The sequence below is a fragment of the Oncorhynchus gorbuscha genome, linkage group LG19 (assembly GCF_021184085.1).
Source record: "Oncorhynchus gorbuscha isolate QuinsamMale2020 ecotype Even-year linkage group LG19, OgorEven_v1.0, whole genome shotgun sequence".
NCBI lineage: Eukaryota > Metazoa > Chordata > Actinopteri > Salmoniformes > Salmonidae > Oncorhynchus > Oncorhynchus gorbuscha.
The window spans coordinates 533,262-677,440 of record NC_060191.1 but is presented as its reverse complement, the minus strand read 5'-3'; the positions used below and the strand labels follow the sequence as shown (position 1 = coordinate 677,440).

General features: G+C 44.9%; 2 protein-coding genes, 1 long non-coding RNA gene and 3 pseudogenes across 6 annotated transcripts in view; all 6 read right to left on the bottom strand.

Moving 5' to 3' along the window:
• The window catches only part of LOC124005058 (focal adhesion kinase 1-like), a 162,965-nt gene extending 156,821 nt beyond the window's left edge, over positions 1–6,144 (bottom strand). For 2 of the 3 annotated variants that reach the window (XM_046313942.1, XM_046313943.1), the window contains exon 1: positions 5,986–6,144. Coding sequence is in view for 1 of the 3 variants with exons in the window: in XM_046313938.1 (XP_046169894.1) it covers positions 4,838–4,874 (37 nt within the window). In the remaining 2 variants the exon portion in view is untranslated. Of the gene's footprint in view, positions 1–4,837; positions 4,946–5,985 lie in introns of those variants that run through there. The other variant, XM_046313938.1, reaches the window with a different exon arrangement.
• A 2,086-nt stretch (positions 6,145–8,230) lies between these two features.
• On the bottom strand, positions 8,231–37,185 carry LOC124005294 (annotated as a pseudogene).
• Positions 37,186–41,723: 4,538 nt separating this feature from the next.
• On the bottom strand, positions 41,724–85,127 carry LOC124005700 (annotated as a pseudogene).
• A 242-nt stretch (positions 85,128–85,369) lies between these two features.
• On the bottom strand, positions 85,370–97,073 carry LOC124005703 (G-protein coupled receptor 20-like). Its single transcript, XM_046315182.1, is given in 3 exon segments — positions 85,370–86,692; positions 86,695–87,066; positions 93,171–97,073. Coding segments are annotated over 3 exon segments (1,176 nt in total). The 5' UTR covers positions 93,226–97,073; the 3' UTR covers positions 85,370–85,943.
• Positions 97,074–99,386: 2,313 nt separating this feature from the next.
• On the bottom strand, positions 99,387–126,952 carry LOC124005701 (annotated as a pseudogene).
• Positions 100,549–102,161, bottom strand: LOC124005707. Of its 2 annotated transcripts, none has more exons than XR_006833680.1 (3): positions 101,677–102,161; positions 101,078–101,598; positions 100,549–101,009 (listed from the first exon to the last, which is right to left on the bottom strand). It is a non-coding gene; the product is annotated as an uncharacterized LOC124005707 (long non-coding RNA). The 2 variants fall into 2 exon arrangements; XR_006833681.1 differs by having other exon boundaries at positions 101,078–101,455; positions 101,638–102,155.
• Positions 126,953–144,179: the final 17,227 nt, after the last annotated feature.

Sequence of the window (144,179 nt, the reverse complement as noted above, 5' to 3'; positions counted from 1 at the left end):
GGGTGGTGCACAGTTGGCCCAGTGTTGTCCAGGTTAGGTTTGGGCCGTCATTGTGAGTCCCATAGGGTGGTGCACAGTTGGCCCAGTGTTGTCCAGGTTAGGGTTTGGCCGGGGTAGGCTGTCATTGGGAGTCCCATAGGGTGGTGCACAGTTGGCCCAGTGTTGGCCCAGGTTAGGGTTTGGCCGGGGTAGGCCGTCATTGGGAGTCCATAGGGTGGTGCACTGTTGGCCCAGTGTTGTCCCAGGTTAGGGTTGGGCCGGGGTAGGCTGTCATTGGGAGTCCCATAGGGTGGTGCACAGTTGGCCCAGTGTTGTCCCAGGTTAGGGTTTGGCCGGGGTAGGCGGTCATTGGGAGTCCCATAGGGTGGTGCACAGTTGGCCCAGTGTTGTCCCAGGTTAGGGTTGGGCCGGGGTAGGCCGTCATTGGGAGTCCCATAGGGTGGTGCACAGTTGGCCCAGTGTTGTCCCAGGTTAGGGTTTTGCCGGGGTAGGCTGTCATTGTGAGTCCCATAGCGTGGTGCACAGTTGGCCCAGTGTTGTCCCAGGTTAGGGTTTTGCCGGGGTAGGCTGTCATTGTGAGTCCCATAGCGTGGTGCACAGTTGGCCCAGTGTTGTCCCAGGTTAGGGTTGGGCCGGTAGGCTGTCATTGTGAGTCCCATAGGGTGGTGCACAGTTGGCCCAGTGTTGTCCCAGGTTAGGGTTGGGCCGGGGTAGGCTGTCATTGGGAGTCCCATAGGGTGGTGCACAGTTGGCCCAGTGTTGTCCCAGGTTAGGGTTTGGCCGGGGTAGGCCGTTATTGGGAGTCCCATAGGGTGGTGCACAGTTGGCCCAGTGTTGTCCCAGGTTAGGGTTGGGCCGGGGTAGGCCGTCATTGGGAGTCCCATAGGGTGGTGCACAGTTGGCCCAGTGTTGTCCCAGGTTAGGGTTGGGCCGGGGTAGGCCGTCATTGGGAGTCCCATAGGGTGGTGCACAGTTGGCCCAGTGTTGTCCCAGGTTAGGGTTGGGCCGGGGTAGGCCATCATTGGGAGTCCCATAGGGTGGTGCACAGTTGGCCCAGTGTTGTCCAGGTTAGGGTTGGGCCGGGGTAGGCTGTCATTGGGAGTCCCATAGGGTGGTGCACAGTTGGCCCAGTGTTGTCCCAGGTTAGGGTTTGGCCGGGGTAGGCTGTCATTGTGAGTCCCATAGGGTGGTGCACAGTTGGCCCAGTGTTGTCCAGGTTAGGTTTGGGCCGTCATTGTGAGTCCCATAGGGTGGTGCACAGTTGGCCCAGTGTTGTCCAGGTTAGGGTTTGGCCGGGGTAGGCTGTCATTGGGAGTCCCATAGGGTGGTGCACAGTTGGCCCAGTGTTGTCCCAGGTTAGGGTTTGGCCGGGGTAGGCCGTCATTGGGAGTCTCATAGGGTGGTGCACTGTTGGCCCAGTGTTGTCCCAGGTTAGGGTTGGGCCGGGGTAGGCCGTCATTGGGAGACCCATAGGGTGGTGCACAGTTGGCCCAGTGTTGTCCCAGGTTAGGGTTTGGCCGGGGTAGGCGGTCATTGGGAGTCCCATAGGGTGGTGCACAGTTGGCCCAGTGTTGTCCCAGGTTAGGGTTGGGCCGGGGTAGGCCGTCATTGGGAGTCCCATAGGGTGGTGCACAGTTGGCCCAGTGTTGTCCCAGGTTAGGGTTTTGCCGGGGTAGGCTGTCATTGTGAGTCCCATAGCGTGGTGCACAGTTGGCCCAGTGTTGTCCCAGGTTAGGGTTTTGCCGGGGTAGGCTGTCATTGTGAGTCCCATAGCGTGGTGCACAGTTGGCCCAGTGTTGTCCCAGGTTAGGGTTGGGCCGGGGTAGGCTGTCATTGTGAGTCCCATAGGGTGGTGCACAGTTGGCCCAGTGTTGTCCCAGGTTAGGGTTGGGCCGGGGTAGGCTGTCATTGGGAGTCCCATAGGGTGGTGCACAGTTGGCCCAGTGTTGTCCCAGGTTAGGGTTTGGCCGGGGTAGGCCGTTATTGGGAGTCCCATAGGGTGGTGCACAGTTGGCCCAGTGTTGTCCCAGGTTAGGGTTGGGCCGGGGTAGGCCGTCATTGGGAGTCCCATAGGGTGGTGCACAGTTGGCCCAGTGTTGTCCCAGGTTAGGGTTTGGCCGGGGTAGGCCGTCATTGGGAGTCCCATAGGGTGGTGCACAGTTGGCCCAGTGTTGTCCCAGGTTAGGGTTGGGCCGGGGTAGGCTGTCATTGGGAGTCCCATAGGGTGGTGCACAGTTGGCCCAGTGTTGTCCCAGGTTAGGGTTGGGCCGGGGTAGGCTGTCATTGGGAGTCCCATAGGGTGGTGCACAGTTGGCCCAGTGTTGTCCCAGGTTAGGGTTTGGCCGGGGTAGGCCGTCATTGGGAGTCCCATAGGGTGGTGCACAGTTGGCCCAGTGTTGTCCCAGGTTAGGGTTGGGCCGGGGTAGGCTGTCATTGTGAGTCCCATAGGGTGGTGCAGTTGGCCCAGTGTTGTCCCAGGTTAGGGTTTGGCCGGGGTAGGCCGTCATTGTGAGTCCCATAGGGTGGTGCAGTTGGCCCAGTGTTGTCCCAGGTTAGGGTTTGGCCGGGGTAGGCCGTCATTGTGAATAAGAATTTCTTCTTAACTGACTTGTTAAATAAAGGTTCAATAATAAATGAAAAAGGTATGCATGTTCATGTTCAGCAAGCTCAGTAGGCCTCTTTTCCCCACTGAGCGCCTATCATCACAATACAGTGAGAGTTTTCATAGCAATCGGAAATCAGTATTTTGGGCGCCGATTTGCAGATTAAAAAATATATATATTTCAAAACTTTATTTAACTAGGCAAGTCAGTTAAGAACACATTCTTATTTTCAATGACGGCCTAGGAACGGTGGGTTAACTGCCTTGTTCAGGGGTAGAACGACAGATTTTCACCTTGTCAGCTCGGGGGATCAAACTTGCAACCTTACAGTTAACTAGTCCAACGCAATAACGACCTGCCTCTCTCTCGTTGCACTCCACAAGGAGACTGCCTGTTACGCGAATGCAGTAAGCCAAGGTAAATTGCTAACTAGCATTAAACTTATCTTATAAAAAACAATCAATCATAATCACTAGTTAACTACACATGGTTGATGATATTACTAGATATTATCTAGCGTGTCCTGTGTTGCATATAATCTGACTGAGCGTTGGTAGGCAGAAGCATTCATTCAAACAGCACTTTCGGGCGTTTTGCCAGCAGCTCTTCGTTGTGCGTCAAGCATTGCGCTGTTGATGACTTCAAGCATATCAACTCCCAAGATTAGGCTGGTGTAACCGAAGTGAAATGGCTAGCTAGTTAGCGTGCGCTAATAGCGTTTCAAACGTCACTCGCTCTGAGCCTGCTAGTAGTTGTTCCCCTTGCTCTGCATGGGTAACGCTGCTTCGATGATGGCTGTTGTCATTGTGTTGCTGGTTCGAGCTCAGGGAGGAGCAAGGAGAGGGACGGAAGCTATACTGTTATACTGGCAATACTAAAGTGTCTATAAGAACATCCAATAGTCAAAGGTTAATGAAATACAAATGGTATAGAGGGAAATAGTCCTATAATAACTACAACCTAAAACTTCTTACCTGGGAATATTGAAGACTCATGTTAAAAGGAATCACCAGCTTTCATATGTTCTCATGTTCTGAGCAAGGAACTAAAACGTTAGCTTTCTTATATAGCACATATTGCACTTTTACTTTCTTTATTTAAACCAAATTTAACATGCTTCATTATTTACTTGAGGCTAAATAGATTTTATTGATGTATTATATTAAGTTAAAATAAGTGTTAATTCAGTATTGTTGTAATTGTCATTATTACAAATGTAAAATAAACATTTTTTTATAAATCGGCCGATTAATCGGTATCGGCCTTCTGGTCCTCCAATAATCGGCATCGGCATTGAAAAATCATAATCGGTGGACCTGTAAAACATACAATGGCAGTGAACATCTGATCATCTCAAATCTAACTGAACGGAAGGCTTGTCTATGCCTGAGATTGGAATTTGTTCAAAACATTGTGACGCAATACATAACAGCTGGATCGCCCTCTGGAGGGGCTGTGTCGACATCAAAAGGAACATTTTCTACACAACAAAATCTCGGCTTACATTTGTCAACAATCTCTGCCTTCATTGATTTGACTACAGTTGATTTGACTACAGTTGATTTGACTACAGTTGATTTGACTATTGTTGTCAGGACATGGAAGTGAAAGAAACCCAGGTCTTTGACTGTGTGGTTTCATTCACATCATTTTGCCTACTCTACCACATCTATAGGATTAGTTAGTGTATGGCACATATTGCACTGTGTGTACCCGTATCCTCATGGGCAGAAGCATAGACATCTATTCTCATACCCACATTATAACTGCTGATATTTCTGGTTATTACAAGCCATTAGATGTGACGAGATGACTCATATCAGAAGACGAACCCTGAAGCAGCACATTCTCTGAGGTATACCTCGGTGTCCTGGAATTTATCAGGTAACATTGACAAACAAGGTAGGCTATGGGTTCTTCTGAGGGTTGAACACTGAGTACAACATTCTGTACGGTTCTCCTGCTCTCTATACCCCTGTATGATTCCTCTACAAAAAGATGCCTGGTGTCACTAGTAACATGATGTTCGTGCTACAAACAACTTTTACCTGCCTGTGACGTTTCACATGCAACTGCATGCACGGCCATGACATGAGACAATTCCTGCCCTTATCTCAGGCACACTGACTCACTCTTCTTGAGACAGACACGCGTTCAGTTCTCAGCCAAACAAGCCTACCACTGCTTCTCAAAAACTGTCAGTTGTATTATGGATATAAATATAGCACACGTACCTCCATTTCCGCAGCCCAGGATATTCCAGAACTGCATATTTGTAGGCTATTTACATGTAAGAGTATTTCCAACTGGTGCAAATCACTTCTGTCAGTGCTACTGAGCTGATAACCTGACACCCTCTTACCAACACACCTGGCCCTCCTCCTGGCTTCCAAACTCCTCCCTTCACACACTAGCTTTAACTTGTTACACCAGCAGGCACGGGGGCAACAATGATACCGATCGTGGAAACAAACACATAGATAATTCAGGCATGCAGATCAAATCATGCTGCTTGCCTGCAATCATACGCAGAGTCAACAAATCAATGCAACTCATTGTAAAAAAACAAGAATCATTACAGTTTATGAGCAGTCTCTCCTGTTTGCACTGTAGCAGTAACTGAAGAAAGCTCAATATCTGTGAACCTCTAAACACAATTACGGTTATTATACAGGTTTTGTTGCATCGTAATATAGTTGTTGCCTTGTAATCGCCTATGGAGTTTAGCAGTGTTTTGTTATTAGACAAGTGGAATAAGGAACAGTATGTTCGTCTGGTGTAATTCCATCAGCGTGTCAAATACAGAGGATACTAGGGTCTCCTCTAATCTTCCCCTGTAAGTAACGTTAAACCTCACTCAGGTCATTTAAACAACAGCATGCAGAATGGCTGGGGCTGAGCCGGTTACAGAACTATATCATGCAATGACATACAATGTAGCGAGCTCTCCAAACAACCATGAGAGTTGTTACAATTTGTAACATTGTAACAATGTTGTAATCACTTTTTTGTTTTAAACTAGCATTGTATCATTTCCTTAATGTTGCCACTCGAAATGTAGCCACTCGCTGCAGACTATCTGAATAAGACATGCTGTGTTCCCTGAACCTTGCACCAAGGCGTGAGAGATTCGGACACTGCACCACTGTTTGCAGAAACATGCATATTCATCTGCATAAAGGATATATTCCCCTTTTCGTCATCAAATGAAACCGTGATTCCTCCACCAAAAACGCAAATTAAAGTAGGCTAACTGAATGCTCCGACTCTCACTGCAACCCATTGTCAATGACTGGGGTCTTACTATGCTAACTGGCTAATGTTAAAGTTATTTAATATCCTCCACATCACTCAAAAATGTACAAGGCCACGTTATACTCACGTATATCTTTACTATTGAAGATCCACCTCAACTATTTCCGTTAACCGGTCTCTTATCCTGGAAATATGTGTTCCAATCCCGTAATAACCGTCTGTCTGTGTGTGGTTCCCTCTCCGTTTCTGTTTCTCCACAGCACCGCGCTCTGGCGCCCTACTCTCGGTAACCACTGACACAGCAGCGCTGCATCCTAATAGTTCCAATATGGCTGACGTGTAGTGACCATGTAGTGACCGTGTAGTGACTGTGTAGTGACCGTTTAGTGACCATGTAGTGACCGTGTAGTGACCATGTAGTGACCGTGTAGTGACCATACCCAGTAGAAACGGCCGGGGAGTTCAGTGGACTCACTAACCATCTCAGCTGGCAAAAATAAATAAATCATAACTTGTTCTACTTGTAAATAGCTTTTCACATGACAATTACATCAATGAGAATGACAATACTTCACAAAACCTTATTTTCTTATAAAGTGACTAATACACTTCTCATAAATGTTTCATGAAAATGTCAACATTGATATTACAAATAGCTAAATACATTAGAAATAATATTATTTTTCAATGCAAAAAAAAGCATTGACAACTGAGTTCTGTGGTTAAATAGACTCACATTTACATGTCATTCACACCCACCCACAGACACAGCAAGAGAACTCTGTGTTTCCATTGTCTAACAGACACAGCCCGAAACATTCCTTTCATTAGCTCTCTGCATAATACTACAACACACAGCAAGCCAGGCCCATAGCCGAGACCCAGTCGGCATACTAAATGACACTCTATTCCCTAAATAGTGCAGTAACTTTGCACATAGCCTTACGGGCCCTGGTCAAAAGTAGTGCACTTTATAGGGAATAGGGTCCCATTTGGGATGTCCCCAGGGTGCATAATTGTTATATGTATATGAAAGAAAGGCTGACTTGCATGAATGAGCATAGGAATAAACACAAAATGACTGTACAATCATTGTTTTATTGTATGTGACAGCTAAGACATGGGTGAGGCAGAAATATGAATCTGAAAGAAGACATTTAGTGTATACAGAATACTTTTAGTGAAAAAAAATCAAAACATTGTGAAACAGTCAGAGAAATGCTATTACATCATCATCCAGTATATACAGGCAGACCCCAACATAAAGAGAACAGAGGATGACAGGGTTCTTCATGATCATGTCATTCCCTGAGTCTCAATGTCCACTGTATATTGTCTACGTCCCTAATGGCACCCTATTCTCTATAGGGCCCTGGTCAAAAGTAGTGTACTATATAGGGAATAGCAGGGTCCTCACATTTTCAAACAAGGTGGTGCTGCTGAGTACGGTGGGATGGGGGGGGGCAGCCGACAAGGTGGAGCAGCGTGGTGGGGTTGGGGGCAGACCAAAAGGTGGAGCAGCATGGGGGGTTGGGGGGCAGACCACAAGGTGGAGCAGCGTGGTGGGGTTGGGGGCAGGTGGACCACAAGGTGGAGCAGCGTGGTGGGGTTGGGGGCAGACCACAAGGTGGAGCAGCGTGGTGGGGTTGGGGGCAGACCACAAGGTGGAGCAGCGTGGTGGGGTTGGGGGCAGACCACAAGGTGGAGCAGCGTGGTGGGGTTGGGGGCAGACCACAAGGTGGAGCAGCGTGGTGGGGTTGGGGGGCAGACCACAAGGTGGAGCAGCGTGGTGGGGTTGGACAGACAACAAGGTGGAGCAGCATGGTGGGGTTGGACAGACAACAAGGTAGAGCAGCATGGTGGGGTTGGACAGACAACAAGGTGAGCAGCATGGTGGGGTTGGACAGACAACAAGGTGGAGCAGCGTGGGGCCATTTGGGACACAGACATGGAAGGGTGTTAAAAACAAAATGGGCAACCTTGAGTCTTTAATCCAGGAAAAGCACATTTTAGAACAAAGCTTTGAAAAAACATTTAGAAGCTCACCTTCTCTCTGAGGTGTTCAGGGAAAATAAGAACAATTTATAGTCTATAGCAGGGACATTCAACTCTGACCCCACGACCCTGCTAATTCATTGCAACCACCTGGTCTAAATCAGTCCCAGGTCTAAGGTCTAAATCAGTCCCTGACTAGAGGGGAATCACCCACCTGGAGTCCCAGGTCTAAATCAGTCCCTGATTAGAGGGGAATCACCCACCTGGATTCCCAGGTCTAAATCAGTCCCTGATTAGAGGGGAATCACCCACCTGGAGTCCCTGGTCTAAATCAGTCCCTGATTAGAGGGGAATCACCCACCTGGAGTCCCAGGTCTAAATCAGTCCCTGATTAGAGGGGAATCACCCACCTGGTATCCCAGGTCTAAATCAGTCCCTGATTAGAGGGGAACAATGAACAAAGCAGTGGAACTGGCTTCCAGGTCCAGAGTTGAGTTTGAGGGGGCTATAGCCTCGGGGTCTGCAGGGCTCTTCCTCTAACCTGGTCCCACATCTATTTCTGCTGTTTAGGAAACTCCTGTCATTGTTGTGCCAAACATTTTATTCACTTAAAAGAGTTGTCAAAACCACACAAACAGATCCTGGACCAGGCTACTCGTCCTCTACTCAACCTTCCAAATGGCGATTTTGCCATCCTGGCAGGCGGAGCCACTGAGTACATAGCGGCCCTCTGCAGAGCACAGTGCCTGGACACTGTCTGTGTGGGCCATCAGCTCCTTCTCTACACTGTGGCTCTCTGTGTCCACTATGTAGATCTTCCCACTCATCCTGCACTGGTCAGGGCTCGGCCCGCTGCAGCCAACCCAAATCTGGACGAGGGAGGGGAGGAGACAAACAATGAAGAGAAGCTTGTTGAGGATTTGCAGTTGTACTGTGACATTCACTACCTAAATAAAACTCAAGAGTTCGCTCTGGACACTCTGATCATTACTATGAGAGATAAAATAATGATGGTAGGGTGGAATGTATGGTATCATTTCTAAGTACGGTACTATTTTAACTGCTACTTTACACGCTTTTGTAGAAATTGCAACACCTGAGAAAGACGGTTGTTGCCAGAATCTTATGAATGTGTTTCGTATGTGTTAATAGTCGTGTTAAAGAGGTTATTATGTTGGTACCCTTCCATTAAAGTGTTACCAGCAAAACACGCAAAGAACAGCAGGTGTGAACATCCAACTGAGACCATTATTTTCTCACCTGATTCTTAACCTTGATCATACAGTTGACCCCTGTACAGTTCTGTAGCCGCACCCTCAGGAAAGGCTTGGTCAGGTCTTTACAGTGCCAGAGACAGAGCTCGTCAGAATCAGAACAGCTCGTCCACAACTGGCCCCTCTGAAAGAAAACACACATTGGACTGGTTTAGCCATCAGCTCATGACACTCTCATTGACAAGCAAACTGACTGTTGGAAGCCTGCAAAAATACATAGTGTCTGGCTTGATTATTGAGGCCACTTGGGAGGCCATGGTGAAGGCATCGCATGAGATAAAGATCTTGGTTCAGTGAAATCTCCCAGATGAAGGGAACATGGGCCTACTACCTCTAAGAAGAGGATGAGGCTGCTGAACTCAGTGGGCATGCTCCGTAGATCCTCAGGAAGTGTCATCTTACGATGTGGGGTTCCGTTCTTCCTCAGTTCAACGATGCCGTCTCTGGCACCTAGTCAACATAACAGATGGGAACCAAACAAACAAAGGTTTCTGTCTAGATGCTTGCTGTTGTTAGCATGTGATCTTGTGGTCAATTGACACACTTTGTTAATTGATCATTGGCAGGGTATTTAATACATAGGAGTATATAAAAAAAGAGAATAATAATATACAGTTAGAGTATAACTATGACTGAGTGAGTTTACTTACAGCACCACAGTGTTCCATTGAAGAGCTGAATGGACATAAGCCTATCACAGGTCAGTTGAAACTGCTTTTTCACTTTTAGCGTTGAGAGGTCCCACAGAATGACTGTTCCATCGGCACTACAGGAGTATGTCTGTCTGGGGGGGAGGAGAGGGACAGTTGGATTAAAACAAGCACCATGTAGAAGCCTGATTGTGGTCTAACTACTGATGATTCACTGAAGGCAAAGTAAAGAAGTAGTTTAAGTACACTGCTGCCATCTGCTGGTTGGAAATAGACATAAAAAACACTCCATGTTCTAAGATTCTTGCACTATGATACTGAGGTGGGACAGTTAGAAGAACTACTTTCTGCAATAGGTGCATTGGTCATTTGAACAGGCAGTTCTAACACATTATCCTTCCTTCAACATAGAATCCTGAGCATCACACATGGGTTAACAGTTTGTGAGGGTGAAGTGACTGTAGCATGAAAGAGTGCCCTACAGTATATAGGGAATAGGGTGCACTGTGGGACACAGTGCTATATGTGTAACATTTTACCTCATCTTGTCACTCTCCTCCAGGGCAAAGTCCATAACCTCATGCCTGTGCTCTGTCAGCTGCTTATTGCAGGACATGCTGCGAGTGTCAATTATGTAAATGATGGAATCCTGGGATCCAATCCATACTTGATCCTGGTCCAATCCCAGCATGCAGTTCTGTGCACATAATAAAGCCACGTATTCAGCACATAAATGCATCCCAAATGGCACCTATTCCCTATATAGTGCACTACTTTTGACCAAGGCCCATAGGACTCTCATCAAAAGAAGTGTACTATATAGGGAATAGGGTGCTATTTTGGACGCATACATATCCAGGTTTAATCCACTGTTATGTGAATGGCAGGCACTCCTGTTCATGCCTCATGAGACCACAGAAAGGAGGAAACACTATCAACAGAAGAAAAAGAGAGAGAAAACAAGTGAAACAGAACTAGAAGGGGAGAGAGAAAGAACGAGTGAAAGAGAGCTAGAGAGAAAACAAGTGAAACAGAACTAGAGGTGGGAGAGAGAGAGAGAAAACAAGTGAAAGAGAGCTAGAGAGAGAGAACAAGTGAAAGAGAGCTAGAGAGAGAGAACGAGTGAAAGAGAGCTAGAGAGAGAGAACAAGTGAAAGAGAGCTAGAGAGAGAGAGAACAAGTGAAAGAGAGCTAGAGAGAGAGAACAAGTGAAAGAGAGCTAGAGAGAGGGAGAGAGCTGAGAGAAAGAAGAAAGAGAGCTAGAGGAGAACAGAACAGAGTGAAAGAGAGCTAGAGAGAGGGAGAACAAGTGAAAGAGAGCTAGAGAGAGAGGGAGAGAGAAAGAGCTAGAGAGAGCTAGAGAGCGAGAGAGAAAAGAGATCACTGTGTACTTAATTCAATATAACAATTTCTTTCCAAAGGATATCTGTAAGCAATTTCACAGAAAAAAAGGACATGTTCCAATATCCACTCGCATAGAACCCTTAGAATGTACGGCCAAATCCAATGCTTCTCTCTAAGTGTTGTGCTACACTAATGTGGAGATTGGAACAGAGCCTAGTAGGAAGGCTCAAGTGATAGTCCAGGGAGAGCGCAGGGGAAATGGTGTGGCTGCTTGCAGACATCATACCAGTTGGGAGGATCCCACTTGAACACAGTTCTGCTGCATGGACCAGCTGGCTGCATCAAACACAACCATCCTCCCACCACTGAGGGCACACCACAGCTTGGGGTTCCCATCTCCGTCTGCCTCAGAGTAACTCAACTGGCCTGGATAAACAGAGAGAGAGAGAGACTGTAGTCAGTCACAGCAATTCAGCTTTTATCTGTGAATGTCTACATCAAAATCAAATAGACTAAAAGTTAAATACACAATCCATGGGTCAGCCAGTCGATGGATACTCCCACAGGCATATAGATGATATGTATACGGTATATACTGTAGCTCTGCATTACAACAGAATATGTGGGTTTTTCACTGCCTTTGAGATCATACTATTCTTTTTTTGGCAACTTTTACTTCACTACAGAAAGGAAATAATGTACCTTTTACTCCATACATTTCCCCGGACACCCAAAAGTACTAGTTACATTTTGACAGGAAAATGGTCCAATTCACACACTTATCAAGTGAATATCCCTGGTCATCCCTACTGCCTCTGATCTGAGGGACTCACTAAGCAGAGAACATCCCTAGTTATCCCTACTGCCTGACCTGGAGGACTCACTAAACAGAGAACATCCCTGGTCATCCCTACTGCCTCTGATCTGAGGGACTCACTAAACAGAGAACATCCCTGGTCATCCCTACTGCCTGACCTGGAGGACTCACTAAACAGAGAACATCCCTGGTCATCCCTACTGCCTGACCTGGAGGACTCACTAAACAGAGAACATCCCTGGTCATCCCTACTGCCTCTGATCTGGAGGACTCACTAAACAGAGAACATCCCTGGTCATACCTACTGCCTCTGATCTGGAGGACTCACTAAACAGAGAACATCCCTGGTCATCCCTACTGCCTGATCTGGAGGACTCACTAAACAGAGAACATCCCTGGTCATCCCTACTGCCTCTGATCTGGAGGACTCACTAAACAGAGAACATCCCTGGTCATCCCTACTGCCTCTGATCTGGAGGACTCACTAAACAGAGAACATCCCTGGTCATCCCTACTGCCTGATCTGGAGGACTCACTAAACAGAGAACATCCCTGGTCATCCCTACTGCCTGATCTGGAGGACTCACTAAACTGAGAACATCCCTGGTCATCCCTACTGCCTCTGATCTGGAGGACTCACTAAACAGAGAACATCCCTGGTCATCCCTACAGCCTCTGATCTGACGGACTCACTAAACAGAGAACATCCCTGGTCATCCCTACTGCCTCTGATCTGGAGGACTCACTAAACACAAATGCTTTGTTTGTAAATTATGTCTTGGAGTGTTGGAGTGTTGGAGTCTTGGAGTGTTGGAGTCTTAGAGTGTTGGAGTCTTAGAGTGTTGGAGTCTTAGAGTGTTGAAGTGTACCCCTGTCTATCTGGCAATAAAAATAAAACAATTAGGCCGTCTGGTTCACTATAAGGAATTTGTATAAATAATTTATTTTATCTTTGATACTGAAGTACATTTTTTCCATTTACTTTTGATACTTAAGTATTTTTTTAAACCAAATACTTTTAGACTTTTACTCAAGTAGTATTTTACTGGGTGACTTTTACTTTTACTTCTGTCATTATCTATTAAGGTATCATTACATTTACTCTAGTATGACCATAATACCTTTTCCACCACTGGACGTGGCTGGGGGTTATAACATTTCTTTCACATGGCCCATCAATTTAGACAAGTGTGTCTGGGTAATCGCCATCTAATATTTATTAAGTATTTTTATCTGGACACTTTCTGTTTACCTGGAATTTTTCCATGTTGTTGGCTACTACCACTGTTAATCTTTACTACACTACTCACTGTTTAGCACATGACCTCACATGTGAATCCTTAAATATATGGGTGGAGCTAAGGCTTAAGAGGGTGTGAACAATGCTGAATGGGTGTAGACAAAGGAGAGCTCTCCAAAACATTAAAAACGCCCTTCTCAAAAGTGAGTTTACAAGTTCATCAACTTGCAGAATTACTTTCCCATTGTTCCTCAAAAATGCAGTGAATGATATACCATTTTGTAGCTCTGAGCCTCTACTTTTAACCAATGTAAAAATAAAAAAATGTTGAGCCGGTCAGTGATATATTAAGTTTTGTTGACTCACACTGTACAGTACAACAAGTTCATAAGTTACCACACCTGACAAGTGTGAAGAAATGAGACAAACTTTGACAATACATGTACTCATCTACATAAACAGCTGAGAGTAGACAAACGATTAGGCCTGTCTGGGTGCTTTCCACTAGTGTGTATTTGCAGCCAACTATTACAGCTTCAAAGCTCCTCTGGTTTCCACTCAGATGTGTTAGGACATGCACCATACAGGACATGTTAGGACATGCACCTTCCAGGACATGCACCTTACAGGACATGTTAGGACATGCACCATACAGGATATGCACCATACAGGACATGTTAGGACATGCACCTTCCAGGACATACAGGACATGCACCATACAGGACATGTTAGGACATGCACCATCCAGGACATGCACCATACAGGACATGTTAGGACATGCACCTTCCAGGACATGCACCATACAGGACATGTTAGGACATGCACCATACAGGACATGCACCATACAGGACATGTTAGGACATGCACCATACAGGACATGCACCATACAGGACATGTTAGGACATGCACCATACAGGACATGCACCATACAGGATATGCACCATACAGGACATGTTAGGACATGCACCATACAGGACATGCACCATACAGGACATGTTAGGACATGCACCATACAGGACATGCACCATACAGGACATGTTAGGACATGCACCTTCCAGGACATGCACCTTCCAGGACATGCACCTTCCAGGACATGCACCTTCCAGGACATGCACCTTACAGGACATGTTAGGACATGCACCATACAGGACATGCACCATACAGGATATGCACCATACAGGACATGTTAGGACATGCACCATACAGGACATGCACCATACAGGACATGTTAGGACATGCACCTTCCAGGACATGCACCTTCCAGGACATGCACCTTCCAGGACATGCACCTTCCAGGACATGCACCTTACAGGACATGTTAGGACATGCACCTTACAGGACATGCACCTTACAGAACATGTAAACAGCTTCTATCTTACAAGAAGATACATCAGAGTGAAGATAAGAGACAAACTATGATAGAAAGTCAGCTGTCTGTTTCCCCTCACCTGGTGTGTAGAGTAATAGAGAGTCAGCTGTCTGTTTCCCCTCACCTGGTGTGTAGAGTAATAGAGAGTCAGCTGTCTGTTTCCCCTCACCTGGTGTGTAGAGTAATAGAGAGCCAACTGTCTGTTTCCCCTCACCTGGTGTGTAGAGTAATAGAAAGTCAGCTGTCTGTTTCCCCTCACCTGGTGTGTAGAGTAATAGAAAGTCAGCTGTCTGATTACCCTCACCTGGTGTGTAGAGTAACAGAGTCAGCTGTCTGTTTCCCCTCACCTGGTGTGTAGAGTAATAGAGAGTCAGCTGTCTGTTTCCCCTCACCTGGTGTGTAGAGTAACAGAGAGTCAGCTGTCTGTTTCCCCTCACCTGGTGTGTAGAGTAAGACATGTACAGTCTGTGGGGCTGGGAGGTCTAGTGATGGATTGATCTTGTGTTTCAACGTCTCCAATGTTGTCCTTGGAACCATCACAGGAACTGCTTACAGACAAAACAGAAAGCAGAAAAAAATGACATATCAGAATATGAATCACTTTCCTGATTACAGAAAATCACAATGAATTTCACACACTATTGTTCTTCAGAGGCACATTCGATGTTGTTGATTTAGTTGTATACTTGATCCTTGAACTCCAAGGTTTCCTATAAACTCCTGGACTAAATACATTTTCAAGGATTCTCCATTGAGTTTGTGTTTTAGTCCGGAACCCCACCATTAAACTTACAAATGGTAAAGCTTACAGATGATTTATATGCAACAAAACAAATGGAAAGTGCAACTGGAACAAAATGCATACCTTCATGTTTCACTCTGTCAAAGTAAGCCAGTTTGGAGGCGGCAAATATGGCCTTCTGGGTCTGAAGGCAGCCAACCACAGCATCCATGAGCAAGACGTTAGTCAAAGCCTGCTGCATGTACTGAGGATCCTTAAAGGGAACATGACAACTTACACACACCCTGCCTGTACTGAGGATCCTTAAAGGGAACATGACAACTTACACACACCCTGCCTGTACTGAGGATCCTTAAAGGGAACATGACAACTTACACACACCCTGCCTGTACTGAGGATCCTTAAAGGGAACATGACAACTTACACACACCCTGCCTGTACTGAGGATCCTTAAAGGGAACATGACAACTTACACACACCCTGCCTGTACTGAGGATCCTTAAAGGGAACATGACAACTTACACACACCCTGCCTGTACTGAGGATCCTTAAAGGGAACATGACAACTTACACACACCCTGCCTGTACTGAGGATCCTTAAAGGGAACATGACAACTTACACACACCCTGCCTGTACTGAGGATCCTTAAAGGGAACATGACAACTTACACACACCCTGCCTGTACTGAGGATCCTTAAAGGGAACATGACAACTTACACACACCCTGCCTGTACTGAGGATCCTTAAAGGGAACATGACAACTTACACACACCCTGCCTGTACTGAGGATCCTTAAAGGGAACATGACAACTTACACACACCCTGCCTGTACTGAGGATCCTTAAAGGGAACATGACAACTTACACACACCCTGCCTGTACTGAGGATCCTTAAAGGGAACATGACAACTTACACACACCCTGCCTGTACTGAGGATCCTTAAAGGGAACATGACAACTTACACACACCCTGCCTGTACTGAGGATCCTTAAAGGGAACATGACAACTTACACACACCCTGCCTGTACTGAGGATCCTTAAAGGGAACATGACAACTTACACACACCCTGCCTGTACTGAGGATCCTTAAAGGGAACATGACAACTTACACACACCCTGCCTGTACTGAGGATCCTTAAAGGGAACATGACAACTTACACACACCCTGCCTGTACTGAGGATCCTTAAAGGGAACATGACAACTTACACACACCCTGCCTGTACTGAGGATCCTTAAAGGGAACATGACAACTTACACACACCCTGCCTGTACTGAGGATCCTTAAAGGGAACATGACAACTTACACACACCCTGCCTGTACTGAGGATCCTTAAAGGGAACATGACAACTTACACACACCCTGCCTGTACTGAGGATCCTTAAAGGGAACATGACAACTTACACACACCCTGCCTGTACTGAGGATCCTTAAAGGGAACATGACAACTTACACACACCCTGCCTGTACTGAGGATCCTTAAAGGGAACATGACAACTTACACACACCCTGCCTGTACTGAGGATCCTTAAAGGGAACATGACAACTTACACACACCCTGCCTGTACTGAGGATCCTTAAAGGGAACATGACAACTTACACACACACTGCCTGTACTGAGGATCCTTAAAGGGAACATGACAACTTACACACACCCTGCCTGTACTGAGGATCCTTAAAGGGAACATGACAACTTACACACACCCTGCCTGTACTGAGGATCCTTAAAGGGAACATGACAACTTACACACACCCTGCCTGTACTGAGGATCCTTAAAGGGAACATGACAACTTACACACACCCTGCCTGTACTGAGGATCCTTAAAGGGAACATGACAACTTACACACACCCTGCCTGTACTGAGGATCCTTAAAGGGAACATGACAACTTACACACACCCTGCCTGTACTGAGGATCCTTAAAGGGAACATGACAACTTACACACACCCTGCCTGTACTGAGGATCCTTAAAGGGAACATGACAACTTACACACACCCTGCCTGTACTGAGGATCCTTAAAGGGAACATGACAACTTACACACACCCTGCCTGTACTGAGGATCCTTAAAGGGAACATGACAACTTACACACACCCTGCCTGTACTGAGGATCCTTAAAGGGAACATGACAACTTACACACACCCTGCCTGTACTGAGGATCCTTAAAGGGAACATGACAACTTACACACACCCTGCCTGTACTGAGGATCCTTAAAGGGAACATGACAACTTACACACACCCTGCCTGTACTGAGGATCCTTAAAGGGAACATGACAACTTACACACACCCTGCCTGTACTGAGGATCCTTAAAGGGAACATGACAACTTACACACACCCTGCCTGTACTGAGGATCCTTAAAGGGAACATGACAACTTACACACACCCTGCCTGTACTGAGGATCCTTAAAGGGAACATGACAACTTACACACACCCTGCCTGTACTGAGGATCCTTAAAGGGAACATGACAACTTACACACACCCTGCCTGTACTGAGGATCCTTAAAGGGAACATGACAACTTACACACACCCTGCCTGTACTGAGGATCCTTAAAGGGAACATGACAACTTACACACACCCTGCCTGTACTGAGGATCCTTAAAGGGAACATGACAACTTACACACACCCTGCCTGTACTGAGGATCCTTAAAGGGAACATGACAACTTACACACACCCTGCCTGTACTGAGGATCCTTAAAGGGAACATGACAACTTACACACACCCTGCCTGTACTGAGGATCCTTAAAGGGAACATGACAACTTACACACACCCTGCCTGTACTGAGGATCCTTAAAGGGAACATGACAACTTACACACACCCTGCCTGTACTGAGGATCCTTAAAGGGAACATGACAACTTACACACACCCTGCCTGTACTGAGGATCCTTAAAGGGAACATGACAACTTACACACACCCTGCCTGTACTGAGGATCCTTAAAGGGAACATGACAACTTACACACACCCTGCCTGTACTGAGGATCCTTAAAGGGAACATGACAACTTACACACACCCTGCCTGTACTGAGGATCCTTAAAGGGAACATGACAACTTACACACACCCTGCCTGTACTGAGGATCCTTAAAGGGAACATGACAACTTACACACACCCTGCCTGTACTGAGGATCCTTAAAGGGAACATGACAACTTACACACACCCTGCCTGTACTGAGGATCCTTAAAGGGAACATGACAACTTACACACACCCTGCCTGTACTGAGGATCCTTAAAGGGAACATGACAACTTACACACACCCTGCCTGTACTGAGGATCCTTAAAGGGAACATGACAACTTACACACACCCTGCCTGTACTGAGGATCCTTAAAGGGAACATGACAACTTACACACACCCTGCCTGTACTGAGGATCCTTAAAGGGAACATGACAACTTACACACACCCTGCCTGTACTGAGGATCCTTAAAGGGAACATGACAACTTACACACACCCTGCCTGTACTGAGGATCCTTAAAGGGAACATGACAACTTACACACACACTGCCTGTACTGAGGATCCTTAAAGGGAACATGACAACTTACACACACCCTGCCTGTACTGAGGATCCTTAAAGGGAACATGACAACTTACACACACCCTGCCTGTACTGAGGATCCTTAAAGGGAACATGACAACTTACACACACCCTGCCTGTACTGAGGATCCTTAAAGGGAACATGACAACTTACACACACCCTGCCTGTACTGAGGATCCTTAAAGGGAACATGACAACTTACACACACCCTGCCTGTACTGAGGATCCTTAAAGGGAACATGACAACTTACACACACCCTGCCTGTACTGAGGATCCTTAAAGGGAACATGACAACTTACACACACCCTGCCTGTACTGAGGATCCTTAAAGGGAACATGACAACTTACACACACCCTGCCTGTACTGAGGATCCTTAAAGGGAACATGACAACTTACACACACCCTGCCTGTACTGAGGATCCTTAAAGGGAACATGACAACTTACACACACCCTGCCTGTACTGAGGATCCTTAAAGGGAACATGACAACTTACACACACCCTGCCTGTACTGAGGATCCTTAAAGGGAACATGACAACTTACACACACCCTGCCTGTACTGAGGATCCTTAAAGGGAACATGACAACTTACACACACCCTGCCTGTACTGAGGATCCTTAAAGGGAACATGACAACTTACACACACCCTGCCTGTACTGAGGATCCTTAAAGGGAACATGACAACTTACACACACCCTGCCTGTACTGAGGATCCTTAAAGGGAACATGACAACTTACACACACCCTGCCTGTACTGAGGATCCTTAAAGGGAACATGACAACTTACACACACCCTGCCTGTACTGAGGATCCTTAAAGGGAACATGACAACTTACACACACCCTGCCTGTACTGAGGATCCTTAAAGGGAACATGACAACTTACACACACCCTGCCTGTACTGAGGATCCTTAAAGGGAACATGACAACTTACACACACCCTGCCTGTACTGAGGATCCTTAAAGGGAACATAAAGGGAACATGACAACTTACACACACCCTGCCTGTACTGAGGATCCTTAAAGGGAACATGACAACTTACACACACCTGCCTGTACTGAGGATCCTTAAAGGGAACATGACAACTTACACACACCTGCCTGTACTGAGGATCCTTAAAGGGAACATGACAACTTACACACACCCTGCCTGTACTGAGGATCCTTAAAGGGAACATGACAACTTACACACACACTGCCTGTACTGAGGATCCTTAAAGGGAACATGACAACTTACACACACCCTGCCTGTACTGAGGATCCTTAAAGGGAACATGACAACTTACACACACCCTGCATGTACTGAGGATCCTTAAAGGGAACATGACAACTTACACACACCCTGCCTGTACTGAGGATCCTTAAAGGGAACATGACAACTTACACACACCCTGCCTGTACTGAGGATCCTTAAAGGGAACATGACAACTTACACACACACTGCCTGTACTGAGGATCCTTAAAGGGAACATGACAACTTACACACACACTGCCTGTACTGAGGATCCTTAAAGGGAACATGACAACTTACACACACACTGCCTGTACTGAGGATCCTTAAAGGGAACATGACAACTTACACACACACTGCCTGTACTGAGGATCCTTAAAGGGAACATGACAACTTACACTGCCTGTACTGAGGATCCTATAAGAGAGACATAGTCTTACAAGTATAGACACACAACCTACTACACATTACAATGTACAATGAGTACAGCCAATTAAACAGCGTGGGAGATCACATTAAGTTTGGGAGATCACATTAAGTTTGGGAGATCACATTCGGATAATATAATAAGGACAAAACATAATACTTTCCAGCAGAGCAGAAGGGTGGGACAAGCCTGTACTCCAACGTGGGGCAGCAGGTAGCCTAGTGGTTAGAGCATTGGGCCAGTAACCGAAAGGTTGCTGAATCGAATCCCCGAGCTTACAAGGTAAAACTCTGTCGTTCTGCCCCTAAACAAGGCAGTTAACCCACTGTTCCCCGGTTGGCCCTCATTTAAATAAGAATTCATTCTTAACTGACTTATCTAGTTAAATAAAGGTTAAATAAATAAATAAATACATGTATTCATATCCCTGTAGGAAGCCTGAAGGAAACCATCAGGCCAGAGGGGTGGGACAAGCCTGTACTGTAAGATTAATATCCCTGTAGGAAGCCTGGAGGAAACCATCAGGCCAGAGGGGTGGGACAAGCCTGTACTGTAAGATTAATATCCCTTTAGGAAGCCTGGAGGAAACCATCAGGCCAGAGGGGTGGGACAAGCCTGTACTGTAAGATTAATATCCCTTTAGGAAGCCTGGAGGAAACCATCAGGCCAGAGGGGTGGGACAAGCCTGTACTGTAAGATTAATATCCCTTTAGGAAGCCTGGAGGAAACCATCAGGCCAGAGGGGTGGGACAAGCCTGTACTGTAAGATTAATATCCCTTTAGGAAGCCTGGAGGAAACCATCAGGCCAGAGGGGTGGGACAAGCCTGTACTGTAAGATTAATATCCCTTTAGGAAGCCTGGAGGAAACCATCAGGCCAGAGGGGTGGGACAAGCCTGTACTGTAAGATTAATATCCCTTTAGGAAGCCTGAAGCCTGGAGGCCAGGCCAGGGGGTGGGACAAGCCTGTACTGTAAGATTAATATCCCTTTAGGAAGCCTGGAGGAAACCATCAGGCCAGAGGGGTGGGACAAGCCTGTACTGTAAGATTAATATCCCTTTAGGAAGCCTGGAGGAAACCATCAGGCCAGAGGGGTGGGACAAGCCTGTACTGTAAGATTAATATCCCTTTAGGAAGCCTGGAGGAAACCATCAGGCCAGAGGGGTGGGACAAGCCTGTACTGTAAGATTAATATCCCTTTAGGAAGCCTGGAGGAAACCATCAGGCCAGAGGGGTGGGACAAGCCTGTACTGTAAGATTAATATCCCTTTAGGAGGCCTGGAGGAAAGCATCAGGCCAGAGGGGTGAGACAAGCCTGTACTGTAAGATTAATATCCCTTTAGGAAGCCTGGAGGAAACCATCAGGCCAGAGGGGTGGGACAAGCCTGTACTGTAAGATTAATATCCCTTTAGGAAGCCTGGAGGAAACCATCAGGCCAGAGGGGTGAGACAAGCCTGTACTGTAAGATTAATATCCCTTTAGGAAGCATCAGGCCAGAGGGGTGGGACAAGCCTGTACTGTAAGATTAATATCCCTTTAGGAAGCCTGGAGGAAACCATCAGGCCAGAGGGGTGAGACAAGCCTGTACTGTAAGATTAATATCCCTTTAGGAAGCATCAGGCCAGAGGGGTGGGACAAGCCTGTACTGTAACATTAATATCCCTTTAGGAAGCCTGGAGGAAAACCATCAGGCCAGAGGGGTGGGACAAGCCTGTACTGTAAGATTAATATCCCTTTAGGAAGCCTGGAGGAAACCATCAGGCCAGAGGGGTGGGACAAGCCTGTACTGTAAGATTAATATCCCTTTAGGAAGCCTGGAGGAAAGCATCAGGCCAGAGGGGTGGGACAAGCCTGTACTGTAAGATTAATATCCCTTTAGGAAGCCTGGAGGAAACCATAAGGCCAGAGGGGTGGGACAAGCCTGTACTGTATGATTAATATCCCTGTAGGAAGCCTGGAGGAAACCATCAGGCCAGAGGGGTGGGACAAGCCTGTACGATTAATATCCCTTTAGGAGCCAACCGATCTTATACTTTTTTCATAATAGGGTAATAAAAGAACGTGACATGTTTTTCAAGACTATGAATAACCACAGAACGCATTCAGGAGGGTGAAATGGACTATGCTAATATTTCTACCCACACGTTCCACAAAGTGTTTAACAGAAGTCACTGCACTGCTTAACAGATTTGCAGCGCCACCGAAAAGCTAGCAATTCCATGGTGCGGGTTGGGGGACTTCAAGCTGAAGGGGTTAGTTTAATGAATTCAACTTGGTTACATTATACCCTATTGAATGCAGCACTAGTCTTGGAGATCCAGCGTATATCCTACCTTGTGGTCGTCTGCCATCGTCCTCCCAGCCCACATCTCTCTGACCATGAGATTCCACAGGTCACACGCAGACTTCAGGTTGGCCTCAAACACCTCCTTCCTCAGACTGCACTTGATCTTCAGAGACGGGATCCTCAGCAGCAGGAAAGGAGCAAAGGAGATTTTCACCTCCTGACAGAGACGAGAGGGAAAGGCGGATATCTAGTCAGCTGGACAACTGAATGCATTCAACTGAAATGTGAGAGGATTATCAGATGTGTCATCGTCATCATGGCAGATTTTCATTTGAACAAAGCCAAACATTGAAGGGATTACACTGTAGTCATACCAATGTACCCTTCCATATTATTCATTACGGAGTGAGTTTCCAAAAGTTTCATAGCACTAAGATCATCTTTCATCCATTGCCTATACATGTCAAAGATTATTTTAAGACTACAAAGCTTTTAGAGAACTCATGCCTGAACAGTACTACTACTAGTGCCTAAACATAGAGTAACCACACCTTTATGTCTCTGAACTTGGTGATCTCGATAAACCCAGGCCTCCCGTCAGTGAGCAGGAAGAGCCTCTTCTGTGTCATGGCGATCTTACCCACTCCCTGGTTGGTTTTGACGGAGCAGGACAGCTTGTAGACACACTCGTTGTTGTCCAGGTGCTCCATGACCTCAGCTGGCAGGTGAACATCCTGGGCCTCCACCTCCGTCTCCTTCCAGAAGGTGTAGAACACACGGAACACCTCTGGGTCAATCTGCTTCTGTTGCCCTGGAAACAAGAAGGTGTAGAGCACATGGAACACCTCTGGGTCAATCTGATTCTGTTGCCCTGGAAACAGAGGTAACCTTCTCTTAGAAGAAGGCTTCAGTCTTCAAGGAGCCATTCGTTGTAAGAGTGGTGGTGTAAATGTAAACAAGGCATGACAAGTCTCAGCAGCCTGTAGAGAACATGCTCATCAAACACACATTAAACCCATGCAAATGCATTCCATCATTTTACTTTCATGTTCATGCATGTCATTCAAGCCAATAGAAACAAGCTACTTCAAACAGCATCTATTGTAAACAGGAACCCTGTGTTTTGTCAAAGCAAAGAGCACATTTATACATCTTCCATAGCTGAAGACGCCCCAAGAGACAACAGCCATCCATCTCATATATGATGTCATGGAATGAACGTTAAACCCAAGCAGAGATGAAGATAGAGAGAAAAATAAAGAGAGATGCCACATGAGTCCCGCTGACCAATCATACGATGGGATGCTGCAGACGAACTGGACATTCTTGCTTACCATCCAATGAGGACTCAATGTAAAATACTGATTTGGAGGGACTTCTCATGGCAGAATTCAAACCCAAAGTCACTGAATCCAAAGTCACTCTTACAAGATCCTATTAATAAAGTAAGGATAATCAGATGATACACACCGTGTTCCTAGGCAGAGTGGTACTGTATTTCAAACTGTATTGACAGATTAATCACTCGTTTACTATCATGGGTGATCTTATTGCTATAGTACAACCATACTGTACTGCTCATGTATTTCCATGTCCTGTCAACGAGAGGCCTGACCTCTAACTCACTTACCCACAGTGAGAGCCTCAAACAGTCTATGGATGGTAAGTCTCAACTTACCCACAGTGAGGGCCTCAAACAGTCTATGGATGGTAAGTCTCAACTTACCCACAGTGAGAGCCTCAAACAGTCTATGGATGGTAAGTCTCAACTTACCCACAGTGAGGGCCTCAAACAGCCTATGGATGGTAAGTCTCAACTTACCCACAGTGAGAGCCTCAAACAGCCTATGGATGGTAAGTCTCAACTTACCCACAGTGAGGGCCTCAAACAGCCTATGGATGGTAAGTCTCAACTTACCCACAGTGAGGGCCTCAAACAGCCTATGGATGGTAAGTCTCAACTTACCCACAGTGAGGGCCTCAAACAGTCTATGGATGGTAAGTCTCAACTTACCCACAGTGAGGGCCTCAAACAGTCTATGGATGGTAAGTCTCAACTTACCCACAGTGAGAGCCTCAAACAGTCTATGGATGGTAAGTCTCAACTTCCCCACAGTGAGGGCCTCAAACAGCCTATGGATGGTAAGGCTCAACATACCCACAGTGAGGGCCTCAAACAGCCTATGGATGGTAAGGCTCAACATACCCACAGTGAGGGCCTCAAACAGCCTATGGATGGTGGCGACGTCTTTCACAATCCCAGACTCCTGGATGCGCTTCACAAAGTCCTCCTGCAGCATGTGGGTCTTAGGGAGCTGGAACTTCTTCACATGGTCGTCAGCTTGGACCAGCACCATCTCGTTGTCTGTCTTCACCTTGAAGATGAGCCGCTTGAGCTCTGGCCGCCGGTCCACCTGGGAGAACTCGTCCTTCTGCAGCGAGTCCACTAGCGCCTTTACCAGGTCGGTGGGGAAGATCTCGATGTCCGTCTTGTAGAGGTTCTGGAAGTCGCTGAGGGCGTCAAGACGTTTGGAACACAGCGTGTTCATGAAGCCGCGCAGGTAGAAGTACCTTGGAAATAGAGAAAGGGTTGTATGGAGAGTAGTAGGACTTCACTTATAAATGATTTGTGAAGTATGTATGTAGTGCGTATTGTGACTGATTGGACACACTAACGCGCCCTCTCTCTGTCTCGCCCACCAGGTGCCTCTCGTTGCTATCAGCAGGAGCATTGCCTTTATAAACCTGCTGGTCCGGTCACTATGAGGACTTTTCAAATACCCAATAAAGCCTTTTATTTAAATTTTATAGATGTAGTGTGTTTAAAGTGTGACTTAATAAAATTAATAATCACTATGTTGTAAATGAAGTACCTGGCCAGGAGGGTGGAGTTCTCAGGAGGAACACAGGAGATGGCCTTCCCCAGTAGTATGATCAACTCTCTATAGTAGTTCTGGACATGATGGTGCACCATGGGAGGAGGAAATTCTGGCAGCTTGAAGATCTTCACAGGCTTGGGTGGGATCTTGAAGGCTGTGTAGAAAAAGACAAAGAGTGACACTGCAAACAAAAAGGGTCTACTTTATATGAATCTTCTCCAGCACCACCTCAACATATGTGAAAATGGCGTGTTTCTATGATCTGTAGTAAAATAAGTGAGGAAGATGTGTTTCCAATGACATTATCAACCAATTAGGAGGCAATTAGTAGGTAACAGGGATTATTCCTTCTCATAATTGGTTAAAATCACATGATGCACAACGATGTCATTGGAAACACTTATCTCCCTCTATATGTTTTACTACCGAACATAGAAAGACGCCATTTTAACATATGTTGACGTTGAGGATGAAGTTGAACATTTGTGAAAATTCCTTTTAAGATGAATCTTCTTGTTCACAGAAGTCAAGGCTTAATGACCTACACTTGTCTTTAACCATCTGTCATAAGAGACACGTAACACTAAATAGTTGTGTGTTATAACAGTTTTCATTAGCTGGCAACAACAGACATGACTTGTTATGACATCCATTATGACAGTGTTATGTAGAGTAGTCCAATAGACATTTCAAGTGTAAAGTCAGTGCGTAATGTTACGGAGTAATGTTACTGTAACCGTGTAAAGTTAAACATCACAGTATATGTGTTAATCAGTGGGAAGCTATTATTAGTCCTCCCACTGCAGGTGTTGCAAAATCTGGATTTCCAGAAATCCTGGTTGGGGGATTTCATGCTTCCTCCGTCCTAATTCCACTAATCTTCCAACTGGGATTTCTGGAAAACCTGGGAATTTGGGGGAAATTTCTGGAATTTTGTAACCTTCCTAAAAAAGTTGCTATCTAATACCTAAAAGGGTAGGAGAACCCCTTGAAAAACCATTTTTGGTTCCAGGTAGAAGCCTTTTGGGTTCCATGTAGAACCCTTTCAACAGACAGTTATATATGGAACCCAAAAAAGTGGTCTACCTAGAACCAAAAAGGGTTACACTATGGGGACAACCAAAGAACCCTTTTGGAAACATCTTTTCTAAGAGTGTACTCACCACTTTCAGGGATAATGGTCTTCTTGAGGGAGGTTTGTCTGAGGAGGTTGAGATGGCGTTCCTCTCCCAGGTTGGGGAGGCTCATCCCCAGCCTCTTGTTCAGACGGATCTCTGGGTCGCTGCTATACTTCCTGGCCATTTCCTGCATGGTGGGCCTCCTGGGGTTGTCTGTCATCGCCTTCATTCTGACATCAGACACATATAAAACAGGACTGTATACAATACAATACCCTAAATACCATACAGGACTGTGTACAATACAATACCCTAAATACCATACAGGACTGTGTACAATACAATACCCTAAATACCATACAGGACTGTATACAATACAATACCCTAAATACCATACAGGACTGTGTACAATACCATACCCTAAATACCATACAGGACTGTGTACAATACCCCTAAATAATACAATACCCTAAATACCATACAGGACTGTATACAATACAATACCCTAAATACCATACAGGACTGTGTACAATACCATACCCTAAATGCCATACAGGACTGTGTACAATACAATACCCTAATATACATACAGGACTGAGAACCAAACAAGACCCAGAATACCATACAGGACTGAATACCATACAATACCCTAATATACATACAGGACTGAGAACCAAACAAGACCCAGAATACCATACAGGACTGAATACCATACAATACCCTAATATACATACAGGACTGAATACCATACAATACCCTAATATACATACAGGACTGAATACCATACAATACCCTAATATACATACAGGACTGAGAACCAAACAAGACCCAGAATAACAAACGAGACCCAGAACACCATGCAAGACCTTAAACCTCTCACTGAGTCTCCCCCAATACATATATGACTAGCATGTTTACAGTGGGACTGAATACTATGTAATAGAATTCAATCATTTCCCAAATCACTCCTCCAGTATCCCTAACCAGTCTCTTTCACTTATTTGATCTATTCCAGCACTAACTGGTCAACTAACCGGTCCTAGGCTAACATCAACTAACCGGTCAAGGCTAACCGGTCAACTAACTGAATACCAAGGCTAACTGAATACAACTAACCCTCAAGGCTAACCTGGTCAACAAACCCAGAATAACAAACGAGACCCAGAACTAAGACCTTAAACCTCAACTAATGTCATGTTTGCAGGCTAACCATCAACTAACCAGTCTCTTTCACTTATTTGATCTAAGGCTAACCGGTCAACTAATCGTCAAGGCTAACCGGTCAACTAATCGTCAAGACTAACCGGTCAACTAATCGTCAAGGCTAACCGGTCAACAAATCGTCAAGGCTAACCGGTCAACTAATCGTCAAGACTAACCGGTCAACTAATCGTCAAGACTAACCGGTCAACTAATCGTCAAGACTAACCGGTCAACTAATCGTCAAGGCTAACCGGTCAACTAATCGTCAAGGCTAACCGGTCAACTAATCGTCAAGGCTAACCGGTCAACTAATCGTCAAGGCTAACCGGTCAACTAATCGTCAAGGCTAACTGGTCAACTAATCGTCAAGGCTAACTGGTCAACTAATCGTCAAGGCTAACTGGTCAACTAATCGTCAAAGCTAACTGGTCAACTAATCGTCAAGGCTAACTGGTCAACTAATCGTCAAGACTAACTGGTCAACTAATCGTCAAGGCTAACCGGTCAACTAATCGTCAAGGCTAACTGGTCAACTAATCGTCAAAGCTAACTGGTCAACTAATCGTCAAGGCTAACTGGTCAACTAATCATCGAAGCTCTCAAAACACTGTAAATGGATGGTGGTTCTCGAAGAGAGGTTTGAGAAAAATGCCTCTGCTGTACATTCAAATATTCAACAACAATACAACATCCAACAGACTGGATAACTGGATCAGACTGGTGGAGAAACACTTCCTGTGATGTTAACAAAGCCGGTTTGCAGCGGTGTGTTCTATAAATTAATAATTGGACTGAATTCCATAACATGTCCAGGCAGGTTACCAGCGGTGCCATAACTCAGGCTTCGTTCTAACCATCACTGTACCATCAGGGAGAAAAGTGAGTTGGAGGGTAGGGAAGGGATAAGCAGGAAGGGGATATTGTGAGAGCTTACTTCTGTGTCTCTGAGCGAGTGTTGACTTCCATGCGCGTGAAAGCATCCATCTTCCTATTGAGGCGGTCCTTCAGGAATGAATGAAAGATGTGTGTCTCCAAGACCTATAAGGATACACATGTATAAATTGAGCGTAGGAATCAACCGTACTCTTTATAGTGATCGTGACCTGAGAGGCTACTTCAACATGTACCTTTCTGTAAAAGGGAAGGTCAGCTAGCTCTCTGGTCTTCAGGAACTCTTCACTGTTAAACACTCGGTGTTCATAGTTCAGGTGACCACTGACATCCCTGATGAAAGACAGATATGCAGCAGACCATTAATACACAGGCTACATTAGTGCCTTTAAAGAGCAGGAAATAGAGCATCTTCCTACACCTCAACGGGTTGACTTCCTCCTTACAGGTACAACACCAACATCATCTCACATATGCCACAATTGGCTCTTTCCAGTGTGAGCATTACTCAAGGGAGAGACAGATTTCAATTCACTTGTTGATGTCTGTAAGCAGGAAGTCCACCCGGTGTGTATGATGATGTCATACTTTAAGCCCTGCACCTCAGAAAGAGAGTCTGAACAGCATGACTGACCTGAACATGTTGACAATGAGCTCCAAGGTAACCTTCTGTATTTCCCAGTTCAGGTTCTGCTGCCATTGTCTCCTCAGCATGCGCATCTCATTAACGTCTGTGCCGGCCCCTTGGTGACAAACCTCTAGATCATGTTGTAGCTGGAGGCCCTTCCTCCTGTAGAGCAGCAGGAAAAGAAAAACTGTTGTTCACTCGCTGCAACAAAAACAATGTTATATAAGCATGACTGAGTGATAACTGATGTGATATTCTACCTCTCAATAACCTCATTCTGTGTTATTGAGACAATGGATGTGTCATGTCAGTTGTAGGGGGTTTCAGCACAGAACAGAGCACATAGTCTGCATTGTCTATTTATTCCTCCTGTTATTCTTTTGTTCTACACAGAGTCATGTATTCCTCTGCATTGTCTATTTATTCCTCCTGTTATTCTTTTGTTCTACATGTTTCTCTCTGTATTATTTGTTATTCTATGTATTCCTCCTGTTATTCTTTTATTCTTATGTTATTCATTGTTATGTATTCCTCCTGTTATTCTTTTGTTCTACATGTTTCTCTCTGCATTGTCTATGTATTCCTCCTGTTATTCTTTTGTTCTACATGTTTCTCTCTGCATGTTTGTATTCCTCCTGTTATTCTTTTGTTCATTTTCTCTCTGTGTCTATGTATTCCTCCTGTTATTCTTTTGTTCTACATGTTTCTCTCTGCATTGTCTATGTATTCCTCCTGTTATTCTTTTGTTCTACATGTTTCTCTCTGCATTGTCTATGTATTCCTCCTGTTATTATTTTGTTCTACATGTTGTTCATTGTCTATGTTATTCTTTTGTTCTACATGTTTCTCTGTCTTGTCTATATATTATTATTATTATTATTATTGTTATTCTTTTGTTCTATCTGCATTGTCTATGTATTCCTCCTGTTATTCTTTTGTTCTGCATGTTCTCCTGTTATTCATGTTTCTCTCTGCATTGTCTATTCTATTCCTCCTGTTATTCTTTTTTCTCTCTGTTCTCCTGTTATTCATGTTTCTCTCTGCATTGTCTATGTCTATTCCTCCTGTTATTCTTTTGTTCTACATGTTTCTCTCTGCATTGTCTATGTATTCCTCCTGTTATTCTTTTGTTCTGCATGTTTCTCTCTGCATTGTCTATGTATTCCTCCTGTTATTCTTTTGTTCTGTTTTCTCTCTGCATTGTCTATGTTTCTCTCTGCATTGTCTCTATGTATTCCTCCTGTTATTCTTTTGTTCTACATGTTTCTCTCTGCATTGTCTATGTATTCCTCCTGTTATTCTTTTGTTCTACATGTTTCTCTCTGCATTGTCTATGTATTCCTCCTGTTATTCTTTTGTTCTACATGTTTCTCTCTGCATTGTCTATGTATTCCTCCTGTTATTCTTTTTATTCTACATGTTCTATTTTTCTTTTGTTCTCCTTGTCTATGTATTCCTCCTGTTATTCTTTTGTTATTCTTTTGTTCTCCTGTTATTCATGTTTCTCTCTGCATTGTCTATGTATTCCTCCTGTTATTCTTTTGTTCTACATGTTTCTCTCTGCATTGTCTATGTATTCCTCCTGTTATTCTTTTGTTCTACATGTTTCTCTCTGCATTGTCTATGTATTCTATGTATTCCTCCTGTTATTCTTTTGTTCTGCATGTTTCTCTCTGCATTGTCTATGTATTCCTCCTGTTATTCTTTTGTTCTACATGTTTCTCTCTGCATTGTCTATGTATTCCTCCTGTTATTCTTTTGTTCTACATGTTTCTCTCTGCATTGTCTATATGTATTCCTCCTGTTATTCTTTTGTTCTACATGTTTCTCTCTGTCTATTTTTCTATGTTTTCTATGTATTCCTCCTGTTATTCTTTTGTTCTACATGTTTCTCTCTGCATTGTCTATGTATTCCTCCTGTTATTCTTTTGTTCTACATGTTTCTCTCTGTATTGTCTATGTATTCCTCCTGTTATTCTTTTGTTCTACATGTTTCTCTCTGCATTGTCTATGTATTCCTCCTGTTATTCTTTTGTTCTACATGTTTCTCTCTGCATTGTTGGGAAGGGCCCACAAGTAAGCATTTCACTGTTAGTCCACAGTTCTTGTTTATGAATCATGTGACGAATACAATTAGATTCTGAAATGGCACCCTATTCCCTATATAGTGCACTACTTTTTAACAGTGCCCATATTAGTACATTATTCCCTGGTAGGGCACTATATAGGGAATAGGGTGCCATTTGGGGGGGGGGGGGGGGTCCTACCGCTTGGTAAAACACTCTGCAGAAACGAAGGGGACGTCTGGTAGGTCGACAGTCTCTGAGCAGGAAGAAGACACTGTTCCATCATCAATATTAATCAAGATCAGGTCGTCTGTTTCCTGTCACAGAGAATAGAGAGTTCCAAAAACATTCAAAAGTCAAAGCTTTTCTTTCTCCAACTGCTATGACATTTCAACTGTTTGGAAACGGAACAAGACAGTACAACCAAGAAGTAGGTCTAAACACTGTTTATGGACAGTTGGACACTTGACGCAACGGCGTCATGAAAGTCATATTGTTGTCCGACATCAAATTACACAAAGACAAAACCATGGTTATATAAAGGATGTACCAAGGTTGCAATAAAGAAACTACTACTACTATTACAAAGCCTCCTACCGCAGCAACCTCCTCAAAGTGGTTGAGGTGGCAGCCCATGAGGAAGGCGGTGGGGGCCATGACGAAGTCCAGCATCTGGGCTGAGAGGATGGGCACGTAGGGATGCTGCCAGTGGAGGGGGTGGATGTAGAACATGAAACACTCTGCCACCAGGGTGAGGCGGGCCCAGTCAGCTGAGAAGAACACTACCCTCTGCTCCATCAGAATACCAGTGATGATCTGGGCAAACCAACACAGGGTCAGGGGTCAATAGAACCAGAGGAGAGGAGAGCAGGGTAGGGTAGAAAGAGCAGAGCAGAGTAAAGTAGAGCAGAAAGAGCAGAGTAGAGCAGAAAGAGGAGAAGTACCAGAGTAGAAAGAGTATATCAGAGCATAGTAGAGTAGAGCAGAGCAGAAAGAGCAGAGCACAAAGAGCAGAGCAGAAAGAGTAGAGGAGATCAGAGCAGAGTAGGGTAGAAAGAGCAGAGCAGAGTAAAGTAGCGCAGAAAGAGCAGAGTAGAGCAGAAAGAGAAGTACCAGAGTAGAAAGAGTAGATCAGAGCATAGTAGAGTAGAGCAGAGCAGAAAGAGCAGAGCACAAAGAGCAGAGCAGAAAGAGTAGAGGAGATCAGAGCAGAGTAGAGTAGAAAGAGTAGAGCAGAAGGGGAGGTGTAGAGCAGAGTAGAGCAGAAAGAATATAGCAGAATAGAGTAGAAAGAGTAAAGCAGAAAGAAAAGAGTAGAGCAGAAAGAGCAGAAATGTTGAGCAGAAAGAGTAGAGCAGAGTATAACAGAAAGAGCAGAGCAGAAAGAGAAAGTAGAGCAGAAAGAATGGAGCATTGCAGAGTAGAGCATAACAAAAAGAGCAGAGTAGAGCAGAGCAGAAAGAGTAGGGCAGAAAGAGCAGAGTAGAGCAGAGCAGAGAATAACAGCAGAGTAGAGCATTAAGAGTAGAGTAGAAAGAGCAGAGTAGAGCAGAAAGAGTAGAGTAGAGCAGAAAGAGCATAGTAGAGCAGAAAGAATATAGTAGAAAGAGTAGATCAGAGTATAACAAAAAGAGCATAGTAGAGCAGAAAGAATATAGTAGAAAGAGTAGATCAGAGTATAACAGAAAGAGGAGAGTAGAGCAAAGTAGGGCAGAAAGAGCAGAGTAGAACGAGTAGAGCAGAAAGAGTAGAGCAGAAAGAGGAGAGCAGAGTAGAGCAGAGTAGAAAGAGTAGATCAAAGCAGAGTAGAAAGAGCACAGTGGAAAGAGTAGAGCATAAAGAGGAGAGTAGAGCAGAAAGAGGAGAGCAGAGTAGAACAGAAAGAGCAGAGCAGAAAAAGCAGTGTTGTTGCCAGGCAGGGCAGAAGTCAAAACATCACTCCGAACACTTCAGTTGAATGGCTCATCGTAGAAAATGCTGTTACCCGTCTGAACATAACTCTCTACTCACCTGTAAAATCTGTTTGGATCTAAAGCACAGGAAGGGCAAATGGAGGTCCAGGTCTACAGCGGGGTGTTCCTTATCCTCTCTGGAAGGCAGTACGATCATCAGGGGTCTCAGGTTGAACAGCTGGGCACAGTCAGGGGTGAGCACATCATCAATATCAGTACACAAGAAGGAAGAAGGAAAAGGTGTTGGTGGTAGTAGTAGTTTGTATTATTGTTTGGGTCATTTTTATTCTGACTGTAGGATGGAGAGAGGGGGGAGAAATGAAGGACCAAGGAAGAATCAAACCCCAACAATGCATAGTCCATGTAGAGTGAGTGGTGTTCAAATAACAACCAACCACTGGCACGTCAGGTAGCCTAGCAGTTTGGATAGATGAACTGGATAACATAAAGCAGCTCACCACATGTAGTTGTCCAGGGGTGGAATGGGCACTAGAGACAGTTTGGCTGCAAAGTCCTTCACCCTCTCTTCAGACAACCTGCATGATCTAAGCTGCACCAGCAAACTACAGAAGTGTACAGAAGAGAATGATTTAAGAAACAACAACACACATAGACAGGCTGTATTGAAGACGTATTGACCCTTACCAAGACAGACAGTCCTTCAAAGCATTGTAATAAGGATGCTTGGATATGACACAGATGGCAAAAGCAGTGTAGAGCTTAGTGGTCCTGGTGGACGACCAGTGTCCATTCGGATAGAACACTGACCCTTCCTACGAGGACAGAAGTGACAAATCAACGGTGTGAAGCATTGAGTCTTTCACAGGAAGGAGCGCCATAGAGAAACATTTAACACGGCTTTGTTTTGCACAGCTTTATAATGAAAAGGATCACACGTTTATGCAGGAGAATAAAAAGGAAAGACTCCCACCTGAAATGGTCTACAACACTGAACAACCACTCCATGGGTTTGGTTACCGAACACATCCGTGAAGACTAGAAAGTGAAAACGCTCTTCTTTTGGTTCATTTGTTACTTGAAGCCCCCCTGATTTGAGAAAAGTAAGGATTATTTATATCCCTCTATTGTTAGACAGTGCATTGGGCGATGTCTTTGAGCTAATGTTTTAACGACATTGTACATAGGGATGTCTGTCAGCCTTCATTTTGGTGTGGTGTTTACCTCAGGTCATCTTTATAATCACAACAATGACACATATAACTGGCCATCAGCCTCACAATATACCTCTACCTGGAAAGCAGAGTTGGGGCAGGGCCATGAGGTCGATGTCCTTGGGGACGCTGACATCCTCCGTGACAGTGGCCCCCTCACTGCTCCCGGCCCCTCCAGGCCCACTAGGAGCCACCACTAGCCTCTCCTTCTTCTTGATGAAGGAGCGTCTGCACTGGACTCGACTGAAGGTTCTGGGGACACCAGACTCATCTGCATTCTCTTTGGTCACAAACGGAGGTACGTGGACTTGCAAGACCTCTGGGTCTAAAATAAGGAGGTCTGTTGTGCTGTTGCCCTGCTGTAGAGACTAAACAGAACCATCCATGTTAACCTCCATTTTACATTTATAATCCACGATCCAGCTCAGCTCTCTAATAAACTCTGTATTAAAAAAAGACATTTGCTGATTGGCATTACCTGGTAGACATCCTTGAGTTTATCCCCAGAGGCTCCGACAACAACACATGCTTCCAGTAGCCCTGAGGGAAGATGGTCTGCCATCAGAACCGGTCCTTCCTCCTCTGTACATCAGGCTCACAGTGGTGGAATCACATCCAAGCATGGGATTTGTGCTTTGGAGGAGGGAGCGAGAGAGAGAGAGAGAGAGAGAGAGAGGGAGCCAGAGACAGAGAGAGACAGAGAGAGACAGACAGAGACAGACAGAGAGACAGAGAGAGAGAGAGAGAGACAGAGAGAGACAGAGACAGACAGACAGAGACAGACAGACAGAGACAGACAGAGAGACAGACAGACAGACAGACAGACAGACAGACAGACAGACAGACAGACAGAGACAGAGAGACAGAGACAGAGAGAGAGAGACAGAGACAGAGATTGTTCTTCAGAAACATGAGTCACACTCCTTAGCTTCTTCATTTGGGCAAGTTGTTATACCCTTGATCACAGCAGCTGGCTAACAAGATAAAGAGCACATGACATCCTGCTTATTATATTATATCACCTTTTAATAGATATTTACAACAACAAGCCAAGAGGCTCGCAGGCTGGAAACACAGCTCACCTGATCACTACTAGGAAAATAAACCAAATTGGAGAGTCCGCTGCTCTGAGAAACCATTAAAAAAGGTGTCATCAAAAGCAACTATGGCATCACCTCACCGAACAACAAAGCAGAGTTGGAGGAAATGCAGCTGTAGCTTGTCTCCTTTGTAAAGGCAGCCACCTCAGGAGATACAAGATAAACACCCTTTAATTGAATTTCCCTGCTTGAGGGGAATTTCTGGGCAAATTGGTTTCATGTGTGCTGAAGATACCCTTCAATAGGTCACTGAGAAAACTCAATTGAGGAGTGGCACAGTTCACTTTATGATTTGGTGGATGGGTGGGTGGCCTAGTGCTGCTCTATTGAAAATAAGTGCCTTTTTAGATTAAACAAAATATGTAATTTCAAAAACGTAGTAACTGCACTCATATCCCTTTGGCATCTACATAGAGGTGTGACTTTCTAATGGGCGGTCTGAAAAGCGACCTGTCACCAGTTCCTGCATAGCTTCGCATATTATACACATGCAACACGTCATTATAGCTGCAGAACTGAAACCATGAAATGTTTTATGTGATTTCAGCAGTTTATGTCACAAGTCCTTTGCAGTTGTAATCTGAACTAGACGATTAGAAGCAGCACTAAAATGAATGCGTTACAGTGAAATAGGCTGAAATCGGACACTCCTTTTGTCTGCTTAATCCCCTTATCTCCCCATATTCCCAGCCTTTTCAGTACTGTTTGACTGACATACAATGCATTTAGTTTCCATTGATCAATTGGTGTCTCTGGAAAACTTGGCAACATTGATTTACCTCCGCATTCTTTCCATACAAGCCATACTGAAAGAGCCAAGATCCCTTTATAGGCCAAGAGCATGTGATGATCAAATTCCATGTGGTGTGTCATTCAATAGCTGCCGTGCATATATCACTGTCAAAGCATATTCATGTTTCCGTAAAAATATAGAAGGCCGCTCAGCTACACATAAACATGTCAATTGTCAAAACAGAAAGTTAGTCTTTACCTGATTTATTTCAAATGCCAATGAATGATCTTCACCAACCTGTTGGTCCATCGGTAATCCAAGATCACGGGCCAAAGTCACTGACATTCGTTTCAATTCATTTGTAGCCACCGAAAGACACAATCAAAACACCTTTGTAAACAATGTAGTTGAATTGACCTTCCCAGGAAATGCTGTTATCTGTCTGACTGCGATTAACAGCGTGCTGCTTCCTGCTTTCTGAAAGGATACAAAATCATGCGTACTGGAAAAATGCAGTTGCCCCTACTTTTGTAAAGAATTCAAAACCTCGTGCATTCTAATTTGCTGTCGTAGAAGTTAAGAAGCTGCATTGCCTACTTAACAAAACTGCTATAATAAATTGTCAGAAGACTCATTCAGTTTCTCTATCGACTTTGTTATAGTGCCATCTAGTGAGCAATGTGCAACATTGTAACAATGCAACGAGACTCAATTTAAGTTTAGTGTTAACAAAGTCGCAATAAAGGCATAAAGATTCCGCTTCTTCAAAGAAGGCAACCGCTGCTGGTTATTTTAATTACATTTAAAGTTGTTTAGTTGTTAACAGGGTCAGCAGGTTAGTTGTTATCAGGGTCAACAGGTTAGTTGTTATCAGGGTCAGCAGGTTAGTTATCAGGGTCAGCAGGTTAGTTATCAGGGCCAGCAGGTCAGTTAACAGGGTCAGCAGGTTAGTTGTTATCAGGGTCAGCAGGTTAGTTGTTATCAGGGTCAGCAGGTCAGTTATCAGGGTCAGCAGGTTAGTTATCAGGGTCAGCAGGTTAGTTGTTATCAGGGTCAGCAGGTTAGTTAACAGGGTCAGCAGGTTAGTTGTTATCAGGGTCAGCAGGTTAGTTATCAGGGTCAGCAGGTCAGTTAACAGGGTCAGCAGGTTAGTTGTTACAGGGTCAGCAGGTTAGTTGTTATCAGGGTCAGCTGGTTGGTTATCAGGGTCAGCAGGTTAGTTATCAGGGCCAGCAGGTCAGTTAACAGGGTCAGCAGGTTAGTTGTTATCAGGGTCAGCAGGTTAGTTGTTATCAGGGTCAGCAGGTCAGTTATCAGGGTCAGCAGGTTAGTTGTTAACAGGGTCAGCAGGTTAGTTGTTATCAGGGTTAGTTATCAGGGTCAGCAGGTTAGTTATCAGGGTCAGCAGGTCAGTTAACAGGGTCAGCAGGTTAGTTGTTATCAGGTCAGCAGGTTAGTTGTTATCAGGGTCAGCAGGTTAGTTATCAGGGTCAGCAGGTTAGTTGTTATCAGGGTCAGCAGGTCAGTTAACAGGGTCAGCAGGTTAGTTGTTATCAGGGTCAGCTGGTTGGTTGTTATCAGGGTCAGCAGGTTAGTTATCAGGGTCAGGGTTAACAGGGTCAGGTTAGTTGTTATCAGGGTCAGCTGGTTAGTTGTTATCAGGGTCAGCAGGTTAGTTGTTATCAGGGTCAGCAGGTTAGTTGTTAACAGGGTCAGCAGGTTAGTTGTTATCAGGGTCAGCAGGTTAGTTGTTATCAGGGTCAGCAGGTTAGTTATCAGGGTCAGCAGGTTAGTTATTAACAGGGTCAGCAGGTTAGTTGTTATCCGGGTCAGCAGGTTAGTTGTTAACATGGTCAGCAGGTTAGTTGTTAACAGGGTCAGGTGGTTAGTTATCAGGGTCAGCAGGTTAGTTGTTAACAGGGTCAGCAGGTTAGTTGTTAACAGGGTCAGCAGGTTAGTTGTTAACAGGGTCAGCAGGTTAGTTGTTAACAGGGTCAGCAGGTTAGTTGTTAACAGGGTCAGGTGGTTAGTTGTTAACAGGGTCAGCAGGTGGTTAGTTGTTATCAGGGTCAGCAGGTTAGTTGTTAACAGGGTCAGGTGGTTAGTTATCAGGGTCAGCAGGTTAGTTGTTAACAGGGTCAGCAGGTTAGTTGTTAACAGGGTCAGCAGGTTAGTTGTTATCAGGGTCAGCAGGTTAGTTGTTAACAGGGTCAGCAGGTTAGTTGTTATCAGGGTCAGCAGGTTAGTTGTTAACAGGGTCAGCAGGTTAGTTGTTAACAGGGTCAGCAGGTTAGTTGTTAACAGGGTCAGCAGGTTAGTTGTTAACAGGGTCAGCAGGTTAGTTGTTAACAGGGTCAGGTGGTTAGTTGTTAACAGGGTCAGGTGGTTAGTTGTTAACAGAGTCAGCAGGTTAGTTGTTAACAGGGTCAGCAGGTTAGTTGTTAACAGGGTCAGGTGGTTAGTTGTTAACAGGGTCAGGTGGTTAGTTGTTAACAGGGTCATCAGGTTAGTTGTTAACAGGGTCAGGTGGTTAGTTGTTAACAGGGTCAGCAGGTTAGTTGTTAACAGGGTCAGGTGGTTAGTTGTTAACAGGGTCAGGTGGTTAGTTGTTAACAGAGTCAGCAGGTTAGTTGTTAACAGGGTCAGGTGGTTAGTTGTTAACAGGGTCAGGGTGGTTAGTTGTTAACAGGGTCAGGTGGTTAGTTGTTAACAGGGTCAGCAGGTTAGTTGTTAACAGGGTCAGGGTGGTTAGTTGTTAACAGGGTCAGCAGGTTAGTTGTTAACAGGGTCAGCAGGTTAGTTGTTAACAGGGTCAGGTGGTTAGTTGTTAACAGGGTCAGGTGGTTAGTTGTTAACAGGGTCAGGTGGTTAGTTGTTAACAGGGTCAGGTGGTTAGTTGTTAACAAGGTATAACACGTCTGTACAGCTCAACAGCAGAAGGGGAGGGAATATAACATTTCCACTTTGACAAAATCATTGCTCGACTTTGAAACCAAAATGTTGAGATACTTTATATTATAAAGATTGAAACTTGAGTGTGACCAATTTAATTTCTCATTTGCACACATTCCCAAACTAAAACTATTCACAACCAGTTAGACATTTATATTTTCCCCATTACAACCAAACCTCTCAAATTACAGCAGTTGAAAAGAAAAATGTACCAAAAGTTCCTTTTCCCACTTTCTAGAGCCAGATGTTTCTGCTGGATGTGATGATGAATCCTCTTCATTTGAGAACACCTCCAAAACGCTTTGCAACAGGACACTTTTTGATTGGATAAATTCAGTGAGGTCCGTCCCCGTATCCACCCCTTTACTTCCATTTGGTTCCTGGTGAATACCACCCTCTGCCTACCACCTCACGTAGGTGGAACAACTCCTAAACCCAACATTCTGGGCCTGGGAAGACCTTCTAGGCACACAGCTCATTAGTTGTACATGCCTGGTACAAAGGTACCGCACCACCGTTTGGGACTTCATCTCAGATTTCTCAACAGATGTGCATGAATGTTCTGCCAGATAAATAATGACACACACACTGTCCTCTCAAAGCTCTCAAATTTTATAGTGCAGCTTTTGCAGTTGTTAAATGTAAAAACATTCAGAGCAATATCCTTTCTTGTGCGTTACCCTGTGGAACAGATGGTTCAGAACAACAGAGGGCTACTTACTGTAGTACAGTACAGTGTAGGGTTTCTTCAATGCTGGATGGGCCCAAAGGCATCTTATGATCATAGACCATTTGTAATGACTAGTTGTAGTATGAAATCTAGTATTCTTCCATGCAGCATAATAGAGGTTGACAACATGTTCCCTTTTTAAAATATTGATATGTTAGAATGTAAGCATCATCACTTCAGCATTAGATTATCTTAAGGCTGATAGTGTTTATCCAACTCTGTCATGTAAACAGTAGGCTATAGGCCTCTCAACCCAGTAAATGGCAAATGTGAGCTACAAAAAGGAACATCCTGAATGGTTCTTTGGACTTTTGGTGTAACCTGGACATCATATCATCTGTGCTGTATAATAGCCCTGAGTGTTTTCATGATATACATGTCAATAGACTGAAGAGAGTTAGTGGATGGTGTTTATAATAGGGAATGTAACTGACTGACCCTGAACTGGATCCTCTGTGGCATAGTGAGGTCACAGTAAAAGAGACCGACTCCTATATTGTTCTGAACTGGATCCTCTGTGGCATAATGAGGTCACAGTAAAAGAGACTGACTCCTATATTGTTCTGAACTGGATCCTCTGTGGCATAATGAGGTCACAGTAAAAGAGACAGACTCCTATATTGTTCTGAACTGGTTCCTCTGTGGCATAATGAGGTCAACACTCTAACCACTAGGCTACCCCGCCGCCCTTAGTGAGGTCACAGTAACAGCGAATCCTATATTGTTCTGAAACTGGATCTTTGATAGCTGCAGCATAATGAGGTCACAGTAAAAGAGACCAACTCCTATATTGTTCTGAACTGGATCCTCTGTGGCATAATGAGGTCACAGTAAAAGAGACCGACTCCTATATTGTTCTGAACTGGATCCTCTGTGACTGCAGCATCTTTAGTGAGGTCACAGTAAAGAGTGACTCCTATATTGTTCTGAACTGGATCCTCTGACTGCAGCATCTTTAGTGAGGTCAGTAACATAGGGACCATACTGTTCTAAACTGACCTATTAGTACCTTGTCATATTGTTCTGAACTGGATCCTTGACTGCAGCATCTTTAGTGAGGTCACAGTAACAGAGTGACTCCTATATTGTTCTGAACTGGATCCTCTGTGACTGCAGCATCTTTAGTGAGGTCACAGTAACAGAGTGACTCCTATATTGTTCTGAACTGGATCCTCTGACTGCAGCATCTTTAGTGAGGTCATAGTAACATAGGGACTCCCATACTGTTCTAAACTGGATCCTTGTGGCTGCAGCATCTTTAGTGAGGTCACAGTAACAGAGCACCTCCTATATTGTTCTGAACTGGATCCTCTGTGACTGCAGCATCTTTAGTGAGGTCACAGTAACAGAGTGACTCCTATATTGTTCTGAACTGGATCCTCTGACTGCAGCATCTTTAGTGAGTCACAGTAACAGAGGGACTCCCATATTGTTCTGAACTGGATCCTCTGTGGCTGCAGCATCTTTAGTGAGGTCACGGTAACATAGGGACTCCCATACTGTTCTGAACTGGATCCTCTGTGACTGCAGCATCTTTAGTGAGGTCACAGTAACAGAGTGACTCCTATATTGTTCTGAACTGGATCCTCTGACTGCAGCATCTTTAGTGAGTCACAGTAACATAGGGACTCCCATACTGTTCTAAACTGGATCCTCTGTGGCTGCAGCATCTTTCGTGAGGTCACAGTAACATAGGGACTCCCATACTGTTCTAAACTGAATCCTCTGTGGCTGCAGCATCTTTCGTGAGGTCACAGTAACATAGGGACTCCCATACTGTTCTGAACTGGATCCTCTGTGACTGCAGCATCTTTAGTGAGATCACAGTAACAGAGGGACTCCCATATTGTTCTGAACTGGATCCTCTGACTGCAGCATCTTTAGTGAGTCACAGTAACATAGGGACTCCCATACTGTTCTGAACTGGATCCTCTGTGGCTGCAGCATCTTTCGTGAGGTCACAGTAACATAGGGACTCCCATACTGTTCTGAACTGGATCCTCTGTGGCTGCAGCATCTTTAGTGAGGTCACAGTAACATAGGTACTCCCATACTGTTCTGAACTGGATCCTCTGTGGCTGCAGCATCTTTAGTGAGGTCACAGTAACATAGGGACTCCCATACTGTTCTGAACTGGATCCTCTGTGGCTGCAGCATCTTTAGTGAGGTCACAGTAACATAGGGACTCCCATACTGTTCTGAACTGGATCCTCTGTGGCTGCAGCATCTTTAGTGAGGTCACAGTAACAGAGCGACTCCTATATTGTTCTGAACTGGATCCTCTGTGGCTGCAGCATCTTTAGTGAGTCACAGTAACATAGGGACTCCTATAACATTCTGTCTGTGGGGAAACTAAGTTTGATCTAAAAAAGTTAAATCGGTCACTCAAAACATTTCGTACAATCACAAAATAAAATCAATAAAAAATATTTTCAATTTAGAAACGGAGTGAAAATATTAATGTGCAGTCTAAACAACCATCTACAGAAAAAGTCCAAGTTACGTTTAAGAAAAAGAGTCCAGCATTAGATCCTATGAGTAAAAAAGAGAGTCCAGCATTAGATCCTGTGAATGAGGTGGATACTCCTCCTGATATTGTGGATACTCCTGATAAGGCCTGCAGGCCTTTCAAACTGTGAATGAGTCCCAAATGGCACCCTATTCCCTATTTAGTGCACTACATTTGACCAGAGCCTTATGAACCCAGGTAAAAAATAAAAATTTTTTAAAAAAGAGTGCACTATAAAGGTTGCTATTTGGGACGTAATCAGTGAAACCAAACATTTGAACCCCAGGAGGAAAAGAAAAACAGCCATATGTCAAGAAATGCACAACGTGTTAATTGGAACAGTCCATCCCACTGGAAGTCATGTGACTAGTGAGTGTTAAGGTTTGGTCACTGTCTGTGCAGATTAAAGAAAGGAGACAAAGAGAGGAAGCCACTTTATGACTATTGTAATGCCACCAGTATTTTGTCCTAGTCCCTCTTCTTCTTTGTTAAATAGTGGACTCGTAGTGTGCCGTGCTGCTGCTGCCCTTAGGAGACGTTTTGAGAAGGACTACTGGCTCCTGCATACTGCTAGCACAGGGGCCTGGTTCTGGGGCCACCAGGGCCGGAGCCCCCTCAACTCCATACCCCTCCTGGTCCTGCGTAGTGGTGGGAGTGGAGGAGTCTGGGTAGATGACCAGGAAGGTGGAGGTGAGGAAGCCCAGGAAGGAGCCTCCAGAGGCCATCATTGGGATGACTCGCACGCTACCCACCGCGTCCACCACCGTGCTCAGTGCAGACGCCACTAGGATCTGGGCAATGTACACCTGGCACGACAGTATGGCACAGTCGATGCCGAAGCCTCGCCGCGACTTCCCCGGACTGTGGTGGATGTACTGCGGTAGAGACAGAGGGGGGAAGAAATTACCTGTTTTTACTCATCTCTCACATCAGTCCAAAGATTGGAACTAGGTAATAGTCTAACTCAGTTATCATCACATTGGCCTAGAATGATCAACATCATATCAAGTTGTTTTTATTAACAATATGACCCCTTTGAAAGTGTACCGACATCCTTGTTCTCATGCTACTGGCAGCGTCTACTAACTAGGTCTGTTAAGATCTACACTGAGTGTACAAAACATTAAGAACACCTGCTCTTTCTATGACATAGACTGACCAGGTGAATCCAGGTGAAAGCTATGATCCCTTATTGATATTAAATCAACTTCAAACAGTGTAGATGGAGACATGTTGAAGACGAAGGCCATGCAGCCGAAACAGAGAGTTTAAACTTTGTTTTCATTGAACATGCCATACAAAATGGCATTTTAAATAATTATATGAAGAGTGCCTTGGTCCTCCTTTCTTTCTAAGGATTTTTAATCCTTGAGACAATTGAGACATAGATTGTGTGTGTGCCATTCAGAGGGTCAATGGGCAAGACAAAAGATTTAAGTGCTTTTGAACGGGGTATGGTAGTAGGTGTCAGGCGCACCGGTTTGAGTCAAGAACTGCAACGCTGCTGGGCTTTTCATGCTCAGCAGTTTCCTGTGTGTATCACCCAACTTGACAACTGTGGGAAGCATTGGAGTCAACATGGGTCAGCATCCCTGTGGAACGCTTTTAACACCTTGTGGAGTCCATGTCCCAATGTCCCAATGAATTGAGGCTGTTGAGGTGTTCCTAATGTTTGGTATTCTCAGTGTATGGTCTAATTTAACCCTACAAGACATGCGGACATGTATTTCTGTTACCATTTAATAGAAAGGATGTGAGACAGAATTTATGTACCGGCTCAGCTACACTACAGGGCTTTCGGCATTGGCTTCACACATTGAGGGAATGTTTAAAGAATGGTCCACCACCCAAAGGGGGGTGTTCCTAATGTTTTGTGCACTCCGTGTATAGTGATCTATGGTGCTCCACAGTGATCCTCACCTGCTTGTTCTCGTGATACTGGCCCAGCAGAGCATAGGGGCAGTAGGAGATACTCATGGAGATGATGCCCATGGTGCTGATCATCACCATGGCAACGTAGACGTTACGGAAGATCGCCATGACTGCAGTTCCCAGGGAGAAGCTCAGAGTACCCAGGATGTAGATCACCTTAATGCTCAGGTCGTAGTTGTCCAGGTACTTCTGGAGCACAGCTGTCAACAAATACAATATACACAACATTAATGAGTTGGCATAAATTAGTTGCATTAAGTAGCAAGTACTTAGTACTCACTATACAGGTTGTGAGTCAAGACCGTACAGGCTGTCCGTGAGTCACGTTGCTGTCCGTACCTTACACGTTGCTGTCCGTACCTTACACGTTGCTGTCCGTACCTTACACGTTGCTGTCCGTACCTTACACGTTGCTGTCCGTACCGTACACGTTGCTGTCCGTACCGTACACGTTGCTGTCCGTACCGTACACGTTGCTGTCCGTACCGTACACGTTGCTGTCCGTACCGTACACGTTGCTGTCCGTACCGTACACGTTGCTGTCCGTACCGTACACGTTGCTGTCTTTACCGTACACGTTGCTGTCCGTACCGTACACGTTGCTGTCAACATTGCTGTTCTTACCGTACACGTTGCTGTCCACACAGTACACGTTGCTATTCATTTTGCTGTCCGTACGGTACACGTTGCTGTCCACGTTTGCTGTCCATACCGTACACGTTCGTTCTCCGTACGGTACACGTTGCTGACCATAATGTACACGTTGCTGTCCACACTGTACACGTTGCTGTCCATATTGCTGTCCATACCGTACACGTTGCTGTCCATACCGTAGACATTGCTGTCCATACTGTACACATTGCTGTCCATACTGTACAGGCTGTTCACATTGCTATCCACGTTGCTGTCCACACTACCGTCCACGTTGCTGTCCACACTACCGTCCACGTTGCTGTCCACACTACTGTCCACATTGCTGTCCATACTGTACACGTTGCTGTCCACGTTGCTGCACATCCAGTACACCTTGCTGTCCATGTTGCTGTCCATACCGTACACCTTGCTATCCATACTGTACATGTTGCTGTCCATACTGTACACGTTGCTGCACATCCAGTACACCTTGCAGTCCACGTTGCTGTCCATACTGTCCACATTACTGTCCATACCGTTCACGTTGCTGTCCATACCGTACACGTTGCTGTCCATACTGTACACGTTGCTGTCCATACTGTACACGTTGCTGTCCATACTGTACATGTTGCTGTCCATACTGTACACGTTGCTGTCCACATTGCTGTTCATACCGTACACGTTGCTGTCCATACTGTCCACATTGCTGTCCATACTGTACACGTTGCTGTCCATACCGTAGACCTTGCTGTCCATACCGTAGACCTTGCTGTCCATACTGTACGTTACTGTCCATGTTGCTGTCCACGTTACTGTCCATACTGTACATGTTGCTGTCCACGTTACTGTCCATACTGTACATGTTGCTGTCCATACTGTACAAATTGCTGTCCATACCGTACACCTTGCTGTCCATACTGTACGTTACTGTCCATACTGTACATGTTGCTGTCCACCTTGCTGTCCATACTGTACGTTGCTGTCCATACTGTACACGTTGCTGTCCACGTTGCTGTCCATACTGTACATGTTGCTGTCCATACTGTACATGTTGCTGTCCACGTTGCTGTCCATACCGTACACGTTGCTGTCCATACTGTACATGTTGCTGTCCACGTTACTGTCCATACTGTACATGTTGCTGTCCATGTTGCTGTCCATACCGTACACCTTGCTGTCCATACCGTACAAACAATACACGTTGCTGTCCATACCGTACATGTTGTTGTCCATACTGTACGTTACTGTCCATACTGTACGTGTTGCTGTCCACCTTGCTGTCCATTCAGTACACACTGTCCACGTTGCCGTCCGTACTGTCCACGTTGCCGTCCGTACTGTCCACGTTGCCGTCCGTACTGTCCACGTTGCCGTCCGTACTGTCCACGTTGCCGTCCGTACTGTCCACGTTGCCGTCCATACTGTCCACGTTGCAGTCCATACCGTACACGTTGCTGTCCATTCAGTACACACCGTAGACGTTGCTGTCCATACTGTACGTTACTGTCCATACTGTACATGTTGCTGTCCACGTTGCTGTCCATACTGTACATGTTGCTGTCCACCTTGCTGTCCATACCGTACACCTTGCTGTCCATACTGTACGTTACTGTCCATACTGTACGTGTTGCTGTCCACGTTGCACGTTGCTGTCCATACTGTACATATTGCTGTCCACGTTGCTGTCCATACCATACACCTTGCTGTCCATACCGTCCACGTTGCTGTCTACACTACCGTCCACGCTGCTGTCCACACTACCGTCCACTTTGCTGTCCACACTACCGTCCACGTTGCTGTCCACACTACCGTCCACGTTGCTGTCCACACTACCGTCCACGTTGCTGTCCACACTACTGTCCATACCGTACAGGTTGCTGTCCACATTGCTGTCCATACTGTACACGTTGCTGTCCACATTGCTGACCATGTTGCAGTCCATACCGTACACCTTGCTATCCATACTGTACATGTTGCTGTCCATACAGTACACGTTGCTGTCCACATTGCTGTCCATACCGTACACCTTGCTGTCCATACCGTACACCTTGCTGTCCATACTGTACAGGTTGCTGTCCATACAGTACACACCGTAGACCTTGCTGTCCATACCGTACACCTTGCTGTCCATACCGTACACCTTGCTGTCCATACCGTACACCTTGCTGTCCATACCGTACACCTTGCTGTCCATACCGTACACCTTGCTGTCCAAACCGTACACGTTGCTGTCCATACCGTACACCTTGCTGTCCATACCGTACACCATGCTGTACGTTGCTGTCCATACCGTACATGTTGCTGTCCACGTTGCTGTCCATACTGTACATGTTGCTGTCCACGTTGCTGTCCATACTGTACATGTTGCTGTCCACGTTGCTGTCCATACTGTACGTTGCTGTCCATACTGTACAAATTGCTGTCCATACCATACACCTTGCTGTCCATACTGTATGTTACTGTCCATACTGTCCACATTGCTGTCCATACTGTACATGTTGCTGTCCACGTTGCTGTCCATACTGTACGTTGCTGTCCATACTGTACAGGTTGCTGTCCATACTGTACACGTTGCTGTCCATACCGTACATGTTGCTGTCCATACTGTACGTTACTGTCCATACTGTACATGTTGCTGTCCACGTTACTGTCCATACTGTCCACGTTACTGTCCATACTGTACATGTTACTGTCCATACTGTACATGTTGCTGTCCATACTGTACATGTTGCTGTCCACGTTGCTGTCCATACCGTACACGTTGCGGTCCATACTGTACGTTACTTTCCATACTGTACATGTTGCTGTCCACGTTGCTGTCCATACTGTAAATGTTGCTGTCCACGTTGCTGTCCATACTGTACACGTTACTGTCCATACTGTACATGTTGCTGTCCACGTTACGGTCCATACTGTACATGTTGCTGTCCATACTGTACATGTTGCTGTCCATACTGTACATGTTGCTGTCCACGTTGCTGTCCATACCGTACACGTTGCTGTCCATACTGTACATGTTGCTGTCCACGTTACTGTCCATACTGTACATGTTGCTGTCCACGTTGCTGTCCATACCGTACATGTTGTTGTCCACGTTGCTGTCCATACTGTAAATGTTGCTGTCCACACTACTGTCCACGTTGCTGTCCACACTACTGTCCACGTTGCTGTCCACACTACTGTCCACGTTGCTGTCCACACTACTGTCCACGTTGCTGTCCATACTGTACACGTTGCTGTCCATACTGTACACGTTGCTGTCCATACTGTACGTTACTTTCCATACTGTACATGTTGCTGTCCACGTTGCTGTCCATACCGTACACGTTGCGGTCCATACTGTACGTTACTTTCCATACTGTACATGTTGCTGTCCACGTTGCTGTCCATACTGTACAAATTGCTGTCCATACCATACACCTTGCTGTCCATACTGTATGTTACTGTCCATACTGTACGTGTTGCTGTCCATACTGTACATGTTGCTGTCCACGTTGCTGTCCATACCGTACACCTTGCTGTCTATACCGTGCACATTGCTGTCCATACCGTGCACGTTGCTGTCCATACTACCGTCCACGTTGCTGTCCACACTACCGTCCACGTTGCTGTCCACACTACCGTGCACGTTGCTGTCCATACCGTACAGGTTGCTGTCCACATTGCTGACCATGTTGCTGTCCATACCGTACACCTTGCTATCCATACTGTACATGTTGCTGTCCATACAGTACACGTTGCTGTCCACATTGCTGTCCATACCGTACACCTTGCTGTCCATACCGTACACCTTGCTGTCCATTCAGTACACACCGTAGACGTTGCTGTCCATACTGTACACCTTCCTGTCCATACTGTACACATTGCTGTCCATACTGTACATGTTGCTGTCCACGTTGCTGTCCATACTGTACGTTGCTGTCCATACTGTACAGGTTGCTGTCCATACTGTACACGTTGCTGTCCATACCGTACATGTTGCTGTCCATACCGTACATGTTGCTGTCCATACTGTACATGTTGCTGTCCACATTACTGTCCATACTGTACATGTTACTGTCCATACTGTACATGTTGCTGTCCATACTGTACATGTTGCTGTCCACGTTGCTGTCCATACCGTACACGTTGCGGTCCATACTGTACACCTTCCTGTCCATACTGTACATGTTGCTGTCCACGTTACTGTCCATACTGTACATGTTGCTGTCCATACTGTACAAATTGCTGTCCATACCGTACACCTTGCTGTCCATACTGTACGTTACTGTCCATACTGTACATGTTGCTGTCCACCTTGCTGTCCATACTGTACGTTGCTGTCCATACTGTACATGTTGCTGTCCATGTTGCTGTCCATACCGTACACCTTGCTGTCCATACCGTACAAACAATACACGTTGCTGTCCATACCGTACATGTTGTTGTCCATACTGTACGTTACTGTCCATACTGTACGTGTTGCTGTCCACCTTGCTGTCCATTCAGTACACACTGTCCACGTTGCCGTCCGTACTGTCCACGTTGCCGTCCGTACTGTCCACGTTGCCGTCCGTACTGTCCACGTTGCCGTCCGTACTGTCCACGTTGCCGTCCGTACTGTCCACGTTGCCGTCCGTACTGTCCACGTTGCAGTCCATACCGTACACGTTGCTGTCCATACTGTACATGTTGCTGTCCACGTTACTGTCCATACTGTACATGTTGCTGTCCACGTTGCTGTCCATACCGTACACGTTGCTGTCCATACTGTACATGTTGCTGTCCACGTTACTGTCCATACTGTACATGTTGCTGTCCACGTTGCTGTCCATACCGTACATGTTGTTGTCCACGTTGCTGTCCACACTACTGTCCACGTTGCTGTCCACACTACTGTCCACGTTGCTGTCCACACTACTGTCCACGTTGCTGTCCACACTACTGTCCACGTTGCTGTCCACACTACTGTCCACGTTGCTGTCCACACTACTGTCCACGTTGCTGTCCATACTGTACACGTTGCTGTCCATACTGTACACGTTGCTGTCCATACTGTACACGTTGCTGTCCATACTGTACACGTTGCTGTCCATACTGTACACGTTGCTGTCCATACTGTACACGTTGCTGTCCATACTGTACGTTACTTTCCATACTGTACATGTTGCTGTCCACGTTGCTGTCCATACCGTACACGTTGCGGTCCATACTGTACGTTACTTTCCATACTGTACATGTTGCTGTCCACGTTGCTGTCCATACTGTACAAATTGCTGTCCATACCATACACCTTGCTGTCCGTACTGTATGTTACTGTCCATACTGTACGTGTTGCTGTCCATACTGTACATGTTGCTGTCCATACTGTACATGTTGCTGTCCACGTTGCTGTCCATACCGTACACCTTGCTGTCTATACCGTGCACATTGCTGTCCATACCGTGCACGTTGCTGTCCATACTACCGTCCACGTTGCTGTCCACACTACCGTCCACGTTGCTGTCCACACTACCGTCCACGTTGCTGTCCATACCGTACAGGTTGCTGTCCACATTGCTGACCATGTTGCTGTCCATACCGTACACCTTGCTATCCATACTGTACATGTTGCTGTCCATACAGTACACGTTGCTGTCCACATTGCTGTCCATACCGTACACCTTGCTGTCCATACCGTACACCTTGCTGTCCATTCAGTACACACCGTAGACGTTGCTGTCCATACTGTACACCTTCCTGTCCATACTGTACACATTGCTGTCCATACTGTACATGTTGCTGTCCACGTTGCTGTCCATACTGTACGTTGCTGTCCATACTGTACAGGTTGCTGTCCATACTGTACACGTTGCTGTCCATACCGTACATGTTGCTGTCCATACTGTACGTTACTGTCCATACTGTACATGTTGCTGTCCACGTTACTGTCCATACTGTACATGTTACTGTCCATACTGTACATGTTGCTGTCCATACTGTACATGTTGCTGTCCATACTGTACATGTTGCTGTCCACGTTGCTGTCCATACCGTACACGTTGCGGTCCATACTGTACACCTTCCTGTCCATACTGTACATGTTGCTGTCCACGTTACTGTCCATACTGTACATGTTGCTGTCCATACTGTACAAATTGCTGTCCATACCGTACACCTTGCTGTCCATACTGTACGTTACTGTCCATACTGTACATGTTGCTGTCCACCTTGCTGTCCATACTGTACATGTTGCTGTCCATGTTGCTGTCCATACCGTACACCTTGCTGTCCATACCGTACAAACAATACACGTTGCTGTCCATACCGTACATGTTGTTGTCCATACTGTACGTTACTGTCCATACTGTACGTGTTGCTGTCCACCTTGCTGTCCATTCAGTACACACTGTCCACGTTGCCGTCCGTACTGTCCACGTTGCCGTCCGTACTGTCCACGTTGCCGTCCGTACTGTCCACGTTGCCGTCCGTACTGTCCACGTTGCCGTCCATACCGTACACGTTGCTGTCCATTCAGTACACACCGTAGACGTTGCTGTCCATACTGTACGTTACTGTCCATACTGTACGTTACTGTCCATACTGTACGTGTTGCTGTCCACGTTGCTGTCCATACTGTACATGTTGCTGTCCACCTTGCTGTCCATACCGTACACCTTGCTGTCCATACTGTACGTTACTGTCCATACTGTACGTTACTGTCCATACTGTACGTGTTGCTGTCCACGTTGCACGTTGCTGTCCATACTGTACATATTGCTGTCCACGTTGCTGTCCATACCATACACCTTGCTGTCCATACCGTCCACGTTGCTGTCTACACTACCGTCCACGCTGCTGTCCACACTACCGTCCACGTTGCTGTCCACACTACCGTCCACGTTGCTGTCCACACTACCGTCCACGTTGCTGTCCACACTACTGTCCATACCGTACAGGTTGCTGTCCACATTGCTGTCCATACTGTACACGTTGCTGTCCACATTGCTGACCATGTTGCTGTCCATACCGTACACCTTGCTATCCATACTGTACATGTTGCTGTCCATACAGTACACGTTGCTGTCCACATTGCTGTCCATACCGTACACCTTGCTGTCCATACCGTACACCTTGCTGTCCATACTGTACAGGTTGCTGTCCATACAGTACACACCGTACACCTTGCTGTCCATACCGTACACCTTGCTGTCCATACCGTACACCTTGCTGTCCATACCGTACACCTTGCTGTCCAAACCGTACACCTTGCTGTCCATACCGTACACCTTGCTGTCCATACCGTACACCTTGCTGTCCATACTGTACACCTTGCTGTCCATACTGTACACGTTGCTGTCCATACTGTACACGTTGCCGTCCATACTGTACACGTTGCCGTCCATACTGTACACGTTGCCGTCCATACCGTACACGTTGCCGTCCATACCGTACACGTTGCCGTCCATACCGTACACGTTGCCGTCCATACCGTACACGTTGCCGTCCATACTGTACACGTTGCCGTCCATACTGTACACGTTGCTGTCCATACTGTACGTTACTTTCCATACTGTACATGTTGCTGTCCACGTTGCTGTCCATACTGTACACGTTGCGGTCCATACTGTACGTTACTTTCCATACTGTACATGTTGCTGTCCACGTTGCTGTCCATACTGTACATGTTGCTGTCCATACTGTACAAATTGCTGTCCATACCATACACCTTGCTGTCCATACTGTATGTTACTGTCCATACTGTACGTGTTGCTGTCCATACTGTACATGTTGCTGTCCACGTTGCTGTCCATACCGTACACCTTGCTGTCTATACCGTGCACATTGCTGTCCATACCGTGCACATTGCTGTCCATACTACCGTCCACGTTGCTGTCCACACTACCGTCCACGTAGCTGTCCACACTACCGTGCACGTTGCTGTCCATACCGTACAGGTTGCTGTCCACATTGCTGACCATGTTGCTGTCCATACCGTACACCTTGCTATCCATACTGTACATGTTGCTGTCCATACAGTACACGTTGCTGTCCACATTGCTGTCCATACCGTACACCTTGCTGTCCATACCGTACACCTTGCTGTCCATACAGTACACACCGTAGACGTTGCTGTCCATACAGTACACACCGTAGACGTTGCTGTCCATTCAGTACACACCGTAGACGTTGCTGTCCATACTGTACACCTTCCTGTCCATACTGTACACCTTCCTGTCCATACTGTACACCTTCCTGTCCATACTGTACACCTTCCTGTCCATACTGTACACCTTGCTGTCCATACCGTACACCATGCTGTACGTTGCTGTCCATACCGTACATGTTGCTGTACGTTGCTGTCCATACCGTACATGTTGCTGTACACGTTGCTGTCCATACTGTACATGTTGCTGTCCACGTTGCTGTCCATACTGTACATGTTGCTGTCCACGTTGCTGTCCATACTGTACATGTTGCTGTCCACGTTGCTGTCCATACCGTACACGTTGCTGTCCATACTGTACGTTACTTTCAATACTGTACATGTTGCTGTCAATACTGTACATGTTGCTGTCCACGTTGCTGTCCATACTGTACGTTGCTGTCCATACTGTACAAATTGCTGTCCATACCATACACCTTGCTGTCCATACTGTATGTTACTGTCCATACTGTCCACATTGCTGTCCATACTGTACATGTTGCTGTCCATACTGTACGTTGCTGTCCATACTGTACAGGTTGCTGTCCATACTGTACACGTTGCTGTCCATACCGTACACGTTGCTGTCCATACTGTACGTTACTGTCCATACTGTACATGTTGCTGTCCACGTTACTGTCCATACTGTACATGTTACTGTCCATACTGTACATGTTGCTGTCCATACTGTACATGTTGCTGTCCACGTTGCTGTCCATACCGTACACGTTGCGGTCCATACTGTACATTACTTTCCATACTGTGCATGTTGCTGTCCACGTTGCTGTCCATACTGTAAATGTTGCTGTCCACGTTGCTGTCCATACTGTACACGTTACTGTCCATACTGTACATGTTGCTGTCCACGTTACGGTCCATACTGTACATGTTGCTGTCCATACTGTACATGTTGCTGTCCATACTGTACATGTTGCTGTCCACGTTGCTGTCCATACCGTACACGTTGCTGTCCATACTGTACATGTTGCTGTCCACGTTACTGTCCATACCGTACATGTTGTTGTCCACGTTGCTGTCCACACTACTGTCCACGTTGCTGTCCACACTACTGTCCACGTTGCTGTCCATACTGTACACGTTGCTGTCCATACTGTACACGTTGCTGTCCATACTGTACACGTTGCTGTCCATACTGTACACGTTGCTGTCCATACTGTACACGTTGCTGTCCATACTGTACACGTTGCTGTCCATACTGTACGTTACTTTCCATACTGTACATGTTGCTGTCCACGTTGCTGTCCATACCGTACACGTTGCGGTCCATACTGTACGTTACTTTCCATACTGTACATGTTGCTGTCCACGTTGCTGTCCATACTGTACAAATTGCTGTCCATACTGTATGTTACTGTCCATACTGTACGTGTTGCTGTCCATACTGTACATGTTGCTGTCCACGTTGCTGTCCATACCGTACACCTTGCTGTCTATACCGTGCACATTGCTGTCCATACCGTGCACGTTGCTGTCCATACTACCGTCCACGTTGCTGTCCACACTACCGTCCACGTTGCTGTCCACACTACCGTGCACGTTGCTGTCCATACCGTACAGGTTGCTGTCCACATTGCTGACCATGTTGCTGTCCATACCGTACACCTTGCTATCCATACTGTACATGTTGCTGTCCATACAGTACACGTTGCTGTCCACATTGCTGTCCATACCGTACACCTTGCTGTCCATTCAGTACACACCGTAGACGTTGCTGTCCATACTGTACACCTTCCTGTCCATACTGTACACCTTCCTGTCCATACTGTACACCTTCCTGTCCATACTGTACACCTTCCTGTCCATACTGTACACCTTCCTGTCCATACTGTACACCTTCCTGTCCATACTGTACACCTTCCTGTCCATACTGTACACCTTGCTTCCACATTGCTGTCCATACCGTACACCTTGCTGTCCATACCGTACACCTTGCTGTCCATGCTGTACGTTGCTGTCCATACCGTACATGTTGCTGTCCATACCGTACATGTTGCTGTCCACGTTACTGTCCATACTGTACATGTTGCTGTCCACGTTGCTGTCCATACTGTACATGTTGCTGTCCACGTTGCTGTCCATACTGTACATGTTGCTGTCCACGTTGCTGTCCATACCGTACACGTTGCTGTCCATACTGTACGTTACTTTCAATACTGTACATGTTGCTGTCAATACTGTACATGTTGCTGTCCACGTTGCTGTCCATACTGTACGTTGCTGTCCATACTGTACAAATTGCTGTCCATACCATACACCTTGCTGTCCATACTGTATGTTACTGTCCATACTGTCCACATTGCTGTCCATACTGTACATGTTGCTGTCCACGTTGCTGTCCATACTGTACGTTGCTGTCCATACTGTACAGGTTGCTGTCCATACTGTACACGTTGCTGTCCATACTGTACGTTACTGTCCATACTGTACATGTTGCTGTCCATACTGTACATGTTGCTGTCCACGTTACTGTCCATACTGTACATGTTGCTGTCCATACTGTACATGTTGCTGTCCACGTTGCGGTCCATACCGTACACGTTGCTGTCCATACTGTACATGTTGCTGTCCACGTTACTGTCCATACTGTACATGTTGCTGTCCACGTTGCTGTCCATACTGTAAATGTTGCTGTCCACATTGCTGTCCATACTGTACACGTTACTGTCCATACTGTACATGTTGCTGTCCACGTTACGGTCCATACTGTACATGTTACGGTCCATACTGTACATGTTGCTGTCCATACTGTACATGTTGCTGTCCATACTGTACATGTTGCTGTCCACGTTGCTGTCCATACTGTACATGTTGCTGTCCACGTTACTGTCCATACTGTACATGTTACTGTCCATACTGTACATGTTGCTGTCCATACTGTACATGTTGCTGTCCACGTTGCTGTCCATACCGTACACGTTGCGGTCCATACTGTACGTTACTTTCCATACTGTACATGTTGCTGTCCACGTTGCTGTCCATACTGTAAACGTTGCTGTCCACGTTGCTGTCCATACTGTACATGTTGCTGTCCATACTGTACATGTTGCTGTCCACGTTACTGTCCATACTGTACATGTTACTGTCCATACTGTACATGTTGCTGTCCATACTGTACATGTTGCTGTCCACGTTGCGGTCCATACCGTACACGTTGCTGTCCATACTGTACATGTTGCTGTCCACGTTACTGTCCATACTGTACATGTTGCTGTCCACGTTGCTGTCCATACTGTAAATGTTGCTGTCCACATTGCTGTCCATACTGTACACGTTACTGTCCATACTGTACATGTTGCTGTCCACGTTACGGTCCATACTGTACATGTTGCTGTCCATACTGTACATGTTGCTGTCCATACTGTACATGTTGCTGTCCACGTTGCTGTCCATACTGTACATGTTGCTGTCCACGTTACTGTCCATACTGTACATGTTACTGTCCATACTGTACATGTTGCTGTCCATACTGTACATGTTGCTGTCCACGTTGCTGTCCATACCGTACACGTTGCGGTCCATACTGTACGTTACTTTCCATACTGTACATGTTGCTGTCCACGTTGCTGTCCATACTGTAAACGTTGCTGTCCACGTTGCTGTCCATACTGTACACGTTACTGTCCATACTGTACATGTTGCTGTCCACGTTACGGTCCATACTGTACATGTTGCTGTCCATACTGTACATGTTGCTGTCCATACTGTACATGTTGCTGTCCATACTGTACACATTGCTGTCCACGTTGCTGTCCATACCGTACACGTTGCTGTCCATACTGTACATGTTGCTGTCCACGTTACTGTCCATACCGTACATGTTGTTGTCCACGTTGCTGTCCACACTACTGTCCACGTTGCTGTCCACACTACTGTCCACGTTGCTGTCCACGTTGCTGTCCACACTACTGTCCACGTTGCTGTCCATACTGTACACGTTGCTGTCCATACTGTACACGTTGCTGTCCATACTGTACACGTTGCTGTCCATACTGTACACGTTGCTGTCCATACTGTACACGTTGCTGTCCATACTGTACACGTTGCTGTCCATACTGTACACGTTGCTGTCCATACTGTACACGTTGCTGTCCATACTGTACGTTACTTTCCATACTGTACATGTTGCTGTCCACGTTGCTGTCCATACCGTACACGTTGCGGTCCATACTGTACGTTACTTTCCATACTGTACATGTTGCTGTCCACGTTGCTGTCCATACTGTACAAATTGCTGTCCATACCATACACCTTGCTGTCCATACTGTATGTTACTGTCCATACTGTCCACATTGCTGTCCATACTGTACATGTTGCTGTCCACGTTGCTGTCCATACTGTACGTTGCTGTCCATACTGTACAGGTTGCTGTCCATACTGTACAGGTTGCTGTCCATACTGTACACGTTGCTGTCCATACTGTACATGTTGCTGTCCATACTGTACATGTTGCTGTCCATACTGTACATGTTGCTGTCCACGTTACTGTCCATACTGTACATGTTACTGTCCATACTGTACATGTTGCTGTCCATACTGTACATGTTGCTGTCCACGTTGCGGTCCATACCGTACACGTTGCTGTCCATACTGTACATGTTGCTGTCCACGTTACTGTCCATACTGTACATGTTGCTGTCCATACTGTAAATGTTGCTGTCCACGTTGCTGTCCATACTGTACACGTTACTGTCCATACTGTACATGTTGCTGTCCACGTTACGGTCCATACTGTACATGTTGCTGTCCATACTGTACATGTTGCTGTCCATACTGTACATGTTGCTGTCCACGTTGCTGTCCATACCGTACATGTTGCTGTCCACGTTGCTGTCCACACTACTGTCCACGTTGCTGTCCACACTACTGTCCACGTTGCTGTCCACGTTGCTGTCCACACTACTGTCCACGTTGCTGTCCATACTGTACACGTTGCTGTCCATACTGTACACGTTGCTGTCCATACTGTACACGTTGCTGTCCATACTGTACACGTTGCTGTCCATACTGTACACGTTGCTGTCCATACTGTACACGTTGCTGTCCATACTGTACACGTTGCTGTCCATACTGTACACGTTGCTGTCCATACTGTACACGTTGCTGTCCATACTGTACGTTACTTTCCATACTGTACATGTTGCTGTCCACGTTGCTGTCCATACCGTACACGTTGCGGTCCATACTGTACGTTACTTTCCATACTGTACATGTTGCTGTCCACGTTGCTGTCCATACTGTACAAATTGCTGTCCATACCATACACCTTGCTGTCCATACTGTATGTTACTGTCCATACTGTCCACATTGCTGTCCATACTGTACATGTTGCTGTCCACGTTATTGTCCATACTGTACATGTTGCTGTCCACGTTACGGTCCATACTGTACATGTTGCTGTCCATACTGTACATGTTGCTGTCCATACTGTACATGTTGCTGTCCATACTGTACATGTTGCTGTCCACGTTACTGTCCATACTGTACATGTTGCTGTCCACGTTACTGTCCATACTGTACATGTTGCTGTCCACGTTGCTGTCCATACTGTACATGTTGCTGTCCACGTTGCTGTCCACACTACTGTCCACGTTGCTGTCCACACTACCGTCCACACTGTACACGTTGCCGTCCATACTGTACACGTTGCCGTCCATACTGTACACGTTGCCGTCCATACTGTACACGTTGCCGTCCATACTGTACACGTTGCTGTCCATACTGTACACGTTGCTGTCCATACTGTACACGTTGCTGTCCATACTGTACACGTTGCTGTCCATACTGTACACGTTGCTGTCCATACTGTACGTTACTTTCCATACTGTACATGTTGCTGTCCACGTTGCTGTCCATACCGTACACGTTGCGGTCCATACTGTACGTTACTTTCCATACTGTACATGTTGCTGTCCACGTTGCTGTCCATACTGTACATGTTGCTGTCCACGTTGCTGTCCATACTGTACAAATTGCTGTCCATACCATACACCTTGCTGTCCATACTGTATGTTACTGTCCATACTGTACGTGTTGCTGTCCATACTGTACATGTTGCTGTCCACGTTGCTGTCCATACCGTACACCTTGCTGTCTATACCGTGCACGTTGCTGTCCATATTACCGTCCACGTTGCTGTCCATATTACCGTCCACGTTGCTGTCCACACTACCGTCCACGTTGCTGTCCACACTACCGTCCACGTTGCTGTCCATACCGTACAGGTTGCTGTCCACATTGCTGACCATGTTGCTGTCCATACCGTACACCTTGCTATCCATACTGTACATGTTGCTGTCCATACAGTACACGTTGCTGTCCACATTGCTGTCCATACCGTACACCTTGCTGTCCATACCGTACACCTTGCTGTCCATACAGTACACACCGTAGACGTTGCTGTCCATTCAGTACACACCGTAGACGTTGCTGTCCATACTGTACACCTTCCTGTCCATACTGTACACCTTCCTGTCCATACTGTACACCTTCCTGTCCATACTGTACACCTTCCTGTCCATACTGTACACCTTCCTGTCCATACTGTACACCTTCCTGTCCATACTGTACACCTTCCTGTCCATACTGTACACCTTGCTTCCACATTGCTGTCCATACCGTACACCTTGCTGTCCATGCTGTACGTTGCTGTCCATACCGTACAGGTTGCTGTCCACGTTACTGTCCATACTGTACATGTTGCTGTACACGTTGCTGTCCATACTGTACATGTTGCTGTCCAGGTTGCTGTCCATACCGTACATGTTGCTGTCCACGTTGCTGTCCATACCGTACACGTTGCTGTCCATACTGTACGTTACTTTCAATACTGTACATGTTGCTGTCAATACTGTACATGTTGCTGTCCACGTTGCTGTCCATACTGTACGTTGCTGTCCATACTGTACAAATTGCTGTCCATACCATACACCTTGCTGTCCATACTGTATGTTACTGTCCATACTGTCCACATTGCTGTCCATACTGTACATGTTGCTGTCCACGTTGCTGTCCATACTGTACGTTGCTGTCCATACTGTACAGGTTGCTGTCCATACTGTACACGTTGCTGTCCATACCGTACATGTTGCTGTCCATACTGTACGTTACTGTCCATACTGTACATGTTGCTGTCCACGTTACTGTCCATACTGTACATGTTACTGTCCATACTGTACATGTTGCTGTCCATACTGTACATGTTGCTGTCCATACTGTACATGTTGCTGTCCACGTTGCGGTCCATACCGTACACGTTGCTGTCCATACTGTACATGTTGCTGTCCACGTTACTGTCCATACTGTACATGTTGCTGTCCACGTTGCTGTCCATACTGTAAATGTTGCTGTCCACGTTGCTGTCCATACTGTACACGTTACTGTCCATACTGTACATGTTGCTGTCCACGTTACGGTCCATACTGTACACGTTGCTGTCCATACTGTACACGTTGCTGTCCACGTTGCTGTCCATACTGTACATGTTGCTGTCCATACTGTACATGTTGCTGTCCACATTGCTGTCCATACCGTACACGTTGCTGTCCATACTGTACATGTTGCTGTCCACGTTACTGTCCATACTGTACATGTTGCTGTCCACGTTGCTGTCCATACTGTAAATGTTGCTGTCCACGTTGCTGTCCATACCGTACATGTTGTTGTCCACGTTGCTGTCCATACTGTAAATGTTGCTGTCCACGTTGCTGTCCACACTACTGTCCACGTTGCTGTCCACACTACTGTCCACACTACTGTCCACGTTGCTGTCCACACTACTGTCCACGTTGCTGTCCACACTACTGTCCACGTTGCTGTCCATACTGTCCACGTTGCTGCACATCCCGTACACCTTGCTGTCCACGTTGCTGTCCATGTCTGTCCATACCGTACACCTTGCTATCCATAATGTACATGTTGCTGTCCATACAGTACACACAATACACGTTGCTGTCCATACCGTACAGGTTGCTGTCCACATTGCTGTCCATACTGTCCACGTTGCGGTCCATACCGTACACGTTGCAGTCCACACCGTACACCTTGCTTGCTGTCCACGTTGCTGTCCATACCGTGCACGTTGCTGTCCATACTGTACATGTTGCTGTTCACGTTGCTTTCCATACTGTCCACATTGCTGTCCGTACTGTACAGGTTGCTGTTCATACTGTACAGGCTGCTGTTCACGTTGCTGTCCATACGGTACAGACTGCTGTTCACGTTGCCGTACATACCGTGCACGTTGCCGTCCGTACCACCGTCCACTTTGCCGTCCGTACCACCGTCCACGTTGCCGTCCGTACCACGGTCCACGTTGCCGTCCGTACCACCGTCCACGTTGCCGTCCGTACCACCGTCCACGTTGCCGTCCGTACCACCGTCCACGTTGCCGTCCATACCACCGTCCACGTTACTGTCCATACTGTACGTGTTGCTGTCCACGTTGCACGTTGCTGTCCATACTGTACATATTGCTGTCCACGTTGCTGTCCATACCATACACCTTGCTGTCCATACCGTCCACGTTGCTGTCTACACTACCGTCCACACTACCGTCCACTTTGCTGTCCACACTACCGTCCATGTTGCTGTCCACACTACCGTCCACGTTGCTGTCCACACTACTGTCCATACCGTACAGGTTGCTGTCCACATTGCTGTCCATACTGTACACGTTGCTGTCCACATTGCTGACCATGTTGCTATCCATACAGTACACGTTGCTGTCCACATTGCTGTCCATACCGTACACCTTGCTGTCCATACCGTACACCTTGCTGTCCATACTGTACAGGTTGCTGTCCATACAGTACACACCGTAGACATTGCTGTCCATACCGTACACCTTGCTGTCCATACCGTACACCTTGCTGTCCATACCGTACACCTTGCTGTCCATACCGTACACCTTGCTGTCCATACCGTACACCTTGCTGTCCATACCGTACACCTTGCTGTCCATACCGTACACCTTGCTGTCCATACCGTACACGTTGCCGTCCATACCGTACACGTTGCCTTCCATACTGTACACGTTGCTGTCCATACTGTACACGTTGCGGTCCATACTGTACGTTACTTTGCATACTGTACATGTTGCTGTCCACGTTGCTGTCCATAATGTACATGTTGCTGTCCACGTTGCTGTCCATACTGTACAAATTGCTGTCCATACCATACACCTTGCTGTCCATACTGTATGTTACTGTCCATACTGTACGTGTTGCTGTCCATACTGTACATGTTGCTGTCCACGTTACTGTCCATACTGTACATGTTGCTGTCCACGTTGCTGTCCATACTGTAAATGTTGCTGTCCACGTTGCTGTCCATACCGTACATGTTGTTGTCCACGTTGCTGTCCATACTGTAAATGTTGCTGTCCACGTTGCTGTCCACACTACTGTCCACGTTGCTGTCCACACTACTGTCCACACTACTGTCCACGTTGCTGTCCACACTACTGTCCACGTTGCTGTCCACACTACTGTCCACGTTGCTGTCCATACTGTCCACGTTGCTGCACATCCCGTACACCTTGCTGTCCACGTTGCTGTCCATGTCTGTCCATACCGTACACCTTGCTATCCATAATGTACATGTTGCTGTCCATACAGTACACACAATACACGTTGCTGTCCATACCGTACAGGTTGCTGTCCACATTGCTGTCCATACTGTCCACGTTGCGGTCCATACCGTACACGTTGCAGTCCACACCGTACACCTTGCTTGCTGTCCACGTTGCTGTCCATACCGTGCACGTTGCTGTCCATACTGTACATGTTGCTGTTCACGTTGCTTTCCATACTGTCCACATTGCTGTCCGTACTGTACAGGTTGCTGTTCATACTGTACAGGCTGCTGTTCACGTTGCTGTCCATACGGTACAGACTGCTGTTCACGTTGCCGTACATACGTGCACGTTGCCGTCCGTACCACCGTCCACTTTGCCGTCCGTACCACCGTCCACGTTGCCGTCCGTACCACGGTCCACGTTGCCGTCCGTACCACCGTCCACGTTGCCGTCCGTACCACCGTCCACGTTGCCGTCCGTACCACCGTCCACGTTGCCGTCCATACCACCGTCCACGTTACTGTCCATACTGTACGTGTTGCTGTCCACGTTGCACGTTGCTGTCCATACTGTACATATTGCTGTCCACGTTGCTGTCCATACCGTCCACGTTGCTGTCTACACTACCGTCCACACTACCGTCCACTTTGCTGTCCACACTACCGTCCATGTTGCTGTCCACACTACCGTCCACGTTGCTGTCCACACTACTGTCCATACCGTACAGGTTGCTGTCCACATTGCTGTCCATACTGTACACGTTGCTGTCCACATTGCTGACCATGTTGCTATCCATACAGTACACGTTGCTGTCCACATTGCTGTCCATACCGTACACCTTGCTGTCCATACCGTACACCTTGCTGTCCATACTGTACAGGTTGCTGTCCATACCGTACACCTTGCTGTCCATACCGTACACCTTGCTGTCCATACCGTACACCTTGCTGTCCATACCGTACACCTTGCTGTCCATACCGTACACCTTGCTGTCCATACCGTACACCTTGCTGTCCATACCGTACACCTTGCTGTCCATACCGTACACGTTGCCGTCCATACCGTACACGTTGCCTTCCATACTGTACACGTTGCTGTCCATACTGTACACGTTGCGGTCCATACTGTACGTTACTTTGCATACTGTACATGTTGCTGTCCACGTTGCTGTCCATAATGTACATGTTGCTGTCCACGTTGCTGTCCATACTGTACAAATTGCTGTCCATACCATACACCTTGCTGTCCATACTGTATGTTACTGTCCATACTGTACGTGTTGCTGTCCATACTGTACATGTTGCTGTCCACGTTGCTGTCCATACCGTACACCTTGCTGTCCATACCGTGCACATTGCTGTCCATACTACCGTCCACGTTGCTGTCCATACTACCGTCCACGTTGCTGTCCACACTACCGTCCACGTTGCTGTCCACGTTGCTGTCCATACTACCGTGCACGTTGCTGTCCATACCGTACAGGTTGCTGTCCACATTGCTGACCATGTTGCTGTCCATACCGTACACCTTGCTATCCATACTGTACATGTTGCTGTCCATACAGTACACGTTGCTGTCCACATTGCTGTCCATACCGTACACCTTGCTGTCCATACAGTACACACCGTAGACGTTGCTGTCCATACTGTACATCTTGCTGTCCATACTGTACACCTTCCTGTCCATACTGTACACCTTGCTTCCACATCGCTGTCCATACTGTACACATTGCTGTCCATACCGTACACCTTGCTGTCCATGCTGTCCATACCGTACACCTTGCTGTCCATGCTGTACGTTGCTGTCCATACCGTACACCTTGCTGTCCATGCTGTACGTTGCTGTCCATACCGTACATGTTGCTGTCCACGTTACTGTCCATACTGTACATGTTGCTGTCCACGTTACTGTCCATACTGTACATGTTGCTGTCCACGTTGCTGTCCATACTGTACATGTTGCTGTCCACGTTGCTGTCCATACTGTACATGTTGCTGTCCACGTTGCTGTCCATACCGTACACGTTGCTGTCCATACTGTACGTTACTTTCAATACTGTACATGTTGCTGTCCATACTGTACATGTTGCTGTCCACGTTGCTGTCCATACCGTACACCTTGCTGTCCATACTGTCCACGTTGCTGTCCATACTGTACACGTTGCTGTCCATACTGTACGTTGCTGTCCATACTGTACATGTTGCTGTCCATACTGTACATGTTGCTGTCCACGTTGCTGTCCATACTGTACGTTGCTGTCCATACTGTACACGTTGCTGTCCATACTGTACACGTTGCTGTCCATACCGTACACGTTGCTGTCCATACTGTACATGTTGCTGTCCACGTTGCTGTCCATACCGTACACGTTGCTGTCCATACTGTACATGTTGCTGTCCACGTTACTGTCCATACTGTACACGTTGCTGTCCATACTGTACATGTTGCTGTCCATACTGTACATGTTGCTGTCCACGTTGCTGTCCATACCGTACATGTTGCTGTCCATACTGTACATGTTGCTGTCCATACCGTACACGTTGCTGTCCATACTGTCCACGTTGCTGTCCATACTGTAAATGTTGCTGTCCACGTTGCTGTCCATACCGTACACGTTGCTGTCCATACTGTACATGTTGCTGTCCACGTTGCTGTCCATACTGTAAATGTTGCTGTCCACGTTGCTGTCCATACCGTACATGTTGTTGTCCACGTTGCTGTCCATACTGTAAATGTTGCTGTCCACGTGGCTGTCCATACCATGCACGTGGCTGTCCACACTACTGTCCACGTTGCTGTCCACGTTGCTGTCCACACTACTGTCCACACTACTGTCCACGTTGCTGTCCATACTGTACACGTTGCTGCACATCCCGTACACCTTGCTGTCCATGTCTGTCCATACCGTACACCTTGCTATCCATAATGTACATGTTGCTGTCCATACAGTACACACAATACACGTTGCTGTCCATACCGTACAGGTTGCTGTCCATACTGTCCACGTTGCGGTCCATACCGTACACGTTGCAGTCCACACCGTACACCTTGCTTGCTGTCCACGTTGCTGTCCATACCGTGCACGTTGCTGTCCATATCGTACACGTTGCTGTCCATACTGTACATGTTGCTGTTCACGTTGCTTTCCATACTGTCCACATTGCTGTCCGTACTGTACAGGTTGCTGTTCATACGGTACAGACTGCTGTTCACGTTGCTGTCCATACGGTACAGACTGCTGTTCACGTTGCCGTCCATACCGTGCACGTTGCCGTCCGTACCACCGTCCACGTTGCCGTCCGTACCACCGTCCACGTTGCCGTCCGTACCACCGTCCACGTTGCCGTCCGTACCACCGTCCACGTTGCCGTCCGTACCACCGTCCACGTTGCCGTCCATACCGTACAGGTTGCTGTCCATGTTGCTGTCCATACCGTACACCTTGCTGTCCATACTGTACACGTTGCTGTCCATACCGTACACACAATACACGTTGCTGTCCATACCATACAGGTTGCTGTCCACATTGCGGTCCATACTGTCCACGTTGCTGCACATCCCGTACACCTTGCTGTCCCTGTTGCTGTCCATACCGTACACGTTGCTGTCCATACCGTACACACCGTAGACGTTGATGTCCATATTGTACACCTTGCTGTCCATACTGTACACCTTGCTGTCCACACTGTACACCTTGCTGTCCACACTGTACACCTTGCTGTCCACGTTGCTGCACATACCGTACACACCGTAAACGTTGCTGTCCACACTGTACACCTTGCTGTCCACGTTGCTGTCCATACAGTACACACCGTAGATGTTGCTGTCCATACTGTACACCTTGCTGTCCACGTTGCTGCACATACCGTACACTGTACACCTTGCTGTCCATACTGTACACCTTGCTGTCCATACTGTACAGGCTGCTGTTCACGTTGCTGTCCATACTGTACACCTTGCTTCCACATCGCTGTCCATACTGTACACGTTGCCGTCCACGTTACCGTCCACGTTGCCGTCCACGTTGCCGTCCACGCTGCCGTCCACGTTGCCGTCCACGCTGCCGTCCACGTTGCCGTCCACGCTGCCGTCCACGCTGCCGTCCACGCTGCCGTCCACGTTGCCGTCCACGCTGCCGTCCACGTTGCCGTCCACGCTGCCGTCCACGTTGCCGTCCACGCTGCCGTCCACGTTGCCGTCCACGCTGCCGTCCACGTTGCCGTCCACGCTGCCGTCCACGTTGCCGTCCACGCTGCCGTCCACGTTGCCGTCCACGCTGCCGTCCACGTTGCCGTCCACGCTGCCGTCCACGCTGCCGTCCACGTTGCCGTCCACGCTGCCGTCCACGTTGCCGTCCACGCTGCCGTCCACGTTGCCGTCCACACTGTCCACGTTGCCGTCCACACTGTCCACGTTGCCGTCCACACGGTCCACGTTGCCGTCCACACGGTCCACGTTGCCGTCCACACGGTCCACGTTGCCGTCCACACTGTCCACGTTGCCGTCCACACTGTCCACGTTGCCGTCCACACTGTCCACGTTGCCGTCCACACTGTCCACGTTGCCGTCCACACTGTCCACGTTGCCGTCCACACTGTCCACGTTGCCGTCCACACTGTCCACGTTGCCGTCCACACTGTCCACGTTGCCTTCCACACGGTCCACGTTGCCGTCCACACGGTCCACGTTGCCGTCCACACGGTCCACGTTGCCGTCCACACGGTCCACGTTGCCGTCCACACGGTCCACGTTGCCGTCCACACTGTCCACGTTGCCGTCCACACTGTCCACGTTGCCGTCCACACTGTCCACGTTGCCGTCCACACTGTCCACGTTGCTTTCCACACTGTCCACGTTGCTTTCCACACTGTCCACGTTGCTTTCCACACTGTTCACGTTGCTTTCCACACTGTGTACTTCTCTAAGGAGTAGGACCTACCTGAGCAGACTGCAGCGGTAGCAGCATAGACAACCAGTCCCCAGCAGCCCATCTGAACCCCTTTATGGTAGTTCAGTAGTTCAGTGGAGTTAGCAGGAGCCTAGACAGAGACAATAGAACATATAGAACAAACAAAATTGTGCATATTATCAGAATGAACATTTTGTCCCATTAAAAACATTACATCGGCATTTAAAATAACTTGAGGAGAAACAGAGACCTAGTGATTCTGAGGGTTCCCTGTCCTGTAGAGGAGTAACAGAGACCTAGTGATTCTGAGGGTTCCCTGTCCTGTAGAGGAGAAACAGAGACCTAGTGATTCTGAGGGTTCCCTGTCCTGTAGAGGAGAAACAGAGACCTAGTGATTCTGAGGGTTCCCTGTCCTGTAGAGGAGAAACAGAGACCTAGTGATTCTGAGGGTTCCCTGTCCTGTAGAGGAGTAACAGAGACCTAGTGATTCTGAGGGTTCCCTGTCCTGTAGAGGAGTAACAGAGACCTAGTGATTCTGAGGGTTCCCTGTCCTGTAGAAGAGAAACAGAGACCTAGTGATTCTGAGGGTATTCTGTCCTGTAGAGGAGAGGAGAAACAGAGACCTAGTGATTCTGAGGGTTCCCTGTGCTGTAGAGGAGTAACAGAGACCTAGTGATTCTGAGGGTTCCCTGTCCTGTAGAGGAGTAACAGAGACCTAGTGATTCTGAGGGTTCCCTGTCCTGTAGAGGAGAAACAGAGACCTAGTGATTCTGAGGGTTCCCTGTCCTGTAGAGGAGTAACAGAGACCTAGTGATTCTGAGGGTTCCCTGTCCTGTAGAGGAGAAACAGAGACCTAGTGATTCTGAGGGTTCCCTGTCCTGTAGAGGAGAAACAGAGACCTAGTGATTCTGAGGGTTCCCTGTCCTGTAGAGGAGTAACAGAGACCTAGTGATTCTGAGGGTTCCCTGTCCTGTAGAGGAGAAACAGAGACCTAGTGATTCTGAGGGTTCCCTGTCCTGTAGAGGAGTAACAGAGACCTAGTGATTCTGAGGGTTCCCTGTCCTGTAGAGGAGTAACAGAGACCTAGTGATTCTGAGGGTTCCCTGTCCTGTAGAGGAGTAACAGAGACCTAGTGATTCTGAGGGTTCCCTGTCCTGTAGAAGAGTAACAGAGAATAGGAAAGAAGAGTAGAAAGAGAAGGAAGGAAAACAGGAACAATAGATTGAGGAAAGAGACAAATAAAACAAGAGTCCTCATTCTCTTACTGAAATAAACTACAAACTATAATGAACTACAATATACAATGAATTACAATGGAGGAGTGGACAGGTTCTCACTGTGGGGTCTCCTTCATAGATGACCTGTCCCATGAAGTCTGTGTAGAAGACTGCCTCAGCGATGATGGAGAACCAGGTGAGGAGATGACAGACGCAGAGCCTCAGCAGCTGGGGGGGCATCTTCAGCATGGACAGCCACAGCAGCTTGACCGTGGTGCCCCCCTGGTCTCCGTCGTCCCTCTCTGAGTCCCCGCTGGACAGTGTGGTGCTGCTCTGCTGGAGCTCCCTCCTCTGCTGCCGCCGCTGCATGTGCTCGTAGATGTCGTTCATGCTCTGAGAGGTCTTGATGCGGAGGTTGGCGCCGGCCGGATTGCCCATGGTGTTTCTGCGGTGGCGGTATCGTGCTGAACCCACGCGGCCATAGTAAGAGAATGTAAATGACGGCTGGCGGTAGAAGGGGAAGCGACGTGCCCCGGTAGTGGTGCTGGTGTTGGACGGCCTCAGGCCTGGCATACGGCCCTGGCTGTTGGCCCCGCGGGCTGTGTGGTTGGAGGGGACCGCTGAGGCCCCGTTGAGGGACTTGGCTCCCTGGTTGGTCTGGTTGCTGAACAACATGTGCTCCCTGCTGTAGTAGGGGGAGGGGTCCTGGTGGAAGAGGGGCAGCTGGCTGTCTGCCTGAGCCTCGGCCTGGGGGCCTTCCAGGACCTGGATGCCCCATCCACTGTGGTGTCTCTGAGGGGTGCCAGGGTACAAATCTTGGGGGTAGTCCTGAAAGATGGAGGGCTCAATGTCGGCCAGGAAATGACCGTCCTGGTCCAGGTCTGAGTCCAGCTCGATGGTGGCGTCAGGCATGGCCAGCACAGAGTCGCTCTTACTCCTCACCCTGTCCACGTTGATGAAGAGCTCCCTCTCTGACTGGGCGTCCTCCTCTCCTATAACGTCCAGCTGAGGTACACTACGAGGCCCCGCCAAGTCCCCCTTCAGTTTCTCTGAGGAGGACAGGCTGTCGGAGCCGGAGTCTCCCAGAGTGTCACCACGAGCCTCAAAACTCTCCTCCTTGATACTGAACATGTGTAGAATCACAGATATGGTGAAGATGAAGGCAGCAAACACAAACAGGATCTGCTCCTGGGACTTGAAGGCCGTGCCCAGGATGGTGCTGGTCCAGTCCAGGCCACCCAGCACGTAGCCAACCGCTCCTCCCAGCCCTGCCAAAACACAGTGTCAAAACAATGTCAGAGCAAGCCACTTTATGAGTTGTTCAGTGCTCCAAATACCGATGATAAACGACTTTCCTTATGTTTTTGTTCATTTCCCCCGGGGAATCATCACGTGAACAACCGTGACCAATAAAAGTAAAGATTGTATTTGTTGAGAGGGGGTGTGACCTCACACTCCAAACATGTAGCCCCCCCCCCCCCAGTTACATAGTGATTATATAGTGATGATATAGTGTCTTTGGCATTCACCTCCCAGTTACATAGTGATTCTATAGTGTCTTTGGCATTAACCCCCCAGTTACATAGTGATTCTACAGTGTCTTTGGCATTCACCCCCAGTTACATAGTGATTCTACAGTGTCTTTGGCATTCACCCCCAGTTACATAGTGATTCTATAGTGTCTTTGGCATTCACCCCCAGTTACATAGTGATTCTACAATGTCTTTGGCATTCACCCCCACTTACATAGTGATTCTACAGTGTCTTTGGCATTCACCCCCAGTTACATAGTGATTCTACAGTGTCTTTGGCATTCACCCCCAGTTACATAGTGATTCTACAGTGTCTTTGGCATTCACCCCCAGTTACATAGTGATTCTAGTGTCTTTGGCATTCACCCCCAGTTACATAGTGATTATATAGTGTCTTTGGCATTAACCCCCCAGTTACATAGTGATTCTACAGTGTCTTTGGCATTAACCCCCCCAGTTACATAGTGATTCTATAGTGTCTTTGGCATTCACCCCCAGTTACATAGTGATTCTACAGTGTCTTTGGCATTCACCCCCAGTTACATAGTGATTCTACAGTGTCTTTGGCATTCACCCCCAGTTACATAGTGATTCTATAGTGTCTTTGGCATTCACCCCCAAGTTACATAGTGATTATATAGTGTCTTTGGCATTCACCCCCAGTTACATAGTGATTATATAGTGTATTTGGCATTCACCCCCAGTTACATAGTGATTAAATAGTGTATTTGGCATTCACCCCCAGTTACATAGTGATTCTACAGTGTCTTTGGCATTCACCCCCCCCCAGTTACATAGTGATTCTACAGTGTATTTGGCATTCACCCCCAGTTACATAGTGATTCTACAGTGTCTTTGGCATTCACCCCCAGTTACATAGTGATTATATAGTGTCTTTGGTATTCAACCCCCCCAGTTACATAGTGATTCTACAGTGTCTTTGGCATTCACCCTCCAGTTACATAGTGATTCTACAGTGTCTTTGGCATTCACCCCCAGTTACATAGTGATTATATAGTGTCTTTGGCATTAACCCCCCCAGTTACATAGTGATTCTACAGTGTCTTTGGCATTAACCCCCAGTTACATAGTGATTCTATAGTCTTTGGCATTCACCCCCAGTTACATAGTGATTCTACAGTGTCTTTGGCATTCACCCCCAGTTACATAGTGATTCTACAGTGTCTTTGGCATTCACCCCCAGTTACATAGTGATTCTATAGTGTATTTGGCATTCACCCCCAGTTACATAGTGATTATATAGTGTCTTTGGCATTCACCCCCCCCCCCAGTTACATAGTGATTCTACAGTGTATTTGGCATTCACCCCCAGTTACATAGTGATTCTACAGTGTCTTTGGCATTCACCCCCCAGTTACATAGTGATTCTACAGTGTCTTTGGCATTCACCCCCAGTTACATAGTGATTCTACAGTGTCTTTGGCATTCACCCCCAGTTACATAGTGATTATATAGTGTCTTTGGCATTCACCCCCCAGTTACATAGTGATTCTACAGTGTCTTCGTGTCCTCTCCTCCTGTCCTCTCCCTGCCTCCTCCTCAAAACATCAGATGAAAGTGCAGAAAGACAACAGGATATGAGGAGAAGAAATGTGCTTGTAGGGTTCTTAAATCCTCTTCTTGCTTCCCCCTGACTGTTTGAGAAGTTGGGGAGGAGAGGACACAAGGAATCAAGGACAGACTATTGAGAAGGAGCCAATACAACTAGGGCAGCATCGTGTACCTGCAGAGAAAGCATGTATGTTGAGGGCCATGTCCTGCTCCTCTGTGTCGGCTACATCCAACAGGTAGGCTCTGATAGGCCCATCTGAGGCGTCTGCACTGAAGTCCAGTAGAACCACGCCCAGCACCGTCAGCACTATCCCAATGGGCTGACTGCTGGGAACGTCCCCGAGGGCTAATCCTAGAGCACATCGAATAATAAGGCATTCTATTTATTTAGCATAGCGTTTTCATTAAAGAATAATTTTACAATACAGAAAACATGAGCATCTAAGGGAGTTTCACATTTCCAATACATGATGATTAAATAGTGCCTATTCCCTTCATAATGCACTACTTTTGACCACAGCCCACAGGACTCTATGGCTCTCGTCTAAAGTAGTGAACTTTATAAGGAATAGGGTTCCATTTGGAACTCAGACAGTACCTCCCACTCACCTAGGAGGGACCCATTGAGGAAGAGAGAAACTCCCAGTAACACCCCCACACAGAGTGCCAGGATGAAGGGTCTCCTGCGGCCCCATTTCAGGGTGCAGCGGTCGCTGGCAGAGCCAATGAGAGGGGTGAGGATCAGGCCCAGGATGGGGCTCAGAAACCACGTCAGGCTGTAGTACTGCTCTGGAAGTCCTGAAAACAACCAAACACACAGGAAAAACACCTTCAATCAATATGCTTCAGGCTTTGACCACAGAGAGACTGATCACGGATTAAATCCTATTAGCATTCATCAAATATTACTTTGTCAAAAGTTAAACTATTTACACAATCTTTCCCCGCAGCTTAAAGGGCGTGTTCTTTACAGAACCACAGCCATCAAAGCTTTTAGTCAACAATGCTGAATCACATTCCAGTCATTACATAGTCACTAGCAGGTTTGGTGAGGTATAGATCAAATCTGGCCGTGTCAGGTGAGGTGAAAGGAGGTTTGTGGGTAGCTGGAACCATCTCAATGTACCACGCTCCACTCTGATGTACTGTGAACCACGGCGTGGAACGAGGCTGTTTTACTGAGCTTTACAATGAACGCTATGCTGCTGATGCTCTACTTCAGCAGGCCTACACATTAAACAACAATCCCTGTACATCTCCCACTAGAATACGTGTTAGAGATCGTCACTAGAAGGAAAACAAGTGGACTTGTTTCTACAAGCCGATTGTTCATTATCCTAGATAAGAGCCCTCACGCAAGACACAACTTGCTGCAAGAACTATGGAAACAAACTGACAATCTTCATCTCTGTAGGAATGCTACAATGATATAGGCTTCACGCAGCTATGGCAACAACAGAACAGACAGTGAAACTGGAAACAATAAAATGGCAGCTTTCCATCCTCTTTCAAATGCCAGGTAGTGCACGTTAGAATCAGTTCAGACCGGGTTAAATGCGTAGCCTGTTGGTTTATGGAGTGGAATGCACTGAATGTGACCTAGTCTGTTGCTCAGTCTGAGCAGTAAACTGGTTATTGAAAGGTCACTGGCTTCTAGACAGAGTATTATTACCCTCTCGGAATATCAACAAGATATGAGAAGCTGGCATCAAGTCAGATATCCTTGTTATTTCTGAGAAGGACAAAGTAGTTAAACATAGGCTATACATTAGGGGCCGTAATGAATGACTGGGACTAGGTTATACTCAAGGGAATAGTGGGAAATGTCACCAAGACTTAACCCTCTACACTCGTGGGAATTGGCCTATATGGATAGGGCTAAATTGAAATGTTTCTTACAGAAAAAGTATGAAAATCATATGCATAACCATTGTAGCAATTGAAATGGAAGACTTTGTAGATCATGGGAAAATTAGTAGACCAAAAGTTGAGTGCACAACAATTCACCTGACACAAGACTGAATTCAACCATTACACTGTTGATTTTATATTTACTCTACTTTGTCACAGTTGTTGATAACAAAATCTGAATATACTCTGGATACATTCAGTAACATAATAATATTCCTGGAAATTGTGGGGTAGGTGCAACATAAGACACACAAATGACAAGGGTCTAACTGCTGTCTCCAAGTGGACACACACCTCTCCAAAGTGGGCACAGTTCCTAATACATTTCAATGCACTTTTATGACTCAAAGAAGAGTCTTGAACTCTGCTAGCTGTGCCGTTGAGGAACCTCTAGTTCCTCAACGGCACAGCTAGCAGAGTTCAAGACTCTTCTTTGAGTCATAAAAGTGCATTGAAATGTATTAGGACACTTGTAGTTGTTTAGTTTGGAACACAACCCGGCATCCACAGTCATCACACAATTACTGTTATTTACACAATCCAAAAAAACAGTCCATTATAAATCGCAGTATGGGTCAGGTGGGCATGATTTTAAAGCTTGTTCTATTGCCAACATGACTAACTAAGTTATCAAACAGGATCTTACAGCGTAGGCTTTCACAAGGCAATACAGGGGAACATATAGTCATTTAGGTTTGTTGAAAGAAGTCAATAGTGCATTCAGGTGCTTGTTCCACACAATAAACAAACAGACTGCTTCTGTTCAGAACAACCCAGGGTATGATCACGTCATCTTGTAACTGTACATCAGACGGCTCCTGTTCAGAACAACCCAGGGTTTGATCACGTGTCATCTTGTAACTGTACATCAGACTGCTCCAGTTCAGAACAACCCAGGGTATGATCACATGTCATCTTGTAACTGTACATCAAAACATAGATCATAAACGTTGATACTGTATATGACAGTAGGTTTATGATGTGGAAATGTGAAGTGTACATTTGGACTCACGGATGTTTGTCTTGCTTGTATGACATCAAAGCGGTATTTAGTATAATCCTCAACGTCTCATCTTTCTAAATACATCGAGTCATCTTAATGTACACCATATCCCTCACTCAGACAACAAAGAATTTGCAAAAGTTGATCAATTAGCAGCAGGGATGGGTGTTCAAGTTCAGAACGGCTGGTGGGTCAAAACCAATGCAGAGTCAGAGCTCTGACATGTATAACATGTTACTGTACAGCCACTGCGTTCCAATCGTGGCGCTTATTAGTGCCCAAATCTGCCATTTTCAACCAGCATACAGCCACTGCGTACCAATCGTAGGCGCTTATTAGTGCCCAAATCTGCCATTTTCAACCAGCATACAGCCACTGCGTTCCAATCGTAGGCGCTTATTAGTGCCCAAATCTGCCATTTTCAACCAGCATACAGCCACTGCGTACCAATCGTAGGCGCTTATTAGTGCCCAAATCTGCCATTTTCAACCAGCATACAGCCACTGCGTTGCAATCGTAGGCGCTTATTAGTGCCCAAATCTGCCATTTTCAACCAGCATACAGCCACTGCGTACCAATCGTAGGCGCTTATTAGTGCCCAAATCTGCCATTTTCAACCAGCATACAGCCACTGCGTTCCAATCGTAGGCGCTTATTAGTGCCCAAATCTGCCATTTTCAACCAGCATACAGCCACTGCGTTCCAATCGTAGGCGCTTATTAGTGCCCAAATCTGCCATTTTCAACCAGCATACAGCCACTGCGTTCCAATCGTAGGCGCTTATTAGTGCCCAAATCTGCCATTTTCAACCAGCATATACGGGCACAAGTTTAAAGGGTTACAAAAACAAGCTTTAACTTCACCACTATTTCAAAACATTATTATGTGCACTGACATGTTTGCTTCTGTTAGGAGTCCTGAAGGAGCGGATTTAGATAAGCCTGTGTTATCCAATACTAGTTCATCTGTAGCTAACCCTTTTCTGTGTGGCAAGGTCTGCCTACAATGTTCATCACTACATTAAAAGAAAAGTGCAGCTGTTACATGCTGTGCAGATAAAGATGTGTGTAGATAAAGATAGATCTAGAAACCTACTATCCATGTACCCTAAACGGTACATAGGAGTTACATCATAGAGATGGACAGTTTAGCAAATCCATTTATGACAAAATTGTTTGCGTCGGGAAAACAGGTTGACTGAAACGTGCAGACTCACACATTCTCACCATACCTACCAAACTCTGTAGAAGACATTGTTCCATTCTGCATTGGTGGCAAAACTAGTAACGGCCCCGGTCTGTTATGCTGCCTGTGCACAGTGTACAGATAACCCCACATAACTCCCAGCCCTTATGATGGAGTAAACCTAACACAGACTGGGGTGGGACCAATCTTTGGTAGCCATTTGGCAAACAATTATCCAAAAGGGTCAAATACACATATGAAATGCCTTAGTTGTAACTCCACTACCATGTTTTTGGTCAACCAACACCCTCCATTGGTATTGACCTATTTGCAGTAAGACTGGTGTGACCAGGGCTGTCTCCATTGGTACTGACCTATTTGCAGTAAGACTGGTGTGGCCGGGGCTGTCTGCATTGGTACTGACCTATTTGCAGTAAGACTGGTGTGGCCGGGGCTGTCTGCATTGGTACTGACCTATTTGCAGTAAGACTGGTGTGGCCGGGGCTGTCTGCATTGGTATTGACCTATTTGCAGTAATACTGGTGTGACCAGGGCTGTCTCCATTGGTACTGACCTATTTGCAGTAATACTAGTGTGACCAGGGCTGTCTCCATTGGTACTGACCTATTTGCAGTAAGATTGGTGTGACCAGGGCTGTCTGCATTGGTACTGACCTATTTGCAGTAAGACTGGTGTGGCCGGGGCTGTCTCCATTGGTATTGACCTATTTGCAGTAATACTGGTGTGACCAGGGCTGTCTCCATTGGTACTGACCTATTTGCAGTAAGACTGGTGTGAACAGGGCTGTCTCCATTGGTATTGACCTATTTGCAGTAATACTGGTGTGACCAGGGCTGTCTCCATTGGTATTGACCTATTTGCAGTAATACTGGTGTGACCAGGGCTGTCTCCATTGGTATTGACCTATTTGCAGTAAGACTGGTGTGACAAGGGCTGTCTGCATTGGTACTGACCTATTTGCAGTAAGACTGGTGTGACCAGGGCTGTCTCCATTGGTACTGACCTATTTGCAATAAGACTGGTGTGACCAGGGCTGTCTCCATTGGTACCGACCTATTTGCAGTAAGACTGGTGTGACCAGGGCTGTCTCCATTGGTACCGACCTATTTGCAGTAATACTGGTGTGACCAGGGCTGTCTCCATTGGTACCGACCTATTTGCAGTAATACTGGTGTGACCAGGGCTGTCTCCATTGGTACTGACCTATTTGCAGTAAGACTGGTGTGACCAGGGCTGTCTCCATTGGTACTGACCTATTTGCAGTAATACTGGTGTGACCAGGGCTGTCTCCATTGGTATTGACCTATTTGCAGTAAGACTGGTGTGACCAGGGCTGTCTCCATTGGTACTGACCTATTTGCAGTAAGACTGGTGTGACCAGGGCTGTCTCCATTGGTACTGACCTATTTGCAGTAATACTGGTGTGACCAGGGCTGTCTCCATTGGTATTGACCTATTTGCAGTAAGACTGGTGTGACCAGGGCTGTCTCCATTGGTATTGACCTATTTGCAGTAATACTGGTGTGACCAGGGCTGTCTCCATTGGTATTGACCTATTTGCAGTAATACTGGTGTGACCAGGGCTGTCTCCATTGGTATTGACCTATTTGCAGTAAGACTGGTGTGACCAGGGCTGTCTGCATTGGTACTGACCTATTTGCAGTAAGACTGGTGTGACCAGGGCTGTCTCCATTGGTATTGACCTATTTGCAATAAGACTGGTGTGACCAGGGCTGTCTCCATTGGTACTGACCTATTTGCAGTAATACTGGTGTGACCAGGGCTGTCTCCATTGGTATTGACCTATTTGCAGTAATACTGGTGTGACCAGGGCTGTCTCCATTGGTACTGACCTATTTGCAGTAAGACTGGTGTGACCAGGGCTGTCTCCATTGGTACTGACCTATTTGCAGTAAGACTGGTGTGACCAGGGCTGTCTCCATTGGTATTGACCTATTTGCAGTAAGACTGGTGTGACCAGGGCTGTCTGCATTGGTACTGACCTATTTGCAGTAAGACTGGTGTGACCAGGGCTGTCTCCATTGGTATTGACCTATTTGCAATAAGACTGGTGTGACCAGGGCTGTCTCCATTGGTACTGACCTATTTGCAGTAAGACTGGTGTGACCAGGGCTGTCTCCATTGGTACCGACCTATTTGCAGTAATACTGGTGTGACCAGGGCTGTCTCCATTGGTACCGACCTATTTGCAGTAAGACTGGTGTGACCAGGGCTGTCTCCATTGGTACTGACCTATTTGCAGTAAGACTGGTGTGACCAGGGCTGTCTCCATTGGTACCGACCTATTTGCAGTAATACTGGTGTGACCAGGGCTGTCTCCATTGGTATTGACCTATTTGCAGTAATACTGGTGTGACCAGGGCTGTCTCCATTGGTACTGACCTATTTGCAGTAAGACTGGTGTGACCAGGGCTGTCTCCATTGGTACTGACCTATTTGCAGTAAGACTGGTGTGACCAGGGCTGTCTCCATTGGTATTGACCTATTTGCAGTAAGACTGGTGTGACCAGGGCTGTCTGCATTGGTACTGACCTATTTGCAGTAAGACTGGTGTGACCAGGGCTGTCTCCATTGGTATTGACCTATTTGCAATAAGACTGGTGTGACCAGGGCTGTCTCCATTGGTACTGACCTATTTGCAGTAAGACTGGTGTGACCAGGGCTGTCTCCATTGGTACCGACCTATTTGCAGTAATACTGGTGTGACCAGGGCTGTCTCCATTGGTACCGACCTATTTGCAGTAAGACTGGTGTGACCAGGGCTGTCTCCATTGGTACTGACCTATTTGCAGTAAGACTGGTGTGACCAGGGCTGTCTCCATTGGTACCGACCTATTTGCAGTAATACTGGTGTGACCAGGGCTGTCTCCATTGGTACCGACCTATTTGCAGTAAGACTGGTGTGACCAGGGCTGTCTCCATTGGTACCGACCTATTTGCAGTAAGACTGGTGTGACCAGGGCTGTCTCCATTGGTACTGACCTATTTGCAGTAAGACTGGTGTGACCAGGGCTGTCTCCATGGCGTAGCAGAACTCTCGTCCGAACATGACAGCACCATGCATGACCCACTTGCGCAGGGGAATCCGTTCCCCCAGCACCCTCACCCAGAGACCCATCAGGACTCTCCTCGTCCCTCTCACTGCTCTGCTTCTTCACTGGCATCTCCACCACATCCTGACATGGCAGAACAGTCAAGTCAGCCTTCTGGGGGACCATGGTCGTTGGCTCGTATGGAGAGAGAAGTTGACTGCTCCCCTAAAGCCTTAATGTAGTTTACGGTCCTGTCCGCTCTGATGCAACTGTCCTTCCCTTTATGGTCAATCAGAGGAATACTCTCAAAACAGCAGCACTATACATGAAGGAAAAATCCTGGTTTTCTTTAGTTCTTTCGAGGCACTTTTGAAAGCAATTCGTAAGGTTCCGTGGCAAAATGAGGCTTTGTAAGAGACTGGCTCTCTTCACTGCTGGCTGCTGTACTGAATCCAAACCCATAGAAAGTGGCATTCAGATAGAGCTCATTTGATGATGTCTGTAGAGGGGAGGCTGAGCAGGGTGAGGGAGACGGGGGCCGGCGGTGGAGAACAACGTTCCTCTCTAGAGTTCCTTGGGAGTGACTCATTCATCTGTATAGGGGACACAGACAGACAGAGTCAGACAGACAGCATGAGCGTTAGTATGTTAACCCATAGTCAATAATGCCTTTATAACCAATAAACATTTTAATGTTACCTACTCTGGATAGGCCGATAAAGGCTAGTATTATGACGGTTTAGGCCCATTTTATATTTCAAATGTCAGCAGTACGAATACAATAAGAGCATTAGTAGCTAGTTGGGTCAAGTTTAATGATGCACGTTCAGCTGGGATGCTGCCAAATAGAGAAGCCGAGCTGCTGCTGTAATCAGCCCTATTACTATAAATGTACACCTGCAATTAGTTTAAAGTACCGAGTCAACCCAGTGAGCTGTAGGAGAAAGTTCCTCAGATTGGAGGAAGGAAACTCCATCCACGCAATCAAGTCTTGAAAACACAAGAGCTCAGCCACTGCGTGAACTTGGGTGAACTAGCTGTCCTGTAGGAGTTTCAGCAGCTGTGAGATGAGTGACTAGTGTAGGCCTAGAAAGATAGATGTGTATTTCAGCCTGTATTGTCCATAATGCACATAGCACAACCTTGTTGTTAGGCATGAGTGATGTTATGCATGACATCGCTGTGCTCCTAGTCACTTACCTTGCTTGGTGGGTAGATGAGGTAGCTATTAACAACCCAACAGGTGGCCTACTGTTCTAATAGAGATTGAATTAAACGTTTGATTAAAAATATATATTTCCAATAAGGTCTTACAGTAAACCTGTTCTGGCTAAATGTACCACACAACAATTATCCCCTTGTGTCAAACTTCTTCAACTGGGTCTTGGAAACATCCTCATATGGAAAATGACCTTGAAGAACCCACCCCTCAACGCTCCACCCAGTCTAGTTGTCTAGCTCCAATATTCTCATGGGAAGAATAGTTGAGTGGTGGGAAATCCTGCTCATCTCTCATCCTTTCTAACCGCTCTGCTAAAATCCACTCCTCTCACAGGAAAAAAAACATATGATATGAATGAAAAGTATTCTAATAAACATGAAAAGGTGAATGTAACAAGCGCTCATCATTTCAAATAGGCTACATGTCATATTAAACAGCATGTACGGTGCATCCGCAATTTATTGCACATTTTGTTTGTTTTATAAAAATTCCTCAATCTACACACAATACCCCATAAAGACAAAGCAAAGAGGTTTTTAGAATAAATGTTTGCAAATGTATTAAAATCAGAAATACCTTAAGTATTCATAAGTATTCAGACACTTTGCTAGGAGACTTGAAATTGAGCTCAGGTGCATCCTATTTCATTGATCGTCCTTGAGATGTTTCTACAACTTGGGAGTCCACCTCTGGTAAATTAAATTGATTGGACATGATTTGGAAAGGCACACACCTAAGGTTCCACAGTTGACAGTGCATGTCAGAGAAAAAAACAAGCCATGAGGTTGAAGGAATTGTCCGTAGAGCTCCGAGACAGGACTGTGTCAAGGTACAGATATCGAAACATTTCTGCAGCATTGAAGGTCCCCAAGAACACAGTGGTGTCACACCCTGGCCTTAGTATTTTGTGTTTTCTTTATTATTGTGGCATGGGTGATTATGGCCAGGGTGTGACATGGGTGATTATGTGTTTGTCTTGTCTAGAGGTTTTGTAGATTGATGGGGTTGTGTTCAGTGTAGTATTCTAGGTAAGTCTATGGTTGCCTAGAGAGGTTCTCAATTAGAGGCAGGTGTTTATCGTTGTCTCTGATTGGGAACCATATTTAGGCAGCCATATCCTTTGAGTATTTCGTGGGTGATTGTTTCCTGTCTCTTGCACCAGTTAGGACTGTTTTGGTTTTTCCACGTTTTCTTTATGTATATTGTTCATGTTATCATCTTTATTAAAGATGTTCAACCATTACTACGCTGCATTTTGGTCTGACAGAACTCCAGAGTTCTTCTGTGGAGAAGGGGAAAACCTTCCAGAAGGTCAACCATCTCTACAGCACTCCACCAATCAGGCCTTTATTGTAGTGGCCAGACTGAAGCTACACTAGAAAAACAAGATTCTCTCTGGTCTGATGAAAGCAAGATGGAACTCTTTGGCCTGAATGCCAAGCATCATGTCTGGAGGAAACCTGGCATCATCCCTACGGTGAAGCATGGTGGTAGCAGCATGCTGTGGGGATGTTTTTCAGCTGCAGGGACTCTGAGACTAGTCAGGATCGAGGCAAAGATGAACGGAACAAAGTACAGAGAGATCCTTGATGAAAACCTTCTCCAGAGCACTCAGGACCTCAGACTGGGGAGAAGGTTCACCTTCCAACAGGACGACGACCCTAAGCACTGCGCTATTTGCTCTGTTCAGAGAAGGGAGTACTACACAGCGTAGTACGAGATCTTCAGTTTCTTGGCAATTTCTTGCATGGAATAGCCTTCATTTCTCAGATCAAGAATAGACTGAAGAGTTTCAGAAGAAAGTTGTGTCTGGCCATTTTGAGCCTGTAATCGAATCCTGAGCCTGTAATCGTAATCCAATGTAGGATATGTAAACATTATTAAGGTGGCGTTATTTAAAGTGACTAGTGATACCTTTATTAAATCCATTTATTAAAGTGGCCAAAGATTTGAGTCTGTATGTTGACAGCAGCCTCTATGTTAGTGATGGCTGTTTAACAGTCTGATGGCCGCTAACTAGCACATAACAGGCCTCTGTAAATCAGCTGTTTCCAGCTACAATAGTCATTTACAACATTAACAATGTCTACACTGTATTTCTGATCAATGTTGTTATTTTAAATGGACAAAAAAAAAGCTTTTCTTTCAAAAACAAGGACATTTGGCCACGCTTGCCAGGCTAGGCAGGGATGCAGTATATTTTCTTTAAGTCGGCTTAAAGGTTTTTAGGCACAATAACCCAATCAAAACTAAAAGCTCCTTGAAAAAAGTTGGAATATGCTAGGCCTATTGGGACAAAATCAATGATGGCCCAATGTATAGATAATAGAACAAAAATTAAGGAAACTTCAGATTTTTTTTGGTTTAAACATTCTTTGATCCAATGACAATTAACTACCCACCTCTTCCTTCCTTTTAGCATGTGCACATAGTAAGTACACCATCTTGCTTCCAGATGTGTCTGTTCATATTCCACAATGATTATTTAGTTGTGGACATTACATCTTTGTAAGTCACCTTGATTTTGCACCTGTGTGTTTTTTTTTAAATGACAATATTTTGCAAACTCCATGACAGTAGCTAAAGCAAGGGGCTATAGCTGCAGACAACAAATGTATGCTGGGCCAGGCCTGCCCTGAGCTCATGGTGCGCTCCAGCCTTTGGGAATCTTGCTCCGCAAATTGGGCATGCTCCGCTCCCATACTGACACTGACTCCGGTACATAGGTGGGGGATTGGGGCGCTCCAGTACAGTAGGTGGCAATAATGCACCATAACGTTGGATGCCAACTGCCAAAAAACCCCACAGAAGAAGGGGCGAGGGCAAAAATGGTAGCTAGTTATCGGCACACGTGAAAAATAAACTTTGATTTACACACCGGCAACTGTTTTCCTACAGTTATGTTAACGACGGCAGGTGTCTGGCAGGCAGGAGCGAAGGACACTGTGCTAGCTAGTTAACAAGCACATCGTGTTGCCCCAGCCTCCCGCACTAGTGGGGGACGACTAGTAGACTTGTCCTTCGCCCCCGCCTGTCAGGCATCGTTTTAAAGCAGTTCTGTTGATGAGGGCAGGCAGGAGCGAAGGACACTGCCTACCGGTGTTGTAGAACACCTGCCCGGTAAACAGGAGACGAAAAACGTATAATACTTTCATTTACCTTTTGGAGGGGGTTCTTGAATGAACCAATGGGATGCTCGAGGGGGCGTTCCTACAGATGCAGTAATGCCCATATGCAGGAACGCCCTCTTAAAGCGGGCTGCAGTTGCACACTATAGGTTGGGACCGTTATTCTACACCTCAATGGTTGGGATACGTTGTAGACAGGACTGGTCAAGATGCTGACTGGCTGGTTCTTTTATCTCAGAAGTAAGAAATAAGTATTTATCATCAATAACTTGCTAAATTAGCGAACGTTACATAAGCTAGCCAAGTTTGCAAGCTAAAGAGCTAACTAACTTCCTCAGTCTGTAACGTTAGCTAACTATGCTGTTCTGGCATGAGTTACCGGTATATTATTGGTATTACTGTCCCCATATCTAACGTCAAAGCCCACTACAATATAGACCATCTCTGCTATTAACGTTGGTGTGTAGTAGATTGTACAAGCTTTCACGAACGCTAACGATACAACGAACAGGTGTGTTCACATGATCAGACGGTAGCTAACTAGCTAGTTAACGTTAGCTTAGAAGCTAGCTAATTAGCTACGGTATTTTAGCTAGCTATGATGAATGTAACCCGTAGATAACAAGCTAACTTGGGATGGGCTACCGAATGCTGATAAAAATACACAAATCGAATATACCTGATCCCTTTTTCCAATGTAAAGAAGTATTCACGTTCCTTAGTCGTCGGTGAGCCCGAGTAGCCTGAGCTTGCTAGTTGTTTCGACACGCTGATGCCCAGTCCAAACAAAATGCATTGCCCAATCTCATTAATTGCCACGGTAAAAAAGCAGTACCTGCTGACATCACTAAATTGCTCTAATTCTATCCAATGGGAGGCAAGCTTGGATGCTATTCAACAAATGTACACAACATTCAGTAGAATTTTTTTGTCCTGTGATAATTGTAAGAAACATAATAATTGAGTGTATTTATATAGCGCGTTTCTACGGTTACTCAAAGCGCTTTACATAGTAAAGGGCAAACTCATCTCATCCACCACCAATGTGCAGCACCCACCTGGGTGATGCATGGCGACCATTTTTGTGCCAGAACGCTCACCCCAATCAGGTGGAGAGGTGAGTTATATTATACCAATTAGGAATGAGGGAGGTGATTAGATGGCCATGATGGAATGGGACCAGGTTGGGGATTTAGTTATTTAAAAACATCTATGTTTTACCTTTATTTAACTAGTCAAGTCAGTAAAGAACAAATTCTTATTTTTAATGACAGCCTAAGAACAGTGGATTAACTGCCTTGTTCAGGGGCAGAACAATAGATTGGTTTTTATCTTGTCAGCTCAGGGATTTGAACTTGCAACCTTTCAGTTACTGGTCCAATGCTTTAACCACTAGGCTAACACCCCTACTCTTAGTGCCATGGGATTTTTTTATGACCACAGAGAGTCAGGACACCTGTTTAATGTCCCAGCTGAAACGAGGCACCCTACACAGGTCAATAAATATATATAAATAAAATAAAATATATAAATATAATAATAATGAGTTCTTGCTATGAAATCAATATGGTTTTGTATGTTTTATTCTATATGTTTTTGGACAATTGGTTTGGTAATATTTGCCAGTAATATAAGTTTAGCATAAAACCAGTTTCTGAGAAGGCCGACGATAAATATGTATTGTGACAACAATGTCACACATTAATCTACAGAAGCTGTTTATCATATATTTCTATTTGTTTCCATAGCAATGCAGTAGAATATTACTTGTCTATTTTGTCAGAGGTCCATAAGATCTAGGATCAAAGTAAACAAATACTCCTCAGATGATAATTGTACAGTAGAAATAAATCATGCTGCAATAAACACATTATAGGTCATATTCAGTGTCAATGCCCTCCATCATGACTGGTGTAGGCCAACACAGGAGAAATAACGTTTCTTGTCCGAAAATGTCTTCACGTACTTACATTTCCAAGCCAACAATAGGCTACAATAATAGAAGCAGGAAAGCATGTTCTCAAATGGGAGAATAGCCTACTGTAGTATGTCAATTGCACTCCAGAGTCTCACAGTTAGGCAATAGAAGTCCATCTCTCTGAACACTGAACATCCCATTCCTCAATCTTCCCATCCCTTTCTCAGTCTAACGCTATGTGGTTCCCATGCTGGGGAGAGGAGGACGACAGGACGTTCATCATCACACTGTGAGCGATAGCTGTGACAGTCCCCGAGCCCTTGGAGCTATTCTGCATGCTGATGATGTTCCCACTGGTCTGCTCCAGCTCTGCATCCGCCTTGCGGAAGAAGCCCCTCATGCTGGACTGGAAGTTGTTGGTGACGAAGCAGTAGACGATGGGGTCCATGCAGCTGTTCAGGCTGCTGAGGGTGACGGTGACGTGGTAGACAATGACGTGGTGGGGCATGTCGGGGTAGAAGTACACCAGCACCTGCCTGACGTGGAACGGGGTGAAGCAGATGGTGAAGATGACCAGGACAGTGGTGAGGAGCTGCACGGCCCGCACGCGCCTCTCTCTGCTCTGCTGCATCAGACTGGAGTTGGACAGGGCACACATGATGCGCACAGTGAACACCACAATGACGACCAAGGGGAGGAAGAACTCGAAGACGGTCAGGACGAAGAGCTTGGAGACGCAGCAGCCCGCGTGTCGGAACGCCGTGGTGAGGAAGGAGTAGGTGACCACGATAGCGAAGAGCCAGATGAAAATGCACACTCCCTTGGCCACGTTAGGGTTCCTCCACTTCCTTGAGGCCTCAGCCTGTACTATGGCCAGGTATCTGTCCACGCATATACTGGTGAGGAAGAGGATGCTGCAGTACATGTTGACAAAGTAGCTGAATATATGCACGTAGGAGCAGTTGAGGCACTTTCCCCACTGTAATAGAGAATGATACGTGTGGGCAGGGAGAGGTTAACCAGTAAGTCTGTGACAGCCAGATTGATGGTGTAGATGACTGAGGTGGTCTTGGGCTTGGTGCGGAAGCAGAACACGTACAGGGCCAGGGTGTTGAGAACCATTCCCACCATGAAGATGAGTGTGTTGACCACCACCAGACAGATCCACAGGCTGTAGAAGTCATTGTAGAGACCCTCGTCTAGATGGGCCAGGCGGTGCATGTACGGCTCTCTGCTCACATTGGTGTTGCCGGCGGAGGTCGCCATGGGCATCACTGTTGAGGTTGAGTTATACAGTGACATCCCAGTATAGGCAGGCTCCATGGTTCTGTGGATGACCCCGCGGCCTGAAAAAAAAACACAAAAAAACAATATGGAGTTAAGTGGGTTCATTTTTCAGATCAACACAACTAGCCCACACCTATTTATCATGGCATTTTTAGTTGAGGAATTCTGAACCATACACGGAATATTCAGGAAAATATTATTGGAAATCTAAACATAAACCAATATCATAATCATGTTTTAATAATGTTTAGATGGTGTGATATTCTCTAAAGACTGAAGACTGCATCTACAAAACATTCATGAACAAAATATCAGCCCCCTGCTGACACAATTATATTCCAATCATTGTTGTTGTATTACTTGATGAGGTGATCCAAATAAATACTCTAACTTGATACTGGATGGGAAAAGTCTGTCGGACATTATACAGCCAATTCCATTGGATCATGTGGATGTCAGTGTGTGCAGTCCAGGTCTGCATCCCAAATTGCACCATATTCCTTATATAGTCCAGTAGTTTTGACCAACATCCTGGCCAGAAGTAGTGCACTATATAGGGAATAGGGTGCAATTTGAGACACAACCCAGATAAAGTAACCACGTATGTTTGTGTGTACATATCAGGTAGGGAGATCTTTCCTGAGGATCTGGAGTCTCATGAGAACAGGCATCTTCTGTTACCTAAACACTTATTCAACTTTGACCTGGGCCCTGGATTCTAGCCACCAATGTCACTACTTCTCCACCATCCACTCCCATTGTGGTACGGTCACAGTGTTTGTTTCTGTTGGCATCAACCCCATTAACGAGCCAATGACAAGGGCATCTGAGCTATTCCATTCATTTCAAGTGTTTATTTACCAGCAAGAATTCCATTCGTTTTCTCAGACATGGGAATCAGAGACGGGTGTCATTTATTTGTATATTTAACAGTGAAGGTGGGCTTTTAGACAGAAAAATAAGCAAACGTATGCTACATAATATACACTAGCAATAGGAACAGGACTGACATAGGAAATACAGCTGTATAGAGAATTGCAAATGATTCATATTATTCAGTTTTCGGGCAAAGTGAACTTCTTCATAGAGAATCAGCACAGAGAGCAATAGAGAGTAGAACAGATGCTATGATGTCAGACATCATTCTTGTGGGGCTTTTGGTATTTGCAGTGTCATCATAGTATATTATTATGCATTTCAGCCCTCCTTTTTTTGAGATTGGGACCGTATGAAATCAACCAACACAGAGCTATCTGATAACTTCCTTTAAAGGGATATCTGACACGCCTGCTCCAGCTCTCCCTCCCTGGTGCTCGAGGGCACCAGGCTGCCCAGCGTTATGCACTCCTACCACCATCATTACGCACACCTGCTCCAGCTCTCCCTCCCTGGTGCTCGAGGGCGCCAGGCTGCCCAGCGTTATGCACTCCTGCCACCATCATTACGCACACCTGCTTCCCTCGTCACGCGCATCAGCGATTCATTGGACTCACCTGGACTCAATCACCTGTGTTGTTACCTCATATCTGTCTCTTCTCTGCTTCTGCATTCATTGTTGTTTGTCTTTGTTATTACCTGGTTCTGACGCTGCTCCTGTCCTGTTCCATGTCTGTGCAGAAAGAAATGTTCACTCCCCGTACCTGCTTCTCTACTCCAGCGTCGGTTCTTACAGATATCATGCAATAAATATTACTTTTAAACAAACCCACCTATTTCAACATCTGACCTCTCTACAAGGTTCAAAGTGAGTCTAAATTAGTGTCATTGTATACAAGACAATACATTGTAGACAATCCCCTGTCTTTAAGTACCTGTTGTGAAGAGCTACTTAGTCTCACTTTGTATAACACCAAGTAGACCGTAGTGCGTTTGGAATAGTCGGACACAACACACACACAGATAGATGGCCTCTGTATCCTCAATCCCCTTCCCACAGCCTGCAATGAACCATATTAGGGCAGAGAGAAGAGGCGAGGGACTGGCAAAGCAGGGAGATCGTGGGGAAGTCAACTGAGTGGAAAGGAATAGAAACAGCCAGGCTGCTCAGGCGTGTTAACTTAGAGCAGAAACTGACTGATCACACTGACATCTGGAATTCTTTAAAGAAATTCTCACCAGCTATGTGATGTACACTGAGTATACAACCCACCCCTCCCCTTTTGCCCTCAGGAACGCCTCGATTTGTTGGGGCAGGGACTCTACAATGTGTCAAATACATTCCACAGGGATGCTGGCCCATGTTGACTCCAATGCTTCCCACAGTTGTGTTAAGTTGGCTGGATGTCCTTTGGGTGGTGGACCATTCTTGATACACACAGGAAACTGTTGAGCATGAAACACCCAGCAGCGTTACAGTTCTTGAAACAAACCGGTGCGCCTGGCACCTACTACCATACCCTGTTCAAAGGCACTTAAATATTTTGTCTTGTGGATACAGTTGCCCATTCACCTTCTGAATGGCACACATACACAATCCATGTCTCAATTGTCTCATGGCTTAAAAATCCTTTAACCTGTCTCTTCCCCGTCATGATTGAAGTGGATTTAATATGTGACATCAATAATGGATCATAGCTTTCATCTAGATTCACCTGGTCAGACTGTGTCATGGAAAGACCAGGGGTTCTGAATGTTTTGTATACTCAGTGTATACGGTGCATTCAGAAAGTATTCAGACCTCTTGACTTTTTCCAAATGTTATGTTACAACCTAATTCTAAAATGGATTAAATTGTTTTTTTCCTCATCAATCTACACACAATGCCCCATAATGACAAAGCAAAAACAGATTTTTGAAAATGTATTAAAAATAGCAAAACTGAAATATCACATTTACATAACTATTCAGACACTTTACTCAATACTTTGTTCAAGCACCTTTGGCAGTGATTACAGCCTGAAGTATGATGCTACAAGCTTGGCACATCTGTATTTGATCTCTGCAGATCCTCTCAAGCTCTGTCAGGTTGGATGGGGAGCGTCTCTGCATATATATTTTCAGGTCTCCAGAGATGTTCGATCGGGTTCAAGTCTGGGCTCTGGATGGGCCACTCAAGGATATTCAGAGGCTTGTCCCGAAGCCACTTCTGCGTTGTCTTGGCTGTGAGCTTAGGGTCGTTGTCCTGTTGGAAGGTGAACCTTCTCCCCAGTCTGAGTTCCTGAGCGCTCTGGAGCTGTTTTTCATCAAGGATCCTTCTATACTTTGCTCCGTTCATCTTTCCCTCAATCCAGACTAGTCTCCCAGTCCCTGCAGCTGAAGAACATCCCCACAGCATGATGCTGCCACCACCATGCTTCACCGTAAGGATGGTGCCAGGTTCCTCCAGACGTGACGTTTGGCATTCAGGCCAAAGAGTTCCATATCCGTTTCATCAGACCAGAAAATCTTGTTTTTCATGGTCTGAGAGTCTTTTTTAAAAATGTTTTATTTATCCGTTATTTTACCAGGTAAGTTGACTGAGAACACGTTCTCATTTACAGCAACGACCTGGGGAATAGTTACAGGGGAGAGGAGAGGGATGAATGAGTTTGCCTTTTGGAAAACTCCAAGCGGGCTGTCATGTGCCCTTTACTGAAGAGTGGCTTCCGTCTGGCCACTCTACCATAAAGGCTTGTTTGGTGGAGTGCTGCAGAAATAGTTGTCCTTCTGGAAGGTTCTCCCATCTCTACAGAACTCTGGAGCTCTATCAGAGTGACCATCGGGTTCTTGGTCACCTCCCTGACCAAGGCCCTTCTCCACCGATTGCTTAGTTTGGCTGGGCGGCCAGCTCTAGAAAGAGTCTTGGAGGTTCCAAACCTCTTCCATTTAAAAATAATGGAGGCCACTGTGTTCTTAGGGACCTTCAATGCTGCAGAATTAGATTTGTGCCTCGACACAATCCTGTCTCAGAGCTCTACGGACAATTCCTTCGACCTCATGGCTTAGTTTTTGCTCTGACATGCACTGTCAACTGTGGGACCTTATATAAACAGATGTATGCCTTTCCAAATCATGTCCAATCAATTGAATTTACCACAGCTGGACTCCAAACAAGTTGTAGACACATCTTAAGGATGATCAATGGAAACAGGATGCATCTGAGCTCAATTTCTAGTCTCATAGCAAAGGGTCTGAATACTTATGTAAATAAGATATTTCTAGTTTTCATTATTAATATATTTTCGTACATTTAAAGAAATCAGTTTTTCTCTGTCATTATGGGGTATTGTGTGTAGATTGATTTGGCAAAACATTTATTTAATCTATTTTAGAATAAGGCTAAAACGTAACAAAATGTGGAAAAAGTCAAGGGGTCTGAATAGTTTCCAATTGCACTGTATATATATGCATCATAGCGAGATAATATTTGACTACTACATTTACATTGAAGAAGAATTTAGAACATCCAAGCAAATGAGTATAACATGCTCAGTTGAGGGTATAATGAAATTAATAATGTAATTTGTCAAAAGCAACGAGAGCAAAGTGGCCACAGAATGACAGATATTTACCTTGTCGGCCTAGCAGGGAACAGTGGGTTAACTGCCTTGTTCAGGGGCAGAATGACAGATATTTACCTTGTCGGCCTAGCAGGGAACAGTGGGTTAACTGCCTTGTTCAGGGGCAGAATGACATATATTTACCTTGTCGGCCTAGCAGGGAACAGTGGGTTAACTGCCTTGTTCAGGGGCAGAAGGACAGATATTTACCTTGTCGGCCTAGCAGGGAACAATGGGTTAACTGCCTTGTTCAGGGGCAGAATGACAGATATTTACCTTGTCGGCCTAGCAGGGAACAGTGGGTTAACTGCCTTGTTCAGGGGCAGAATGACAGATATTTACCTTGTCGGCCTAGCAGGGAACAGTGGGTTAACTGCCTTGTTCAGGGGCAGAATGACAGATATTTACCTTGTCGGCCTAGCAGGGAACAGTGGGTTAACTGCCTTGTTCAGGGGCAGAATGACAGATATTTACCTTGTCGGACTAGCAGGGAACAGTGGGTTAACTGCCTTGTTCAGGGGCAGAATGACAGATATTTACCTTGTCGGCCTAGCAGGGAACAGTGGGTTAACTGCCTTGTTCAGGGGCAGAATGACAGAATGACAGATATTTACCTTGTCGGCCTAGCAGGGAACAGTGGGTTAACTGCCTTGTTCAGGGGCAGAATGACAGATATTTACCTTGTCGGCCTAGCAGGGAACAGTGGGTTAACTGCCTTGTTCAGGGGCAGAATGACAGATATTTACCTTGTCAGCTCGGGGATTCCATCCAGCAATCTTTCGATATAAGTAATGATTAAGTTATGATAGTGACTTTATAAGATGATTGTCAGAGGACTGCCTTTTAACTTAAAGGGACAGTGCCGTTAAACCGGATTTTCCTGTTTAAAAAAATCATATTTCAACACAGTGACCTTTTTATGCGAGTATGCACAATATATTATATATAGAGAATGTGTTTCCTACACACACATGATCAGACTGATCATTTCTATGGCCAAAAGAGGCTCAGGGAACTAAATGATAAAAAATATATTTTGGAATTATTTTATTAAATAAACACACAGGGACTTATTAGACATACAGTAATGATTAAAAAATACAATTAAAAAGACTGCATGGGGGCTTTAAAAGTTTAAAGGATGTCATGTCCTGATATAGAGACAGCAAACTAAGTTCAGTCAGGGGTCCCAACAGATCAGAAACACCTTGTGCAAATAAATATCTCTGTGTGAGCTCTGAACATGTCTTGTTTCAGGCAGGATGTAGAATCACATGGGTGAAATCCCATGATGTAGCCTAATCTACATAAACACCATATAAGGCAATAGCCTCTAACCATTTAAGTGTCAGTAACAAGCAGAGTTTGTTACATAAAGTGAATCTTACTCAGTGTTGCAAAAAACTTCCATCATCATCAGTCAACAATATTGCACTGATACGTCTCAGTCAGAAAGAACTCACATCTTTTCCAAGAAAGAGTGAATAAACAAAGAATGTCCCTACTTACCTCAACGCCTAGAGAAGAGTGAGGAGATCAATAAATCTGTTGGCCAGTTTGAGGTTACGTCTTGGTCCCCTTGAGGTTAGTAGAGAGACCAGGGCCTCCTCAGTCCAGAACCTCACTGCCACTAAGGCTTCCTAGTTTATGCCTCTACTGTGTCAACGCCTCATTTCACTGTTTACCTCTGGTCCTCTGCTCCCCAGCATACGGCTCTGCACTCTTCCCATATGTAAACATTTCAAAGGAAACCCCACAGTTCTGTCTCTCTGTGCCTTAGCCTCCCGGTCTGCTCTTCCGCTCAGCATCACACTAACTAATCCGGTCCCCGGTCTTTTAGCTGAGGATACTTAGAGAGGAAGTCTTCCTAAGTTTACATCAACTGTGACATCACTAAACAAGGACTCTCTGTACCACAGAGAGTCCTTGTCCTAAATGTCCTAAATGGCACCCTGTTCCATTTATAGTGAACTACTTTTGACCAGGGGGCACTATAGTGTGCTAAAAAGGGAATAGGGTGCCATTTGGGAAGCGAATACAGTCTTGTGGAATATCCCGGAATTTATTCCTGTGAGACTGAAAAAAAAGTAACTGGAAATTGGTAAGTCTTTTTCACAAAAACTGATTTCAGAGGGTTTCATACAAATGAGAACAATCAAGTGGCATCCTCCTATAACAGCCATGAGGCACATATGACTGCATTTCAACTCCAGATCTGGGATCTCTTTAAAACACATATTCCATTATTTACATCAATACAAACATTAAGTTAGCAAGGACAACCAAAGTGAATCACACATTGTATATAGACTCCCCCTTTTTTCTACTGTGTTATTGACTTGTTAATTGTTTACTCCACGTGTAACTCTGTGTTGTCTGTTCACACTGCTATGCTTTATTTTGGCCAGGTCGCAGTTGTAAATGAGAACTTGTTCTCAACTGGCCTACCTGGTTAAATAAAAAAATAAATACAAATAAATCATAACAAAGATCATTTGAAGTGAGAAGTTAGTTTGATGATTCCACTTGACACTTCTAGACTGGAAAACATCATTTCAGTACAGTACCATTCAGGGACAGATTGGGGAACACCGGTCCATTTTTCCCTCGAGGTCTCAATTATTAGCCAGAATAATAATAATAATTCGCCGGAAAAAGCCCAATTCAGACAGGCCCACCGGGCTAAAGATGGACGACCCATCTGGCATTTGCCAGAACTGTCCTATGGCCAGTCTGTCTCTGGTATCAGCTAAGTAATGACCCATGAGTGAACCTCTTCTAGACACATTCATCTTCCAGAATGAGTCTCAACTTTTTCCACATTTCCTGTGAGGGCCCTCATTTCTCTTGCACTGTCAGTACTCTGTTATCACACAAAAAGTATTGATGTTCAGCAGAATGAGCTGAAAAGTCTATTGCTGTGAGCTGTGCTGACTCAATTTGTGGTATCAAACCAGTTGCATTATTGAAACTGTCAAAATAATGTATTTACTGAAGTATTATGTAACAACATGCTAATACAACTCTGTTACTGGTTTAATTACAGTGTTATTACACAGGTATAATAGCAACACAAGTGTTACCCATCTTCCCAGGGTGTTTACTATGAACAGTCTGTGGGCATTGGAGACCACCAGCCTAATGCAGTCCTAGTCAACTCTCCTCGTCCCAGCCTAATGCAGTCCTAGTCAACTCTCCTCATCCCAGCCTAATGCAGTCCTAGTCAACTCTCCTCGTCCCAGCCTAATGCCGTCCTAGTCAACTCTCCTCGTCCCAGCCTAATGCCGTCCTAGTCAACTCTCCTCGTCCCAGCCTAATGCCGTCCTAGTCAACTCTCCTCGTCCCAGCCTAATGCCGTCCTAGTCAACTCTCCTCGTCCCAGCCTAATGCCGTCCTAGTCAACTCTCCTCGTCCCAGCCTAATGCAGTCCTAGTCAGCTCTCCTCGTCCCAGCCTCCTAAACATTGTGTCACCATGACAAAGCCCAGGGAGCTGTGTTTCATTGAATGGTCCCATCTGAAAACGAGCAGGAACCAAACACAGCACAAAGGACCCCTACTCTGCTGGACCTGAGTTAAGACATGGAATTAGAACTCTGTTGCCTGCAATGTCCAAGAGACGCTGGTTGAATGTTTGTTTCATTCCAGTCCAAGTGGTTTGGACTGGACATCATGAATTGAACGTTTGAGGACATTCTAAGTGTTGTTTAGACAGACCCTTCGCTGCAGGATGACTTCATATTCATTTAGGCTCCTGTGATCTTTCAATAAACTAAGTAAGTGATGGGAGAACGGTAAAACAAACTCGTACATTAAACATCTCATACCACACCAGTGAGACAGACTTTTGGGCTGTAGGGCGAATATGGAGGCAGTTGTATTTTCTGGTGCTGGATCAAAATGAACCCCAAGGGCCCTAGAAGCAATACCTTAACATTAGGCAACAAGTGTCATGGTTAACTGAACAGTTGTGAGACTGGTTTCGAGGTCAGAAAATAAATATGTAATTTTGGCATTTATATGAACTAAGGGGGTAGAGACAATTTCCACATGTCATTAATCATCTCAGTCATTAACCCACTTGAAACCAGGAGGGACTTTCACTCAATGGAAACGTCCTGTTATAGAAAACCATGTGAAAAGATTAAGGACAACTGGGTATCATCCCATTGAACCCATTGCACAAAAAAATGATAATGGAAAAATACTCCATCTTCTTCTTCTGCCTATGTCAGTTCAGACCCAGTCGGAGGGTTCTGCTTTCTGTCAGAGCTAGAGTTGCAAAATGCCGGGAACTTTCAATAAATTCCCTGGTTTTCCCAAAAACCCAGTTAGAGGATTTCTGAAATCAGGAGGGAATAATCAATAAATTCCCTGGTTTTCCCAAAAACCCAGTTAGAGGATTTCTGAAATCAGGAGGGAATAATCAATAAATTCCCTGGTTTTCCCAAAAAAACAGTTAGAGGATTTCTGAAATCAGGAGGGAATAATCAAGAAATTCAGAATCGTCCAACTAGGTATTCTGGACAATCTGGGAATTTATTCTTTGTTACCGGAATTTTGCAACCCTAAGAGCGATGCTGTAAAAGCTACAGCCTGCAAAGACAACTTTGAAATGCGTGTGGATATTCTCCTCCAGGCTGCTGTGTGCGCCGTGCAGAGGAAGTGAGTGACACAGAAGATGACAGTAATGTAAGTAAACACACCTCCCCTGCATTACTCAGACACATTAGAGCTGCTCCCAAATGGCACCCAATCCCTATATACTGTAGTACTCTGACACCATACTCCCTACTGTATATAGTGCACTACGTTTGACCACTACCCGTAGGGCTCTGGTCAAATAGGGTGCCATTTGGGACAATGCCCACCAGCTGAACCAATGGGAACCATATGATATACAGGACATATTGTTTCTGGTGCTGCTGAATGGGAGAGGAAGATTAAAGTCTGAGGAGCTTCAGGATGTTATCAGGACCTTTCTAACAGCTTGTCGAAAGGGGGTCTGTTTCATTTGCCAGGGATTAAGTAAGGGGGATGTTGGTGTTGTAGGCTACAGTTGGCAAATATTCAAGGTGGAACACAGCCATCATCTCTGAATAGACTGAGTAACAGAACAAGGTAGAAAACAGCCATCATCTCTGAATAGACTGAGTACCAGAACAAGGTGGAACACAGCCATCATCTCTGAATAGACTGAGTAACAGAACAAGGTGGAACACAGCCATCATCTCTGAATAGACTGAGTAACAGAACAAGGTGGAAAACAGCCATCATCTCTGAATAGACTGAGTAACAGAACAAGGTGGAAAACAGCCATCATCTCTGAATAGACTGAGTAACAGAACAAGGTGGAAAACAGCCATCATCTCTGAATAGACTAAGTAACAGAACAAGGTGGAACACAGCCATCATCTCTGAATAGACTGAGTAACAGAACAAGGTGGAAAACAGCCATCATCTCTGAATAGACTGAGTAACAGAACAAGGTGGAACACAGCCATCATCTCTGAATAGACTGAGTAACAGAACAAGGTGGAAAACAGCCATAATCTCTGAATAGCACTGAGTTATAGAACAAGGTCTTAATATAGGCCTAATAACAAGGTCTTAATATAGGCCTACTGTATATGATGTTAATTTAGCGTATATTTCACATACCACACACACCGCACACAGACACGGGTACTGTAGACATAAACCCACGCACGCTCTCTTTTCCCCACCCTTCTTCTTGAGAGAAGACACACAAACTGACTCCAAACTTCAGTTCATTGCAATCAGCGATTACAATCTCCTGTCTCGCTCCGCTTCCCTAAACAACTGATAACGACGGTGCCAAATATGATTTAGCAGCCAGCCGCTGAGGCTTGGCGTCAGACAGCTGCAGGGTAATCACTAATGTCAATAATTAGAGAAGTTGTGTGCGTCCCAAAAATGTAACCCTACTCCCTATATAGTGCTGGTCAAAAAGTGAGCTATATAGGGAATAGGATGCCATGTGGGAGGCAGCTGTTGTCGTCACCCCTTCCCACGTCCCCACGTCTCCTCTCCTCTGCATTCACAGAGACATGTCTCTAGGGCCCTCAGTCACTAAATGAATAAACATACAGTACCGGTCAAACGTTTTATGACATCTACTCATTCAAGAGTTTTTCTTTATTTTTACTATTTTCTACATTGTAGAATAATAGTGAAGACATTAAAACTATGAAGTAACACACATAGAATCATGTAGTAACCAAAAAAAGTGTTAAACAAATCAAAATATATTTCATATTTTAGATTCTTCAAAGTAGCCACTCTTCGCCTTGACAGCTTTGCACACTCTTGGCATTCTCTCAACCAGCTTCATGAGGTAGTCACCTGGAATGAATTTCAATTAACAGGCGTGCCTTCTTAAATGTTCATTTGTGGAATTTCTTTCCTTTCTTTCATTCTTGAGCGAATCAGTTGTGTTGTGACAAGGTAGGGGGGTATACAGAAGATAGCCCTATTTGGTAAAAGATCAAGTCCATATTATGGCAGGAACAGCTCAAATAAGCAAAGAGAAACTACAGTCCATCTTTACTTTAAGACATGAAGATCAGTCAATATGGAACATTTCAAGAACGTTTCTCAACATTAACTGTTCAGAGGAGACTGTGTGAGTCAGGCCTTCATGGTCGAAATCCTGCAAAGAAACCTCTACCAAAGGACACCAATAAGAAGAAGAGACTTGCTTGGGCCAAGAAACACAAGCAACGGACATTAGACCGGTGGAAATGTGTCCTTTGGTCTGGAGTCCAAATTGGAGATTTTGGTCCCACCTGGAAAAGCAGCCAACAAGTGCTCAGCATATGTGGGAACTCCTTCAAGACGGTTGGAAAAGCAATCCAGGTGAAGCTGGTTAAGAGAATGCCAAGAGCATGCAAATATGTCATCAAGGGAAAGGGTGGCTATTTGAAGAATCTCAAATATAAAATATATTTAAATTTGTTTAACACTTTTAAGACTTTTTTGGTTACTACGTGATTCCATATGTGTTATTTCATAGTTTTGATATCTTCACTATTATTCTACAATGTAGAAAATAGTAAAATAAAGAAAAACCCTTGGATGAGTAGGTGTTCTACAACTTTTGACCGGTAGTGCAGCTATATAGTGTCTGCTGGGGAAACGAGCCAAGTGCAGTCACTGCAAGGTACTGTATCCTTCTCAATTCATTTGGAAAGGAGATGTACAGTTTTGGTCTTCACGTTTAAGACGGAATGCAGATGTACTTTTTGTGAGTGCAAATACACTGTACTCTTAAAAAGGCAAATTGCCAATTACTCAAATCCTACACATTTTACTGTATGTGAAACTGCATGCAACTTTATGCAGTCTGCAACAGAACAAATCGTCACTCCTGTTCTAATCTGAAACACTATCACCCGCGGAACATCTTGCAGACTCGGGATCTGAGCAGCGTCACATTGTATGTTGGGGGCAGGAAGTAGAATTACCTGTAGCCATTTCAGGAAGTCTTCCTTCTACAGAAGCCATTCATCATACACTCTCTCTCTGATTGGATGATTCTGGCACCCTCATCATCTCAGGACTTATTGCTAGGAACAGCAGCGTGTTTGTCCAGAAACAATAGACGAGAGATTAGAATACATCAACACATGCTGCGGAATAGAATTCTACTTGACAAATGTTGCCATGTTAAGACGTAATAGACTAGCACACCAAGATGGAAGCTTTTTTGTGTGCAAGTTTTGTTATTTCATATGAACTTCCTAGTAACCGCCAAGAGGTGGCCCTCTTTCCTGTGTTTCAACTGTGGAGCAAAAAAACATGAGTTTCCGTGGCAGATAAAGCAGAGGGAAGAGAGAAATACATGATTGGTAATAACAACATGAAGTCAAATAGGACATCATTCACATAAAGAGAGAAATATATTTACTTGTCCATGTAGTTCTGTCGGCAACATAATAATGACCCAATTAATGGAATAAAGTCAAGAATCAACAGCTGCCATTTTCGTATCTATACATATCCCTCTATACGTACCCAAGTAAAACAAGATGACAAAATATTGAGGCTTGAGTGGCATAAATACACATAAATCTTACAAACACACATGTCATGGTTGTGTACATTTGCTGAGAAACTGGCCCTTTTTGAAAATTGCACTTGTCAGACATGTTTCAATAAGGCATATTCTAATATTCACTAACTAAATTGATTGTTTCTATAACAAGTGTGTTATCTTTAAAGTGGCAATCAGCAGTTGAAACAATAACAAAGCTGCCTCCCCACCCCTGGTTCAGTAAAAAGCTGAGGGATGGGACTGGGGAAATGGAATCACTTTCAAATTCATGGACAGAGATATGGATGCAACGATTGACCATCTGATAAAAAAAGTATAGTTTTAACCATGTTTTGAGGCTATATAGTGTTTGTTTACATTTGATTTGTTTACAAATATTGGAGTAAAACAATCCTATATTTCGGTTTGTGACGGGGAACGACAGTCAAACTAAGCTGGTGAGGCATTTATAAGTTATGTTCTTCAAGAATCGATGGGTACATATCATTCATGTATGAGTCCAAAAATGGATGTAGCAAATGCTGATGGCCCCTTTAAGGTGCTTCCATAAAGTAGCATACAGTACATTTCTAGCTCTATTTGTCTTTCCTATAAAAGGCTGGTCTGGTATATATTCCCCTGAGGAGGTCATTCAGGTCCACCTCCCGCTGACCCCTCTCTGTAGTGAAGTACATAGTAGTCATGGACGTACATGAGCACGGCGATTGGCTGGCCAATGATGAGAGAGAGCCATACGGCTGCGTTGCCATAGTTACCCCGGAGAAAACGCGCCACAAACCAGGCCAGCGGAAGCTGTAAGCCAAGGACTCCATTTAGTGAGTAAACAAACACAACATTCATTTTAATGAGTGAAAAACACCACCAGTAAATTACAACTAGTAAACTTGTAGATTATAATTTCTCAGTTCTAAAATCTCACCTGAGCCATCATGCCCATAAAAGCCCATGGCCTCAACATCTTCAGTGGAACACTGACCAGGTACTGTGAAGACAACATCAGCAATATTAAGTTTTAGTTTTCAAGAACAGTTTTCAACACAGTCATCTGCTTTATCCACAGTGAACAGGAAAATAATGTTTCCACTCCAGACAGCTAACCTATGGAATGACACCTGAGGTAACAGACAGGTAGCTAACCTATGGAATGACACCTGAGGTAACAGACAGGTAGCTAACCTATGGAATGACACCCGAGGTAACAGACAGACAGCTAACCTATGGAATGACACCTGAGGTAACAGACAGACAGCTAACCTATGGAATGACACCTGAGGTAACAGACAGGTAGCTAACCTATGGAATGACACCTGAGGTAACAGACAGACAGCTAACCTATGGAATGACACCTGAGGTAACAGACAGGTAGCTAACCTATGGAATGACACCTGAGGTAACAGACAGGTAGCTAACCTATGGAATGACACCTGAGGTAACAGACAGGTAGCTAACCTATGGAATGACACCTGAGGTAACAGACAGGTGCTAACCTATAATGACAGAACAGACAGGTAGCTAACCTATGGAATGACACCTGAGGTAACAGACAGGTAGCTAACCTATGGAATGACACCTGAGGTAACAGACAGGTAGCTAACCTATGGAATGACACCTGAGGTAACAGACAGACAGCTAACCTATGGAATGACACCTTGTTTGTACAGGAAATAAAGGTATCTGAGGTAACAGACAGGTAGCTAACCTATGGAATGACACCTAGTTTGTACAGGAAATAAAGGTATCTGAGGTAACAGACAGACAGCTAACCTATGGAATGACACCTGAGGTAACAGACAGGTAGCTAACCTATGGAATGACACCTGAGGTAACAGACAGACAGCTAACCTATGGAATGACACCTGAGGTAACAGACAGACAGCTAACCTATGGAATGACACCTGAGGTAACAGACAGGTAGCTAACCTACGGAATGACACCTGAGGTAACAGACAGGTAGCTAACCTATGGAATGACACCTTGTATGTACAGGAAATAAAGGTATCTGAGGTAACAGACAGGTAGCTAACCTATGGAATGACACCTGAGGTAACAGACAGATAGCTAACCTACGGAACGACACCTGAGGTAACAGACAGACAGCTAACCTAAGGAATGACACCTGAGGTAACAGACAGGTAGCTAACCTATGGAATGACACCTGAGGTAACAGACAGGTAGCTAACATATGGAATGACACCTTGTATGTACAGGAAATAAAGGTATCTGAGGTAACAGACAGACAGCTAACCTATGGAATGACACCTGAGGTAACAGACAGATAGCTAACCTAAGGAACGACACCTGAGGTAACAGACAGACAGCTAACCTAAGGAATGACACCTGAGGTAACAGACAGACAGCTAACCTATGGAATGACACCTAGTTTGTACAGGAAATAAAGGTATCTGAGGTAACAGACAGGTAGCTAAACTACGGAATGACTGCTGGATGACTATCAAGCCTCGCCTCATTGCTCTGAGTGATGGGGAGCTGACAGAACCCTGCTGTGTGACCCTCTGATCTACAGATCCCAGTCTCCTGATCCCTCCTGGCATTACTCAGGGGATTGTGTGTGTGTGAGAGTGTGTGTGTGTGTGTGTGTGTGTGTGTGTGTGTGTGTGTGTGTGTGTGTGTGTGTGTGTGTGTGTGTGTGTGTGTGTGTGTGTGTGTGTGTGTGTGTGTGTGTGTGTGTGTGTGTGTGTGTGTGTGTGTGTGTGTGTCTGTCTGTGTGTGACACAAGGATCCCTCCTGTCATTACTCAGGGGAGAGGGGGAGACTGGTGTCCCGCAGGGCGCTGTGGTGCTCCGCTCCTCTCTGCTCCGCTCACTGTCCTCTGAAGGTCAGCGTTTAAAACAGCAGCAGCAGCTCCGTTTGTCTGTCTGTCCGGGATGGGGATGAGGAGAGGGAGGGAGCCATATCTCTGTGAACCTGCTGACTGAACAGGCTCCTCACCGTACACTGCTCTTATCTCCTCCTCCAGAAGCACAGCAGCCTGATATGGCCTTGTGTTCCACTCCTTTCCTCCTCCTCTCATCCCAGCTACACTAACTTCCCTCCAACACTGACCTTCGTCAATGATGAAGAGTGCTGGATATAAGCCAAGTGCACCCACGTGTGTGTGTGTGTGTTTGTATGTGTGTGTCTGGACAGGTATTGCCACTGTGTAGTATAGCAACTGTGTAGTATAGCCACTGTGCAGTATAGCCACTGTGCGGTATAGTCACTGTGCAGTATTGTCACTGTGCGGTATAGCCACTGTGTAGTATAGTCACTGTGTAGTATAGTCACTGTGTAGTGTTGCCACAGTGTAGTATAGTCACTGTGTAGTATAGTCACTGTGTAGTGTTGCCACTGTGCAGTATAGTCACTGTGTAGTATAGCCACTGTGCAGTATAGCCACTGTGTAGTATAGCTACTGTGTAGTATAGCTACTGTGTAGTATAGCCACTGTGTAGTATAGCCACTGTGCAGTATAGCCACTGTGTAGTATAGCTACTGTGTAGTATAGTCATTGTGTAGTATAGTCACTCTGTAGTATAGTCACTGTGTAGTATAGCATAGCCACTGTGTAGTATAGTCACTGTGTGGCATAGTCACTGTGCAGTATAGCCACGGTGTAGTATTGCCACTGTGTAGTATTGCCACTGTGTAGTATAGTCACTGTGTAGTATAGTCACTGTGTAGTGTTGCCACTGTGCAGTATAGTCACTGTGTAGTATAGCCACTGTGCAGTATAGCCACTGTGTAGTATAGCTACTGTGTAGTATAGCCACTGTGTAGTATAGCCACTGTGCAGTATAGCCACTGTGTAGTATAGCTACTGTGTAGTATAGCTACTGTGTAGTATAGCCACTGTGTAGTATAGTCACTGTGTAGTATAGCCACTGTGTAGTATAGCCACTGTGTAGTATAGTCACTGTGTAGTATAGCTACTGTGTAGTAGAGCTACTGTGTAGTATAGTCACTGTGTAGTATAGTCACTGTGTAGTATAGCCACTGTGTAGTATGGTCATTGTGTAGTATAGTCACTCTGTAGTATAGTCACTGTGTAGTATAGCATAGCCACTGTGTAGTATAGTCACTGTGCGGCATAGTCACTGTGCAGTATAGCCACGGTGTAGTATTGCCACTGTGTAGTATTGCCACTGTGTAGTATAGTCACTGTGTAGTATAGTCACTGTGTAGTGTTGCCACGGTGTAGTATTGCCACTGTGTAGTATAGTCATTGTGTAGTATAGTCACTGTGTAGTATAGTAATTGTGTAGTATAGTCACTGTGTAGTATAGTCACTGTGTAGTGTAGCCACTGTGTAGTATAGTCATTGTGTAGTATAGTCACTCTGTAGTATAGTCACTGTGTAGTATAGCATAGCCACTGTGTAGTATAGCCACTGTGCAGTATAGCCACTGTGTAGTATAGTCACTGTGTAGTATAGTCACTGTGTAGTATAGTCACTGTGTAGTATAGCCACTGTGTAGTATAGTCACTGTGTAGTATAGCCACTGTGTAGTATAGCCACAGTGTAGTATAGTCGCTGTGTAGTATAGCCACTGTGTAGTATAGCCACAGTGTAGTATAGCCACAGTGTAGTATAGCCACTGTGTAGTATAGCCACTGTGTAGTATAGCCACAGTGTAGTATAGCCACTGTGTAGTATAGCCACTGTGTAGTATATTTGTAAGTCGCTCTGGATAAGAGCGTCTGCTAAATGACTTAAATGTAAATGTAATGTATAGCCACTGTGTAGTATAGCCACAGTGTAGTATAGTCGCTGTGTAGTATAGCCACTGTGTAGTATAGCCACTGTGTAGTATAGCCACTGTGTAGTATAGCCACAGTGTAGTATAGCCACTGTGTAGTATAGCCACTGTGTAGTATAGCCACTGTGTAGTATAGCCACTGTGTAGTATAGCCACAGTGTAGTATAGTCGCTGTGTAGTATAGCCACTGTGTAGTATAGCCACGGTGTAGTATAGTCACTGTACTGTCATGCAATAACTATATCTGTGGCCTTTAAAGTCTAATCTGACTAGCAATCTCAGCAATTATGAAACTGTAGTCTGATGGAATGCAGGATTTCTTCACAAATGGTATACATACTGTATAAAGTCATTGCCTGATGAAAACCTTGTAACTACATGTTTTGCCAATTTAAATTGTTTTACATTTATTGAAAGTGGTATCTAACCTCAATGTACTCTGAACATTTCATGTCTTTAGAATCAAGAACATTCAAAATAGCTTCTAAATTGTCATAATTCTATATTCGTTGATGGAAAACATGTTTTTTTCTTGTCTTTTCTCTTTGAAAAGTTGATGTTTTGGCGATTGAATGTTTGGGTCAGACTGTGATGATATGAGCTGCAGTAGCAGCAGAGCATCCTGGTTAAAAACCACCTGATGAAGCTAACACTCTGTTTCACATCACAAGGAATAGTTAAGATGAGCGCAGCGGTCAGTCTGCTTTCACCCAGCTAGGAGCAGAGCACCTTACCTCATGAAAGAAGGCTGAAGCCAGGAACACTGCTGATTGGCCGAGCCACTTACTGACTCCACTCTTCAGCAGGGGCTTGTAGAAGTGGCTTTGGGAGAGAGAGAGAGGGAGCAACACAGGAGGAAGCATATCAAACACCTCATGGCAGCTACCAGCTCACAAATCCCCAATACATCCTCAATACATTTCTGCTCAGTATCAACCTACATTCCACTGAATCCGTACCACTGAATCATTTATAGGATCTCAATGTTAACATACAGTATACTATGTATAGAATACATTGCATCTACTCACCGAAGGCACCATTTGTGTACTGGAATATTCCAGTTTTGCCAAAAGTATGTGATGGTCTCAGAGTTCCTGCAAGAAAGGTAAAAGTCTCCTAGTCATGTGAAGTGATGTATTTTACAGTGGTACATGCTATTGATATTTAACTTGTGTACATCTCAAATGATCACTTCTCCCTCTTAGTAACTTACTGGCAATAAACAATGGGACGTCAGAAAACAGACCGTATTCATTTCACCTACCACCAGTCTCTGTAAAACTCTCGGTCTCCAAATTTCAGGAGCTCAGCAATAAAGTTCAAGGACGAGTGGAAGAACCAGTAGAAGAATATCAACCAGAGAAGATGATTGGGCACCTGATGGAAGAGAGAAGACAGGGGAATAATACTGTGTCCAGGACAACATAAAACAACAGTAGAACAATGGAACGGCCCAATACAATGTTTATGTCATATCTCTCAAGGCCCAAGGTTACCATCAAGCATGTTACCATGACCACATTACCCCGGTGTTCTCTTGTGTACTCACGGCTAGTCTGAGTAGACGCTCCATCATCATAGGCAGGTCCATATCCTACAGGATCAGGATCAATGAAGAAAGAGAGATTGTATTGATAGAGAAAAATAGTCAAAAATGCTTTAAATGTCAATCATAAATGTACCAGTAATCCTACTTTACCTCCAATGGCTTCATAGAACTCTGAATAATGGGTATCATCCACTGGAGGAAAATAAGAGACCGATGAGGTGAATAAACAGCACAAATCATAAATACAATGAGGTGCTTATTCTCAATAAATACATGTAGTCACTATACATAAGTCAATGTCAGGAGAAAACATACCTGCTGTGTTAATCCCACCAATAACTGGGTGAAGAACAGCTGGGAAGACAGATGATTTGTTTACTTAGCATTTCTCCTCTAAATCAAACAAAGATACTTGTGTGTGTGTGTGTGTGTGTGTGTGTGTGTGTGTGTGTGTGTGTGTGTGTGTGTGTGTGTGTGTGTGTGTGTGTGTGTGTGTGTGTGTGTGTGTGTGTGTGTGTGTGTGTTGTGTGTGTGTGTGTGTGTGTGTGTGTGTGTGTGTGTGTGTGTGTGTGTGTGTGTGTGTGTGTGTGTGTGTGTGTGTGTGTGTGTGTGTGTGTGTGTGTGTGTGTGTGTGTGTGTGTGTGTGTGTGTGTGTGTGTGTGTGTGTGTGTGTGTGTGTGTGTGTGTGTGTTGGGGTGTGTGTGTGTGTGTGTGTGTGTGTGTGTGTGTGTGTGTGTGTGTGTGTGTGTGTGTGTGTGTGTGTGTGTGTGTGTGTGTGTGTGTGTGTGTGTGTGTGTGTGTGTGTGTGTGTGTGTGTGTGTGTGGTGTGTGTGTGTGTGTGTGTGTGTGTGTGTGTGTGTGTGTGTGTGTGTGTGTGTGTGTGTGTGTGTGTGTGTGTGTGTGTGTGTGTGTGTGTGTGTGTGTGTGTGTGTGTGTGTGTGTGTGTGTGTGTGTGTGCAAAAAACGCTGTCTGCCTTTTATCTTTGGATAATTCTTGGGACCAGAGTGCACATCTCCACAGTTGACCAATAACCAAGCTAATCTTCTAATGGAGGTTCAGATAAATTCACAATGGAACTTGACATTGTTAAATAAGATACTTCTATTTGTTCTATCCATGTTTATAGTTTGTAGATGACTGTGTCAGATCGTATTGAAGAGAATAGATCTGATGTTTGCTGTAGATGACTGTGTCAGATCGTATTGAAGAGAATAGATCTGATGTTTGCTGTAGATGACTGTGTCAGATCGTATTGAAGAGAATAGATCTGCTGTTTCTGTATCTCTATAATGTGCTCCTTCACATGGGGCTAAACAGGAAGTTGTACATCTTATTTTATATCCATAGCACAACATTGGGAAGTAACCAGTAGGACAAAGCCGTGATAACATCAATTGTCAATCTAGTTTACAGAGTATAAAGCAGCGTATTAACAAACCAATGCAGAAAGGGTGATTGGGGACAGAACTCACCATCTCAAAAAGCCTCCTTAGCAGGAAGCTCATTCGAATCCGTGGAGACCGGGGGAAGTTTAATTCATAGCAGAGGGTTGGTGCAAAAACAAAATAATACAAATCTAAAAACACAAGAGAGATTAGAAAGAAAGAGGGGAGTGAGATAAATTAGAAAGAGAGAGACAGGAGAGAGAGAAAGAGAGAGGAGAGAGAGAGAGAGAGAGAGAGAGAGAGTATTATTATAGTCTGATATAGCTCCAGTAGCAGGCTACAGCAGGATAGGCTGAGGCAGCAGTGATAAGAGTGGGGACTGCTACAGCAGGATAGGTTGAGGCAGCAGTGATAAGAGTGGGGTCTGCTACAGCAGGATAAGTTGAGGCAGCAGTGATAAGAGTGGGGTCTGCTACAGCAGGATAGGCTGAGGCAGCAGTGATAAGAGTGGGGTCTGCCACAGCAGGATAGGCTGAGGCAGCAGTGATAAGAATGGGGTCTGCTACAGCAGGATAGGTTGAGGCAGCAGTGATAAGAGTAGGGTCTGCTACAGCAGGATAGGCTGAGGCAGCAGTGATACGAGTGGGGTCTGCCACAGCAGGATAGGTTGAGGCAGCAGTGATAAGAGTGGGGTCTGCTACAGCAGGATAGGCTGAGGCAGCAGTGATAAGAGTAGGGTCTGCTACAGCAGGATAGGTTGAGGCAGCAGTGATAAGAGTGGGGTCTGCTACAGCAGGATAGGTTGAGGCAGCAGTGATAAGAGTGGGGTCTGCCACAGCAGGATAGGCTGAGGCAGCAGTGATAAGAGTGGGGTCTGCTACAGCAGGATAGGTTGAGGCAGCAGTGATAAGAGTGGGGTCTGCTACAGCAGGATAGGTTGAGGCAGCAGTGATAAGAGTGGGGTCTGCTACAGCAGGATAGGCTGAGGCAGCAGTGATAAGAGTGGGGTCTGCTACAGCAGGATAGGCTGAGGCAGCAGTGATAAGAGTGGGGTCTGCCACAGCAGGATAGGTTGAGGCAGCAGTGATAAGAGTGGGGTCTGCCACAGCAGGATAGGCTGAGGCAGCAGTGATAAGAATGGGGTCTGCTACAGCAGGATAGGCTGAGGCAGCAGTGATAAGAGTGGGGTCTGCTACAGCAGGATAGGTTGAGGCAGCAGTGATAAGAGTGGGGTCTGCTACAGCAGGATCTGGGTTCAAATACATGCATTTGACAATTTGTTATTTAAATAGGTTCTGTGTATTTGAGTATTTTCAAACACAGCCGAAAACAAGTACTTAAAACAAATATTTTAATGGTTATTTGTAAAAACCAAATAGTTGGCCAAATTGTATTTTAAAGTGTTTTCTCATACTATTTCAGATTATATTTTCAAAAACATGGGTTAAATGCATGGGAGTGTATTTGAGTATCTCCAAATATATTGAAATACTTGTTTTTCAAATAAAAGTTATGTGAAAACTTGTTTTGAAACATTATTGAAATACATGAAATTGTATTTGAACCCAGGTCTTGGTCTACTGGGATGAAATGTCCAACCTCTACTGACCTCTGAGGGTGACATTTCCAGGATAGGAGACCTGATAATCCTGTCCACTTTCCCTAGACCGTGGTATAGAGGAACCTGTAGAGGAGAGTACTAGCCATGTCAGCAATTAAACATGTATGATTCTCACAGTCACAATCACTCTACTTAGAGAACAGCTTCTTGTGTACAGTCAACCAGCAGGTGGCAGTGCAGCAGTTAAGGAGCGATGTGGATTGTAGTATTATGTGTGTGTGTTAATGTTTATGTGTACATTTTCACCAACAGCAAAACGGTTCCCATTAAGGGTACATATACAAACACTCACCATCGCCGCCTATGAAACATTAGGTCACAGTTGCCATTTCCGTGGAGGCGAGTCAGAAATCTCATTAAGCCCTTTATTAGTAGTCAAAGGTCAGTGTTGAACCCAGGTGACACAAACTCTCTAGACAAAGCAACTCTGGGAGTCAAAGGTCAGTGTAGAACCCAGGTGACACAAACTCTCTAGACAAAGCAACTCTGGGAGTCAAAGGTCAGTGTAGAACCCAGGTGACACAAACTCTCTAGAAAACACAACTATGGGAGTCAAAGGTCAATGTAGAACCCAGGTGACACAAACTCTCTAGAAAACACAACTATGGGAGTCAAAGGTCAGTGTAGAACCCAGGTGACACAAACTCTCTAGAAAACACAACTATGGGAGTCAAAGGTCAGTGTAGAACCCAGGTGACACAAACTCTCTAGAAAATACAACACTGGGAGTCGTCACAGTAGAGCTTATAGGATGAGGGTTGAAATCAAACCTGTTATAACAATATTAGTTATTTTTCAAATACTTGATTGCCTGGCGCAATGGATAAAAAGGAATTGTCCATAAAGTACATACTCCGCCCATCTGGCACTCGAGGCAATCTCAATCAAATAGAAAGTATTTGAAAAATCTCCCTCACACCGCACAAACTTCAAGAACAGACGTATCAGTAAAATCCGAAGCAGTGAAGCTCAGAAAGTGTGAGCAGTATCGATAGCAAAAGCAGTACATCTGAAGTAATTAAAGTAGTACATCTGAAGTAATTAAAGTAGTAGCAGTGTTGTTGTTGGCCAGTTGCTGGTAGGGGGCATAGAGGACTGTGGAGACTGAAGACTTACATGAGAGGGACCGGGCCAGGCTACAGGCTTTAGCATGGGGCATAGAGGACTGTGGAGACTGAGGACTTACATGAGAGGGACCGGGCCAGGCTACAGGCTTTAGCATGGGGCATAGAGGACTGTGGAGACTGAGGACTTACATGAGAGGGACCGGGCCAGGCTACAGGCTTTAGCATGGGGCATAGAGGACTGTGGAGACTGAGGACTTACATGAGAGGGACCGGGCCAGGCTACAGGCTTTAGCATGGGGCATAGAGGACTGTGGAGACTGAGGACTTACATGAGAGGACCGGGCCAGGCTACAGGCTTTAGCATGGGGCATAGAGGACTGTGGAGACTGAGGACTTACATGAGAGGGACCGGGCCAGGCTACAGGCTTTAGCATGGGGCATAGAGGACTGTGGAGACTGAGGACTTACATGAGAGGACCGGGCCAGGCTACAGGCTTTAGCATGGGGCATAGAGGACTGTGGAGACTGAGGACTTACATGAGAGGGACCGGGCCAGGCTACAGGCTTTAGCATGGGGCATAGAGGACTGTGGAGACTGAGGACTTACATGAGAGGGACCGGGCCAGGCTACAGGCTTTAGCATGGGGCATAGAGGACTGTGGAGACTGAGGACTTACATGAGAGGGACCGGGCCAGGCTACAGGCTTTAGCATGGGGCATAGAGGACTGTGGAGACTGAGGACTTACATGAGAGGGACCCGGGCCAGGCTACAGGCTTTAGCACGGGGCATAGAGGACTGTGGAGACTGAGGACTTACATGAGAGGGACCGGGCCAGGCTACAGGCTTTAGCATGGGAGACTGAGGACTTAGAGGGGACTGTTTAGCATGGGGCAGACTGTGGAGACTGAGGACTTACATGAGAGGGACCGGGCCAGGCTACAGGCTTTAGCATGGGGCATAGAGGACTGTGGAGACTGAGGACTTACATGAGAGGGACCGGGCCAGGCTTCGGGCTTTAGCATGGCTCATCTCTCTACACCACTTGTTCACATCTTTGTAGGAGTAGAGCTTCAGGAAGAGGACGGTGTACACTCCCAGAGCAGACGCTCCACCCACTGAGGACAAGGACAATGTGCAATGTTGAATATCAGCAATATTTATGCAATATTTGCTGTTAGAATTCACAGTCAATCATATTAAGTGTTGTATGCACAACAGTACAATACATATTATCCATTAAATGGAGTTAATGATGTGGGTGTGGGTGGTTGTAAATGATCTTTATGTGTATTAGCACAGTGCGTTATGTAGTATATTTAAGCAATAAGGCCTGAGGTGGTGTTGTATATGAATCAATATACCACGGCTAAGGGCTGTCCTTAGGCAGTGCCTGGATACAGCCTTTAGCCGTGGTATATTGGCCATATATCACAAACCCCGAGGTGCCTTGCTATTATAAACTGGTTACCAACATAATTAGAACAGTAAAAATAGATGTTGTGTCATACCTGTGGTATACGGTCTGATATACCACGGCTGTCAGCCAATCAGAATTCAGGGCTCGAACCACACAGTTTATAATATAGTACAGTCAACTTGAGGTATTCAACATGCATATCACACTGTAGAACAGAAAAGAATGAAACCCTCTGATTCCCAGTTAGCGAAGACATTGTCTTTGATGTGTAGTTAACAAACAGGCCCTAACAAGAAGCTGAGAAATGCTGCCCACCTGGTTCTTACTGTCCTTCTCTAGGGCTATCCATATATGTCAACAGTTACAACACTCACAATCCTCTCCTTGTCTATCACACAAGATGAATGACTGGGAACACAAAGTCCACTCACTTTCAACCAACTACCAGCGCTACCGCCCGAGGTCCAGGGAAACCTGGCAAGGACCCCAGGTCATTCTAACAGACTAGTACTGCTTTATCAACAGCGGCCATATGCTGCATGGAAATGGGCCGTGCTGGTTACCTAGTAGATGGCATGGGCACAGAGAGAGAAAGACAGAGACGGTCTCCCTCGCCAAGAGGAGCATCCGTGGCCCTCTCCCCTGACCTTGATGTATAAACAGTAGCTCTGCATGAGGTACACGAGACAGATGGTACATCTTTGTCCGTTCCCGTGGCGACGGCAGATGAGGAGAGAGAAAGACTTTCAGGTAAGGAAGGATACTGTAGCTACGCAGACAATGTCCAGGGAAAGATGATCTGATTTGTGAGAGGTAAAATGAAGATCTTAAAGACACTAAGACACAAGACCTTCCTATTCTCCTCTAAGAGGAATGATTACTAAAAACTCATGACTGTAGCTTCACCTTTGTCTTTATGCGTGTACAGATGTAGGATCTTAATTTGAGCTTGTTTGCTACAGTAGGAAGATATTCCTGCACCAAAGGAATTGATTATTATTATGTGGACATTTGTGTAGGGGTTGATCCATTTTTCATAAGGGAAAATCAAGTCTGAAATGCCAAAGTGGAAATGACAGCTTCAGAAATACACAAGTTATACATTTCCTTTATTGCAGGAGAATTCTCCAGCAAAAGTGGGAACAAACTAAGATCCTACATTTGTAAATATGAAACTATAGAACAACATCACAGACAGTTAATATCATCTTGTGGTTGTGGTCAGTTTCCTAAGTTCTGAGACATGTGTAGCCATGAGAGGCTCAGTTAGCTGTTGTATGTCACCAGATGCCATGCTGGCTAGCAACCAGCTTGATGAAGACAGGCAGAGCTGACCTGACATTGACCTGTCTCTCAGCCACTCCTCTTTTGGCCTCATATCCACCTCACTCCTTACTTCCTCTCCCCGTGAGCCAACTGGGACTGATCAAACACTGCCCAACTGATTCCATTCAGATAAAATCACATACTTGGATACTATAATGCTACATTAACAACACATTAAATGACCAACTGATTCCATTAATATAAAATCACATACTTGGATAATATAATACTACAGTAACTACACATTAAATGACCAACTGATTCCATTAATATAAAATCACATACTTGGATAATATAATACTACAGTAACTACACATTAATGACCAACTGGATAATATAATACTACATTAACTACACATTAATGACCAACTGGATAATATAATACTACAGTAACTACACATTAATGACCAACTAGATAATATAATACTACATTAACTACACATTAATGACCAACTGGATAATATAATACTACATTAACTACACATTAATGACCAACTGGATAATATAATACTACATTAACTACACATTAATGACCAACTGATTCCATTAATATAAAATCACATACTTGGATAATATAATACTACAGTAACTACACATTAATGACCAACTAGATGATATAATACTACAGTAACTACACATTAATGACCAACTGGATAATATAATACTACATTAACTACACATTAAATGACCAACTGGATAAAACACACAGAGACACACTAACTTAACTAATAGTAAAGACACAGAGACACACTAACTAAACTAATAGTGAAGACACAGAGACACACTAACTAAACTAATAGTGAACACACAGAGACACACTAACTAAACTAATAGTGAAGAAACAGAGACACACTAACTAAACTAATAGTGAAGACACACAGAGACACACTAACTAAACTAATAGTGAAGACACATAGACACACTAACTAAACTAATAGTGAAGACACAGAGACACACTAACTAAACTAATAGTGAAGACACAGAGACACACTAACTAAACTAATAGTGAAGACACACTAACTAGACACACTAACTAAACTAATAGTGAACACACAGAGACACACTAACTAAACTAATAGTGAAGAAACAGAGACACACTAAACTAAACTAACTAAACTAATAGTGAACACACAGAGACACACTAACTAAACTAATAGTGAAGACACAGAGACACACTAACTAAACTAATAGTGAAGACACAGAGACACACTAACTAAACTAATAGTGAAGACACAGAGTGAAGACACACACACTAACTAAACTAATAGTGAAGAACAGAGACACACTAACTAAACTAATAGTGAAGACACAGAGACACACTAACTAAACTAATAGTGAAGACACAGAGACACACTAACTAAACTAATAGTGAAGACACAGAGACACACTAACTAAACTAATAGTGAACACACACTAAATAAACTAATAGTGAAGACACAGAGACACACTAACTAAACTAATAGTGAAGACACAGAGACACACTAACTAAACTAATAGTGAAGACACAGAGACACACTAACTAAACTAATAGTGAAGACACACAGAGACACACTAACTAAACTAATAGTGAAGAAACAGAGACACACTAACTAAACTAATAGTGAAGACACAGAGACACACTAACTAAACTAATAGTGAAGACACAGAGACACACTAACTAAACTAATAGTGAAGACACAGACACACTAACTAAACTAATAGTGAAGACACAGAGACACACTAACTAAACTAATAGTGAAGACACACAGAGACACACTAACTAAACTAATAGTGAAGAAACAGAGACACTAACTAAACTAATAGTGAAGAAACAGAGACACACTAACTAAACTAATAGTGACGAAACAGAGACACACTAACTAAACTAATAGTGAAGAAACAGAGACACACTAACTAAACTAATAGTGAAGACACACAGAGACACACTAACTAAACTAATAGTGAAGACACACAGAGACACACTAACTAAACTAATAGTGAAGAAACAGAGACACTAACTAAACTAATAGTGAAGACACACAGAGACACACTAACTAAACTAATAGTGAAGAAACAGAGACACACTAACTAAACTAATAGTGAAGACACAGAGACACACTAACTAAACTAATAGTGAAGACACACAGAGACACACTAACTAAACTAATAGTGAAGACACAGACTAACTAAACTAATAGTGAACACACAGAGACACACTAACTAAACTAATAGTGAAGACACACAGACACACTAACTAAACTAATAGTGAAGACACAGAGATACAACTAACTAAACTAATAAACTGAAGACACAGAGACACACTAACTAAACTAATAGTGAAGACACAGAGACACACTAACTAAACTAATAGTGAAGACACAGAGACACACTAACTAAACTAATAGTGAAGACACACAGAGACACACTAACTAAACTAATAGTGAAGAAACAGAGACACACTAACTAAACTAATAGTGAAGACACACAGAGACACAATAACTAAACTAATAGTGAACACACAGAGACACACTAACTAAACTAATAGTGAAGAAACAGAGACACACTAACTAAACTAATAGTGAAGACACACAGAGACACACTAACTAAACTAATAGTGAAGAAACAGAGACACACTAACTAAACTAATAGTGAAGACACACAGACTAACTAAACTAATAGTGAACACACAGAGACACACTAACTAAACTAATAGTGAAGACACAGAGACACACTAACTAAACTAATAGTGAACACACAGAGACACACTAACTAAACTAATAGTGAAGAAACAGAGACACAACTAAACTAAAGTGAAGACTAATAAACTAATAGTGAAGACACAGAGACACACTAACTAAACTAATAGTGAACACACAGAGACAATAGTGAACACACACTAACTAAACTAATAGTGAAGACACAGAGACACACTAGAAACTTCAGAGACAGAGATACAGTTTCTTTTTCTTCTGAAAAGCAGGACACACTATACAGATGTAGGATCTTAATTTGAGCCAGTTTGTTACTGCAGGGAAAAACATACTGCAGCAACAGGAAATGTAAATGATTATGTGGATTATAATTAAAGAAAAACTTCACTCAGAAACTCTCCTTTGTTATTTTTTGACATTCATCCACAGTTGATACAATCCCAAAATGTTTTGCATGTCATCAGTCAAGTTTTCAAGATATTGGACTTTCAAGAAGGAACGTGTCACTGGTCAAATCATCATGGTGATGCAAAAATGGAAAGTTCTCCTGCAACAGGGCGATCAAATTAAGATCCTACATCTGTAGGCTGACGAGAACACATACAGCAGTACCTGGAGTAATGGACTTCACCATTAGTAAACGATAGTCACCGGGAAGCACAGTGTGACTGACAGATTAATGGAATGAACCAGCAGCCCAACACGTTCACTGAAGCAGCCCTGGAGGGACAGAAGACCTGCAACGTTAAGGCATAGCCACGGGAAGCAGAGGTGTGAGGGGAAGCTGCAGCACCCACTGACAAATCACAATATATTTTTAGATTTTAAAATCATTAAATAAAAATCACAAAAGTAGTGCACTGGGCCTTTAATAGTCCTGTATCAGCGGACTGATATAGCCGACAGCAGCGCAGGCAAAACTTTTTTCTAACACTAATAGCAACACTGGTAAGTACATCAGAATGAAACTCACCACTGAGAGCCTTCGTTCTGTGTACAAAGCTGCCACAATAAACACGTTGGACACTGGAAGGAAAGACGAGACAAATGATGTCGGTTATCAAAGAAATGATACCAAACAAACACACAGACAAGCCAGTTAATATATACAAGGGAGATGATAAAATAATGTTCTATATGTTGTTCCTCCCTACAGTACTGGGGGGGCGGGGGGGGGGCGTCCACCACTGCCCTGTTAAGATAAACCTGCTGTTAAGATAAACCTGCTGTTAAGATAAACCTGCTGTTAAGATAAACCTGCTGTTAAGATAAACCTGCTGTTAAGATAAACCTGCTGTTAAGATAAACCTGCTGTTAAGATAAACCTGCTGTTAAGATAAACCTGCTGTTAAGATAAACCTGCTGTTAAGATAAACCTGCTGTTAAGATAAACCTGCTGTTAAGATAAACCTGCTGTTAAGATAAACCTGCTGTTAAGATAAACCTGCTGTTAAGATAAACCTGATGTTAAGATAAACCTGCTGTTAAGATAAACCTGCTGTTAAGATAAACCTGCTGTTAAGATAAACCTGCTGTTAAGATAAACCTGCTGTTAAGATAAACCTGCTGTTAAGATAAACCTGCTGTCACAGCATCAGCTTCTGGGACAAATGAGGCAGCACAAACACAGCATATGTGTTGCATAGACCACCTGCTACTACTGCACTGTTACTGTCCTACTGCAGGACTGGCAGGGGAGCTCTGCAGTGGGGAGGAAACACACACTTAAGCAAAACACAAACACACGCATGAGAACGGACACAAACACACGCATGAGAACGGACACAAACACACGCATGAGAACGGACACAAACACACGCATGAGAACGGACACAAACACACGCATGAGAACGGACACACACACACGCATGAGAACAGACACAAACACACGCATGAGAACAGACACAAACACACGCATGAGAACAGACACAAACACACGCATGAGAACAGACACAAACACACGCATGAGAACGGACACAAACACACGCATGAGAACAGACACAAACACACGCATGAGAACAGACACAAACACACGCATGAGAACGGACACAAACACACGCATGAGAACGGACACACACACGCATGAGAACAGACACAAACACACGCATGAGAACAGACACAAACACACGCATGAGAACGGACACAAACACACGCATGAGAACAGACACAAACACACGCATGAGAACAGACACAAACACACGCATGAGAACGGACACAAACACACGCATGAGAACAGACACAAACACACGCATGAGAACAGACACAAACACACGCATGAGAACGGACACAAACACACGCATGAGAACAGACACAAACACACGCATGAGAACGGACACAAACACACGCATGAGAACGGACACAAACACACGCATGAGAACAGACACAAACACATGCATGAGAACGGACACACACACACGCATGAGAACGGACTTCTGTGGAAACCAACCTTCAATAAAACAGAATAAAATACAATAGTCTTCTGTCTCTAACACCTTGGCAACTTCTGTGGAAACCAACCTTCAATAAAACAGAATAAAATACAATAGTCTTCTGTCTCTAACACCTTGGCAACTTCTGTAGAAACCAACCTTCAATAAAACAGAGAATAAAATACAGTAGGTGTCTGTCTCTAACACCTTGGCAACTTCTGTGGAAACCAACCTTCAATAAAACAGAGAATAAAATACAGTAGGTGTCTGTCTCTAACACCTTGGCAACTTCTGTAGAAACCAACCTTTAATAAAACAGAATAAAATACAGTAGGTGTCTGTCTCTAACACCTTGGCAACTTCTGTAGAAACCAACCTTCAATAAAACAGAATAAAATACAGTAGGTGTCTGTCTCTAATGCCTTGGCAACTTCACACATTGGCAACTTCTGTGGAAACCAACCTTCAATAAAACAGAATAAAATACAATAGTCTTCTGTCTCTAACACCTTGGAAAACTTCTGTAGAAACCAACCTTCAATAAAACAGAGAATAAAATACAATAGTCTTCTGTCTCTAACACCTTGGCAACTATCTGTGCCTGGCTCACAATCAGAACAAGTGCTTGAGTTTAACTGATACTACAGACAATAAAACAGACACTGGATCACGCCTCAATGACTACAAGTGTTAATGAAATACATATGCTGCAATGCATATAAAACCAGTGCCTTCTGAGGGCGTCCTTGTCTGCTATGCCCAGGACTGTACTGTATAGGGAGACCCTTGTCCCATAGTCCTTCTCTCTGTACTGTATAGGGAGTCCCTTGTCCCATAGTCATTCTCTCTGTACTGTATAGGGAGTCCCTTGTCCCATAGTCCTTCTCTCTGTACTGTATAGGGAGTCCCTTGTCCCATAGTCCTTCTCTCTGTACTGTATAGGGAGTCCCTTGTCCCATAGTCCTTCTCTCTGTACTGTATAGGGAGTCCCTTGTCCCATAGTCCTTCTCTCTGTACTGTATAGGGAGTCCCTTGTCCCATAGTCCTTCTCTCTGTACTGTATAGGGAGTCCCTTGTCCCATAGTCCTTCTCTCTGTACTGTATAGGGAGTCCCTTGTCCCATAGTCCTTCTCTCTGTACTGTATAGGGAGTCCCTTGTCCCATAGTCCTTCTCTCTGTACTGTATAGGGAGTCCCTTGTCCCATAGTCCTTCTCTCTGTACTGTATAGGGAGTCCCTTGTCCCATAGTCCTTCTCTCTGTACTGTATAGGGAGTCCCTTGTCCCATAGTCCTTCTCCTTCTGTACTGTATAGGGAGTCCCTTGTCCCATAGTCCTTCTCTCTGTACTGTATAGGGAGTCCCTTGTCCCATAGTCCTTCTCTCTGTACTGTATAGGGAGTCCCTTGTCCCATAGTCCTTCTCTCTGTACTGTATAGGGAGTCCCTTGTCCCATAGTCCTTCTCTCTGTACTGTATAGGGAGTCCCTTGTCCCATAGTCCTTCTCTCTGTACTGTATAGGGAGTCCCTTGTCCCATAGTCCTTCTCTCTGTACTGTATAGGGAGTCCCTTGTCCCATAGTCCTTCTCTCTGTACTGTATAGGGAGTCCCTTGTCCCATAGTCCTTCTCTCTGTACTGTATAGGGAGTCCCTTGTCCCATAGTCCTTCTCCCTGTACTGTATAGGGAGTCCCTTGTCCCATAGTCCTTCTCCCTGTACTGTATAGGGAGACCCTTGTCCCATAGTTCTTCTCCCTGTACTGTATAGGGAGTCCCTTGTCCCATAGTCCTTCTCCCTGTACTGTATAGGGAGACCCTTGTCCCATAGTTCTTCTCCCTGTACTGTATAGGGAGACCCTTGTCCCATAGTCCTTCTCTCTGTACTGTATAGGGAGTCCCTTGTCCCATAGTCCTTCTCTCTGTACTGTATAGGGAGTCCCTTGTCCCATAGTCCTTCTCTCTGTACTGTATAGGGAGTCCCCTGTCCCATAGTCCTTCTCTCTGTACTGTATAGGGAGTCCCTTGTCCCATAGTCCTTCTCTCTGTACTGTATAGGGAGTCCCTTGTCCCATAGTCCTTCTCTCTGTACTGTATAGGGAGTCCCTTGTCCCATAGTCCTTCTCTCTGTACTGTATAGGGAGTCCCTTGTCCCATAGTCCTTCTCTCTGTACTGTATAGGGAGTCCCTTGTCCCATAGTCCTTCTCTCTGTCTGCATAGGTACTGAGTCCCTTGTCCCATAGTCCTTCTCTCTGTACTGTATAGGGAGTCCCTTGTCCCATAGTCCTTCACTCTGTACTGTATAGGGAGTCCCTTGTCCCATAGTCCTTCTCTCTGTACTGTATAGGGAGTCCCTTGTCCCATAGTCCTTCTCTCTGTACTGTATAGGGAGTCCCTTGTCCCATAGTCCTTCTCTCTGTACTGTATAGGGAGTCCCTTGTCCCATAGTCATTCTCTCAGACCTGGACCTACAAATCAGCTATATAACAAAAACGTTATTTAAAAAACAAAAAAAAGATGTGTGTTCATACACACGATAAACATTGACAGAAAGGCAGAAATAGCATTTCCAAGATGATTCAGGTGGTACTTAAGAGTTAGCCATTCCACCTGATTCACTGTGTTATAGTAACAATAGAGTAAAATATGTTAGAAAATGCCTCTAAAGAAATGTCAGCGTCAAAATACAAACGTGGATCTCAGATATGTAAGCATTGTGACCAACTGAAATTGGGTTTCTATGTACATGGCCGGCCCATAAAATAGGCCAGGGGGATGGTCCTCAGGAGACGCTGCAACAGGACAGCCTGTAATGACCTGCCTACAGATCTACTGTGTAGGGGGAGTGATAGTGTGTAAGGGGGAGTGATCTAGTGTGTAGGGTCTGGGGAATGATAGTGTGTTGGGAGAGTGATCTAGTGTGTAGGGTCTGGGGAATGATAGTGATAGTGTGTTGGGAGAGTGTTCTAGTGTGTAGGGTCTGGGGAATGATAGTGATAGTGTGTTGGGAGAGTGATCTAGTGTGTAGTGTCTGGGGAATGATAGTGATAGTGTGTTGGGAGAGTGATCTAGTGTGTAGGGTCTGGGGAATGATAGTGATAGTGTGTTGGGAGAGTGATCTAGTGTGTAGGGTCTGGGGAATGATAGTGATAGTGTGTTGGGAGAGTGATCTAGTGCGTACGGGGAGTGAGGGGTAATATCCAGAAGGGCCCTAAATGACATGCTAGAGCAGAGTAAAGTTCACATACCGATAACAAGGCAGGCTGCGGGCATGTTGTAGGGGTCCTTTATGAATAGAGAAACCACTTGTATTGGGTCCACTAGAATGCCATACCTAGAAAAACACAACCCTGTGGTTAGACACCCACAGCTCAGCTGAATCAAACCACAGTCGGATTTGATATCTCCTGTGTTTTTGTTCTACCCTGTTATATTTAGTATTACATTGTTATTTATTATTGCATTGTTGGGATTAGAGCTTGCAAGAAAGACATTGCACTGTACTTGTGCATGTGACGTTAAAACTTATTTCAGCCTTTCAGTCATCAGAATTCTGCGAGTGTAAGTGATGCAGCATGTTTGAGTGAATCAGGCACAGAACCTCCTATCATACTTTACACTAATACATGACAATGTACCCTCCTTGCACGTCTTGACCACAGTATGCCTTTAGTAAGCAATGCCTGGCAGCTCCCTATAGGCTGTTACAGTGCTGTGCATCGCGCTTGCAGTAGCGTACAGGACAGCATAAGGTCTTAGCAGTGAAGGGGCCTTACATTCCATTCTCTGAAAATGGGGCCTTTACTTCGAACAGTCAAAGGACAGCCGTGAGACTACACTCTCCTTTCCCCCTCTTCTCTTATAGCAAGCTCCTCATAACATTCTGTACTTACTTTAAAAGGTTTTCCAAGAACAGACGGGCATTGCTTAAGACCTACAACAAAAGAGGGCTTGTAAATTCATTGCATCCTTGAAAATACAGTTTGTTTCACTTGGTAGAAGCATACATTCATCATATGATTCAATTACAGTGTCTCTTCTCCACTGTAGTTTCAAGTTTTATTAGTCATATATACGTGATAAACATGGTATATATCGTCAAATGAAATGCTTACTTGCAGGTTCCTTTTTGACAATGCAACAATAAGAAATAATAACAATTAAGAATACAAAACAAAGTAAATGTCTCAGTAGAGTAAAATGTTAAGCATAATAATACAGGAAGGCACAGTTTATAGTTCAATATTTACACATGTTTTGGGGAAGGGGGGATTGGGGGAGAGTGTGGGGGACAAGTGTTTAAATGATGAGGTGTTTAGCAATCATAATGAGAGTGTTACGTGGGGTGGAGCAGGTGGACCCAAGTGCAGACTCAGACGAGGAGACAGGAATAAGGTAAAACCAAGGTATTTATTGAAAAGCGGGGAGAGCGGAGAGAAAAGCAGCGTCTGACTGGAGAAAACAGGCAACACAGGATAACAAGATCTATGCAGGAACAAACGGCTTCAAATGCAGACTGACTGAGCAGAGGCTACGATCTGGCAGCGTGGAAGTGGCAGGGCTGAGTATTTGTAGAGTTCTGATTATGGAACATGTTGCAGCTGGTGGGGATCTGCTCTGACTCCAGTACATCTGCCGCCACTCCCACAATCAGATACACCCACACAGAGAGAGAGAGAGGGAGAGAGCACTGGGAGCGGCAGGTTTGGGAGACACAGGATGAGAAGTAGACAAGGGCAGGTGTAACAAAGAGTCTGGTAGCAGCAGTTGTGATGTGTGTGTGTTGCATGAATGTATGAGGGTGTGTGTGGATGAGTTTACATGTATATCTGTGTAGGTGTGAGTGAGTGCATGTGTGCTAAGATGCATTATTTATTTTCCACTGTAGATGTACCTAACTCCATAAGAGAACCGGAGGAAACTCCATTAGAGAACCGGAGGAAACTCCATTAGAGAACTGGAGGAAACTCCATTAGAGAACCGGAGGAAACTCCATTAGAGAACCGGAGGAAACTCCATAAGAGAACCGGAGGAAACTCCATAAGAGAACCAGAGGAAACTCCATTAGAGAACCGGAGGAAACTCCATTAGAGAACCGGAGAAAACTCCATAAGAGAACTGGAGAAAACTCCATAAGAGAACCAGAAGAAACTCCATAAGAGAACTGGAGAAAACTCCATTAGTGAACCAGAGGAAACTCCATAAGAGAACTGGAGAAAACTCCATTAGTGAACCAGAGGAAACTCCATAAGAGAACTGGAGAAAACTCCATAAGAGAACCAGAGGAAACTCCATAAGAGAACTGGAGAAAACTCCATTAGTGAACCAGAGGAAACTCCATATCAAGGGGACTTTATTCATTTTATGAATACGTCCAAAGGCCACGCAATATACCTCAGTAAACCCTTTAAGGGCAGTAGACTGTAACATTTTACACTATACCTAAGGAAACCCTTTAAATGACTTAAACTGTAACATTTAACACTATACCTCAGGAAACCCTTTACGTGCAGTTTGGTTTAGTTCATTTCTATGCACTAGACAGGGCGAAGGACGTCAGAGATGTCTGTTAAATTTATTGCACATTGTGCAGTGATGGGCATCTAAAAAGTCCACATAGGTAGCTAAAACGAAGGATTAAATTGAAACTTCAGCTGGAGAAAACTCCAACTCGGTTGCTGAGGTGAAGGATTAAATTGAAGCCTTAGTGGGGATGGAAACTCCATCAGTAGCTTGTTGCTATGAGCTGAATGACACAGTTGCTAGGGTGAAAACTGTGGTTGAAGCTGGAGGAATTATTGCATTTTCATTGTCGATTTCGTTGCACTTGCCTATGAATCACATTATTATGAACAGTACTGATGTCAAACGGAAGAACCAAGGACACGGGTGGTTCCTAATGTTGTGAGATTCTCACTAGTGTTTACAGAACAACTGGTTCTGAGAGATTAGGATCAGGACCTGCAGTTGTAACAGTAAGCAACTGTAACAAAATGGATGACTGCAGTGTAGCCATTATCATGAGCACATGTTGCAATGATTGCTAAGGCTACTAATATTAAAGTGTGTATACTTATTTAAAATGTATGTAGTTCTGTCTAAAGTATGGTATCTTTAAAGCAATTTGTTTTGTTTTTTCTAGTTGAGTATATTATTTATATTGCTTTGTGTTGTCTTGTCTGTGTGTGTGTAAAACTTAATAAACAAGAGTTCAAACAAAATAAAAAATGTATGTAGTTCTGTACCTGTCTATTTTTTAAAAAAAAATTTAATAAAAATGTCTATTAATGTAATGTATTGTCATTTTATGTCGTTCTGTCCTTCAGCTGTAATGGTCTATTAATGTCATGTTTGATGTGGACCACAGGAAGGGCAGCTGCAGCTTTGGCTCTAGCTAATGGAGATCCTAATAAACACCAAATACAGTACTATTTCTGGAACTCATCTTCACAGCTAAAAGATTACGTGTTTGCAAGTCAAGATAATCACTCTCTTGATTTTTAGGTCTGTCTTGAGATTCTCTCCCTCCATCGTAGAACATTTTCCATTTTGGATTGTAATATATTATTATGGAATACAAAGACTTCTCCACGTTCAATGGGAATTTGAGAAGAAGTTCAAAGAATGAACAAAGTAATGTGATGACAAAATGATCTTGTTTCAGAGAGTGGATTATCAACAGTTTTAGAACTGTGAATTTATTCTCCACAGCTTTGATGAAGGGGACTAAGCTGGCGTTGCTCTAGATTGGACGTGAATTCAGATCAACAAACTAGCTGTTGCAGAATGATTACTTTAGATAGAATCTCAATACCATATTTCCCCACAATAGTTACACATCTGAATGTCAGTGTGTTTTTCTAAGGGAATGGTACCACCATGTTTCCCTTAGCATCATCAAACCATCCTTGAACTCCAACATCTCTCTCTAAAGAGTAAAACAATGGTTTATGTGGTTGTATTGAGACCCACTGAGAGCTAGAGGAATGGGAATGTCCTGCTGTTTCCCATCCTCTCACACACTGACTTCAAAGCCAAACTGAATTAGCAAAACACAAGGTTATTAACAAAGTGATTAGCTAACTATATAGCTAAGCGTTATGTGTCCCACTTTAGGATTGGACAGAATAGTCTAGTCCAGTAAGTGCCACGGCACAAGTGCAATGTACCTCTGCTATCCTGCGTCTAGTAAATTAAGCCAAAGGGAATCTTACAGAATATCAGATTATTACATGAAAGCAGGATGACCTTGGACTCACTTCAATCCACATCACCTCCTTTAGCAGCAAAATCATTAAAAGACTAAAGAATATGATTTATGATTTTGTCTCACTTTCACTGTAATCTTGCTTAAATAAAAGAACAGGAACACAGATGAGCCTCGGGCTTTAGACATATAATCCTCCAGGTGTTCTGAATACGTGTCTGGTGTCTTTAAACACTGTGGTTTCAGGCCCAGCGTGGGATGAATATGCCTTCTGGTGAGACCTGGGGGCACACACCCACCACCGCACAGTGATGCTCTCTGATCCACTCCTCTTGTCGGAGGTAAGCCAGTTAAGAACTAATTCTTATTTACAATGACGGCCTACACCGGCCAAACCTGGACGGCGCTGGGCCAAACGTGCACCTACCCTACGGGACTCCCAATCACGGCCGGTTGCAATACACCGGCCAAACACGGACAACGCGGGGCCAATTGTGCGCCTGCCCTTTGGGACTCCCAATCACAGCCGGTTGTGATACAGCCTGGATTCGAACCAGGGTGTCTGTAGTGACGCCTCTAGCCTTAGACCACTGCGCCACTCGAGAGCCCCAATGTTTTAAAAGGCTACAGTCACTACAGACACCCTAGTCTAAGCACTGTTTAAGATGAGGGGTAGTGTTCTACTAAGCTATATGGAATTATTTTAAGAAGGTCATACCAAGGATCATTTTTAAATTTGATTTAGAATTTTAAGATCCCTTGAAGTATCAAAAATGTTATTTTTTACAAAATTATTAGATGAATAATTTAAATTTTGCCTTATTTCTATTAGCCCATACAAACGCACTGTATAACATATTCACTACATGGAACAACATAGTCCCCAAAAAAACTGATTAGGTATTAAGACGTAGCCTAAGAGGGAAACCTGGCCAGTGATTGTGGTGTTTACACTGACCTGAGTGTTGTTGAGCAGACTGGAGAATTAAACTGAGACTCTCAGTATGACGTTGCAGAATAAAACTTACCAGCATGACAACACACCAGTTGAGGACTCCTCTGTAGTTTCTATAACCACTGGCAGAGCTCAACAGGGACTCCTGCAACCTGTGGCAACTGAGGCATGAAGAGACGTGGGATAGTTTGAATACGTGCACACTCATTTACTGTACTGTACTTCAGCTATAGTTAACTGATCTGAAACACCCTTCCCAAATGACGTCCGCAACACACCACCGACTTCTCTTCGAGATTTGTAAAAAATATATCAAAAATGTACCCCTTTTTATCCCCAATTTGGCATATAGCCTATTGGACCAGCATGGGTGACATATAGACAATGCGAAATGGTTAAAATTACATTATTCATTCTACGCCATTATAAATAACTGTTCATACGGGAAGATTGCACTAGTGGGTGAAGTAATAAATTGTCGCGATCTGTTTTTCCTGGCATAAATTCACACCACTATAACGACAGGTCTGGTTTTTGTTAGTTAATGCCTCACCTCTGTCTGTCACTAGGAACATTTATTCGTTTCTTCCTTTCTTTTGACGTGGTAGAAGGCAAATCGGACACGTTTCGCTTAGTTACAATGTTGCCGCTGTCACTGCGGCCGTTAACACTTTCATCAACTTCTGACCGCCCATTCACTTGTTTCAAAGGAACACATTTTCCAGTGGATATAGTGGCTCTTCTTTTGCGGATAAGGACCCCTGTTTCTTCCATGATATCGCCGATCTTCAGAGCTCTAGATTCATTTGACGTCTCGCCTACTTTACAGGCAGCTATAACACATGCCCACTATTGCCAAACATCACACTGTCATAGAGAGCAAGAGGAAATTGGGATTGCAAAACGCGATATGTCAATAACTGTATGAATACTGTAGTTTTAGTGGGCAGCAGACAACAGTTCCGTATTGACTGTATACGTAAGAATGTGGCGTGGTGGAACCGAACCGTGGAGGAGTGGCAAGTCTGTCGACACTGGTTGGACTGCTGCCAGTTATGAAGGTGAGGGCTATATTAAGTTAGGAACAGATCGCAATTTAATGGAGAGAGGGGTGGTCCAAAATAGGAGAGGGTTGTTAAACGTTTTGTGTTGCTTTGGGGAGAGTTATTTATTCGGCACAGGGGAGGCTAGTATGTTTTCTTTCCTGGTTAATGTTCACACTTTTGTAGGTTTTACTATATGTCTTCCATATAGCCAAATGTCCTCATCTGCTTTTTTTACTATATAATGTCTTCCATATAGCCAAATGTCCTCATCTGCTTTTTTTTTACTATATAATGTCTTCCATATAGCCAAATGTCCTCATCTGCTTTTTTAAAACTATATAATGTCTTCCATATAGCCAAATGTCCTCATCTGCTTTTTTTTTACTATATAATGTCTTCCATATAGCCAAATGTCCTCATCTGCTTTTTTTTTACTATATAATGTCTTCCATATAGCCAAATGTCCTCATCTGCTTTTTTTTACTATATAATGTCTTCCATATAGCCAAATGTCCTCATCTGCTTTTTTTTACTATATAATGTCTTCCATATAGCCAAATGTCCTCATCTGCTTTTTTTACTATATAATGTCTTCCATATAGCCAAATGTCCTCATCTGCTTTTTTTTACTATATAATGTCTTCCATATAGCCAAATGTCCTCATCTGCTTTTTTTTACTATATAATGTCTTCCATATAGCCAAATGTCCTCATCTGCTTGCATGCGCCTGCCCTATATCAAGGTGCTTTCATACTTCCCTTATGTGCTATAGGCTTTTCAGTTTTCTGTGTGCTTACTTTTGCTATACAGGTCAGTATAGTCTACACTCTAAACATTAGGGGTTCTTCTTCCTCAAAGTTCTTTGAAGAACCATGGGGTTCTTGACACTGAAAATGGCCCCCAAAAGGTTCTTCCAAGAACCCCATAAGAGGTGGGGTTCATCGAGGAACCTCCTTAGTTGGTGGGTGTTCTTGCAGGAACCTAACTGCCCAACTGAAACATTTGAATTTGAAAGGACAGCAGCTGCAGACACTTAACTGAAAAATGTAAAGATTTAAGGTAAGTTTGTTCATTGTGTGATCTAAATTGATATGGTTTTATGATGATACCATTTATCTTTTCATATTTGTGCAAATCTTTCAAAAACAGAAAATGGACACAATTCAATGGATATCAACACAGAGGTAAGGATATGTATGCTATAAGAATATGTTGAAGGCTAGCTGTTTATGGTGCAGATGACTGAACTGCTCATGTTTGTGTCTGCAGGTATACACACAAGGAGGCATACAAAGGTATGTCAATTGGTATTGGTATGTTATGCAGGTCACATTTACCATCTGTAATGGTTGTTGTCTGAGGAAGGAGAGAAGGACCAAGGTGCAGCGTGGTAAGTGTTCATATTATTTAATGCAACACTAGACAAAACAACAAACACGACAAACAAACAGTCCTGAAAGGTGAAACAAAAACACTAAACAGAAAACAACCACCCACAAAAAAACAATGGAAAACAGGCTACCTAAACATGGCTCTCAATCAGGGACAACGATTGACAGCTGCCTCTGATTGAGAACCATACCAGGCCAAACACAGAAATAGAAAATCATAGACAAACTAACATAGACAACCCACCCAACTCATGCCCTGACCATACTAAAACAAAAGACAAAACAAACGAACTAAGGTCAGAACGTGACACCATCCTCCTCCCTTACGTCTTCAATGAATATCCCATATAAAGGTCTCTACATTATGGACACGGTATGTGTATGAAAACCATTATCAAAACACTTTTTTTCATTCACATTTACCACAAAAAGGTATGAATACTGTCATGTGCATGTTTTGTTATTCATCTGTATCAGGGATTCCCATACTGGGGGTATGCACAATGCCGTTGGTTCAGGGATTCCCATACTGGGGGTATGCACAATGCCGTTGGTTCAGGAATTCCCATACTGGGGGTATGCACAATGCCGTTGGTTCAGGGATTCCCATACTGGGGGTATGCACAATGCCATTGGTTCAGGGATTCCCATACTGGGGGTATGCACAATGCCGTTGGTTCAGGGATTCCCATGCTGGGGGTATGCACAATGCCGTTGGTTCAGGGATTCCCATACTGGGGGTATGCACAATGCCGTTGGTTCAGGGATTCCCATACTGGGGGTATGCACAATGCCGTTGGTTCAGGGATTCCCATACTGGGGTTATGCACAATGACGTTGGTTCAGGGATTCCCATACTGGGGTTATGCACAATGCCCTTGGTTCAGGGATTCCCATACTGGGGTTATGCACAATGCCCTTGGTTCAGGGATTCCCATACTGGGGGTATGCACAATGCCGTTGGTTCAGGGATTCCCATACTGGGGGTATGCACAATGCCGTTGGTTCAGGGATTCCCATACTGGGGTTATGCACAATGCCGTTGGTTCAGGGATTCCCATACTGGGGGTATGCACAATGCCGTTGGTTCAGGGATTCCCATACTGGGGGTATGCACAATGCCGTTGGTTCAGGGATTCCCATACTGGGGGTATGCACAATGCCGTTGGGTCAGGGATTCCCATACTGGGGCTATGCACAATGCCGTTGGTTCAGGGATTCCCATACTGGGGGTATGCACAATGCCATTGGTTCAGGGATTCCCATACTGGGGGTATGAACAATGCCGTTGGTTCAGGGATTCCCATGCTGGGGGCATGCACAATGCCGTTGGTTCAGGGATTCCCATACTGGGGGTATGCACAATGCCGTTGGTTCAGGGATTCCCATACTGGGGGTATGCACAATGCCGTTGGTTCAGGGATTCCCATACTGGGGTTATGCACAATGACGTTGGTTCAGGGATTCCCATACTGGGGTTATGCACAATGCCCTTGGTTCAGGGATTCCCATACTGGGGTTATGCACAATGCCCTTGGTTCAGGGATTCCCATACTGGGGGTATGCACAATGCCGTTGGTTCAGGGATTCCCATACTGGGGGTATGCACAATGCCGTTGGTTCAGGGATTCCCATACTGGGGTTATGCACAATGCCGTTGGTTCAGGGATTCCCATACTGGGGGTATGCACAAGGCCGTTGGTTCAGGGATTCCCATACTGGGGGTATGCACAATGCCGTTGGTTCAGGGATTCCCATACTGGGGGTATGCACAATGCCGTTGGGTCAGGGATTCCCATACTGGGGTTATGCACAATGCCGTTGGTTCAGGGATTCCCATACTGGGGTTATGCACAATGCCGTTGGTTCAGGGATTCCCATACTGGGGGTATGCACAATGCCGTTGGTTCAGGGATTCCCATACTGGGGGTATGCACAATGCCGTTGGTTCAGGGATTCCCATACTGGGGGTATGCACAATGCCGTTGGTTCAGGGCTTCCCATACTGGGGGTATGCACAATGCCGTTGGTTCAGGGATTCCCATACTGGGGGTATGCACAATGCCGTTGGTTTAGGGATTCCCATACTGGGGGTATGCACAATGCCGTTGGTTCAGGGATTCCCATACTGGGGGTATGCACAATGCCGTTGGTTTAGGGATTCCCATACTGGGGGTATGCACAATGCCGTTGGTTCAGGGATTCCCATACTGGGGGTATGCACAATGCCGTTGGTTCAGGGATTCCCATACTGGGGGTATGCACAATGCCGTTGGTTCAGGGATTCCCATACTGGGGTTATGCACAATGCCGTTGGTTCAGGGATTCCCATACTGGGGTTATGCACAATGACGTTGGTTCAGGGATTCCCATACTGGGGTTATGCACAATGCCGTTGGTTCAGGGATTCCCATACTGGGGTTATGCACAATGCCGTTGGTTCAGGGATTCCCATACTGGGGTTATGCACAATGCCGTTGGTTCAGGGATTCCCATACTGGGGGTATGCACAATGCCGTTGGTTCAGGGATTCCCATACTGGGGGTATGCACAATGCCGTTGTTGGTATGTAAAATAAAATAAATACAAATATATATAAAAATATATAAAAATATGATTCACATAAAAAAATAAAAAATGAAAAAATGTCTTCACATTTCCAAACAGTACATTAATATTTTCCAGTGGGGATATACATTTGGGTGAGGTTTTTTCTCGCCTGAGTAACCTAGTGTTCAGCGACATAACAACACAATGTCAAATACAGGTAGCCTAGTTAAATAATTAACATCCAATCACATGAACCGTTATTCTCTCGTGGGAATTCCACTAATGGTTCGTATGTAGCCAAACGTAGCTGCTGCTCATGTTGGTATCTGTACTGATGGTGCAAAAGCCATGACAGGGAGACACAGTGGAGTGGTAACGCATGTGTATGCAGTTTCTCCCAACGCCACTTGGGTACACTGCAGCATCCACGAGAGGCTCTTGGGTACACTGCAGCATCCACGAGAGGCTCTTGGGTACACTGCAGCATCCACGAGAGGCTCTTGGGTACACTGCAGCATCCACGAGAGGCTCTTGGGTACACTGCAGCATCCACGAGAGGCTCTTGGGTACTCTGCAGCATCCACGAGAGGCTCTTGGGTACACTGCAGCATCCACGAGAGGCTCTTGGGTACACTGCAGCATCCACGAGAGGTACACCAAGGGAATGCCTGACAGCTTGAAAGATGTTTTGGACACTACAGTGAAAATGGTTAAATTTGTTAAAGAAAGGCCCCTGAACTCTCATGCATTTTCTGCACTATGCAATGATATGGGCAGGGACCATGTAACGCTTTTACAACATACAGAAGTGTGCTGGTTATCAAGGGGTAAAGAATTTACCTTTTTTTAAATTGAGAGACGAGCTTAAAGTTTTCTTTACTGACATAATTTTCACTTGTCTGACCACTTGCATGATGACGAGTTTCTCACACGACTGGCCTATCTGGGGGATGTTTTTTCTCGACTGAATGATCTGAATCTAGGATTACAGGGACTCTCCCCAACTATATTCAATGTGCGGGACAAAATTGAGGCTATGACTAAGAAGTTAGGTCTGTCCATCATTGTATTATTTTTTTTGTGTGCAAATGAACTAAAGCTTACGGACAATGTCAAATGTGATATAGCGAAGCACCTGAGTGAGCTGGGTGCGCAATTACGGAGGTACTTACCCAAAATGTATGACACAAACAACTGGATTTGTTATACTTTTCATGCCCTGCCTCCAGTACACTTACCGATATCTGAACAAGAGAGACTCATCGAAATTGCAACAAGCGGTTCTGTGAAAATTTGCCAGATTCTCTCATGTGAGCCTGCTGGTTAGGAGAGAGAGAGAGAGAGAGAGAGAGAGAGAGAGAGAGAGAGAGAGAGAGAGAGAGAGAGAGAGAGAGAGAGAGAGAGAGAGAGAGAGAGAGAGAGAGAGAGAGAGAGAGAGAGAGAGAGAGAGAGAGAGAGAGAGAGAGAGAGAGAGAGAGAGAGAGAGAGAGAGAGAGAGAGAGAGAGAGAGAGAGAGAGAGAGAGAGAGAGAGAGAGAGAGAGAGAGAGAGAGAGAGAGAGAGAGAGAGAGAGAGAGAGAGAGAGAGAGAGAGAGAGAGAGACAGAGAGAGAGAGAGAGACAGACTTGTCCTAGGCCACTGTTGACGGAGGCCTTTTTCATTGAAGTAAAACTAAAGTTAGAGGACAAAGAGTATGCCTATAGTGAAAAGCCTCCAAAGGGAATTTAATATAGAGTGTATTCTACAATGTAGAAAATAGTCAAAGTAAAGAAAAACCCTTGAATGAGTAGCTGTGTCCAAACCTTTGACTGGTACTGTAAGTTTTAATATTGTCGTGGAAGATGAGAAGAACGTTGGCACATTCTAGGATGCAATTTTGGAACATTTGTTTTTAATCACTATTATTTATCATTATTGTGTATCATTGTTATTATTGTAAGCCTATTTATTAATCAAAACCTGTTTAAAAAAACAGCAGTTTTGTTTAATTCTGTTGAGACATTTTCATTGGCTAAATTACATTCCATCTGTCTTTTTAACTGTGTGCTCCATATTTAGATGAAGATGGTTATAAGTAGGTCTGTTGTATAATACCTAACATTAGACTATTGCTGTCATTTGTTGGCTACTGTAGACACTTACCTTTGTTGGTAATTGCTGCAATAAAGCCTGTTCAAAACTTTGTTTTGCTTTATTTCATTCTATTGAGCCAATTTTCTTTGGCCAAATTAAGCCAATGTTCTTGTTATACCAATTCATTTCTCGAAATCACTCAGCCTTCAAGAAACATCTAATGAATATCAATATTCAGGTGGTTTATGTCTACTAGTTGAAGATCCTTGACATTATCTTACATTGTCTTACTTATGGACAAAATATGATGTGTTTATGAGTTGTGAGTCCCCCTACCATCTGTCTAGCATGTACACAATACTAAAATGTCAAAAATTATACTTGATTCCTGGAGCATTTAATATCCCATGCTTATCTGTATGACCTATCAAAACTGTCCATGAATGGTTGTGAAAATACATGCCTCATATAATAAATGTTCAAAGATAAAAGTAGGCATAAAGCCTTCAGGTGAAGCTTTCGGGTGCATTCCTCTGCCCAAGAGTTGCTGACTCATGCCAGATCTTACAAATAGGTATTTTATGTAGGCTATCAGCTAACCACCTCATATGTTATAGCAATCTGTCAGTCGATGACACATTCGATGACGTGGTACACACCCATTGGTTGATGCATGCATTGTCTGAGCAGGGGAGTGCGACCAGACTGAAGGGAGGGTTTGGTTACCGATTGTAAAATGAAGGAGGCTTATATATTTAAAAATTAACTACGGGTTCAAAGACCAATCACAGAGGGAATAAAAAACTAAACACGCCATTCGTTAATAAGTAGACTACATTTTTTCAACTCAATTTACAGATCACATAAGTTTTGTTTAGCTTTCAAACTGTGATTGGTCCCTGAAACCTAAGAGGCCATTTTGAAAGATGCACAATCCTCCTTCATGGTTTTCTTTCTGTAGAGATTATTAACCAAAGGGCCAAAACGAGTTGGCTTTACCTTTAGCAGTAAAGAAGAAGCACTTTTATTAACTTCTACTGTTCTCCGAGAGTTGCAAGAGTAATGAGTTAGCAATGAATTACCTTGAATATACTAGCCCTATTTGTAATATGTAGCCTACATGGAACAATTGTATCCTCTCACAGTAGGCCTGGCTAAACCATCTGATTAGTAGACTACTGCACCTGCTGCTCATGGTGACAGTTTGGGCTTCCATAGCTCTGGTCCACCGTGTTAGTGTAGGAAGGTAAACAGGTACAAATGCCCTGGACAAGAGCTAGACCGGTCTCCTCATCAGAGCAGACTCTACAAGACCTAATGTTATTCTTATTGTGTATGCCTCATCTACTGCAGATGTGTTGTAATAGCTATTAGATAAGCCCATGCATGTCCAACCTACATCACAGTGGAGGCTGCTGAGGTAGGATGGCTCACAATAATGGAATGGAGTGGAGCGAATAGGATGGCATCAAACACATGGAAACCATTTTTTGATGTGTTTGATACCATTCCACTGATTCCACTCCAGCCATTACCATGAGGCCGTCCTCCCCAATTAAGGTGCCACCAACCTCCTGTGCTACATAAGTGTGTTAGTGGAAAAGACAGATAGAGAATAAAATGCAGTTTCCTCACTTGACATGATCATGTATTCAATCCATTGATTTGATTGATATTGACAGGTGAGTCAGACAGGTTAGCACCATTGATTTGATTGATATTGACAGGTGAGTCAGACAGGTTAGCACCATTGCATGCAGCCCTCTCAACCTCCCTGTATGAAGAAGTTATTTTTGATATAGCGGGGCATTTAACATTTAGAGAATAAGCTGTTTTTCAATCAATTATTCAGTTTCTTTCAGTATTCAACAGCAGAGACGGATTTACACGCTTCTGTCTGGTCCGAGTGTCATGAACAACAGTTGATGTGACCACAACATTTAGTGTTGTTCCCTTCTGTCTGGTCCCAGTGTCATGAACAACAGTTGATGTGACCACAACATTTAGTGTTGTTCCCTTCTGTCTGGTCCCAGTGTCATGAACAACAGTTGATGTGACCACAACATTTAGTGTTGTTCCCTTCTGTCTGGTCCCAGTGTCATGAACAACAGTTGATGTGACCACAACATTTAGTGTTGTTCCCTTCTGTCTGGTCCCAGTGTCATGAACAACAGTTGATGTGACCACAACATTTAGTGTTGTTCCCTTCTGTCTGGTCCCAGTGTCATGAACAACAGTTGATGTGACCACAACATTTAGTGTTGTTCCCTTCTGTCTGGTCCGAGTGTCATGAACAACAGTTGATGTGACCACAACATTTAGTGTTGTTCCCTTCTGTCTGGTCCCAGTGTCATGAACAACAGTTGATGTGACCACAACATTGAGTGTTGTTCCCTTCTGTCTGGTCCCAGTGTCATGAACAACAGTTGATGTGACCACAACATTTAGTGTTGTTCCCTTCTGTCTGGTCCCAGTGTCATGAACAACAGTTGCTCCCTTTCCCCATCTGTCAGTAGAATTCCACATGTCGTCTTGACCTGCTGCCGTTTTCTTCAAGAACGGGCAAAAGAGATTCATTCAGTATTTTACAATTGAAAGTGGGTTGTTTTTTATGCTTTGCTGCGCTTAAGCTACACTTCTCTTGCATCGAAGGCGGTGTGTCTGTCAAACAGTGTAGGCACTAGGCACTGTGCCTGGGGTTGTGTTTACAAGGTGGCAAGGACAGTGTTGAAGTATGGGGTGCGGTGAGAGTTTGTCCTTGAGGTTGTAATGAAGTTGTTGGGGGGAAATTACTCATTCTAACACAGGAGAAAGACACAGGGTCCTTAATCAAGAAGATGCCACATTTATTCAGAATCATTAGTGACCAAAAGCTAGTTTATCTCAGTAGAGATCCCGGCAGACTGATATAGGCATCACAAGTGGCATGGTGTCAGCACTTCCACAGTTCAGTCAAGGACTCCTCTGCTCTGCTACACTCTTTCTTCTCAAACAGGCAGGCAGGGCAGACGGAGAGAGGGGCAACCTGGGACACCTGCTTTGTTTAGCAAGCTCATATAGAGCTGTGTCTTATCCAATGCAGCTCAGAAAGACCCTTCAGAAAAAAGTATGAGTGGTGCTCTCCCTCCCACCTGATTACATCATCTGTTTATGCAATAGATCTCTTACTTCATCAGAATATTGCTTTATCTAAATGTTTTGTTGATCTAATTAGTAGTTGTTGACTGAGTTTGAAAATACATGCACCGATTTAGCTGTTCCACTATTATAGATGGCTGTTTGACTGTCTTAGTATTATAGATGGATGTCTGGTTGACTGTCTGAGTTGACCAATAGCTGGCTGTTTGACTGTCTTAGTATTATAGATGGATGTCTGGTTGACCTATAGCTGGCTGTTTGACTGTCTTAGTATTATAGATGGATGTCTGGTTGACTGTCTTAGTATTCTAGATGGCTGTCTGGTTGACTGTCTGAGTTGACCAATAGCTGGCTGTTTGACTGTCTTAGTATTATAGATGGATGTCTGGTTGACTGTCTGAGTTGACCAATAGCTGGCTGTTTGACTGTCTTAGTATTATAGATGGCTGTCTGGTTGACTGTCTGAGTTGACCAATAGCTGGCTGTTTGACTGTCTTAGTATTATAGATGGTTGACTGAGTTGACCAATAGCTGGCTGTTTGACTGTCTTAGTATTATAGATGGTTGACTGAGTTGACCTATAGCTGACTAGTTGACTGTTTTAGTATTATAAATAGCTGGCTAGTGGACTGCCTTAGTTGCCAGCATCTTTCATTCTGTGTGGCGAGTAACACTTGTGTTTCATCATGGTCATGTGCTATGGTACAGTACACCTGTGACTGTCTGGGCAAATTATTTTTCTCTTCAGGGCAGTTTATTCCATCTGAGGAGGTTCCACTCAGCAAAGTGGTCAGACAAATGAGAATGCAACAGCCAATTTTCTGCCTCCTAAAATAGGGCAAGTTCCAAAACATTTCAAAGGGCACACTCACTGGCAATGGTCTTTGTATCTCAAGCAGACCGTATTTGATGTTCTGCCCTGAGGAAATATATTCTATTCCTTTATGTGCTGTCTCCTCTGATGATGTTGTTTGACCGGACCTTCCACACTGTAGTAAAGCTGACTGTTTGGCCAGACAGAATGAGATGGGGACTGGGGAACTATCCACACTATAGTAAAGCTGACTGTTTGGCCAGACAGAATGAGATGGGGACTGGGGAACTATCCACACTATAGTAAAGCTGACTGTTTGGCCAGACAGAATGAGATGGGGACTGGGGAACTATCCACACTATAGTAAAGCTGACTGTTTGGCCAGACAGAATGGGTTGGGGACTGGGGAACTATCCACACTATAGTAAAGCTGACTGTTTGGCCAGACAGAATGAGATGGGGACTGGGGAACTATCCACACTATAGTAAAGCTGACTGTTTGGCCAGACAGAATGGGTTGGGGACTGGGGAACTATCCACACTATAGTAAAGCTGACTGTTTGGCCAGACAGAATGAGATGGGGACTGGGGAACTATCCACACTATAGTAAAGCTGACTGTTTGGCCAGACAGAATGAGATGGGGACTGGGGAACTATCCACACTATAGTAAAGCTGACTGTTTGGCCAGACAGAATGGGTTGGGGACTGGGGAACTATCCACACTATAGTAAAGCTGACTGTTTGGCCAGACAGAATGAGATGGGGACTGGGGAACTATCCACACTATAGTAAAGCTGACTGTTTGGCCAGACAGAATGAGATGGGGACTGGGGAACTATCCACACTATAGTAAAGCTGACTGTTTGGCCAGACAGAATGAGATGGGGACTGGGGAACTATCCACACTATAGTAAAGCTGACTGTTTGGCCAGACAGAATGAGATGGGGACTGGGGAACTATCCACACTATAGTAAAGCTGACTGTTTGGCCAGACAGAATGAGATGGGGACTGGGGAACTATCCACACTATAGTAAAGCTGACTGTTTGGCCAGACAGAATGGGTTGGGGACTGTAAAGCTGACTGTTTGGCCAACAGAATATGGGGACTGGGAACTATCCACTATAGTAAAGCTGACTGTTTGGCCAGACAGAATGAGATGGGGACTGGGGAACTATCCACACTATAGTAAAGCTGACTGTTTGGCCAGACAGAATGAGATGGGGACTGGGGAACTATCCACACTATAGTAAAGCTGACTGTTTGGCCAGACAGAATGAGATGGGGACTGGGGAACTATCCACACTATAGTAAAGCTGACTGTTTGGCCAGACAGAATGAGATGGGGACTGGGAACTATCCACACTATAGTAAAGCTGACTGTTTGGCCAGACAGAATGAGATGGGGACTGGGGAACTATCCACACTATAGTAAAGCTGACTGTTTGGCCAGACAGAATGGGTTGGGGACTGGGGAACTATCCTACACTATAGTAAAGCTGACTGTTTGGCCAGACAGAATGAGATGGGGACTGGGGAACTATCCACACTATAGTAAAGCTGACTGTTTGGCCAGACAGAATGGGTTGGGGACTGGGGAACTATCCACACTATAGTAAAGCTGACTGTTTGGCCAGACAGAATGAGATGGGGACTGGGACAGAATGAACTATCCACACTATAGTAAAGCTGACTGTTTGGCCAGACAGAATGAGATGGGGACTGGGGAACTATCCACACTATAGTAAAGCTGACTGTTTGAATGGATGCCAGTGGCAAGACAGAATGGGTTGGGGACTGGGGAACTATCCACACTATAGTAAAGCTGACTGTTTGGCCAGACAGAATGAGATGGGGACTGGGGAACTATCCACACTATAGTAAAGCTGACTGTTTGGCCAGACAGAATGAGATGGGGACTGGGAAACTATCCACACTATAGTAAAGCTGACTGTTTGGCCAGACAGAATGAGATGGGGACTGGACTGTTTTAACTATCCACACTATAGTAAAGCTGACTGTTTGGCCAGACAGAATGAGATGGGGACTGGGGAACTATCCACACTATAGTAAAGCTGACTGTTTGGCCAGACAGAATGAGATGGGGACTGGGGAACTATCCACACTATAGTAAAGCTGACTGTTTGGCCAGACAGAATGAGTTGGGGACTGGGGAACTATCCACACTATAGTAAAATGCTGAAAGCTGTTTTGGCCAGACAGAATGAGATGGGGACTGGGGAACTATCCACACTATAGTAAAGCTGACTGTTTGGCCAGACAGAATGAGATGGGGACTGGGGAACTATCCACACTATAGTAAAGCTGACTGTTTGGCCAGACAGAATGAGATGGGGACTGGGGAACTATCCACACTATAGTAAAGCTGACTGTTTGGCCAGACAGAATGAGATGGGGACTGGGGAACTATCCACACTATAGTAAAGCTGACTGTTTGGCCAGACAGAATGAGATGGGGACTGGGGAACTATCCACACTATAGTAAAGCTGACTGTTTGGCCAGACAGAATGAGATGGGGACTGGGGAACTATCCACACTATAGTAAAGCTGACTGTTTGGCCAGACAGAATGGGATGGGGACTGGGGAACTATCCACACTATAGTAAAGCTGACTGTTTGGCCAGACAGAATGAGATGGGGACTGGGGAACTATCCACACTATAGTAAAGCTGACTGTTTGGCCAGACAGAATGAGATGGGGACTGGGGAACTATCCACACTATAGTAAAGCTGACTGTTTGGCCAGACAGAATGAGATGGGGACTGGGGAACTATCCACACTATAGTAAAGCTGACTGTTTGGCCAGACAGAATGAGATGGGGACTGGGGAACTATCCACACTATAGTAAAGCTGACTGTTTGGCCAGACAGAATGAGATGGGGACTGGGGAACTATCCACACTATAGTAAAGCTGACTGTTTGGCCAGACAGAATGAGATGGGAACTGGGGAACTATCCACACTATAGTAAAGCTGACTGTTTGGCCAGACAGAATGAGATGGGGACTGGGGAACTATCCACACTATAGTAAAGCTGACTGTTTGGCCAGACAGAATGGGTTGGGGACTGGGGAACTATCCACACTATAGTAAAGCTGACTGTTTGGCCAGACAGAATGAGATGGGGACTGGGGAACTATCCACACTATAGTAAAGCTGACTGTTTGGCCAGACAGAATGGGTTGGGGACTGGGGAACTATCCACACTATAGTAAAGCTGACTGTTTGGCCAGACAGAATGAGATGGGGACTGGGGAACGATCCACACTATAGTAAAGCTGACTGTTTGGCCAGACAGAATGAGATGGGGGACTGGGGAACTATCCACACTATAGTAAAGCTGACTGTTTGGCCAGACAGAATGAGATGGGGACTGGGGAACTATCCACACTATAGTAAAGCTGACTGTTTGGCCAGACAGAATGAGATGGGGACTGGGGAACTATCCACACTATAGTAAAGCTGACTGTTTGGCCAGACAGAATGAGATGGGGACTGGGGAACTATCCACACTATAGTAAAGCTGACTGTTTGGCCAGACAGAATGAGATGGGGACTGGGGAACTATCCACACTATAGTAAAGCTGACTGTTTGGCCAGACAGAATGAGATGGGGACTGGGGAACTATCCACACTATAGTAAAGCTGACTGTTTGGCCAGACAGAATGAGATGGGGACTGGGGAACTATCCACACTATAGTAAAGCTGACTGTTTGGCCAGACAGAATGAGGTGGGGACTGGGGAACTATCCACACTATAGTAAAGCTGACTGTTTGGCCAGACAGAATGAGATGGGGACTGGGGAACTATCCACACTATAGTAAAGCTGACTGTTTGGCCAGACAGAATGAGATGGGGACTGGGGAACTATCCACACTATAGTAAAGCTGACTGTTTGGCCAGACAGAATGAGATGGGGACTGGGGAACTATCCACACTATAGTAAAGCTGACTGTTTGGCCAGACAGAATGAGATGGGGACTGGGGAACTATCCACACTATAGTAAAGCTGACTGTTTGGCCAGACAGAATGAGATGGGGACTGGGGAACTATCCACACTATAGTAAAGCTGACTGTTTGGCCAGACAGAATGAGATGGGGACTGGGGAACTATCCACACTATAGTAAAGCTGACTGTTTGGCCAGACAGAATGGGTTGGGGACTGGGGAACTATCCACACTACAGTAAAGCTGACTGTTTGGCCAGACAGAATGAGATGGGGACTGGGGAACTATCCACACTACAGTAAAGCTGACTGTTTGGCCAGACAGAATGAGGTGGGGACTGGGGAACTATCCACACTATAGTAAAGCTGACTGTTTGGCCAGACAGAATGAGATGGGGACTGGGGAACTATCCACACTATAGTAAAGCTGACTGTTTGGCCAGACAGAATGGGTTGGAGACTGGGGAACTATCCACACTATAGTAAAGCTGACTGTTTGGCCAGACAGAATGAGATGGGGACTGGGGAACTATCCACACTATAGTAAAGCTGACTGTTTGGCCAGACAGAATGAGATGGGGACTGGGGAACTATAGTAAAGCTGACTGTTTGGCCAGACAGAATGAGGCTGGGGAAACATCAACACTACAGTAAAGCTGACTGTTTGGCCAGACAGAATGAGGTGGGGACTGGGGAACCATCAACACCACAGTAAAGCTGATTGTAGGCCTACAGTATATGCTGGGTTTATAACATAGAGTTGTCTGAGCCTTTATACTAGAAATGTACTTTGAGGAGTTGATGAAGTAACTCAGTTCAACTCCGCAAAGCAAGTACAATGAAAGTGGCTCACCGAACAAATCTTTCAGATCTAACCTTATCTGGGGCAGGCTAACTCAGTGCTAACTCCATTATCCGGATTGGAGTGGCTGCAGTTCCGCATTGTCTGGATCCCGACTTGCCATATTTACTGATTCGGAGATTTCTGTGCATGAGCAGTATTTTTATTTTTCTGTAGCTGCTGCCCAGTTTTGTTCTGCTCAGTGCTCCCACTGCTCTGCTGACGCTCCCCCTCGTTGACATGGAGGAGGAAACATCATGTTGTACACTAAAGACATGTTCAAACTATGCATTCCATGTCTCAATCGCAATGTCATGTTCTTTTTTCAGGAGGGGTGTTAGGCTACATGTGGCTATGTTGTACACAAAAGACATTATGACATATTCGTAAAATAACGTGTCTATAGTAACCGTATATTTAGGAAAGCGTATCAAACACAAGCAAGACACACCCAGGCAGTTTTTTCCCCAGCAACCCTCACTACGATATGGCAGCATAATAACGATGAAGGTTATTGTCGCACATATTCGTCAGCCTAAAGCAGTAGTTCACAAACGACATAAGTAAAAATAGCGCGCCGGGCAATGCAAAACGAACTCACCCATTGGCTGACTGGTTACTGGTCCGGATACACATTCTCGGGCTGTTATTATAATACAATAAGGACAGCATGGCTAAACTCCTATTTCAAGCCATTGCCTACTGAACTTGCAAGATAACTATTGTTTTATTTTGATTTCGGCACAAATGAAACTGTGGCACTGACATGCCCTGGGATTGTTGTTTCAGCATGTCTGAATGAAGAGTTCGACCAGCCACAGGCTGCAGGCGCAGATATAAGCCTGCTGGAGTTAGCGGCAGGTGGAGCAGAAATATCTACTGTCATAGTTCGGAGGAAGCCTGAGCTGGAATGTGAAGCTAAATGAAGCTGAGTAGATTTAGCTTGATTCTCACTATACCCCTCAGGTCACAGTCTTTGACCAAATGTATTTTCATGTTTCATCTCCAGCAGACCAGCAGTGTCTGAATAAACCTCCCTTAGCATTTGCTCACCCGTGGCGCTTCGACATTTGCAACCCACCACACACTTTAATGTACAGTGTACCCGAACAAAGTTTTCAACCCGGATCCATTCTAAGCTCTTCGACAACAAATGCAAGTTTGTCCCTAACGAAAATAACGTTGTTGTAAGATGCAGCTGTAACCAGTGAATTCATTCAGTTTTCACCAATAAACACAATTTCTCTTCCCACCATTTCTTTCTGTTTATATGGGTGAAGAGTAAGGCAAGCATTCTCATAATCAAGGCATTTCCTTCCATTTTACAGCATAAGTCATTGAGAAATGAATTAGCAGAATAAATACGTTCCAGCAATCATATTGCACTCTTTATCCAATGAACAGTATGTAAACAACTGTAATGATCAGTCATTCTTGTTCAAAATCTACTTTGAAGTATTTTCCCAGTCAATACCATGTAATTACTCCTAATAATAATAGTTCATATTTAGCTGTTCTGTTCATACTCCTTTCACTTATGGACAGAAATGAACTCCACTTGTTAAGCTTTTCAATGTGGAGCTAAATCACAATGGAAACTATTACTTGGAATGATCACCTTAAACTTAACTGTTGCAGAGATGGTACATTGGACACACTAATAATCAATGTAGGTTAAAAGAGGTGTCTTCTAGGCCTATAAGATCAGTACAATGCATTAGTTACATGTATTTACATAATCAACATCAATGAGAAACTGGCCAGGATTAGAATGCTATGTATTTCTTGTTGCTGTTCATTAAGAAATGCAAGGCTTTATTGCATACCTGTTAATGAAGCAACTAGAATGAATTCACTGGAGGGATTTGTTCCACTCTTTTTTCCCCCTCTGTCTTTTGCGTGGAGGACTTGTGCTATTTGTGCAAGATTAGTTTAAGTGTCTCCTTTCCTCTGTCTCTCCTCCCTTAGATAGTGTCTGGAGACCTAACAAAAGGAGGGGAGGGCTGCTGTGGAGTTAATAAAGTCATACCCCCCAAAAAACTGGGTGTGTTCCATTGGTTCCAAAAGTAGGGGAGGGCTTTATTTTGTCATAAACACAGAAGCTACATTTATTTAAAGTTAGAATGTTCTACTCTGAGTGTACAAAACATTAGGAACACCTGCTCTTTCCATGACATAGACTGACCAGGTGAATCCAGGTGAAAGCTATGATCCCTTATCAATGTTACTTGTTAAATCCACTTCAATCAGTGTAGATGAAGGGGAGGAGACCGGTTAAAGAAGGATTTTTAAGCCTTGAGACAATTGAGACATGGATTGTGTGTGTGTGACATTCAGAGGGTGAATGGGCAAGACAATATATTGGTAGTAGGTGTCAGGCTCACAGGT